Raw genomic sequence first — 144179 nt, 5'->3', positions numbered from 1 at the left:
GCAACAGCAACCGTAGGCGTCTTCCTTTTGTTTCTCCTCTCCTGTGTCAGGTATAGAACAGTACACACAGTATAGTTAGTTACATTGTTTCTCCTCTCCTGTGTCAGGTATAGAACAGTAGAACAGTATAGTTAGTTACATTGAATTGTGAGGAGGAAAACATATCATTCTCAAAGCAGTTATCCTAGCCCATTAACCCATTCAGGCCTAAGGCCGATTCTAAAAACGCCTCTAAATCCTGACCTAAGGTTTCTGAAAAACTTCAAATATTGATATAGCAGAATCAAAGTTTTTACATTTTTGAATACTGTACATACTGTACAGAACCCAAATATGGGTTCCCGGCCTGAGGGGGTAAGGTACAAATAGGGAACCCCGCCCAGAATGGGTTAAGACCAGGGCGGATTATGCGTTGTTAATACATCTTTAAAACCAGGAAAGCATCTGTTTCATTTTGGATGTTGCTATACAGTAGCAACAGGATTTTATTTTTTTTATTATGAAAACTTAACGGGCAAGACACTTAGGCTATAAGTGTCTAATAACAACTTGCATGTGTGTATATCTGTTTGCGTGGTCCTTTGAGGGTGACATTTTTATAACCACTTTTAATCAGGAATAAAAATCGAATCTAAACATTTCAAAGGAATTACAAAATACAAAAAAAAAATTGCAGATCTACAAGCTCACAATGTTCCATGGTGTGAGGCATTACGAGCTGGTATAGAATAGATCATCCGCTATACATTTTCACTATTCATCGTACAAAGACACACATAGGGCTTCAGCACACACACACACACACACACACACACACACACACACACACACACACACCCCCCCCCCCCCCCCCCCCCCCCCCCCCCCAGAGAGTCGGAGCTAATCCCAGGTTTACATTGTTGGGACAACAGGGCTAATCCTGCTAACAGGGTGTTTATCTAGGGGCTGCGGCCGTCGAATTAGCAACACACACATTATTGACCCAGACACAGAGACAAAGAGAGAGACAGAGACACTTAGAGAGAGGTCCAAAAGGACAGCAGAATGGAGAAACAAGGGTGGGGGGGGGGTATAAAAATTAAAAAAAAGAAACGAAAAGAACAGAAAAGAAAAGAAAAGAAAAGGGCAGGATGAGAAGAGGAGAGGGACAGAGGTATAGAAGCAGAGAGAGAGGAAGAGGAAGGTATATGAGGAAGAGGGGGAGAGAAGGTCCACGCTGTCAGGTATGCAGATGCGAGCGTGATGACATCAATGCATGAGTGGACACAGGAAGTCCCCCAGGACCGCCCAGATCCACAGGCTGGCGCACACACACACACGCACACACACACACACACACACCAATGTGAACATAATCCTACATTAAGAAGAGCACACACGCGGACATAAACGGAACACTCTTCTTGTCAAGAGAATGGGGCAAAGATGGACTCTAAAGTCTAAACCTCAAAGAACAGTTGGCCAGCACAGTTATGGACAGACCAATATGAGATTAATATTATTGTTATTAGTTTCATAAAGTTATTACTGAATGGATGATTTAAAATAATTTAAAATAACGTCCCCACACACAGTGACCCCTGCGTGTCACTGTGTGTGTAATCTGTGCCCGCACGCACATTTTCCTTGGTATACTTCATGCCCACAATATAGGGCGCACGGCGCACGCGTACACACACACACACTCTAAATTCAGTGGCCAGCTGCCACTTCAGTATCGGCCCTCAATGTCTTAGCGCCGGCCGTCAGAATATTGCGCTGGCTGGCGTTAAACTTCCTTCCTGTTGAGACGGGAAGAGCGAGGGGGGTGGGAGGGGGGGGGGGGGTCGAAGAGGAAGGGGGGGGGGGGGGGAGCGAAGACTATCGGCGGCGGCTATAGCTTTTAGCATGCACGTCAGGGACCAGAGGGGGCTGGGCGGGGGCACTCCCCGCGAGCCAAATGCCAGTCTATATAGATCGCGGAAAGGGGGGGCGAGGGGTGGTGTGGAGGGGCTAAAGATCACATCATCGTCCGCCAGGACACGGGGGTGACACTAGCCCCGACAGTGGATGCAGAGGAGGAGGAGGAGAAGGGTGGAGGAGGGAGGGAGGAGGGGGGGGATGGTGGTGGTGGCGCTAGGTGGTGGTGGTGGTGGGTAGTGGCGGCGACCGAATGATCGCTGCCAGGACGAGCCATTATAGACAGCTGCTGTCATTATAGGCTGCGACACACATACGCGCGCGCGCGCACAGTCCTCGCACACCCGGGGACTGTGACGACGAGGTTATAGACAAGCGCTTGTCATTATGCCGGTCCCCACGGAGATCAAACGATAACGAGTGAGGAGGAGAGGGTGGGGGGGGGGGGGTTGAGGAGGAGCGAGGGGAGGGGTGGGGTGGGGTTGGGGGGGGGTTGAAGGTGTGGCGAGACCAGGGTGACCGGCATCCAGCCGCCGGCAGGTGAGAGGCGGGCGAGCGAGCATGCATGGGTTTTTGGAGAAGTTGGTTTCCAAAACTTTTAAGCCATGTTATGCATTTGGAGAAACTATACATTAGCTGTGAGCTTGTAGATCGGCTAGTTTTGATCATTCTGAAACTTCCCGAAGATTTGCCCGATGGTTAACACTTTGGTCACACATAATAGGCGAGCGCAATCATTCATGCAAAGTTGCAAACACGCACGCACACACACACACACACACACACACACACACACACACACACACACACACACACACACACACTAGCCTACCCCCCCCCCCCCTTAAAGGCAGAGTATCACATTGGCATGTACTTTGTCTCAGTTTAATTATTTCCTGTCCTTCACAGCACCTTCATGTCAAGGACCCCCAACTTGCTCACGGACCCCCATTTGAAAAGATATTCCAGGCACCCCCACAAGAGAAGATTTTTACGGCTCTAGCGGTGATTCTCAACCCATTTCATTTCAAGGACCCCCCCAGTTTGACATGTATTAGTCTACGCGCCCCCATTTAAATGGCATTTCTATCTCTGGGAACCCCAATTTATAACTCGGAGAGTGTACAAATAGAACCAAAAGGACCCGTACACTCTCAGAGTTTACAGACCGATATAGGGTCCATTTGGTTCCAAACCATCATTTAGCTGGGGACCCCGTGGAACTCCCTTAAGGACCCCTGGGGGTCCCCGGACCCCACTTTGGAAACCAATGCTTCACAAGACCTGGGTCAGACATTTGTGACTCGCTGGAAAAAACAATACGTACATACAAATTGAACTCCTTGGTCTGGGTTAAATGGTTAGTATGTTATTATACTAATATGAACAGTCATTTAGAACGTGGGAAATATTAATTGAACGTCAACACAGCACACACATTATTTACCCGGCCCTGAGTTATGTGGGCAATTGTGGTGCACATCTGTGAAAGTCACTCACAATGATTAATCATAGTATTGTTTTTTTGGCTTTTCTGCCTTTATTGATAGTATCAAGTGAAGATTGACAGGAAAGAGGGCGAGAGAGACGGGGGGGGGAGACATGCAGCAACGGTCGTCATGAACGGGACTCGGACACGCAACATGCTGTCAGGCCAGAGCCTATATGTGGCTAGCTCTGGTCCATAGCTCTAATGCGTTGCATGTAGAGCTATGTTACTCTCGACTTCTGCCGCTCGCAGGAATGCAGACCAGCCTCTCGTCTTTAGCGTAAATAAAAAGAAAGTTTTTGCTACTTACCAAAACAAAGGCGGGTTGTGTCATTAGAAAGCCTACTTTCCTTAGTGGGAGCACTCTGAGGCCCCCACCACACGTATAAACGGTACTTTTTGGCCAAAAGGGGATTTTGTTTCCACCGGAAAAGAAATACTTTGTTACTCCACTGTGCCTTCTACCGATATTGCCCAGATAATTGCCTCATAGAGAATATTATTACACTGGTGAAAAAAAAACCCTTTCTGGCCAAAAAGTACCATTTATACATGTGGTGGGGGCTCAGAGTGCTTCCACTAAGGAAAGTACACTTTCTAATGACACAACCCGTATTTGTTTTGGTGAGTAGCAAAACCGTTCTTTTTATTTACGCTAAAGACGAGAGGCTGGTCTGCATTCATGCAAGCGGCGGAAGTCGAGAGTAACATAGCTCTAAATGCAACGCATTAGAGCTATGGACCAGAGCTAATATGTGGCATGCGCCTGGACCACTAGGCCAGCGGGCGCCCACTATTAGTATTCTTATTAGTAGTAGCAACAGCAGTAGTATTTGTAGTAGTACCATTAAAAAAAAAACATATCTAATATAATTATTTTAGGCATATATTTGTTTGTAGCGCAGCCTTGACATGTAGATTTGTATCTTTTGAGATAGAAAAATAAAGCATCCTACAATACCAACACTACAGTGCAACATGGCGTCCACTGACCCAGACAATGTCATCTCCACATCCTCTTCATCTGCATCTTCTCCTGGCCCTGGCTGGGAGATATTCCTCATCCTCCATGTCAATGCATTCCTCCTCCTCCTCCTCATACCACTCCATTACGTTCTCTGGCTCATCTCGGGAGAACTGGTTTGACAACCTAAAATTACAGTCAAATTACCAGCCATTGTTATCGAGCCGCGGCAGCGTTGTACGTTGGATTAGGTTGTATTTACAACCTAATTACTTACACACAATGACAAAGTATTACATGATATTTAACTAGAGAATATTAACCCATTTTGACCCGAGATCAGATTCTAAAAATGTCTTCTATACGTCCTGACAGTTTTCTGAAAAAGCTATGTTTCTATGTCAGTCGTTCTTTGATTTTTCAAAAATAGCAGACCTACAAGCTCGTAGCGCGACACTCGGTGGCGCGCTATGAGCTTGTAGATCTGCTATTTTTCAATAGCTAAAGCATAACACGATGCTAACACCAAAAGGGGTTCCCGCCAAAAATGGGTTTATAGTGCAATTGAAAAATCACACACGTGTGAAGTGAGGGGCACTCTATAAATCATCATAATTATTATCATCTCATTATGGCCAATCATCGCAATTTTCATCGTGTCATGACGTAAAATAGACACAATGTCCATTTGATCAGACACTGTAAAACTGTCCATTCATTGTCAATGGGAATTTAATGTTTGTGGACAACTGGACACACAACAAAAGCTGGACATATAGGAGAGGCTAGCACCCCTCCAAAATATGTTTTGTTCACTCACGGATGCTCTTATGTGGAGTTGGTATCCATGCGCACTTTGTGCCATGCAGGGCGACGCAATCCTGCATCTGGAGCCAGATGTGGTGTTGGCTTAATGACATCAGTGCGAGATACAGATGCAGGGCACTCTATCCTCTCTGTGACAGTAGGTGCCAGAAACTATATTAAAAAGCACAGAACATACAAACATTATCAATAGTACATATGCAAAGGTTATGTAATTCTATTTGATGACAATTCCACGTAGAAGCTTTCAGCATAATACACTATAGTGCTGATGATGCTGATCCAATATAGAGGATAAGGTTAGGAGGATCTTATGAACATGACTAGAGTCAAAACCTGAGGTAGCCGATTTGTATAGAAATAACGGGTACATTTTCATTTGCGCGCACCATTTAGAAGACAAAATAAATCACATAGTTCTCAATTAAAGCATCTAGTGAGAAGCGGGCGCTGGTGTGGATGAAATGATTGACTGGGCAAATTAGCATCGCGGTGGGAAATTGTAAACCACCTCCCTCCGCCCAGAAACGTCGGGAGTATATAGCATGTTGAATGCTATGAAAACAATACAAATGCATCGATAACACGTAAACACTCACTCTGCTTACTTTAGCTCCATCATGGCACACGCTCGCGACTGTGAAGGTTGAGAACGTTGGATAACTGTGGCTGATGGAGCACGAGAAACGGCAACATTGACTGTGGGAACAACAGCATCCTCCTTCAGTCTCAGCTGTTTTCTTGAGGCCAGCTTTCCACTGGTCAGTGGTCATAGACTCATAGCCATCATAATCACTGGGGACAAAGTGGGCCCAACATATCGTCGAGACGCACAGGGTCCCCACTCCCCCTTGATCCAGTCCGCTCTTTTGATCCGAGCAAAGCGGTCCCACCTTGCGTCTTGCGAGCAATCTTCTCGTTTTTTTGGCCTAAAGTGCAAAGTAAAGTTACGCCATCACAGTTGGACAACTTGGAGTTACTGGCTGCTGCACCCCAGCACCCGCCAATAACGCAACACCTAGACATATTGTTAGGTTTTTAAAAAGCTTTTTTGGTACAATATAAATAAAATAATAGCACTAAACAACTACTAACTACACAACAACTCCGTCTCTGTCTCCCTCACTGAGCGACGTGCAATGCTAGCCAGTATTGCCAGGTTTTGGAAGAGAAACAAGCAACCAGTTCTATGAAAACAACCCCAAACGAAACGACTAGGATAGCAGGAGCCATTTGAAAATAGCAGATCTACAAGCTCACAATGCGAATGCGTCACAAATATGGTATGGCCTGATGTCCCCACCCTGACACTGTGGCACAAAATATGTTGATGGGTATCTATCCAGAGAACTCGTTAGTTTTCCAACTCCGCAGCGAAAAATCTTCATCAACGTCTTCATCGTTATGCGAACATGCTGTCTTCATCAGTGTAGTATGTCAAACCCACAGATGTTATGCAACCTGAAACTACCAATATTTACTAAGCAATTTAACAGAAAAAGACTCCCAAAGACGCTTATAGTAAGCGGACATGGCAACACTGATGCTAGTATGTTATGCTAGCCGACTAAACCGAGATAAACCGACTCAAGCCGAGCTGCTTTTTTTTTCTTTTTCTTTTTTTACTCAAGCCTCCAAGCCAAGCTGCCGAGACAGCTCTCCTGACGTCACGTGATGACGCGTTCAGTTGATTAATCCGAATGCAAGCCTGTTCCAGGCCTGTTCAGGGAGCTCAGCTCTGAACTCTGTGCCTGCCTGTCTTTTATTTTTTCTAAAACGTTTTTTTTTCCCTAGACATCTTTAGGTGGTCTTTGATAGATATGCATCATTCTTTTTTAAAGCTCTACATACAAGCTCTACATACAAATTAAGCTACATACACAGACCCCTTTTCCACCGGTTCAGTTCTTTTTGGTTTTTAGTCCATGAGCCAGAGCTCCAAAATTGGTGGGCAAACTATACCCTATATTAAATTGTTTATATGATCAATACAAGTAAATTAATACATGATAACCCTTCCACAGTAGTAGCTTTTTCATATTTTTTATTGTTTTGCATATTTTCCTAGATAATGCCTCATTTGCATATTTAAAAAATAATAATAATAATAATAATAATAATAAATTTGTAATACAATAAATCATTGTATTCTTGTAAGTAATCAATTGGGGACGTTTAATGGTGATAACAATCTAATATTGGTATGGTTTTGTCCACCCAATTCATAATTAACGTTTCAATTTTGTAGCTCTGGCTCATGGACTAAAAACCAAAAAGAACTGGGAACCAACTGGTGGAAAAGGGACCACAGTGCACACTGTATTGCTTGCCTGGATCATGATTCCTTCTGGCAAACTTCAGTGGCCATCACTCACACACTCACACTCACACTCACACTCACACTCACACTCACACTCACACTCACACTCACACTCACACTCACACTCACACTCACACTCACACTCACACACACACACACACACACACACACACACACACACACACACACACCTGTAGTCCCTGCCACTGCTGACCTGACCCCTAATGTTTGTTCTTGGGGAGTGTGTAGAGTAGACAACCGTGTGAAGTGAGGAGTTTCTTTACTCTATGGGAGTTTCACTGTAGGTAGGTGGAGGAATACAGCTATCCTTCCCACGTGACATCATGTCCAACCTTGAAGTCGATAACAACAAAGCGCAACGACAACAAAGATCGTTCTCCCAAACCTGCTTCCCAACTCTGAGTGTGAACCCGGCCGATCATGTTTGTGGGAGCACCCGGTCGAGCCAAAGGAACTGTGAAGGATTTAGAACCCCAGTCTCCACAGTGATGAGCAGGAACTTTACCCCTGCTGCTGTGTTGTTGACTGTATGTGTATAATTCTGAGTGCTAATTTAACTCTGAGCTATAATGTATAGCCTATTGCTCACAGCTCAGAGTTAATTAGCACTCAGAATTATACACATACAGTGGTGGAAAAAGGTAGGCTAAAAGTATCAATACTAGCTGCAATGTAGAACTACTCTGTCACAAGCAAAAGTCCGGAATTCAAAATTGACTTGAGTAAAAAGTACAGATCTGCTATTTTCAAATGGCCGAAGTGGTTAATGTATGTTTTCTAATCAAATCACCAAAGCAATTATAGTAACTAAAGTTTTCAAATAATTGTAGTGGACTAAAAGTACACATTTTGGCTCCGAGATGTAGTGCAGTAGAAGTAAATGTATTGGAAATGGGAAATACTAGAAGAAGTACAAATACCTCAAAAGTGTGCAGAGTACTTGAGTAAATGTACACCACTGGCACTCAGGATTATACACGGTGCATGTTCGTAAACACACGCCATAAGTCGAATAGGCCTAATTTTACTGAGTATTTTGCACCCTGTGTTCTTACGCCATAGACAGACAGTAATGGGTGTTGGAAGATTTACATGTCAGACTACTGCGTGCCTCGAGGGGACAAGGCAGCCTATCTTTGCATAGTTTCACTCTGTCTCATCCTCTCACTGAGTTATGTCCCCCGGGCGGTGAACAAATGAGAGGGCTTAGAGTTACTCCAAAGTCTCGCGTCTGTCACTGAGGCATCCCTGTCATTCTCTTTTGCGATAACAAGCTGTTGTATAACCGCTGAGTGTTTGGACAGTGCCTCTACTGTTGAATCTGTCACCCCGCAGCACCACAACACACCCATGTTTAACGCTGGCTACTGTGTAGTATAGTAGCCAGTGAACAGCAATCACACATTTATGTATACTATAGTGCTGACCAGGAGGGTTTCCAGCCTGCCAGCCAGGCAACACTGTTGAGACGAGGAGATCTGCCAATATCTTATTCAACAAAATGTGTAATCTATGACAGGGGTTCTCAACCCGTGGGTCGCGACCCCTCTGGGGCTCGCCAAATTATTTTGGGGGGTCCCCAAATTATTTAAAAAAATAAAAGTTTTTATTTTATTTTTTGCAACTGAATGGCTGCATGGAAAATGGAAATGAAGAGTTTACCTAATAGTACACATACACCTTCCCTAATGATTATCTGGTTTCAGTATTTATTTATGGTGTACTGTCTCTATTATTAAGGTTATTGTAGCAGTCAATTTATATTGGGGGTCGGGAGGGGGCGGGGCGGGGGTCCCGAGACACTGCCAAAGCATCTCCGGGGGTCCCCGGCCAAAAACGTTGAGAACCCCTCATCTATGACACCGTCCATCCGGCAACCCTTGGAATCTTCCTATAATGTTTCACCCCTGAACTCAGCACCATGGTCACCCACGGTGTAACGATTTCTTTAATTGCTATCACGAACATTAAAAGTAATATATATGACACAGCAGTGACAATAAAGGCCACATTTTCTTAATCGCGTGCCAAGTATCGCATGCCCAAAATAGACAATCTACGAGCTCACAACGCGTCGCGTTGCCACGCTTCATGGGCTTATAGATCGGCTATACTTTTGGCCTACAACACATCGTTACACAACTGCGTATAAATCAGGCTTTAGAAGTCGTAGCGCAGTATACTTTGCCATGGAGCACACAAATCCACAGTCGAGTCCGGACGGAGTGACCCCGGTGACAGCAGGAGCAGCAGCAAACCACCAGACGAGGTGAAGGTCCCAGTGTGTGCGTCAGTTAACTCAACAAATTGCTCCCTAATCTCTCACCAATTGTGTTTCCATTGGCCCTCTGTCACACTGCACGTGAGAGCCATTGCTCTTCCAGGCAGGCAGGGAGACTGACAGCCCTGAACACTGGAGCAGCTCTCAGGTAAAAACAGCTAGTGTCAGGTGAGTGTCAAACGATCTGACGATCTCTACCGCCGCCAACGTGTCCCCTCTAGGCAGAAGCAAACGGTCACAAAACTCTCCCTGACATGGAGACGTTTAATCTGAGGTGCTGAAACCCCACAGCCCCCTGCAGGGCCAGGGTGTGCGCGTGTGCGTGTGCGTGCGCTAGTAGGCTTGTATGTATGGTGTATGTATGGTGTGTGTGTGTGTGTGTGTGTGTGTGTGTGTGTGTGTGTGTGTGTGTGTGTGTGTGTGTGTGTGTGTGTGTGTGTGTGTGTGTGTGTGTGTGTGTGTGTGTGTGTGTGTGTGTGTGTGTGTGTATCTGTCTACTGTGTATGGAATCATAACAGACTCATAGTTATCTTATATATCCGTGAAAACACATTTGTATTCATAGAGGCGATTCGAAACAGTCTGTAAGTGTAAATCAGATTTGGGCAAATTGTAACTATACGACTTACAAATGTTCATGAGTTACAAATTTGACATTAAAGAGTTTCAAATTGTGCTTTACAAGTAGGCCTACAAATCTGCATTTACACAGACTGTTTGTTACGAATTGCCTCTATACGAATACAAATCTGCTTTTACGGATACAAATAATTATGAGCCTGTATCTGTTCATCATAAGTGAAAAGTGTGTTTGTGAAAGATGCCTGTGGCTGTGTGGTTCTCAGTGATATGCTAGCTATGATCTCCTCGGGGTAATTTTAACGCTTACATTTTCCACCTGTCAGCCTCACATCAAAGACTTGTCTTAGGCGCTACATGTACATCAACAAGAGCAAATTACAGTCTCATACTGAAACAAATGCTTTTCACTTGAAACCGTCGACTACTGTTTATTTTTCGGCCTGGGACATTTAATTTGGATATATTTTTGCAACTCAATTTTGCCTTTTGCTTTGCAACTGATTGGTGAAGAAATGCTAGTGTGTGTGATTATGGATTACAGTGCCCAGCCCATAAAAACAAGCCCCGTATACAGTGTAAAATACAAGTTTAGTAAATGTAGAGTAAGCTGCTACTCAACATTTTAACCTATATGTAGGGAGTTTTTGAGCAGTGTCAAACCACACCGATGAGTGACAGAGTGTGTATGTCTGTCTGTATGTCTGAGTACGAGGCCTCAACAGCTGTAATACCACTGGGTGCCCTCAAGTGGCACTGTTGAGCAGCCTAAAGGGCCATTCACTGAGCACTATAAAACTGTAGCCAGCCAGCGTTATTGTTGAGCAGCCTGCACCGCTCAGTTCACACGGGTGTGATTTCTTTTGTGACAATGTAACATCAAGCAAACTTTGATAAACAAAAAAACCTCCTCAGAGACAGCATGCAGTATTGCAGACATAGATATTTAAAAACAAAATAGATAGCGCCCTCATAGCCTCATTGTCAGTGTCGACGGGAGGGCGGAACAATTTACACTCTGGGGCGGAAGTGTGCCGGAAGTGTGGAAGGCACGCTACGCCACACTGCCACTCAAGTGACTATACTGGCCAATCACAGTGTATCTTTTCCGGGACTTGTCAGACCGGAACATCCGTTCTGTGACGCACGCGGAAGCTTGGCAAGCTTCTGCTTGGCAAGCTTCTGCTATGTTTCGCAAGGAATCTCAGGTAAGCTTGCCCCCTTTCGAGAACACACGTACACCCCAGCCGGAAGAGGCGTCTATGATTGTACATGTTTGTCAAAGTGATTAAGTAGCAGTAGTCCTTGTAGTTGTCAATATATATTGAACCACTTACAGTTTGAGACTGCAAAAAGTTACATATTATATAGCAACAGTAATACACTATCCAACAAACTGCATTTCTGTCTAGAGCGTGGCTAATAACGAATGCAGACCAAATAGCAGATATGTCAGCAAAGATTAGAAATAGGTGAAAAAAAATTAAATACCCGATCTACAAGTTCACAACGCTTTGCATCGGCTATTTCTGGCACATGATGTCGAAGTGCCATAGGCTTGGGATACAACGGAACCAATGAGGCAGTTGGACCAACCAATGAGCCAGTTGGACCAACCAATGAGCCAGTGGCGCTAATGAGGCCTAACAGAAGCCTTGCAGAATGTATACATCAACTGCATTTTCAAACAAGAAGTGACTCCGACTTAATGCAAATGTCACAATTAATGACTTACTTTAGTAAAATGCTATTCAAAAGAGGACATTTAACTTCAGCCGTCTCGAGGGCCACATATAGTGCCATAGTTATGTTGCACCAAGAGATCAAATACAACAGAATGTTTTTGACAATACAGTAGCCTTAGCCTATACACTGATCGTTCTGACCTGGCATGCTTAACTCCTATAGACCTTGTTTCCATCAACAACTATTCACCACCAAGTGGTCTGTCTGTCTGTCTGTCTGTCTGTCTGTCTGTCTGTCTGTCTGTCTGTCTGTCTGTCTGTCTGTCTGTCTGTCTGTCTGTCTGTCTGTCTGTCTGTCTGTCTGTCTGTCTGTCTGTCTGTCTGTCTGTCTGCCTGCCTGCCTGCCTGCCTGCCTGCCTGCCTGCCTGCCTGCCTGCCTGCCTGCCTGCCTGCCTGCCTGCCTGCCTGCCTGCCTGCCTGCTTGCCTGCCTGTGTCTTTGTCTCTCCCTGTCTCTTGAATGGTGCAAGCCGGGTCTCCACCCTTGCACCGTGTCAGTCTTGGTGTGTGCGAGGATGTGTGCGTGCGTGCGTGCGTGTTGCTGCGCCGTGTCTGGATGAGTCGGCTGTCCATCAGGTGTTGGTACTCACATTAGTCACGTAAAAACAAAGCATTCTGGGAAGCGATGATGGCTGACACAAAGAATATCCAGACGCCACTCAGCGCCACAGATACCCGATCCTTCTCTGTGTGTGTGTGTGTGTGTGTGTGTGTGTGTGTGTGTGTGTGTGTGTGTGTGTGTGTGTGTGTGTGTGTGTGTGTGCCTGTGTGTGTGTTTTGGGGGGGCACATATGTGTGTGTGGTGGTGCGGGGCTTTAGGGGGTGAGGGCGCCTCATTGGCTGCCAGGGTGGGGTCAACCCGAGGTCAGGGCGTGCGTGATGGATGGACTTTTCTGTCTCTACACCGCTGCCCTTCTCCTGGCCCTCTCTCTCCCTCTCTCTCCCTCTCTCTCCCTCTCTCTCCCTCTCTCTCTATAGCTCTCTTTCAATAGGCCTCAGACCGCAACAGCATTCTGGTTCCATACGCACCTCTATTAGTCTCTCTTTGTGCCCCTCTCTGCCCTGCCAAAGTGGGACCCGGTATAATACAACACAGACAAAAGGATGTCAACGACAAGCCAAGGAGAGGCTTATATATACACAGAAGACGTCTTTTGGAGGTGAGTTCCCGCTGGCCTGCATGCAGCAGTCACAGACGTATACAGCGTTTGTTCGAGCATTCTCTGCTGTTCCTCAGCGGCCTGTTCTTTTTCGGTATGCCTTTCTTTCTCTATAACATCTGCTCTCAACCTCAGTGCAAGTCCAGACCGCTATACGGACCCATTTTGACACTCTCGGGGGGTTTAAAGTCTGGATTTATTTTTACAGCGTGCCATTGTTCAACCAAAGTGTTTGCTATATACCACCGAAGAGCTGCACGTACAGCCCAAGAACATGATGTCATCTTCTCCCTGCTCCCTTTCCCCCCCCCCCCCCCCTTCCCCTGCACTCTCCTCTTCCTCCATCATACTGTCAATCCCTCCATCGGCTCCAGCCCTTCTATATCGGCGCACGGGGGACGAGCGTCTCGTCGATGGCGGAATTCATTTCGGTTGCCAATCACAGCGGGGGAGTGGTCAATGAGTGCAGCGGAGAGACGTGTCAATACCTCGACTAGCCTGATGAGTGACTCCTGTCTGTCCGAGGCCAGTGTCTTAATGTGCTTCATGCTCCTTTCTCTCTCTCTCTCTCTCTCTCTCTCTCTGTCTGTCTGTCTGTCTGTCTCTCCACACGGTCTAGACCTGCTAGACCTTATAGAACCAATTCATCTAGTTGGGGGGAGCTGAAAAGGTCTTCTTTGTTTTGTTGCTTCAACTTATGGGTGCAAAAGTGAATGTGTGCGTGTGTGTGGATGAACACACGTGTGTCTGAGTCAATCGTATAACTATATATAAGGCCTATTCATATAGGTGACCACCGGAAAGTACAACGTGACGCCACACCGCGGTGATAAGCGACTCACCGCTCACCCCAACACATCGCTTTGTTTTTTACTAACCACCGTTCCGGTGGTCACCTTATCACCTGAAACTGGAGTATGATTATGAATAGGCCTTTAACCACTTAAAACCCCTACTTTGTTGTACGTACGTTATGAATGATTGTCATATTTTGAAAAAACGTAATACAAATTACATTCATTATATATTTTAGGTGTGACGTGCTTGCGGTAGCCATTATCCGTTTGTACATAAACACAGACTTACTCTCATCTACATAAGCATATACTTGAGATACCATCACTGCTTTATCATTTAGTGTATGCCCACATTGCCCAGTGATATGAGATGCAACTGTTGAAGTACCTTGTAAAACATCATCATCATCGTCATCCTTCGACTGTCGTCGAGATCCTAGACGCCACACGTCTTTCCATCGGGTCCTGTCAGCCATTGCTGCTCCAAGTCTGTGGGGAGAAAAGGAAGTTGTTCTATTGTTTTGCTTTTTAACGTGCATGATTTTACAATGTAAGATTAGTTATATAACTATAATGTTCATGTAGATGAGAGTGGATGAGTACAAACAGATAAAGATTAAGCATGTCAAGCCTAAAATATACTAGTCTGTATCATAACGACAAATAGTGAAAATAGACTACTAGTGAGAATCAACTATTGTTAAACTATTTGATGAAAGCTCGCCTATTTTTGCCTAAATGCCCAAAAAAGGGATGCTAGGCTTCATGTGGCTAAAAAAAGAGCGATGTCCAGAAGCGTGATGTGATACGATATAATTGCACATGAGCTTAGACTGCATCTCCTGTGCACCCATGTCACAAAACGTATTACTTCAACTTCACTCTCCCTTAATGTCTGTGTATCATTATTCGGGTATGTTTTACTGGCTTTCTTAAAAGCAGAGAGTCATCAGTGCAGGTGCATGTAGATCTCCTAGTCACAGCCAGGGCCAGAGGACAGACGTTGTCATTGGGATGTGTTCATTTCCCCCACACCTATCATTCGAATAATGTCCCAGAAGAACACATTTGGGTGTCCTCCATTACAAGGAAGAAATGATGCTTACAAAAAAATTGCTCCAGTCAATAAATTGCTGTAACGGCAACACGAATGCCAAATGGATATTTGCCCGTGGGTGGTACGAGGCGATTCTTTAGTGCACGTTCTGAACTTTCTCCTTGTGCTTTTCTCTCTGCACAACATTGTACAAGGAAACTCTTATGGGTCCATTTTCACACTTCCAAGAGTTAGACTATAAGCACTTAAACCTTATACGTCATTGGTCGGACTCCCCTAAGGATCTATACTTGGGCCAATGCTTTTGAGTGAGAGCTTTTGAGTGAGAGCTTGCAGATCTGCTATATATTTGTTCACCTATATATTATGCAGAGCTACCAACCTGCACACATTTTGTGTACCAACCACGCAATTCTAGGCGTATAGACACCTAGAATTGCGTGGTTGGTACACAAAATATGTGCAGGTTGGTAGCTCAGTATTATGACATGCCCAAAAGAGGGATGCTGTAGTAGGGCATTGGATTTCAAATTAGGGTCTGGGGACCCCCAGGGGTACTTGAGGGGGTTCCTGGAGGTCCCAAATTAGAACCAAAAGGAACCAAATGGACCCTTATGGGTCTGTAACTGAGAGTGTATACAAATGGAACCAAATAGACCGGTTCCATTTGTACACTCTCAGAGTTAAATTAACAGTGATTTTACAATATAAATTGGGGTCCCAGAGATAGAATTGCCAATAAATCGGGGTCCGTATAGCCTATAATGCATGTGAAACTGGGGATCCATGAAATTAACATGTTTTGGAATCACTGCTATATGCCGTACAAATCCTCTCTTATCGGGGTCACTGGCATATTCTTTTCAAATGGGGGGGACTATAATAAATGTCAATTTGGGGGTTCTTGACATGAAATGGTTTAAGAACCACAACTGTATAGGATTCAAGTGACATGGCTGAGTTTTTACGGTGCTAGTTTCTTGCTTGGCTTCTTCTCTTCTCTATCTCTTCCTCCTCGTTTTCTCAGGGCTTCACGGTCCATTCCTCTGCCTTTCGGTACGCCTCTCCCTCTGCACTCATCCCTCTCTGAGAAAATGAAATGTACCGGGAGGGACTTTGGGAGCAGAGGCATCCATTTCACACTGCGGGGGTGACATCTGTTCAAGTCTCTCTTCCTCCTCTTGTGTGTGTGTGCCCGTGCATGCATGTGTGAACTTGTCTGTGTGCCCTGTGTCTACAAACGCTGTCTACATTTGCATGAATCTTCTGTTAGTATGCATTGGCTTTGGGACAAAAAAAAAGCAGTTGTATATGAATAGACATGTTTGAGAGAGAGAGAGAGAGAGAGATTGTGTGTGTGTGTGTGTGTGTGTGTGTGTGTGTGTGTGTGTGTGTGTGTGTGTGTGTGTGTGTGTGTGTGTGTGTGTGTGTGTGTGTGTGTGTGTGTGTGTAAACCTATACTGTACATGCCAATACAGAGGAAAATCTGGAGAGATAATTGTATGAGAGTGTCAAAATGGACCCTTACAGATAAGGGGATGTCCTTATCTGGTTGGTATTTTGGCTGGTGGAAGCTGCCCACTGACATCACGCTTTTCATTCACAGACATTCAACAGTCTGAACTCTGAATGTATTTTTAACCCATCATCAAAAACGAATTAGTGCGTTATCTTGCTGTAGTCCGACAACACATGCGAGCTATATGCAAAATAGCACTGGCACATGCAGAGACAAACACACCAAAAAAAAACAAATAAGCAGGATTACACACTCACATGTGCACGAGCGCGCGCACATGAACGCACACGCACACACACACACACACACACACACACACACACACACACACACACACACACACACACAAGCTTATATTATACTACACACACACAAGCTTATATTATACTATACTAGGACATCAACATTTTATGATGGTGATTTTTATGAATGACATTTTTACAATTTTTGGGCCCTTTGAACCCTATATACTCCTAAACGCCAAAAATAGCCGATGTACAAGCACGATGTGTCCTGCGATGCTCTGTGGGCTTGTAGATCTACTATTTTCAGTATAGCACTAAATAAGGCACAACTCTATAATCATATAACCCCTAAACCTAACCTTTATTGTTTAATCCTCATCTGAACCTTCTCCTATTTGTAGATTGTAGATTTTTTTTTGGTCATTAACAAGACATTGAAGGTGGTATATAACATTTTAGACAGAATAGCCAATTTTGCATCGAGGTGCCCACTGCCCTGCAGTCTTTCTTAGTGCCCACTCTTCTTAGTCCAGACCGAAGCTGCAGACCCCTGGAGGTTGAGAAACAGTGGCTTCTCTTTTTACGTAGAAATTAGATTGACCATTTAGTCATCATTTGCATCATTTTCATTATTTAAAAAAAATGTGTGTATATATATATATATATATATATATATATATTATTTTTATCCAGAAAAGCCTCACAAAAAGTCTATTTCTCAAATTATAGCTTATGTCCTTTTGGGGACATAAATTAGTAATACGTGCACACGCACACACGCACACCCACGGAAAGGAAATTAAGAAGGTTTGGAGGAGATGTAAATCACAGTTGTTTGGATATGTGTGCCACTTGGCTTCACAGTATAGACCACAAGCCACTCGCCTGCCATACTTACACGCACCTGTGAAACACTATCACATTTCACAACACCAATTCACGCCTAGAACAACAGAATTAAGAAACGCGCTGATGGAAAAAACAACCTCTGATCGTTGACCAAATTAATATGACGTCAAGTCACTGAAAGGGATTAGATGAAGTCAAGAATAATGGCAGCTTTTGTTTAAGATTTAACTGGGGTTAAAGATTCCGTCTTGTTCACAAATGTAACACTAATAATAATAATAATAATAATAATAATAATAATATAAAATATCAGCCTATAAATACTATAGGCATATAAAAACGAACCACCAGCTATAAGACGGGAGCCATGCATGAATTAATAAATGCACACACACACACACACACACACACACACACACACACACACACACACACACACACACACACACACACACACACACGATATAGCCCTGCTTTGAACATCTGCTGAATTGGAGATAACTTTAAAAAAAAATTATACCTCTATTAATCCCATTTTTATTATCATAATCTACACATCTATTATTGTCCCGTCTGATACTTCAACAATTCAAAGCACACTTAAAGCCAAGCTTTTATAATGCTATATAAGTCATATATCAAAGGACATATTTTATTTCGAAAATTGCTCTCAACTTTAAAACATTATTTATGCCATATATGCGTATAGCCTACGAATGCTTTGGCCTGTTTTATTAGTACCGCTATTATATATATATATATATATATATATATATATATATATATATATATATATATATATATATATATATATATATATATATATTAAAAAAAAGATTAGATTAGTATATTTGAAATTGAGATAAATGGTTTAGCGTCATGCCACAGGGAAAGGCCTAAAAGCTATTACAACTATAAATAACATGCGCAAATGTCATTAGACCTGCTGAGAAATATGGGCCTCCATTGCCGTGCGCGCAGCTCGGCCAGTCGACTATCAACATAGTTATAGGCCCTTATAGTTATTATGGTTTAAAGCTATTACAAGCACTCTGTCAAAACGCGGTGCATTCCATCCGAGCCGCAAACGACTGACTGGCACAAGATCTCGGTCTATTTGCGGCCCGCATACGTCAAACGGTCAAAGGACGCAGGCCTAAATGATGACTAAATGGTCAATCTAATTTCTACAAAAAAAAAAAAAAACTTTAAGAGAAGCCACTGTTTCTCAACATCTGGGGTCTGCAGCTTCGGTCTGCAGCTAAGGAAGGAGCTAAGAAGAGTGGGCACTATAAGAAAGACTGGGCAGTGGGCACCTCGATGCAAAATTGGCTATTCTGTCCAAAATGTTATATACCACCTTCAATGTCTTATTATTAATGACCAAAATGATTGGATGCAGGCTTTATAGCCATTTGTAGCAATGCCCCCAATCCTCTTCCTATATTACCAAACATACATTCTCTCAGAGTTGGATACACACTGAGTAGGCTATTATAGGCTACTGTAGATTGGGTTTCTGAAAATAAAAAAGACACCCGTGTGAAGTGAGGGGCGCTTATATATTAAAGTCTAACTCATGTTAATATGGTGATATAAAACAAACGGTGCCAACACAAACAATAAAGAGACAATAAAACGTAAATTGTCCCTTCATTGTCAATGGCGTTTTTAAAACAAACATTAAACCTGTATAGGAGGGGCTAAAGTGCTAAATTATATCAATTGGGGACTAGTCATATAGTCAACTATAGCCTGTCAATTGAATTGAAATAAAAAGGGTTGAAAATAACTGCTGTATAAACACCTCTCCCCCCTTCAGAGAGCGTTAAAATAGCTGACGTCAGACGCCTGTCATCGTTTGGTGGTGTTTAACCACGAGCCAAAGGGAACCAGCAACCGCCCCTGCATGCAGGCCAGAATCTGTCGGGTCGAACCCGTGAAAACGTCCTGCTATAAAGCTATAGACAGTTAGCATATAGGACTTTATACCCGTTTTACCTATACTGTTGGTGTTGTGTATGTGTCCTCCTGTGTGGTCTGTAAACTGCTGTTTAGGTTTGGGACTGCTGCTGCGACAACAACCCCTGCGGTGACCGACGCTTGACCCCACGGTTCCTAAATAGAAGGTCAGCTGGCGTTCCTAACCCAGTCCTCCCCTTCATGGTGCACGGGGCTCGGGCGCTATATATGCACTCCGTTTAGCCTTTCAGGGATCGATCGATTATGTATAGCTGCATATAGTGATACACATGACAATAAATATATATATACATCGTAAGCCTATAAAGCAGTATAGGACGCCATGCAGGCTTCAATAACATTACATAGCATTATGCAATTAGAGCCGCAGAAAAACATATTACAGTTTTTAAAACTCACGCAGCAATGTCATTCTCAACCAGTTAAACATCAGGCGCATATTTCAGAAATTAGCCAATATAAAATATGTATACCCATACCCCCACCACACACACACACACACACACACACACACACACACAATATATATATATATATATATATATATATATATATATAGCAAGTAACCTAATTTTCCTAATTTTTAAATTAAAATAAGCCTGTATATGGAAAGACTAATCTCGCATTGCTCATTATCCAAGGGAATTATTTTTGCTGTATATATTTATGAAACAAACCTGACACATTTTGTCAAAACTGCATAAGGGTAAAAGTGCCAATATGCCTGTTCAAAACGAAACCACCAGTAATCTTTTGGTCTCTTTAATTCAACATATAGGCTATTTGTGTGAGTCTCTAATTCCATTTAGACACGAATTAGTCTATACTTCTTTTGGGGGGAAAATGTACATTCGTTTTTAGACACTCACAAAAAAGTGGTAGCACTAGTAGGCCTATGTGTTATATATTCACCATGACAATTAAACACTTAAATCTATATATTTGTAAGACAATTGCCCAAAATATATTCACTGGAAGTTATGAAATGGCTTGGTGCCATTTTATGAAGTTGACTTTTCTTTTTTCTTTTCCTGTTTTCACAATGACGGCTAGGACATGTTTTTGACATCAGTCTTGAGTGGCGTGGCAAACCCAAACAGGACCTTTGAGCAAGACTACGTGTACCGTTTGACTATTTAGGCAAAAACTATTTATGCAGAAACAAATCTATTCAAAAATGAGGGCATCTTGTGGCTAGCCTATATAGGCTACACGTAGTTTCCAAGATACCCCGGCCGTCCCCAACCATGCAAATAATGTAACAAAAATATATAATACAATTACCATAAAAATGATAACGAGTAAAACATTAATGCAATAACTCACTCTCCTTTTCATGTCTTTGAGCCGGGAATTTGACCGTGTACTTGTTGCCTCGGCAGGCCTCCTCAAGTCCACAATAGCAGCTCGTGCAGGTGGATAAGGTGAACTTCGGTCATTAATCATGGCTCGATTTCAGCCTCGTGCTCCCTTTTATGGGAGCATGGACTCGCATCATGCACGCCAGGAATTAAAACATCAACGGAGACAGGAAACCAGTGCCTTTCTAAGAGGTTAAGAAAGCGGATACAGGCTATATTCTTTTTAAAAAGAAGATGGTTAACGCGACAAACCGTGGCATTGTGCATGTGGAGCCTCGGGGCCATTAAGGCATGCAGTGATAATATGCACACGCCATACTAGACACATACAAATTCGCAGGCAACTATACCGCTGCATGCATAATGGTATTTCATTTTATAATTTAGAATGTTTAAAGTATATATCATTCTAATGTTTCAATTAGATTTTAATGTTATTTATTCCCTTAAAATGCAAACGTAAATAATGGACTGGAGTGTTAGCCTATTGTATTGATTTATGTAGGACAGTCCTGCAAGTTTTCACTGCTGATCTTGTCATCGGCGGACGGCGGGGATGATGACACCATGTACCAACTTGGGGAGCTGAGGAGTCGACGCGCATAGCAGGACCAAAGCGGTCCCTGTCAATAGTCTAACCTCGATGTTTTAATCAATAGTTTCCTTTTGCCCCTTCAATAAGCCAAGGGCTCGATAAGGTTGTCATCACAAATGACGCTGACGCTCGCGCTCTCATCTCCTCCGTGGATAAACATGCCTTTATTATGCCAATAATAAAGGCCCCATGGGGACGGGAGCGCGCAGGACTGCATACATTGAGGGGTTGCTATAGTATGTAAAGGAAACTCATTCTGGCTGATCCTCAAATGAATTAACAAAAGGTTTGCCTTTGCGTAAAGCTTCGGAAGTTCGGACAAACGTTTTTTTTTTGAAAGACTGTCAACAATTCATTCAAAACTGAAAACGTCATGCCATTTATGTCCAAACTATATGAAAAATTGAATATGGAATCATGCTACACAGGTGATTCGTTTCGATCTCATTCCTCTCCCTTTCATTCTCGCTCTCCTCAGTGTACATACTGTGCATCAACAGACCTTAGACAAAAAACAAACAAAGAAAAAACAATTTCTTACAGGTAAAAGCACTTTAATACACTTTAATTGACCCGTAGACGTCGCTTTCGATAAAACACCTTGCATGATTAAATAGATAACAGCTAAAAAGCCTACACAGGTCACTACATCCAACCCAACCCCCAAACTGATAAAACTCAGCGTCCACCAATAACAACATGAAAGCTTTACGCATCATGCATATCTCACACAGACATTCAGACTGTCTCTCGCGACACACACACGCACGCAGAGGTACACAAGGGGTCACGGAAAGGAGGTAGGTATAAGGATCTAATCTAGGAATGCAGCTACCAACGATGAGTCGATGACTGATATTATACGAGGATTACTCGTTGATTGTGTGATATGCGTAAAACACGCGACATCCAGTGCAATAAAATTGCGGCCAATAAGTGGCCTTCATGCACAACTTTGGCACACGTGAGGTATTTGTTTCTTTGTGCAGGTCGTGAATTTGCAATGGCACATTCAGCAGCATTGGACAGGAAATATCGATACCCTCGCTCACTAATATAGACAGCCCTGCGACATTTAACGTCAACGTTAATAGGACGAAAATGGACACACATTTAGACAATGGCCGACAACTTTTGTCAGCTATATGGTATCCCTTTCCTATTCACAGAACACTATATAAAACAAAGCTATAGCCCCGGGAAAAAAATCGTTGTCCATGTTGTCATTGTCCACATGTGTCAAAGCCCCAAATAGTGCATTGGATGATCCCCAAATGTCCAATTTACGGTAGCTGTGAACCCATGTTATCCATCAATGACTTTATAACGTGGTCTTTGGCATTATACAGGCCTCCTGTGGTATACAAACGATTAAGTATCAGTTCGAGGTGTATGGATCAGCCCCGACAGAGGAGCCCGTAGAGGACGCGGGAGACGGCGTGGACGGGGCCGAGAGGGACTTCTCCGACGCCGCATCGTCCATTTTCTCTTGACCTCCATCTGCCGTCTCGGAGGCGCTGGGGACTTTGGCCGGCAGCAGCCCCTCCTTCTCCCGTTTCTTCTGTTTCATCCTCCGGTTCTGGAACCAGATCTTCACCTGAGTCTCGTTGAGCTGCAGCGCCGCGGCGATCTCCACGCGCCGCGCCCGGGTCAGGTACTTGTTGAAGTGGAACTCCTTCTCCAGTTCCGTCAGCTGCTTGGTGGTGAAATTGGTCCGCACCGTGTTTGGCTGACCACCATAGCCGTATTCCCCTGACCTCCCTGTGGATACAGTATACGTTATAGGCGGCTGTATGGCTATACTCCTAACTCCATCCGTCCATCGCACGACGAGTTGTTTGTATTTTCGGCAAGCGACACCATCGTACTAACTACTAAGCTTAATTTCTGTCGTGAATATGTGCCACTTTGGCGCACACATGGGCCTCAATTTGGCAAAACAACGGAACAATCTGAAGGCTTGGCAGTTGGCACACAACTTTTACGCACTATATTTGAGTCCTTTCTGAGGTCAGAAAGCATTACGCACAAGCGAGGCCCCACACAACCCCAAAGCCATGTTATACTATAGTTGCCCGCCGGTGTCGCACACCTAAATAGCTGCTCTTACAAGCTCACAGCACCTTGCAGCATAGGGGGTTCTAACTGAGCTTGTAGATCTGCTATATGTGCGCAACCAATCAGGCATCTCTCGAGGACGCCAATGTGCCACTATATGTGTTACACTAGTATGATAGCCCTGTCTACATCTACACTGCAGCTGCAGCCTACTTGAAAACAGTTTAAATAAAGATCTGCTTCATGCAGTCCAACAAGCACCCGCCGCAACAAAGTATAGTGTATGTGGCGTGCGTAATACTTAAATTGAATCGAAATGTTGCCTGTATATGCAGTAGCCTATATCACTCACAGACAGACAGACAGACATGTCATGTACCTTCAGACCAATAATGCTTGGTTTACAATTACCGAAGTTGAGCATCAATCCTGCACCTCTCATCATCACAGTGGCACCCTGCATGCACCCACCTGTTTTCGGAGGATTCCGCTTGACTTTCATCCAGTCGAAGGTCTGCGCCGACGACGCGCCTCCCTCGGACAGCGGGGAGCAGCACGCCTCCAGGTGGGCCGCGTGCAGCGGCGACAGCGGGTTCGAGCACCCGGGGAAGGGGGGCAGACTAGTCTGCTCGTGCCCGTAGGTGGCGTGAGCGTACGGGAGCTGGCCCAGGGGCGCGCCCCCGCCGTAACCCTGGCGGTGGTGTTGTTGATGATGATGATGAGAGACCACCGACGACGAGATGTTGCCCGAGTACATGAGCGGGCCGCACTGATGAGGGAAGCTCGCGCCCGTGTCTACTTCCTGGTTGAGGGCGTAATGGTTGTAGTTGGCACAGAAGCTCTGGGGTCCATAGCCGGGGCTACAGGTCGGGTGGGCCCCATAGGCGAGACCCAGGGAGCCCGCTGCAGCGGGAGACTGGTAAGAAGAACCCGTCTGGTGCTGGGGAGGAGGGGGAACGCTGCTGTCTGACGGGGAAGCCCGGCTGCTGCTGCTGCCATGCATGAAGCGGTCATCCGCCCCGCAGTTGTTCACGGTCACCGCGCACGACTGGAAAGTTGTAATCCCGACGTGGTCCGAGTGAAAAGCCCTGACAGAACACGAGCCACCGTCTCCGCTCATGACCGAGTAGTCTAAGAAACCGCTCATTGTAGCATTGTCTCTCAACGGCGGGACTGCAGGGACCCCGTCCGTTCACAGACCCCTCTGATGACACATGCACTCTCTCTCTATCTCTCCCTCTTTCTCTCTTCTCTTACCCTGAGTGACCGTGCCAACATTTACCTATACACTGTCCTTATCACCGGAGGGAGATGGGGGGGGGCACGGGCCGATATCAATGAAGGAGGGGTGTCACGTGGGGCCGGGTCGGCCAGTGGAGGCACTTGTCCCATATCCTCTTAGCGGTGACAGATCAGTGTTTGAGAGGGTATTTAAATTCCAAGCGCTCGTCGATCAAGGTGACGCGCGTCGCCACTAATGTATTGGCCGAGCAAACAATGAGCTGGGCAGGCAGACGACGCCGGACAGCTCCGGAGGTCGCATGCATGGAAAAGAGATGAGGAGGAGGAGAGTGGCAAACAAACACGGCGCCGTGTCATTCTTTCAGCTATAGCCTACTATTACAGGCTACTAGTCGCCTAGGAAAGATTCACGTTTCACCTTTACAACCTCTCCACGAGGACATCGACCTACTCTGACCCCAAGCCATGATGCAGGTACCGTATTTGTGGAAGAACAGCGATGCACAAATAGAGAATAGAGAGGTGTCATGTCGCGCGCGCGTGTGTGTGTGTGTGTGTGTGTGTGTGTGTGTGTGTGTGTGTGTGTGTGTGTGTGTGTGTGTGTGTGTGTGTGTGTGTGTGTGTGTGTGTGTGTGTGTGTGTGTGTGTGTGTGTGTGTGTGTGTGTGTGTGTGTGTGTGTGTGTGTGTGTGTGTGTGTTCGTGCAGGACATGAGGACAGGGCTGCAGTCATGTCATGCACGCGGTGGGTGTTATGATGCTTTCAAGAAGGGCAACAATAATTTTCACCCGCATGGATGACAGAGGTGTCGCATGCTCGTGTCTGTCACCGGCTATCAGCGCGTGCATGCATGCAACCGGGTCCAGCCGATCGAGGCACCTCTCGCGCCTCTCGCTCGAATATAGTGCACTGTAGCCTATAGTCACTCATTAAATTGACAATGCCTAACGAACGACGATGAACAGAGTAACAGACGTTTTATATATAGGCCTATACGGAAATCATTATAATGTCCATTGTCATTGTGAGTGTGGCCTCACCTCAGCAAAGGTATAACGGCTGATGGAATAAGGTCATCGGTGACATTATTACAAGACTATATACAAATCTATAAGATGTTATCATTAATTTGATCACTTATAAGGTCGTGCATGGGGTCTGCTCCTCCTACTCTGATTTGACTCCTACACGGTTTCATTATACGCGTGCACTGTTGTGCGATCAAGTTATGTGATAACGGCATACATAGGCCATGCAGTCTCCCATAATATGGGAGACCTATATTATAGGAGCCCAGGGCGAGGATGTGGGTTGATTATTGCGTTAAGTTCATCAAATAAAACTGCTGGGGAAATTAATGGCCATGAAAAGCACTGTTGAAAAGACAGAGCTATAAAGTGTGCGTGGGAGGGCTGGCTGGGAGTGGAGTGGACCCGCAGGCTCACAGATAGAGTGCACAGTGCACACAGAAAGACGAGGGGAGGGGAGGAGGCGACAAACGAGGCATGAACCCTGTGGGTGAACCGATGTGCGCCCCTAGTGGTCATATGTGTCCAGAAGTCTGAGTCTTATTTATTTATTTTTTAATACCGAGATGTAAACATCCGGGCACGAATGCCGGAAGACACATTTGTCCATGGGAATGTTCCCAGCTCCAACTGGAGAACTCTTTTTTTATAAATAGCCTATACCCTATAGGCTATTTAAACTAAGATTTAGAGACTCTCGTGTATTTTATCGATTTTGACATTTTCAATCTATATGAGTCTACGGCGGGTGGAGTCTATTTCCCTGAGGGGGGGAAACGGCACCATGTTGTCCCCTTAGAGCATCAAACATGTAAGAATGCAAAATATAAGGTGCTTGTCCCGATGCCCCAAATGTTATAGAGGCCTACGGGGTGTTTGTGCCATGTATTAGTCCGTAGTTTTCAATAAATAGGTGTTTTAATCCAGTTTGTGGCCGAACGCCATTTCCCCCTCGTTTACTTCTTGTTTAAATTGAGCGTAATTCCTGCTTTCACCGCTGCACCCCTCACTACCGCCAGACTGAATCGGTCACAAAACGAGCGATTAAAACACTTTTTGCAATTACATTTTAACGGTATGGTAAGTGGTTTTCTTTGAATAAAATAACTGTTAAAAAGCTCTATATTGTCATTGCTATAGAAGTATATAGACTCTATATACTTCTATAGCAATGACAATATAGCAATGACAAACACTCTATATTATAGAGTGTTTGTTCAGTAACAGTCTAACAGACTAACTGGCTGCTGGCACCAGGAGTCTCCATGTCTCTCCAGCTTTTTGTAAAGGGACACTTCACCCTTTTTGCAAAAATAAAATGTTAATGACGTTTAGAAGATTTGGAACACGTACCTGGGGTCTTTATGTGTGTAATATGTGGTTTTAGATTTTAGCAGTGTCCATAATGTCACAGACACGGCATGGGGCTCACTTCCTTCCTGGAGTACAATTCCCATAATGCACTGCTCCTCCTTGTGCATAGGGGGAGGGTTGTCTTACAGGCTGGGCACACCTGAACTTCCATGCGTGGGTGGAGCTTCATTTCCATCCACCAGCTGTCTAAAAACCCAGAAGAGACCCTGGCAGACAGCTTCCTTTGGCCGCGCATGGAATCTTAGGTGTGCCCAGACCCCTACTGAGACAACATGCATAGTCCAGGAAGGAAGTGAGACCAGTGTTTGTGACATCATGAACACTGCTAAAATCTAAAATATCTAAAAACACATATTACACACATAAAGACCCCCAGGAAAGTGTTCTAAATCTTCTAAACGTCATTAACATAGGCCTATATATTTTTTGCAAATAGGGTGAAGTGTCCCTTTAAACAGAAAATTGATTTTCAAGTTGGGATACCAACTTTATCCAATCAGAATATAGAACTAAGTCCTGCCCTATATGCGGGAGCTAACTATTTCCGTAGACAACGCCCTGGTAACGTCTGTCCCAACAGCCAGGAATCTTGGTGTTGTCCTGGACAGTCAGCTCTCGTTCAAAACTCACATCACAGCTGTCACTCGATCCTGTAGGTTCACACTCTATAACATACGACGAATTAGACCGTTCAGCCCAGCTCCTAATCCAGACAACAGTCTTGTCAAAACTCGACTATTGTAACTCCCTCCTTACTGGCCTACCAGCATGCGCACTTAAGCCTCTCCAGCTGATCCAAAATGCTGCAGCTCGCTTGGTCTTCAACCAGCCAAAATTCTCACATGTCTCCCCCCTGCTCCGCTCCCTCCACTGGCTCCCGGTCGCTGCCCGCACAGAATATAAAACTCTGATGCTGGCATTCAAAGCAACCAAAGGTATGGCTCCCCCATATCTTGCAAGTATGATTGAACCCTACAAACCCTCCCGCGCACTCAGATCAGCCAACGCAGGGAAGCTGGAAGTACCCTCACTAAAAACGCCGGGACAACGCTCCACACGTCCCAGACTCTTCTCCCTTCTGGCTCCAAAACTGTGGAATGCACTTCCCATTGCAGTCAGAACTGCAGCATCACTCCCAATCTTCCGCCGTAGTCTGAAAACCCACCTTTTCAGACTCCATCATGGCCCATAGCACTTACCCTACCCCCTTAGATAGCACTTCCGTAGACTTAGATAGCATTTGATACAGACTTATAGCATGTTATGTAGACAGCACTATAATTGCATTGTATATAGTCATAGCACGCCATAGTACATATGTATAGCATAGTAGTATATATGTATAGTTTCATTATATAGATATTCCACTATTACTTTCTTAGCTTACGCATGTTTCATGATGAATGCTTTTATGTGATGTATTCCCATGCTTTTGTTCTTGCTTAATGTAAATCGCTCTGGATTAAGAACGTCTGCTAAATGCCTAAATTGTAAATTGTAAATTGTAGAACGCAGTCCGGATACAGATTAAACAAGTGGAATTGTAGACTAAGTGATGATACAGAGAAACGAGCAGACAAAATTGGAACTGGAACACTATAAGGCCTGACTCACACTTGCACAACAGATTGATGTATGCTTGTTGTATGAGACTTGTTTACTGATGCAAGCTCTCAATTAATTTCCAATGGGAGTCACATGGTTTGACACAACATTTTTGTTGTATGAGGGGGAGGGGGGCAGTCGAAACACAGCCGAAAGCCGTACAACACAAATGTTGTGTCAAACCATGTGACTTCCATTGGAAATGCATTGGGGGCAATATGTCTATAGCATGCATCAATGTTGTATGCTAGATCGGAAGGTGTGAGTGAGGCCTAAACGTTAAGCTGATAAATGGCTACTATACGCTCTCCTGATTGGCTGAAAAAGTGTCTGAAAATGTATTTTCTGTTTATTAAAGAGCTGGAGAGACATTACTATCACACTATAGTGATTTAACCTTTTAACAAAAACAAAAACTTGGTTAACTCTGTGAACAAATCCATGTATATACACACTGAAGAGTTTAAATTAACCACATGAACCCAGCTTGCATTGCTATTCTGGCCTGGGCATGTCAGAACAGGTGAACATTGGCAAAAATAGGCGTATATCTGGCGAAAGAAACGCAGATCTACAAGCTCACAACGCATCACACCATGAAGTGTGAGCTTGTAGATTCTTGCTGTATTATCCTTTTGCATCTATTTGTATTTAATTATCTATCGTTCCTGTCTATGATTGTTCAATTTGTGTGCCATGTAGCTGGGGGTAGGGTAGGGGTTTTCAACAGGTGGTCCGTGGACCACTGGTGGTCCGTGGACCACTGGTGGTCCGTGGACCACTGGTGGTCCGTGGACCACTGGTGGTCCGTGGAAGTGTTGCATGTGGTCCCTGACCATGAATTTAGTAATGTATACAGGTTTTGTTGATTTCTTTTTTCTTTCCACTAAGAAACATCGAACTGAATGACCTGGTGACCTATGATCATTTACCGACAAGTTGGCGGTCAAGAAATTCAACCGAAAAAGAGAGTTAGAATCTCAAGAGGGGGAAGTGCACCGGATTGTTTGGTTGAGTCATTATCATTAGGAACATTTATTTGTAATCAATTGGTGGAGAAACAGTATATGCATACAAATGGGATGCATAGCACGTTTTTAAAAAGCACTAATCTTAGCCCATATTATGATCCCCACCCAACACAACAGTGGTTCCCAGGTTGATTCAAAGTCAGGGTGGTGGTCCCCAGGTTGATTCTAAGTCAGGGTGGTGGTCCCCAGGTTGATTCTAAGTCAGGGTTGTGCAGGTAGCCTGGTTAATAAACCAGACCGAATCAGCCGTTGGCAAAAATAAATTGCCTGCTGGCGGATTACGGTCTGGAGAGGCTCAATTGTACGCCCATTTCCTACACCAGAGAAATGGGGCGGCCAATCGGGACACGGTATGCAATATGGGCGGGCTTTGGTACAGTGACTTTCAATGCTTGAGACCTTTGACTGACAGTAGCTCTGACCAATTGCGTCAAAGAGAAAATGTTTCAAAATGAAATCCAAGCTGAGCCTCCCCAGACTAATATCCCGCGGTCCGTGCGATATTAGTCTGGTTTATTAACCAGGCTAGGGTGGTGGTCCCCAGGTTGATTCTAAGTCAGGGTGGTGGTCCTCAGGTTGATTCTAAGTCAGGGTGGTGGTCCCCAGGATGATTCTAAGTCAGTGTGGTGGTCCCCAGGTTGATTCTAAGTCAGGGTGGTGGTCCTCAGGTTGATTCTAAGTCAGGGTGGTGGTCCTCAGGTTGATTCTAAGTCAGGGTGGTGGTCCCCAGGTTGATTCTAAGTCAGGGTGGTGGTCCCCAGGTTGATTCTAAGGCAGGGTGGTGGTCCCCAGGTTGATTCTAAGTCAGGGTGGTGGTCCCTCGTTCACAATCAGTTGAAAACCCCTGCAGGGGAAACTTTTTTTAAATGGAGGGACATATAAGAACCCTGTTGGGAAGTTGAAATGTGCATTACAAACGGTTGTATACTGTGCAGCTGCCATGCTTGTCCAAACCTCCAGAGATGTGAACATAAAATAAAATAAAAACTTGACCACAAAAGTGTGAGCTTGTAGATCGGCTATTTTTGGAGAAGAGATTTGGTGTAGAGAGTAAAAATCAGGGGGCCAAGTATAGACCCCCAGGAGGACCCCAGTCAATATAAATGATGTCTAAGGAGCACTCAGCTCATCTTCATATAATTGGTCCTCATACTATAAGAAAGATGATACCCTTTCTGTGTCTCAGTCAGACATGCTGGGCTGTGGAACGCATTCCAGGCTAATGGAAAAAAAACTCTTTCTGGAAAGTTAGCATAGAAGCATTATTTGCATCAATACAAAATAAAACTGAAATCTTCTGTTTGAAATGAGCACTCATGATTTCTCAACTGAGCCAAACTCTGAGATGCAGAGCGAGTATCAAAAGTGTTATGCTTCAGTGAGGATCAGTTTATGAAGATAAGGTTGAAAATGGGCGAAATGCTCCTTTAACGGCACTTATAGTGTAGCTAACTTGTTTTCACTTTAATATATCAAAGGCAACTTGAAGCTAACTTGGCTTTCCCTCTCACTTGATGAAACACCTGCCTGCAGCAGCCTTAACGTGTAGGAGATGACACAGTGTGCATTTTGTCTATTTTTGTCTATCACATTCCTTATTGTGCAACCAATAAACCAGAGCTTAATGTGTACTTACACTTGGATTCACAGGTCTTCTTCGTCTGACAGACTTCCTACTACTACTTCACAGGAGTTACCGATTGTACTAATTAAGGTTCTGTTCCATTTTGTGTGGCAGAGCCTTTCCAATGAGCCAACATGCACAATAGCAGCTGGACTGAATGGAACACGACCTTAATTAGTATCATTGGTAACATTGACACCTGCATCAATATGGCTGCTGTGGAATTGGTCTAATCATCAATTGGGTGAACCTGGGTCCCCAGGCCACTATAGCAGCTATAGCACACACAATATTCACATCATGAATGACCCAATTTTAAATGAAAAGTTGCCTAAAGTTGGCATGTTTGTGTAGCCTGGTTATCTAATGTCTACTGTCCTTTCTTCTAATTTAGCTAGACAAGCCTACTCACGCTAATTAAGAACTTGGAGAAAGCAGAGATGATGCAAGATGCACTCAAACGCCCCACACCAGTGAAAAGCTATAGTCCTATGCCCATGTGATTCCCTCATTCCCCCTCCCCCCTCTCCGCAGCTGCCTCTGACTGCAACAGAGTGCGTGGGCGCACTGAGTCCCTTCCCTTGCTGTCGAAAGTTTGCCAGGGCTGGAGGAGCTCCTAGCTTCGGCCTTTGTGTGTGAACAACATGTGCGTAGAAAAGGCGCGTTGTCACGGAATGATTTTGTTACCGGCCCTCGGCTAGCCAGGCTAGCCTCTATAGTCCTTTGCATGGTTGTAGAGCTCGGAGTCCTGGACTAACTGTGCACCCCCGTGCGCGTGTACGCGCGCGCGCACACACGCACGCAAGCAGGTTCTTTCTTAAACAGATCACGCAGTCGATGGCCTAATTATGGCTCATGAGATTATTCAATCAAAGCAATCGTCATGACACATGCACAACATTGAGATTATGAACTTCAGGACAAGTTGCTGAATCGATCCAGAACTGGGTTGACTTTGCAACCGGTGGTTGTTTGCTGCTGTGAGTGTGCAGGCTATAGCCTTGAGTAAACTGCTCCACAGACCAATAACAGCGTTTACATAAATCAAACCGAGTGTAATGCAGTGGATCGAGATTATGTCATTTTGTATATTGTCTCAATTATGTTCCGTGAGATTTTATATACCGCAGTGTTGCAGGCTAATGTTGTGAAAATACAGAATTGACCTAACTTGACATTAAATCAAGTCAGACCGCGCTGTATGTTTCTGCACAGCAAGAGAGTTATTCCTAATAAATGTGAGTTTGTAAAATACTTGAAGCAGTCTGCTTCGAATTAGGCTACTCTTAACACAAGGGAAAGAGTGTATAGCTTTAGCCTGGGCAGGCCGCTACTACTGCCGTGTTAGCCGTGCCAGATCCTTGTTTAAACAAGCTATAAAAATGAATTATTGCCAAACGCACGTAGCCACTGCATTTTTTGCCTTGGAATCGGGTGTCCCGTATGAAAATGTAAGTGGTGTTTTATTTGCGCACACAGCGTCACCATTGCTCTCTTTAATGTCCGTCTCATTCATGCCACGGATTGATTTATGAGCACTCGAAGGCAAACATGGCTCCGGTATTTGCCTTCACATGCACACAGCGTTATAGAGAGACTGCTGCCATGATGTGAGGAGGATCATTGCTTGCTTATTTGTTATCTCTCTTACCCTTTACCTAACTTCTTTTTTTTTTTCTCTTTTTTTTTTTAAGCCACTTCAAGTTTTCCAAAGTGACTTTTGTTCAGCAAAATTGTAGGCTTTCTCTACCAATTTAAATAAAACAAAACGCAACATGGATTTGAAAAAACAAGTGTTGTTATTATTGGACTTATAAATACACTGTTAATTAAAGAGTATAGTTGAATTTTAAAGTTTATGGAAGAATTAAACGTCTGGGTTCATTTGGGTTGATGAGTGGGCCATAACGCCGTTATGGTTGTTATCAGTATACATACAGGCTTTTCACTTATCTAGCACGCTATGAAAGTTAAGCATTTAGTTCAGATTTAGCACAAATTCTAGAGTTAAAATTGTATTCCAATGTGATATTTTGAAAACCAAGCTGCACTAAATGGCAATTTATATTCATTGCCAACCTGTTGTCAGCATTTGCATAACGTCTTAACGACGCCCGAATTGCTTTATTTAGCATATTTTAAGAAATAAATAATTTATATTAAATAATATCTGTGAAAATACGAGAAATGACTCAGAAAACCAGAGAAACCGTTGTAGCAAGTTAAATGTATTCTAACAAAAATATTCAAGACATTGGAAGCTATACAAAAATAAAAACGACCAGATTCCATATAGGCCTACTGTGTAATTATTCATATACACTTATAATTTCCATTTCAAGAGATCAGTTTGTTATGGTAATTACAAGCCACGTTTGATAGGGACCATTTTAATGATTTAATTCCATTCTTACCTTGAATTAACCGTCAAGTCAGATAGCAATAGAATAAATGTGCCGAATATACAAATAACCACAAAATTAACATCAGAATTAAAACCACCGTATCCTGACTTTCATTGTCCCGAATTGAAAATGTGGGAAAAAGTATATTTTTTGATTGATTTCAATTAATAGTTCAGATGCTGTAGGTCGATTGTAGTTAGGGATTCTGAGAAAAAATAGAAGTTGTCCGCCGATATGTCCACGGGACTGTCCAGGGACTCTGACAAGCTAGGCGAGGCTGCATCGGAGAGCTGTAGGCAAGAATCCGAAGAGAATGCTTGGAAATCGTGTATAGAAACATCCAGGGTCGTGGGACTGTCACCATTGTCCGGGCCAGAGGCAGAGCCGGGCCCTATTGTTGACATGCAGCCCGGAACAGTAGGTGACGGGTTGGGGAAATGTTTCAGATTTTTGTCATTGCTGTTGAGCGGTGACACGGCAAAGCCCAGAGCCTCGCCATTGTGCGCGGCTGCATTCTGCAAATGCTGCTGCTGCGTGGAGCTCAGAGAGTTTTGCTGAAAGGAGCAGGTATCTCTTTCCAACAGGGCCCCGACGCTCACAGGGTTGCAGCCCTGCTCGAACATGGAGTCCTCCTCCTCGTCGTCCTCCATGTCGCTGTGGATGCCGTCCTCGGCGCCCGGCCCTTTGCCCTCCCCGCTGTGGTTCTCCTTGCTCTGGGTCTGACGCTTGTGCTTCATCCGGCGGTTCTGGAACCACACTTTAACCTGCCTCTCGGTGAGGTCCAGCAGGGCGGCTATCTCCACCCGCCTCGGTCTGCACAGATACTTGTTGAAGTGGAATTCCTTCTCCAGCTCCAGCAGCTGCGTGTTGGTGTACGCCGTCCTCAGTCGACGGGAACCCCCTCCTCCCCCACTGCTCTCCAGGATCTCAGGCGAGCCTGAAACAGCACCAGACAAACACCACGGGGTTAAGATTGGATATAATAAGCACATAGGAGTTACAAAATATTATCACGCACGAGACACGAATCCAGCTTTAGGCTATGACACACCAGAGAATGAATGCCCCCTCAACACACTGGGCACTGCAGCAAAATGGCCGCTGAAGCTAGACGCATGCAACAGCCCATATATAGCTTTTATATCCCCCCCCAAAAAAATCATTAGTGCATAATAAGGCTATGCTTGACACATCAAATAGCGTACCATATCAGCCCAGTTGAAACCAAAACACAGCTAAGAGCATGCTATAAAGCCAGTGAGGTCTAGAGTAGTGTGGGCTATACTAATGAATGCTCCAGCTGCCCTCCACGGCAACGGCACTCCATCACTCTTCATTACTGTCACACATCAAAACTCTGGCACGACTCGGTGAGGAAGGGCAGCGTGGAAATCAAATAAATCATTTTACATTACGAAAGTTTGGCCAAACTTTTTTTTTCCTTCGAGCATAACAAACCGATGTTCATATCTGACTCTGTTACTACTGTGTAATAAGGCTACAGTTTAGCTGCAGCGCACTTAATCACAATAGCATGTGTCCTTGCCTGGAAATGCCTCTGTTTTGTATAAATATAAATGGCCTGCTTTAAAAAAAAAAAGCCCAAATATACCTTTCGGGGAAAAGCACACGGGTCCATTGGAGATGGTGGTCGCTGTGGAAGTTGGCAGGTGATTCTTCTTGGAGGCTTTCTTCTCCCGCATCCAGGGGTATTCCGGGGGTAAGGAGGCTGTGGGCAGCGGGCTGCATCCATCGGGGCTGTGTCTAGGCCGGCTGTGCCGCGGATGGCTGCCCGGGTTGAGGCTGGGAATGGTCTGCTCAAAAGGAGGAGGAATCAGTGTCGGGCGTGAAAGCGTCGAGCTCTTGATTGATGAACTTTGAAATGAATCACCGACAGGGGGGAAAGATGTCAGGCACTCAGCAAGCGACGGCTGACTATTGATAAAACCGCTCTCTCGCTCGAATTCGTAATTCATCTCCGCTCCCTGAGAGCCGAGGAAAGTTTGCACGCGTATTTTTATAAACGTTGCGGCTCAGTGAGAAAGAGAGAGAAAAAATCATTAAAAAAAATCTCCTGGTGGCGTTTTTTTCTATTTCACTGATTACGGCCGTATGGGGACCGAGCTACTATTAAACTATTGAATTCATGGAGACAAGGTTGAAATTGGACCGAATTGCCTGTCACATGATTACTTCTGCCCAATGACAATTTGGGGTTTAATCAAAAGAAGCCACTGTCTCCCTGATTGATCCAAAAACTCTGGTGAAGAACGCCTCGCTCAGTGGGGACGGCTGTTTTTATTTACATCTTTGTCCGCTCAGTTTATCCTCCTCTCGCCTCCCAGTCCACTCCACTAAGCTACAGAATGTGTTTTTAGTATGGCTGACGCTCTCTATTACAGGGAAGTAGCATAGCCTACGGTGCACTCCTCTTTCTCGTATTGTTTGAGAATGTCAGTCGTGAACGCCCCCACCGTGCACACACATCACGCCAGTAGCCTAGCTTCATGCTATGCCTGCGGTCATTAGCCAAGTTACTTATTCATATAGGCGAGACTCGAGCTGATAAAAAAAAATGAAACACACACACACACACACACACACACACACACACACACACACACACACACACACACACACACAACCAGAAAACTGATGCTGAAAGCACTTGACAGAAGCAAAGCACAACAATCCAATGTGCTCTGTCGTTATTGTGACCCATGCATGCTCACTGTATGACTGTGCTGTTCAGGCGATGTACCATACACTAAAATATGTAACTAATGCATATGAATAAGCTTCACGACACACAGTGAGACGCAATATAGGCATCACTTGTGCAGTGCTGCATGTGGTTCCTGCAGAATATATATTGCCTTCAGCAGAAATGTTGCTAGTATGTGGGATATATGACACGAATGCATGGTGTAAAATGCAACGACCATTCTATAACCATAACATTCACATGTGAAGGAGATGATCAACATAATGACATTTAGGCTATATTTTCATATGGCCACTGACTGGCTAATAGGCTAGCATATATACACAGTCTTACATGGGGCTATATTTGAAAACAGCCTATATGTTAAGATATTAATATTGCTAATACACGCCAACACATGCACGCACGCACGCACGCACGCACGCACGCACGCACGCACACACACACACACACACACACACACACACACACACACACACACACACACACACACACACACACACACACACACACACACACACACACACACACACACACACACACAATGACACTGATTTGACCCATATGTGGCATATACTGCAGGTAGCACAGAGAGAGAGAGAGAGAGAGAGAGAGAGAGAGAGAGAGAGAGAGAGAGAGAGAGAGAGAGAGAGAGAGAGTGAGAGAGCACATCAGCACAACACAACACAAACACACGTGCGCACGATTCATCTTCCCACAATGATTTGTTCCAAGCTGCAATTAAACCATCACATTCTCATGGAATGAAAGACTCCAGCAACAGCAACATTCACCCCCACAAAAAAAAAGAATCACCCCAATTATCTCAATATGGTTAATCCAACGATTTTTTTTTTAGTTTAGGCAGGCAGAAGCTATTCGCGATTGATGAGTGGTCAGACAAAAAACATGTCTCTAGATTTAGTCATAGGTATTTTCAATTTAAAAAAAAGTGCAGTGCAATGAAACAAACCCCACTGTCATTATAATTGGTCATTTGCAACGGAGTTCTAACGCAGATGGAAATGCCTATTGACTGGGTCTTCCCCACAGTGTTTGGTTTCATTGCCTTCCAGAATAATCTGTGAAAGCCACATTTGGGATGTTTTTCGTCAAGCCAGTGCAGTGTGCATGTTGTATTTTCACCCCCCTAAAAAACTGGAATAGTGAGTGAGAGAGTGGTGGAAGAGAGAAGTGGTAGGCCTCGCTCAGTTTATTGCTTATACACCAAACAAAGAGTCCTGGAAGCCTGCGCGCGATCAATCTTACTCGCCAAAAGGTCTGACAGCTCGGTGCCCTCAGAACACATTTAAGGCTCCTAACTCTCCCCCGGATCAAATGCAGCCAGGAAGTAGAGAGAAACACTGGTCACTCAGATTATGGCCAGTTTCTGTTCGCAGTCGTAGCCGGGCTGTCGCTGGAGGGACGTGTTTTAAAAAGATAAATAAGAAGAGAGGGCGATTTCCTTAACGAGAGAGCGAAATTGCGCAAACGGTGAGTAGGGGCTGAGCGGCGCATATTCCATCGTTTGTTCTTCCTCATCATGGTCCCTGCATTTGAGCTTTTTAGGCAACACAATTATTTTCGTTTTGATAAACATACACATTTTTGAGGTGAGTGTGTGGTATAGGACAGGGCTGCTATAGGGCGGGAGAAAGATGGATGGCTTTTTGGAATTATGCACAGGCTTTGTGTGCAAGGAATGGAGTGGGTGGCAGTATTCTATGTGGAGCCCAGCCTGTCCACTTGTCTTTACAGGAGGATTGATTTAAGAGCACTTTCCCACGGATGGAAATGCAATGAAGGAAATAATAAGCTTTCTATTTCGGCTAAAAACGTTACATTTATGTGCTACCTGCAGTATGCCACATATGGGTCAAATCAGTGTCTCACATTGTGTGTGTGTGTGTGTGTGTGTGTGTGTGTGTGTGTGTGTGTGTGTGTGTGTGTGTGTGTGTGTGTGTGTGTGTGTGTGTGTGTGTGTGTGTGTGTGTGTGTGTGTGTGTGTGTGTGTGTGTGTGTGTGTGTGTGGCGCACGCGCGCGCACGCCTGTTTTTGGATCCAGAATTGCCCAGTAGTCTATACACACGAGCCTTTCTACACAGCCACACCACACCATGGTTCAATTGTTCTAGGTTCCCCTGCTAGCCATATGTCAGGGCTAGTAATGTCCATGCCCTGTAATATCAATCATATTCAGATGAAAACGATACACGGTTGCAGCACCATGCAGTGTTATCAAATAATACTGCTATCACTTAAAGATAATATATTTATATATATTATTATTATTATTATTATAATAATTATTATTATTATTCATATATATTATGACTCATATAGCTTTTACTCCCACGGCCTATTTGGGGGGATGTTAAATAAAATTGTTTATACCATGCCAAATTGGACGATAACAAAATGTACGCATTTTGAAATTTAAAAACGTATATTTAAAGAGGTGGGCCGCATTTCTTATCGGCAGCATGCGCTTTCGCAAAAGCAGCCTAGAGACATGGAAAAACATATTATACCTGCAATGTCTGCAGTTCTGGTGTGTTTATGCATTAGTGCATTATTGTGTATTTCATTTTACATCCGCAAAGAGGATCATGAAACAAATAAGCCCGTTATATGATTGCTGTGTGTAGCCTACATTCCATGGAAAGCGCCGGGAGTGAATTTGACTGACTGGATATATCAGATAATTATTTTTCGAACGATTTCTCATTTAGCTTGTTGTCTTCTTGCAGATCCACCAGAAGGCCCTTGTGACATTTTTATTATTATGGATGTGCCTATACGCGGATGAGAGGCAGGAAGGAGACCACTCGAGTGTTTTCAGACTGTCGAAAGGCGAGGATACAAAGCGCTGCAGCTTTTATTCAATTTTCTTCATGAATATTGTGGAAATGTATATTTTCTTTTCTTGCATGCAGGAACTGCATGTTTCGCCTATATGTGTACAATATTATTAAGAACAGTAACAAAAGCTTTATATTATTATTATGTCATAAATTACAATTAAATATATATTCTATAATAAATATTTTATTATATGGGGTTATAGGTAGCCTAATATAAACTATGTATTAGGGATAGCAAGAGGTAGCTACTGGATTATTTTTTTCTTATCGAGGAGACTGTAATGTTGTGATTTATTTCTCTTTGATGTGTTGTTATGTGTCTGGGGTGCGTCAAATTAAAGCTGGGAGGATGAACTATAATTATATTTCAATTCATTTATTAATTTCTTCCAACTGGAGTGGAGCAGCATGGAATGTATGACATTGAAAAAGAAACAAAAAAAATAGCTGTTTGTTTTTCTTCAATAAAGAAATTACGAACGTGTGTCCTTCTTTCCACCCTTATTGCATGACTGATTGATTTTACATTCGTTGAGAAAACAAATCACCTCCTCGAATGAGAATACGACGAATAAGAAGAAGAAAAATAAAAAATAAAATAAACAGAAACCGCAACAGCAACATCTAGCAGTGCCCATGCCGAGGAGCCGATAGCAGACACGGTACGGGCTGGAACGGGCCTATATATTCCATCAACGTTCACCCCGCATGCACGAAGCGAGCGGGGGTGTCAAATAATACTAAAGGGATTTTCATCTTTACACATAATAGAACGAAATAAATAACATCAGAAAAGTCCAACAGAATAACAACACAAGCAGCGGGGGAGGTCGTGTGTTTCAGCATCTATAAGAGACCCTCCTTCTGCAAAAACGTATACATCTCCTCGTTAATCCCGGCTTGTGGTTCTTTGAGGATCCATTCACAAGTGCAACAAAATGCAAATTGAAAATAACAAAATAACACACAATTCTTCAAATGTGGATAAATAAAAAATGACGAACAAATTCACATTGAAAAATAATACCATAATATTTGTTCATAATACCCTGTTTGATTTTCGATTTTTAAACGAGAGAAGAAGAAGGAGAAAAAAAAAAGATTAAATAGGTCTATGCATAATATTGTGCCCACCCACCCCACTCCCTCCTCCTCGCGCCTGGCGTCTGAGCCCAGATAAAGGTCTTTGTGGGACAATGACACGAGCAAATAGAGGAAAAAAATTCAAGCAAGAGTGATTATTTTCCTATACGCTACGTCACACACACCAAAAACTATAGAAAACATAAAGAAAAAGCAGAGAGAAAGGAGGAAGCCATTTAAGAAGGCGCAGAAACGAAGCGATAATGTTGGGACTGGAGATGTAAGACAATGGGCGGAGTGATCCGGGCTGCACCACCGCTACAGATGCGTCAATTTGGGCGCTTCCTGAATTCTTCCCTGAGAATAGTGCGGCGTAAGGTCTGTGTACGTCGGGTTCGGATCACACACTCCGTGGTGGTGGCTGTTGCCCATTGTGATTGCTCCATTGTAGTCCATGTTTGTGGACGGCGGGTGCGGGAGATGGGTCAGACCGAAAACGGAGGCCCCGGAGTTGGGCATGGAATCGATGTAGCCTCCGCCGACATACACGGGGCTGCCCTGCATGTGCGGCCCATAGTTGCCATTGCCCTGGAGAGGATGCGCGTCATACTCGGGCGTGGCCGAGTCGGTCCCAGGGTACCTCTTCTGGGAGGGCGGGCAGTTGTTGAGGGAGCTGTTCAAGGGAGGGGGATATGACGTGGCCATGCCGTATGCGTTTTGATGGGGTTTGTTGTAAGACGTCGGCGACTGTGATTCATAAGGGACACTGTTTACAAGAGAATGCATAGAGTTGAGGTATCCTCCGCCACCGGAGGCTGGGCCCACGGGACTCCGTGGAGACTGCCCCCCAGGAGAAGGCATCATGCCGACGCCCTTTTGATCTTTCTTGTACTTCATCCTGCGGTTCTGGAACCAGATTTTAATCTGCCTCTCGGTCAGGTTGAGGAGGTTCGCCATCTCCACCCTCCGGGGCCGGCAGAGGTAGCGGTTAAAATGAAACTCCTTCTCCAGTTCAACGAGCTGCGCGCTGGTATAAGCCGTCCGGGCCCGCTTAGACGCCGCCGACCCAGGAGGACTCTTGTCTCCGGGGCAGCTCTCCACTGTCAGGGGGGAAGAGGGAGACGGTGTCAATTAGCAGTGTTGGGCAATATTAGAGTACATATTATACCTAGGAAAAAGTAAAAAATATTATATCAGCCTATACTTGGAATCAAGACTAATACATATTAGGCTATATAATATTACATATTAGGCTACTTTTGTGCCCTGTCACCCGCAAAAAAGGGATGCACAACAACACAATGTGTTTAGTCAGCTTCTTTTAGAACTGAATCCAATTGTTTTGAATAATAATATTAAGAACAGTCACCAATCAGCCAAAAAGGCTATAAAATAAAATAGGTATAATATTACTGTTTTGGCAGAGTAATACCTTATACACTACTCGTTACTGGGAAAAGTAATAACATTACAGTAATATATTACTAGTAACTACACTGCCCAAAACTGTCAATTAGTAATCCATTAATGGCGAAACACGGGGAAGGGAAGGGGGAGACCGAGAGACACAGAAATGCAGTGTGAGACAGAGAGAAAGGGAACGAGAAGGGGTTAAAGGGATGGGAGGGAGTAGTGTGACAATGCACATAGACACAGTTGATAGCTAATCTCCCCATCAGTATTGGGACTGTGGCAGAGGGGGGCTGAAAGGAGAGCATGGTTTTACTGCAATAAATATGCCATGCACGCATGCACCCTCAGATACAAATAAAACTTTATCATTATTTCTCTATTTTCTCATTCTGTGTGCTGGAATCCTAACATTTTTTGAGAAATCAGCTTCCTATATTGCAGTGTGCACTGCACAGAGGGTATATCAACGGGTTGCCATAAGGCAATTAACAATCAATGCATACAAAGTGCTCCGCGCGTTGCGGCAAATGACAGAATGGAAAATAAAACTCGTAATCACGTTGTAGTAGGTCAATAACCGATCCAAGAACATGGCGACCCGAAAATATTTCTGCTAAAGCATTTTGATTGACCCTCATCTCTCCCTTTAGTCGCACGCGTAATGCAAACACAGGCATTATGTATTCCTAGGGGGTGCGTAAAGCCCGCTCTCTTTGCCCCCACCAATACGTCTCACCTTCCAGAGAGGCTGGGGATTGGCTGCAGTACAGCAAGGTGTGGGTCTGCTTACCACGCGTGGCAGGCTGCCAGCACCTAATAAATTTTACTACCGGTCGTCTGAACCCAGCGCGAACCAAATACAGCATGACATAACGTAACCCATTAGCTTGTTTCAGAGATGGAAGGAGAGCCCAACACCGGGAATAACGGACTTTGTACAAGGACAATTACTGATGATTGTGTCAATTAATGTGATTATGCATAACTGAATACCATTAAAACCTGGAGCTGGAGACATTGCGTAAAAGACACAGCCCAATTGCGTAAAATGCGCATATAGACAACCTATTCAATCACATATTGTGAGCGTTAATGGCTCTCCGAGAGTATGATAGTATCCAATATCATTTACAATACCTAATAAATATCTCTTCCGTAACTGCTATGATCATCGTGAATAATGGGTTCCCATGGTCTCATGCAGAGAGTGCCAGAATGGTGCCTCGTTGCTTTCCATTTTCAACTGTCATGGCGAAGTATAGCTACGTTGCAAAAAAACCCAAAACACACACAGGCACGCACGCACGCACACACACACGATAAGGCCATGTGAAATGATGTGATCATGCATAGCTGAACCTTAGATCAGTGGTTCTCAAAGTGGGGTGCTGGGACCTTCACCTTCAGGGTTTCTTTATGGGGGCTGGGGGGGGGGGGGGGGCATTTGTACACTCTCTCAGAGTTATGGAGGTCTTTGAAATAAATACATAAAAACCACTGCACCAGGCCTGTACTGGGGGGGGGGGGGGACACACAAAAAACAAAACACTGATAATGACCACGTGACCATGTGATTCGTATAGCCTATGGTTGAACCGTATATGGTTCCACAGTAAACAACCACCAACCCCCACCCAGAAGTTTCCCTCTTATCAAAACAGGAGGACAAACTGAAACAACTGTTTTGGGCTTGTTTGTTTGTTGTCTTGCAGGCGGACATCGTGTGATCATCAGAGGCGATGCACTGTTTACTGTAGCTGCAGGTCAAATGTAGGGCAGAGGAGGGACAGCAAATGGTGGGATTCATGAGGCAAATATAGACCCACAGAATAGTTCTCAAACACAATTTAAGACATGATATAAGGTCAAACATTTCCACCTTTACCAGCTCCCTTGGAAAATAAATAAATTAAATTAAATAATAAAAAAGGGACTTACACCCAATGGGACATGCTGGGTAATTAAAGGTTAAAAAAAAGAAGAGGTAATTGTGTTGTGTCATATACAGCATGCGTGCGTGGCGTGCGTGTTGATTTTGTGTGAGAGAGACAGAGCCCGCATGCATATGTTAAGTGCGTGCGTGTGCGTGCGTGCACGCCACCAGCAGTATAGCCATAGAAAAGGTATACCTGAGCTGGAACTACTGGTGGGTTTTCCCTTTGTGTTCTGACGGGACTCCTTCATCCAGGGGAAGATGTGCTTTCGCGTCGTGGAGGTCGGGGAACCGTTCTTATTGGCACTGGGCTGGTTGGGCCCGTTGCTCGCGTTTTGGGCGAGAGCACCGGGGGACTGTGGAGTGGGGGGTGGGCCTGACACTGGCACCTGCGGTTGATTGCTTTCGGGATGAACCGTGGACTGCGCCGCCTGAATAGCTGTGCTCCTGTCGCAGCTCTCCGCCATCTCCCCCGGCTTCTGCAGGGCCACGGAGCCGTCAGGAGACTGCAGGGAGCAGGCAGGTCGATGGTACTCACTTTCCACATGAGAGGCCCGGGGATATTGGACCTGATTGGCATCATAACTGAAGCCATTTGCGCTTTGATACGGGTAGCCACTGTAAATTGCAGAGCTGTCGTAGTAGGTTGCCTTTTGCATCTCGCCGTTTCCCAATATTTATTTCAGAAACTGACAGGGTCTTGACACCCTTGTAGAATAACATTGGCACCCCGTGGTCACGTGACGCCTCTCCGCCAATGGCCTCCTCGTGTGAACCTAGGGTTACAAGAAGCACAGTGAGGAGGAGAAATGGTGGCGATCCATCTTACTTTTCAATACAGGCCTGACACGAGAGACTATGCAGGCAAGATAGGGCCAGCACTTCTGTAGACTATTACCGTTTACCTTATGGCTTTACACGGGGCACAAAGACACGCACTAACCTTGCATTACCATCTGTGCACCTCAAAACAAAAACGTTTTCAAACATATATACTGCACATGCATGCTAGATCATAACGGGAGCAATAACCAAATGCATTGCATGTTTAACTCTCTTAGCCTATACTGACCAATTAACCAACGTTGCAGTTTTGTTTATTTGTTATTTTTGTCTTTGTTTATTTTTTTTAGAGCGCAAGTGCAATGCAGAATATATGGCAAAAACCAAAATAATAAAGAAAGCTGCATATATAGGTAAATGCATGTCTAATAGCACATTGAAAACAACAACACATTGTTGTATTGGGGCTTGCATAATTATTAGCCCTTTGCCAAGGGACAACACTTGGTGCGCTTAATCTCCTTGAAGCTAGACTGGGCCTATTTTTGTTTCTCACTATTAGTGAAAAGACGCTTCAATCAGTAACAGGATAGACCTCGCTGCGGTCTGCTATCCCGACCACCTGGCGCAAAGGATAAACAACCGCATTCTCCCCATTTCTTTTTCTTTCTTTCTTTCTTTTTTTCCCCTTTTTGCATGTGTTACTAGTCTACCATACAAGACGAATGGAAGAGCCACAAGGAAACCTGAAAAACCGGGCGGGCATCCGCGCATCTCCATGACCACGGCGTGAACTTTTTTTTCCCGTCGCAGGCCCATAATAATGGCTGCTGTCGGTGCTGTCTGCGCGGCGGCCCGTCGCGGTGATGTATGAGGGTCAGTGGGCCGGGACGGCCCGCTCGAGAAGAACGGCCCGGTGAGCAGCCAGGCCCCATGTTGAAGTGGACAGAATTACCGGAATGCACAGCCAGCCAGCCCAGCCTGCCACTAAACCACTACCATTATTCACTGGAGGTAACCACGGGGATCTTATCAGCTGAAATCTTATTGTGGAAACTAACTAATAATAGTATTTAGACACAGTTATAGGCTATAGGCCTATTTTTGTTTTCTATTTTTATGTGAGTATGACGGTCAGGGGTTAGAGATTATAGGTGGAGTAGCCTAATTTATAAATAAGGCCCTATAGCTATTTAATGAGAATAATAATTATGCTATTAACAACACTACTATACAGCTACCACGATTAATATAAATATAAATAGTATTGTTATTATTTAGCTATTATTATTGTTACTATTAATAATATAAGAGCAGTGAAAGTAAAAACTAATCCCAGTAGCATTGCCGCTTTGCACAGAGCAGATATCAGCAAGCACACAGTGCATCATAAGGGAAATACATTGTCAAAATATTTTTCTATAAAGATAAATGTGAGCATTTCAGGTGTAGGCTACTTTCACTTGAAAAATAAACTGATACTATTGCTGTACATATATAGGCTATAATACATCATGGACAAACAAAGAATGTTTACTGTAAATTTGTTAGTTATGTTGATCTTAAAGTTAACATAAATGGTTCGTTAATTGACTTGTGAATATCAAAGAATGAACTCAAAATAAAATGAACAGGGGGAGGGAAGAAAAACCTAAATGGAAATGTTGAACAGCTCCGTCTTTGTACAGCATATATGAATGACTATACAGGCGAATCTGTACAAAATCAGACTCACTAAAGTTAGCTTCAACACAAGTTAAACCACAGACTGAAAGAGGATCTCTTCACTATACATGTGCTATTCAAAGGATGCTCTGGAATACATTGCAGAAAGATTGTTGGTGTATTTCCAACAGAAATAATGCGATAGCAATAAATGGCATGGGGAGAGAGAAGCAAGACAGACTCAAGCTTTCTGTTCAGCCCCCAGCTCTGCTGCCTTGACTGTGTGTGAACTCTTCCTGAACCGAGATGTAAGTCATACGGTGATAAATCACCGCACGACACACAAACTCCGCCATTTACAACCGAGGGAGCCTATTTCTGGCCTGCTTACCTTATCCTCTGACGACGAATACAAAGCACGACGCAATATTTTCTCATTCAGCGACGAAATCGATCAAAGCGGTAATCCAGAGAAAAGTTTAGGCAGAGCGAGCTGAGCACAGCAGCAGCAGTGGACTGCGCCTAGCCCCACGCCCGGCATTAGCAGCCACAACAAAAAAGGAAGAGCCGAGGGGCTCTCTGTGTGCACAAGAAACGAAATCCCCCCCTTTTTTCTTTCTTTTTCTCTTTTTTTCCTTTCCTATTCGACGTGGATGGGTAAACCAAGATTACGAAAGCAGGCGTGAGCAGTCAGGTCAGCGAGATAAGCGCTATCTGCCCTCACGATTGAACTTATCACATGCTAGAGCAATGCCCAGGCTTCATACCAATATTAAACGTAGCCAGGGCTATGCTGGACTATGTGTTCGTTCACCAAGTACCATGCAGACACACAACTCCCCCGAAACATAGCGTCACCATAGACAAGAAAAATTATGCAAATGAAGCAGCGCCTTGGAAAGCCAGTTCAAATCAAGAGGCTGCCTCTCCTCCCCCTACGGTATGAGGTAGTAAGCTTATGTATGAGGTGGAAATATATATCATTATAAATATAAGTTTAGACGCCCACCCAAACGCGCTTTGAAGCATGATTTGTTTTCCTTTTTTACTACGTTGTGAGACTATGTTTTGTTGAATGGGGTTGCAATATAGCCTTATATAGAAGGGGTTATAAGCAACCGAAAACAACAAGGCATTTTCATTCCCTTGGAACATAAAGGGCTTCTATATGCACGGCTTAATTATTAACCGACACTTTCTTGCATTTGGGGGTATCAATCCTGTGGTATAGGATCTGGTCATTCAGTTTTCATTCCAACACCAAATCTACTCAGCTTGCTTCGTTGTTGTCAGTGGACGCGCTGGTCGCACGGCCTGCTGTTATAGAGGAAGGCTATTGAATGGCCAAATAATAACAATAATAATCAACTACAATATTCTCGAGCCTGCATGCATGGCCAAACGGTGGATCAAAGTCTTGTTCGATGTAAACGAAGGGAAAAGACCCCCAACCAGGAGCTGGGCGAGAAAAATGGAAATAATTTTCATCACCAAAAGGCAAGCAGAGGACACGCAGTGAGAAACAGAAGAGATGAGAGGCGAGAGCATGGGGGAATCCCTCAGCATGTTATAATGGTGTCTTTTGCAGCCAGAGGAGGGAGAGGAAAAAGAGATTTATGTCCTTTCGCATCTCCAGGCTGTAAATACGTCCAGAGCAGCCTCTCTTGTCTGAGGCGCTGCATGGAGCGCAGATCCAACGGCCCTATTAAAAATGGTAGAACGCACGACCGGCGTAGGATGGTGAGTGGGACAGAAATCCACGCATGAGGATTTTTTTTCCTTTTTTTTTAGCCAACGTGGCTTTTCTTTCCCTACCTCAAAAAAAGCAAAATCACAGTAGATGCTTTGTTTAATTATTTACTCCTTTGTTTCGGTAAAATGCTGATTCGGCATTCTCTTTAATTTGGCACTGACCACAGGGTTAAATGTCAGTGTGTTGGTGGACGCGCAAATAAGGCCCAAACAATGTAAAAAAAAAAAAATCTGCATCTGCAATGTGATAGGAAATAAAATCCAGTTGAAAACTTCAGCACAGTATAAGCCATGGCGTGGGCCGGGCAGATGGTTTTCAGGGAAAGTGGTTTTTGAAAGCAGTAAGGCACAGCTCCAAGAGGTGCGATTCCCCTCGTCACTTTTATAGTGACAAATTACACTACAAAGACAAGTGGATGAGAACGAATTATTGCTCTCGGGCCCTTCATATCGCTGCTTCGAGGAAATGTACAAGCCATAGGGCTACTCGTCCCCTGCTCCTGAATGCTTTACAGGACGTGCGTGGTAGCTACTTATTAGAAATTGAATAAGGATATGACCATCAGGCATTCATAACACAAATCAATAAAGATATATGGACTCACCGAAGCCGGACAAGGGTGTCTCCACGACGGTGCAATCCCCCGGAATCACTTGGATGTAATTCTGCAATGAACAATAGAAGCATGTCTTTTTTAATATTCACTGAAAATACCCCATGCAAGTGTTATTATAATTATTATTATAATTATTATTAATATGTTTTTTGATCATTCATTCTCATGGCTATATTATTATGAACTATAATTTCACGTCTCGAAACAGAGCACCCACACTGAGCCTATATAAAACAGATATTAGACTAATATCAAGGATATCAATTATTATATGTGTGTCACGGGTAAATGACGGATAAAACAAAATATCAGGTTATAGAAATACAGATCGAGTCTAATTCGATGCGCGAAGCTTGAAGTTAATTATTTAAGCGACATTTTAAAACAGAAGAGTAGACTGCTGGCCTGTAGCCCGCGTGCACTTCATTTTAAAATATGCTTATGTGGGTTCAATTTTTTTCTAAAATCCTGATTCGTATATAAGCAAAGCCCAGATTTAAAAAAATGCATATACAGCTGCCATTTTGCAAAACTAATGACGGAAATCACTAATGCACATTCTAGCCATATAAAAAAAACATGCATTGCGAGCCTATAAAGGCATATAAACACAATTATACAAAAATAATACAATGGGCTTATAAAAAAAGACACGACTTGTGTTCCTCTGTTGTTCCCTGTGTATTTTCTCCACCACTGGAAATGGATCGAATAGTCATTAGCTCTCGCGCAACGGCTTCCCTAAGTCCCCGTGCCCATAAATCACACACGAGCGCCGTGACCTCAGCGCGGCCGCGCGGTCCTAGATGGCACTCCGTCTTCCATTATATTCTCGTTTCCCTGGCGGAGAGGCACAACCCCACTGCTTTCTCTTACTTTTTTATGTAGCTCAAGTTGATTTATCATTATACCCACAAACCCATGTAAAGCCACAAACTGATGCATTTTTATTGGAAATGTATTACACTTTGGAACGGGACAGCGTGACTGCTTTCACCTGCTCTGTTTGGGTTGGTTTTTTTTGTTATAGCAGCCGAGATTTAAATGGCCGCGTTTATTTACAAACTGTTATATAGGCCAAGCACTAGCTCAGTGTCTCAGCTATGGGGTTGACCACCTGCAAGGGATGGGATCAAAAACAGGCCTAGCCTATATATTAATCTGTGCAGCCCCCGTTGGCATCATTTTCGAAATGATTTAAGTGTTTATTTAAATGTGTAGCCAATTGCTTTCTGGAAGCACAAAATTAAGCAATTGCATGCCATACCCATGAGCAGCCAAATCCTCAACTGGCCACGCTTATGTGGCAATTCATGTTTCAATGGATTCACTTAAGGAGCTATATTGCAATTTGGATAATCGACATATATCTCCAGATGCAGGTGAATATTAATAGCCTCCTATTCCAGTTCAATTTTCCAGCCCGGCTATACAGCCCTGCACTCCTTTTCTACTGACCTCTGCCTCGCGTGGCAATAACTCACGACAGTAATGAACAATCGACGGAAATACCTCAAAATAAAATCCATCCTCCCAAAGCACGGACTCTGTCCGCGTGGAAAAACATATCCGTCCGTGACAGCAATATAATACCATCCACAAAGCCGGGATCCTCGCGCGCGCGATCTGTCTCTCCGTCTGGCTTTCTCGCTTTCTTTCTGTTTCTTTCCCTCGATAAAAAAAAAACTACAAAGCCCGGACTCCCCTCACGGAAAGTGGGGGTAACGCGCATATAATCAGCATCATATGGCTAGACCGGGGCTCCGGTTTTCTTCCCCGTGCCATAATACCGCGCCGTATTATGCGCCGCGCTCACGTGACGCAACGTCAACTTAAATCCCTTTTATTTGAGCCCGTGAATCATTAATGGAGGCAGTCGTTGCCCCCGAGGAGAAACGGATCGGTGTTTGAGGGAGAAAAAAGAGGGGTACATGACACTACAATGTATCTGGCAGAGGAGCAGGTCTCTCGCAGAGCAGCAGCTTTTCCACATGTCACCAATTCAGATGAGAGGGCTGTTCCGTCAGGCTTTAAAGTGCCATATATTTGGTGCCCATTAGCGCTGAGTGAGCGTTAGCGCTAATCCTGCTGTAGCAGCTATTGTGCCGAGTTTCAAGTGGGAGCTATACAGTTTTTAGACTAGAACACGTTAAAGGACAGGATGCTTATAGCACTCCAGTGCGACAACTCGCACTATGCGAGCCAGAGAGGGGCTTTCCTCCAAAACACCCTTGTAATGATTATTCAACACTCTTAAAGGTGACATCTTCTATTTTCTGTGAGATTTACTGCACAGTCAAGGCTGCGGGGCGTGTGTAGCGGACTCAATGTCGCCCCCCACCCTCTATACCCCATATAGGCTTCTGTGTGGGAGCGTTCCAGTAACATGCACCGTCCACGTCCTCCATCACCAGCAGCCTGCATGCTGGCGGCCAAATACAAATCAAATGTCACATAATTACCTTTCCTAACGCTAAGGCAAGGTGTGCCGTCCTGGTGGCAGTGAAGAGTGCTTGTATGTCAATCAGCAGTAGGCGGAAAGTAGAGATGAGACAACCAAAGTGTGGGTCCTCGACCCCACTGATCGCTACATGGACCCCCTGTTCACTCTGCCAGCGCCTACGTGCTTCCTATGAGCAGTTGACTGATGCTGGAAATTATAGGTTTGCTCACAGGAGGGTAAATGTTGAAATGTTAGTATGGGGAGGAGAACATATATCAGACTGTTGGTTGGAAGTATATAAGTAACAACGTCACTTCTACCCAGACCAAAAATCTAATGAGCAGACGCGGACGGCCCAATGCCCAGGCATATACCCCACTCACTGATTTTAACTAAATCACAGATATTATCATGCGTAATTGTGCCGTTATGGAGGATATATGTGGGCCTCTTGGCCGGAAGAGCTTCTCTTCTCTCTGCACCGTTTGGCGCTTTTTTTCCGTCAACACCGAGCAGCGGGCGTGGAAAACCCCAGCTAAACTATTAATCACTCGGAGCGGACATGGACAGCACCCCACTCCCACACATTGTCTTCTCAAACTACAACTTGAGCGGTAAACTTTTAAAGCCCTAAAGCCGAGGCAGACCATCTCCTTTTCTAGAAAATAAGGACAGGAGGACAGAGCGTTTACAATAAGTAGTGAAGATATTTAATTTCACATTTACATAATCGGTATAATTAATGTGCTATCTATTGTGTGTTAACATTGATGTTTGTTTGTTTTATAATGTTTGTATAACATATTGTAAGTGTTTATTGTGCTGCTTGCTCTGTTTTTGTTTTTGTTCTACAGCACGAGTTCACTGGGGTCGTCTCTATAAAGCAAGGCAACACTGGAGAAGTTTCATGGCTGGAGCTGACTAGAGATAGAAAACAGACACTCACTCCCACGCTGCCTCTCGCCACCGCACCTGAACTTTTCCCTGAACCCGGGCAGAGGCAAAGACAGTCGAGTGTGAAATGATTTTGGGTCAAAAACAAGGAGAAGATGGAAACCTCTGAGGCCACGTTGATTTCTGTAACCGACGTTTTGTTGCACCCTTTTTAATTGCTATTGCACCAACAGCAGTAACCGATTGAATGTGTCTCATTTCTCAGACGTTTCAGCAGAGATAGTTGCACAAATCAAAGGCGCCTTAATCGCTGACAACAAAGAGTTGTTAAAGGCACAGACCTCTCCTCGCCGCTCTGCCTTTGGATGTTAGCCAGACGACTATACATATCTCCCCACAATGTTGACATTCGAAGCTCTTAACTGGCAGACTTGGGTTACCGATACACTCAGCCGAAGATAAGTCTTTCTCGAGGGTTTACCCCGGCCAACATCAAGGCTAATGCGAAATGCAACGCCGTATGCTGACTAGAAACCCATTCTTATGAATGAGGCACACTATTGGGAGACCTAAGTCGGCGTTTGAGGTGAATTTTGTGGATGGTCCTTATGGGTGGTGGTTGTAATAAAGCACTGACGTTGAATTGTGATGTTAAACTATCATTTTCTTTGACTGTTGATAGTCTAGTTTATTTTTTGAGGTAAGTGCGAAACTGGCCGAATCTATGTGCCTAAATTATAGGCTATAGCTTAATAGTAATAATATAATAACAATAGTAAACAATAATGACAATGATAGATGATAATAAGATGAATCCTGGCATTTATCAGTGGTTAATGTTTAACCCAGTTGTCAGTTGTCTTTTGTGTCCACTTTCAATACAGGGCTTTCTCAGCAAAAGCACAGCTAAGTGCATTTGTTAAGGTAGTTTTAACGCATTTGCCCTCACATCTAATAAATTAGAAACTCCACTTAAACTTAAATGTTGAATATTGTCTTGTGTTATTTTTCTCGTTCATTTCAAGCCAATGTATAGTGGTCCACCCACGGCCAACGTTGAGGATGTTTTATTTATCTTATATTACTCGATGGTTTATTTATTAACTTTTAAATATATTCACGCAGAATTGAATATAGTTTTTCGGACTTTTCACATGCAGAACTGTCGTGACTGCAGCATCAGCAACCATTTCTCAGTCAGCAATGGCCTAATAGGCTACTTCTAGGATGTCACTTATATTATTATTTTTTATTGGCCAATTCAAATCAATGTATATATAGTCAGTATTAAGTGCAAACTGACATTTGCAGTCAAAATGTTACAATGTTTTGACTGCAAATGTTAGTTGCATAGACTTCAAGCAATTAGTTCGTGAATTAAAATCTACAAGTGATGACCTATGAAAAACTTGTTAACGTCCTTTGTTAAAGCGACGATAGTAGGCCTATAACATATTACACATAGTGATATGAAATAGCTTGAAGTTATTGTCACTTGAATATTGAAATATGAAGGCATAATGACCCCTGATCCCCCCGTGTTACACTTTTGAATAATTTGGCTCAAGTACATGGCCTATAACTGCAAAACCTATGACGGCTGCATGAATCTTATGCATAAGGTAAGCCCTGTGAGCATATACGAGTCCACTTCTAAATTAATCACCCGCTTGCTTGATGAGAGTAATCTGCCTAATGCGCACAAGGACCAAACCGCACCACTAAACGTTTACAGCACCACAAGTGAATATTCTTTTCTAGCATTTTGAAATCCCCACAGAGTGGAAAAATACCCAAATCTACTCACAAGTAGCAAGATGATCGTTGTCCACATGGAAACAGACGGACAGAACAGAACATAAATGTAGACGAGATATGCACCCAGCTGAGGCTCACTTCAAATGAAAATACAGTACGGCAGATTTTCATATCTATTTCTGACCCGAGGGCATTCATTATTCAACAAGTCACGTGGATGAGCAAATTAAAATTTCAGAAGACTGGAAGTGACCTCTATTCGTGCATCAAATGAGTTGAAATGTGTAATTTAAGCAGCTCGACATCTCGAGAGGCACAGTAAAACCTGTGCCAATCTAACGCCATCCTCTGTACTCCACCTGAAGGGGCGAGTAGACTTATAATAATTATGACAAAGAAGTCTCAAATTGAGTAAGTTATGTTCCATAGGGAGGCTATATGGGATAGGCTATATATAAATATATATAAATATATATGTATATATATATATATATATATACACACACACACACACACACACACACACACACACACACACACACACACACACACACACACACACACACACACACACACACACACACACACACACACACACACACACACACACACACACACATACAAAAATATATATTAATTTAATAGATATCACCATGGCCATGGATGAAGCTATACCGTCACAATAATTGACAAGCAAGTTTTCTATAGCAAGGTGAGGCCATAGTCGTTTTGAAGTTATATACCAGTTTGTGGATTTCATATAACTGCAAGACTGATTAATAGTTGTATTACAGTTGCACGCCAGTGTCTGCACCGAAAAGAATAGATCTACAAGCTCACAACACTTCCTGGTGGGAGGCCTTGTGAGCTTGTAGATATGCCATCTTCGGTGCGAGACAAGAAGCGCAACCATGCAAGTATAAATCAGACATGTCAATGTAGCCCTGCATGCAGCATACTTATAAGGGTTTATTATGAGGTTATTATTATTATGAACATATGAGATCTCACATGCTCTTACGCCGCGGAACCATGACGTTCTGATATATACAAACTTGGAACAGAAAGAATTTCTACTTTGTGTACATGACTGCGACGTGTTTCTTCTCTTATTTGCCGCTTGCACACTCCGCCGACAGATGTGTCTCTGTGACGAATAGCAGATGAGTGCGTCTCAGAGAACAGTTCGAATGAATTAGGGGCACAGATTCGCACCTAACACATCGTTTTTGTTTCCGCGTTGTCTCTGGGCAAATAATATGAAATGAGAAGAAGAAAAGCCACGGAGGTCTTAACACTGATGTATGGTCTGAACATTGTGTGTGTCGTAAGGTCAGGGGTCAAGCGAAGTGCTCCGGGTCGGTGATTGGCTAGATCCAGCCATGTCCTCTCGGTGAACTCTCTATTGTTTGGCTGTAGCAGGTAGTGACCAACCCTTACACACTGGTGCACCGAGGTTCGAGGTTTTGAGGAGATCTCCTCCTAAAATGCATGCGAAAACATGTGTGGCGAAATGCACGGAACATATTTGGGGTTTTAACGTATTACCCCCTCGCTGGCGCACAGGCTAATACTTAAAGCCAGAAGCTTATATCGGCATGTACACACTACACCACAAATCAGCTTCGTCTATAAAAAGGCACATGACATTTATGGGCATAAGAAAAGATATATATTGTACAGATAGGGCAGTAAAGTCAATTGAGCATTCAAAGATGTGCCGTAGTCGAATTAAGTTAGGCCTGTCTGCCCAGCCTATACGTAATTTACGCATGCAGGGCGCTGCACAACGTATTGCTAAATATGTTTACAACAAACGTTACACTGAAGAAGTTAAAATCCAATATCCCTTTATCGATAAAGTATTGGTTCTGTGTGGCAATTTAGCTCTTCTAGACTGCATGAATGAAAGGAGAGGCCCAGCATTGCCAGCAGTGACTTTTCATCACCCCCGATTACAGATATTTGGAAATACAGCAGCTCCCAAGTGGATTTCCACTGAGTCAAACTAAGTTAGCAGATTCTTACAACAATAATTAAGGTATGACGCACTGAAATCGACATAAACCTGACACAGAATTGGACGTTTACGCACGGAATTTCACAATATTTCCCAGCATATTCAAATACATTACAATACAGATTTTTTTTAATCAATTTTCTTTTATGGCAAAAATAATAATAACCAACATGAAATTAAAAATGTACAAGTGCTAATCATGTTTAACCTCGACACTGGAAACATAACTGAACCTCTTCGGGTCAGGCGTATTGCGTGTTTTACGCATGACCGCTATAGCATTCATTGCTGAACTCGAGAGTCAACATGTTACATATATCTACACCATAATATCCAAAGTCATATATCAATAATATTGAAGTACATATTTATTTCACAAGAACACCTTAGGTCTACACTAGCCTACATTACAACGTCCATTTTTAGACAACACACAAATATTCACAGTTAAGAACACAACACCATAGAAGACGCACTATCACAAATCAAATGTACAACCTACAACACGAACAGACATATTTCTACTTGACGAAATGTGTTTCCTTATTGTGCCATTGCTATGATTTGTCTATGTACATTAGAAGTGAAAGTCACCTGGACTACATTCAACAGTATACCCATTCATACACACAAACTACATTGTGTTACTCCGAATGATGCCATAACAAAAACAGCTATCTGCTTTTCTGAAGGGCACCTATAGAGCTTCTCTAAATATCTTTCAAGTATATTAGAACTTTCCATGAGCAATAATATTATAATAAAAAAAAACATAAAGGACATAGAAAAATGACTTCCCACCTTACCCCATACATTATTTTTTTTACTGTAATGATACATTATGATCCAGGTCCTATACGTCTGAATGTGCGTTATCCTTCTTCTCATAATTATAAACAAATACATATACATTTCAGTTGCCGTCTCGGCAATTAGAGGTGAATTTTTCAAGCTTATATGCAGAGGGAGCGACCAGGACGGAGACATGGGGTGGACTGTGAGGGCGAAGGGGTTGAGAGAACGCGGAGCGGCCCAGTGGCCGAGGCGGGGGAGGAACGGGGTAACACCATGTGTAACATACTGAAGAAACGGTCCACAAAATTCCACTTGTGTTATCTGTCATTCTCAGTCTGTATGTTGGGGTTTAGGGGGTAGCTTTTCGCAGGGACCTCATGCACTATAGGCTTACGGCGCACGGCGTGGGAACGAGCTGCTGGCCTGTTTTGATTTGCTGTACTGGGGCTCCCGAGATCGCGGACGACGACGAGGCCGAGCTGGAGGAGCGAATCTTGGTGTTGGGCAGCTTGTGGTCTTTCTTCCACTTCATCCTCCGGTTCTGGAACCAGATCTTCACCTGGCGCTCGGACAGGCACATAGTGTGAGCAATCTCCACGCGCCTGCGTCGGGTCAGATAACGGTTGAAGTGGAATTCTTTCTCGAGCTCGAGAGCCTGCTGGCGGGTGTAGGCAGTGCGGGACCTCTTGGGCACTCCTATTCCATTGTAACTGGCGCTGACTGAAAAAGCAATACAGATGCAAGCAAGCAGGTGTTACGTGAGACTAATGGCGTTCGATCCAAACTAACCCGCTATTCTCCACTGGACACATTAAAAGAATGTAAACCATAAAGGCGTTTTCCCCCTCTGTTCTTTTGGGGGTATTATAATGTCGCAATGTTTGAATCATTTTCTGTGTCATTCATGTTGCGGGAACGACCTCAATTTGGAGATGCCATGTGTACAAGCGCTCGCATCAAGGGACAAATCAAGCTTAGAAATGATTAACCAAACAGCGGGGTTGGATATTACAGTTTGGCTTGGGTCCAGTCGTGGAGGTACTTTGGGTTAAAAAGCAACAAAGGCGCATGGCCCCGGCAGACGAACACAGGCAATAAAATTTACGAGGGTCCTTAATTACCGACCCTGCTGCTCAATAGCCGTAAATTGCTGTTGTAAGGGGTGCTACTAGTGCTGCCTCAATGGGCTTGCGTATGTTCCAATGGTTGTTTCTCAGTGGTTCTACTATTTAACTGTGACGATAACTCACCGGTGTTAACGTGGACCTTTTTCATCCAGGGATAAACCACCGGCTCCTTGCCCTTCGGTATGCCGGGATATGCCTCACTGGCGTGGCTGCAGTCTTTGCTGCCGTTCGCCCCTGCGCCACTCTCCGGAACCGCGTTGATACGAGGAGGACCGTGGTTCTGTGGAACGGGCTGGGGCTGTGCGTGATGCCCGTCGGCGAAATCGTCGAGTCCGTTCGAGGGGACATTACCGTAATCGTAGCTCGGCTCTGTGTAGTTTGACCTCGGGTAGGATGCATCGTCGTGGTGGGGAAAGCCCGTGTCTTTTGGTCGCTCGTAGTAATCAGCAGGGGCAGGGATGTATCCGCTCTGTTGATATTCGTCGCATGGAGGAAAGGAAGGTTCGATATAGTTCGAGTTTATCAAGTAGGAACTCATGGTCATTAATTTGTGAAGTGCAACAATACTAATTTTTATCGCGCTGTCGTTTTTCTGATCTCCACAAAACCCTCCTACTCCCTGTCAAATGTACAAAGTTGTCTGGTCACGTGTAAACCGCCACCAATCACAGTGTCTCCTGTGGGCATCATGTAAACAGGAACCAATGGAAAGCATGGCATTGGCACAACGAAAATTGCTCGGACTAGCTTACGTTGGTGTTTTCCTTATTAAATCAGAGTATATAAAGAAAACCCAATCAAGGAACTTGTTTACTGCATGTGGCAAACGTATGTAGGCGAGGTTTACTGCAGACATGCTATAATTTCCTCCTAAAATCAACATCCTCTGAAAAGAGATGAAAATGTTGCATCAAATTCAACCCCTGCAAAGAATACAGATTATTTGGAAACAAAGGGCTGAAGGGGATGGCAAACGTGAATATTGGTTACTGGACATGAAAATGCGCTAAAAAATACACCCATAAACCAGTGACAACACTTTCACATGAATGTACCTGTGGCATGATGTTACTGAAAGTATCACACAATATATAGCAAGCCGTATTGGACCAAGAACTGCCGAGCATACACTGGCCATCAATGAAGCCTTAATTAATAACCAAACAAATCAACTCTGTAACAAATTAAACCAGATCAGTCTGTCCATGAGGCCTAAATAAATCCCCAAATCCTAAATTCAATTTTTGCCAGATACCACAAACACAACAAAGACTTTGAACTGTGTTTTGGTCATATAGCCTACACATTGCTATTTCATAACTTATAAAACGTTCGAGGGTGTGATCGCGTGGTCACGCGCCTTTCTTCTTGTTGAAAATACAAATACAATGTAGGCCTATTGTGTTAGCGTATTGGAAATGTGATGTATCAATAACCTTTTTTCCAATTTCAACTGCAAACTGCTACCCAGAAGCCGGTCAAAACAATGAACAAATATTTTTCAGCCACACATTTTGCAAAAGCAATGGCCAATGACTACCATATAGCTATACAAAGCATATATGTCCACAAGCAAATTGTCTATTGCAATGTAAGTAAATTAAATCATTTAATTTTACCTTACATTTTCTATTGCCAAATGTATGCAGAAATATATCAAATGAACGCTACAAGAACTTCTCAAAGGGAACCAAGTCATGTCATATAATTTTGTCAAAGTTCAGAGAAAGATTCTCGCTCTTCCTATATTGTATACCAGTCTACTGTAAACAACGGCCAGGTAGATACTATATAGCAACAGTATCGGCAGAACGTTAACTTCACATAATGTCATATATTTAGGGCAACCAACCCCACAGTAATAATTAAAATGCTAGCCTACTACTAATTATAGCAACACAAACAACCGTTATAACAATAATAATGGCATAATATATACAGTATAGAACTAGCCCATTCGTATGCACATCATTATAACAGACTTATCTATAAAGAAAGACAAAAAAAGAACAGCACAAAATAGCATCCTCTGACCGTATTCCTTCTGTGCCATCAGAGCTTCACCAAAAGCCATCCCTGTACGACCCGTTTCCTCTGCAACCTATAGCTCCCTGCGGCTGCAACAGGACAAATCCAAGGCACAGCACTGTACAGCTCCCCGAAATCACCAGCAGTCCTTCAGAATTTGTCCGCAATTGTCCATCTAAAGAAGGCCCGGGCATGGTGAAAGAGGCCAAACTTCGGAAATATTGAAAGCTTTCCTACCCCCCCACTTTTTCTCTCCCCTATTCTATTCGCTCCCCTAAACAGAAATAACTTCTGCCTGACCCCAAAGTGACACCGTTTCCATTTTGTTTCTGATTAATCTTGGGCATTGACAGTCTTTGTTAAACAACAAGGCGTGCCCTTCTGCAAAGAGGCTACATTTTCATATCTGTTAGACGCAGTGACCTGAAGTTCACCCCACGGCCTTGGACTTCAGTTTTCCAGGGTTTGTTCAACCCTGGTGATGTGGGGGAGCACTTAGCGTGGGTCAACACCCAGGAAGGTCCCAAAAGAGTTTTTGCAAAAGTGCAAAACCCCTTAAGCCATTTGAAAAAGTCATGCGTCGAGGTGTAGCTTACTTCCAAAGTGAAGTTAAATGTGAGTGGTGATCTTGGCTATAAACAGCTAGAAACAGACTGCAGATGGACGCATTGCGACAATTTTCATTATTATATAGCCTATGTAAACTTGCTCTCTTCTGTTTCGGTTATTCAAACAAGACTTGGGAGCAGTCTCTCTAGCTTGAGGACATTGTAGCTGACGCGCACTGGCGGGCATGGACGGATTAGAATGCTGGTTTTTCAATTCATCAGAGGTTTTTATGTATCAACACAATCAGCACTTTTTAAAACCTTGACACTATGAAGTCGACATTTGCTGTAAGTATAGGGGCAGGTATATAGACCTAAATCTCGCTCAAACTAATCGAGAGTGACAGAGGACAGCTCTGCCATAGCAGTATCCACGTGTAGCCATATCCTTATAGCCGTGAGACCACCTGAACGCCAATATATCAACTTAATGTCCACGGTAAGACGACTTCACATGATATCTAAATTTACAGTCTACTGCCAATGTATTATATATTGCCTGTATAAATATGGGCCAGGTCAGCTCGGCTATTATCCACTTACAGTGAGCCATCCAGCGTGAATGACGGTTATCTGTTTTTACAGGTCATTCTACGTGTTGCTATAGCACAGGCCTGCACATGGCTCAGAAAACCCCCAATTTAAATCATTCACAAAAATCCACCATAATGGCTGTTTATGTAGGCTACTAAAATGTCATAAATTGTATGATTTCTTTCACAATCACAGTAATATCACCCAGTTATCTAATGGAAGAGTCCACTTGAACAAACCAAAAATAAAAGGAAATGATGGATTAAATTGTTCAGATATGGATTAAAAAGTTGCATGTCTGAAAAGAATATGGTGCTGGAAATAAGACCACGCTAAATGAATAGGCCTAATTGTCTATATAATTGGAGACTATTATCTAGAAGCCGAAATCGTTGGCCCAAGGCTATTTCAGATTTTATCGTATATAGGTTTAAATACGTGCATGTACCTTCAAGCGTGTTATTCCTTTTCCAAGGGTATACTGTGAAGTGAAGGTCTACTTAAGAAAAATATATCATGCTGACAGTTTACTGTAAATTTAGATTATCAGAGAAGTGCTGTGACGATAGTGACAGATTGCATATGGCTTTCACAAGGTCTCTTGTCTATATATGGAGCCCGGACGGGCGAGTAAAATATCTCCTCTGCATTCAAGATGAGGTAAATGTTGGGGTAAAAACGCCATTAGCCGTTTTATGTCACCAACACGTGGCCAAATCTCGAAATAACTGAAAAAGTACTGGGATGAAACCTCGTTTCGTTTCATGCATTGGACTGGACCCCCGCATCACTCGACACCCTGCACAAAGCATGTATATATGCACGTGCGTGCCGAACAAGCGGTCTGAATTATTGGGCATGGTCACTTATATGAAATCTAACAGCAGCTGCAGCATTTCGAGACAAATATACGACCTATTTGTATAGGTCCAATTGTGAGAGTGGGGTAAAGAGTGAACTCCTTAAAAAAAAAGTGTATACAACTTTTCTGCCCTGGCACAAGTTGGGATCTCCCCCCCCCCCCCCCCCCCAATCAAGATTGATTAATTAGACATCATGTTTCTACGCAGAACCGGGTATGGCTACAGGTACACAGGGTATTTTTTTGGGACAAGTGTGTAACATGCACAGCTTCACACACAATGGCACAATGGCAACATGGTTTGTTTAAAAACAAAAACAAAACAAACATACTGCTGTTTTGACGACATTTAGTATAGTATATAGGCTCGAATATCATGTTTTAAAGTAGCCTAAAAACAACAATAAAGAAACGTTGATTCGAGTTGAGGCCGCTATATGCTTATACTCCATTGTGATTGCATTTTTTCTTTTTTTTTCTTTTTTTAAAGCATTTAGCATGTCGTTATAGGCCTAGTTCCTACTTCTGCCCTGCTATGTTATGTTTTCTACATAATAAGCCTTGTTCTAGTGTGTAAATATGATTAAGGCCCATAATAAAAGTTGACCTACATTTTAAAAAAGTATATGTTCTTGTGCGTTTCTTTTAAGATTATTTTTTTAAATAATTACCTATATTACATTTCGCTTTCTTACATCGAAATGCAGTGTCGTTTCATTTAGCCGAATAGACCATTCCAAAGAATACCAAACTGAGTGATTTAATTATTGTTGAGTGGAAAGCAGGACTCGTGTAGCCTGTTTGTCTTTCATAAGAAAGTTTAGACACATTAATAATAAATAAATAAAATGATGTCTGGTCTAAAAGCTTATACTAAAAACATTGTGTTTTATATTGTCTTCACTGAGTGACTTTTTTTTTTTAGCACAGGGCGTTATTTTACGGGCCTTTGGGCCTAATGCACGAGTTCTATCATATTATATAAAATAGGGAACTGCCGCTTTTCATTGTACATTTTTTCCTTATATCTTTCCTCCAAATAGCACTGAAATACATTGGAGTTCGTCTCAGCGCTCTGCAAATGAGGCAAGATTGTGTAAAAGAAGAAATATATTAGTTATATATTAAAACAAATCTCACTCACCCACACACACACACACACACATTTTTGCCATTTTTGTATAAGTCTTTCAGTCAGATATTCCCTTTCAGCAGGGAGAGGGACTAAATGTTTTTTAAGGGGTCCGGGGGCTCAATTTGGGGGCGGTGGGTTTACCCATTACCCTGTGACCGGGTCGAGAGTATCAATCCTCAGAATGCAAATTTCGCCCTCGTCCCCCAAACATATCAAATGCAATTTATTCAAAGGAAATTCACCAATCAACCGCCCTAATAAAACGCCAGCCACTCAATCTTGGGGCTGGGGGACGGGTGGGGGGGTCCCCTCCCCGCGGTCCCTGACGCGGGGTCACCCCGCATGCAGGGTTCACCTGGAGTGCACCGTCCAACATATGTAATTCAAAGCTATTCTATCTTTTGTGTGGGGAGTCAAGATCGCTATTATAACGCTGGCATCAAGCTCCGAGTGAACAGATGACGGAGACTTGCTCAGCGCGTAAACTTTTGACCCCAATTTTTCCTCCTCTTCTCTCGCTATCTCACCCTCATCAGTCCCACCCCAGTGAGGCGGCCGCCCATGCGAGGTATATAGGCCCCATATAGCTGGCCCCTTGGAACGAAAAATTGATGAAAAACAATCCATATCTGTTGTCATTACGGAAATTCTACACACAAATATCATAATTAGAGAAAATCCCTTATAGTAACAAAAATGCATTTCTAATGTATATGCAATCTTGTAAAAAAAAAAATCGATCTAATATATACGCTTCTCGTACACACACGTCTAATTAGCCTCTCTAATGCATGTGCAAGTCATTGATTTAGGGGTTGTTAGATAAAACAATGCAGCCAAAAATATCTTTATTATATAGGCTATAAGGATAATAATTTGAATTAGACTAGTTTCTCCTGCTCTTCAGTGCATATTATACTGTTGCAATACACAGTATGCTATCACTATACCTGCCGACATTCCATTTCGTTAAGTCATTTACATATAATAGACATACTTACAAAGGTGTGAACGTGCTATTGCAGTGTGTATTATATGTGTGTATTGTGTGGTGAATGTGTGTGTTATAGTGTTTTGCCTCTCATAAGGTGAACAGGCGGAGGGTGACAGTGAACTTGGCCTAAAGCGAGCTCTGCTGGTGGCTCTGAGAGGATGCAGATTTATCTTTCTGCTGGGGCTGACCTCCATGTGAACCTTTAGCAGCGCAGGGAATGGCTTCTTTTCCTCGGCCTGGCATTATGCAGCTGGCTGGTTGAACAGAGCATATGGGGCCCGCGATTTAGACATTTCTCGTTTTTAAAAAGGATGGCATGCAGTGGCTTAAGTCACACATAACAGTATAGTACAAATTGTTTCATCGAATGTACTTTGCTTGTATTTTCGATCGGCCCATCAAGCCTATACATTACAAGACCAACTGCAGAAGGGATGAGAATGCTACTTCGTTGAATTGGTGTCTTGTTTACATGACAATAGCAACATTTGCGATGAGAAAAAACAAGGGGAAATGAGCAATATGGTTTGGATCAGTCCTTATCAATGCAGCCTGCAAACTTTTGGCTATTATATGCGAATGTGGATTTTTGTTTTTATCTCGTGTGCCTATACAATAGCAATTAATTCTGACCTGAATTTAAATCTAACTCTTCCGATTGCATGGCATTTTGTTTTAATGCCGTTTCGAAATGTTTCAGTGAAGCAATTGCATTTTTTGGGATATGACAATCAAATCAGCGCGTCTGCATCAATGCAGGCGCATAGTCCAGGTTGGACTAAAATACATGACAAACAAAGACATATTTTGTTACAGCAAACGAAACATATTGAACTGCATGTTATAAGCTATGAGTTAGTTAATTCAGACAAACCTGAAAATGTGTCAAACATTGCTTATTGTAATCGCTCTGGATTATAAGAGCGTCTGCTAAATGCCTAAATTGGAATTGTATAGGCATATGCATATCCAATTAGGGCAGGCAATAAACATTTAAAATGTAGTATATGCATATTGACGACTATTGAAACAATGAACAAAGTCAATAAGGTCTTCCTTCATAACTGCAACAAGTTAAAACATCCCCCAAGAGGAAACAATACAGTGTATGCGTCAGTAAATGTCAAAAAGTTACTATATAGTTTTCCCCCCCATTCTGGGTGCTTTTATAGAATGAATCCTACGACGACTATGGTTCACGTCGTCCCGCGGACGCACGTATACGCACCTCGGCCCCATAGCAGGAGAGGTCACCCCAAAGCGAGAGTGACACTTTCTGAGAGGTCATCTGAACTTTACAACCCCACGACACGAAATGACGTGGCTGACACAAAACGGAATTCCTTTTCAACTGTCTTCCCCTGCTGCTTTTTGTTCCCATGTTGTTTACTTGACGGTGCAAGTAGCCTGTTCTATTAAAGTCATTAGCGTATCAACATGTGGAGCACTGCTACAACACACACACACACACACACACACACACACACACACACACACACACACACACACACACACACACACACACACACACACACACACACACACACACACACACACACACACACACACACACACACACACACACACACACACACACACACACACACACACACACACACACACACAAACTTTTCACAGACGAATCTGCAACTTTTCAACAGTAGCCCGAGTCCGACCATATCAAAATGAACCGAAAAGCTTAATAGGCCTAACAAACACACATCACACATGTAATGTTTGTATAGAACCGGACAGCTTTATCAAGGGAATCTACCCTATATTCACACATGCTCTAGGCTACTTTTTTGGCTCGCCCCAGAATGTCTGCATGGTGAGGCTTGTGTTGGTCTGTTAAACCTCCCGTGCAATAAAACTACAGCAACTAGAGTTTTGAGGGGGTGGATATGGACAGAGAGCTAATTATCCAACATGCAAAAATGGATTATGCCTTACACCACAGATGGAGGGAAACAAGTTACGCGGGGAAGGAAGCAATTAAATAGCCATGAGCCGGACCCAACCCTGCGCAACATCTGCCGAGACCAGTGCTATTCAGCACTACACAACTGACAAATTAGCGTAATGGACTAATATGGACGGATAGATAGAGTAGAGAGCCAGAGAGAGAAGGCGAATACAATCATAACGCTGTTTAACACAAAGGCGGCTGTTCCGACTGAGGCACGCGAGCAGTAGAACCAGAACGGAGGGGCTATATAGCAGGACTGCCCAGACAACTTACCTCGAGACGTGGTCTTTCTCCTCGCCTGCGTCCGGTCCATCTCGAGGCGGTTGTGAGCGAGGGGACGGGCTGTAACGGTCAAGTAACACTTACACCCTGCGAAGGAGAGAGTCAGACCAAGCCAGCGCGTCAGTGCGATTATATGTTATGTGCAATATACTGTCAACTCCCCAAAACCATAAAACTTACTTTAATGGCCACCACGTGACCGTTTATGGCCAGTGAGCCTATCTGGCCGCGCTCTGGATGATTTTTACGATCTAATTCATAGACAAAACCCCCATTCATTTAGCACCCAAATGTCAGAGACCCAGAACCGGCCAAATAAAGTTTACAGCTTTGAAAAAGTCGAACTGGTTCCCTGGGAGTAGCGCGTGTGTGTGTACATCATGTGTGTGTGAGCACAGGGGACGCACGGCCCCTGGAGCCCCTCACAGTCCAAGGGCAGGGGACCCTATTGTCCACGGCACGCACCAAGGTGAGTAAAAGCAACATTTGTTTCAGGCTACCTGTTGAATTCACAGACTTGGATTGTTAAGGGAGTTTTGAAAGGTTCGTATGTTCGTAGTTATAGTTTAACGGGGCAAATATAAGTGTATAGGCCTATCCTGCATGTTGCTTGGCCTAACTTGGCAAATAAATGTTGAACTCTATACCCTTTTAATTTACACTATAAAAAGGCACCACAAGAAAGCACACAGATATATATATTTCTCCTTTGTTTTTACAACAATCATACACACAATGCAGTGTTGCCGTCCAGTAAAAAGTTTATTATAATTGCCGATCATTATAGTATTTTCTCGATTTCCAGTCATTTAAAAACATTTACAAAAAGCTTATCACGATGGAACTATTATAGGCAATGGGAATCACCGTGGGCGGGGTCGTCCACTTAAAAATATATAAGAAAACAAGACAAAACATGGCTTACTAAGATGCAGTGCCAGGTGAACAACGCAAAACAGGCTGTGTACATATACATCATTGGGTCGGAACCACTGTCCCTTCTTTACGTGTTCACGAACGCACACAAAAACCACACAAGGCTCATTTCAATGGTCTACGTTATAGGAAGCAAGTTATCTGAAAATGTGGATACAATACAGCGAACAAACAAATAAATACATACTTACATACATATATATATATAATATATAAAACGATGGCTAAACACAAAGGCAGCTCAACCTCTCACCAACCCACAATTTATTCGGTTGCTATTGTTCTGAGTGCATTACACAACATTTACAGGTTTATTTGCGGTATAACATTTCAAGCTTTGACTTTTATTTTTTTATTTTCCGTCTGAACAAGAAATAAGTTAAACAAACATTTATTTTTCATTTATTGTTTTTCCTTCTAAATCTAGACAGAACTGTACAGAATACATTTTTTTTGTTCACTTATATGCATTAGCGCGGTCAAAAACAAAATGAAATATATATAACGGAATTGAAGGGTTGGTACACTTTGGACACGTGGGATGCCCGCTGCATGCCCATTAGGCTACTTCCCATAACAAGTCTCTCACTTATTTTCTTTTTTTTTCCTATACTTGGAAGGGGAAGATAACACAATCCTTGTATTCTTTTATTTTTATTTTTTTTATTTCATTTTTTTTATTTTTATTTTTACATAGTGCTCATCAGTACAGTGGACCCAATATCAAGGCCGATATCCGCCCCCACCAGCCGCAGCCATGCTCATGCTCTTTAGCTTGTTGTCTTTTTTCCACTTCATCCGACGGTTCTGGAACCAGATTTTGATCTGTCTCTCTGACAGACAGAGGGCATGAGCTATCTCGATCCGCCGCCTGCGGGTCAGGTACCGGTTGAAGTGAAACTCCTTCTCCAACTCCAGGGTCTGGTAGCGTGTGTACGCAGTCCTCGCCCTCTTCCCCTCCGGTCCAGCTAACTCTGATAAGGGTTGGACACACAGACACATACACACATACACACATCACACACACAAACAAGCAAACAAACAAACACACTGCAGATGAGTGCACCAGTATTTAGACCAAATTTGACTTTTCTCTGTGTGTGTGTGTGTCATCATATTTTGGTTACATACTTTACGCACAGTCATATTAAAAGCGTTACGCAACAAGAATGCCAAAAAGTACAGTCTAAATCTAAGTTAAAAGGGAATTGCTGACCTATTCACAAACTCGAAATACACCTTTTCAAAGACACACTGCATGCATATATATGAACATGAATATCACAATTTCACTGATTATATAAATACGTCAAATCTGATCAATATTCCCCAAATCCAGAGAATAATTATGTATAATTTGACCTAAAGTGCGATTATATAATGCTTTTTTGGGTATATTATTTTAGTGCGCTTGATCCTTTTGAATAGCAATAACACCAAACAGGTGAACCAGTGGAACGTATAACCTATGCTCTACATGGAAAGCACATGTTTGACTTATCTAAATTGGTCAAATCCAGTTATGCCCTGCTTATGGCAAAAAACACAAACATCGACTAAAAAGGACATGGGCGCACCTCCTTTATACAGCTTAAAGTGCCAGCCACTTAAACAAAACAAAACAAAGAAAAACAAACAAAACAAAAACGTTACACATGCAGATTCGAGATCGTAATCATCCAAAAATGACTTTTTACCGTGATTTATGTGTAGTTTCCTCATCCACGGGTATATCTGAGGCTGACTCGAGTCGCTGACATTTTGGGAAGTTGTCTGTGCGCTTCCCGCGGGCTTCTCTTCCACCAGGCTGGACGCCTTGTTGGACACACAGTCCCCCCGGTTGAGCAGCAGCGTGCCGCCTCCGTTCGAACTCGGGCACGGGGTTGAGCAGGCGGGGCTCGCGATGGAGTTCTTTATGGCTCGGTGGTGTTGCTGCTGTTGCTGCTGTTGCTGCTGTTGCTGCTGCTGCTGCTGCGACTGGGACTCGGTGACCGGAGACGAGCTCGTCGCGACCGGGGCGCACGGCAGAGGGTCAGGTGGAGGGGAGAGAGACGAGGTCCCGGTGGTGTTGTTGTTGCTGCTGCTGCTGCCGGTCTGCGTGTACCTGGCGGGCTCGACAGAGGACGTTGTCGCCGCCGAGTGAGTCGTCGGCGAGAAGCCCTGCGTCCGCTGCCCGTTGCCCACAAAGTGCTCGTTGTCGCCCCGGCCGACAGTGAGGTCCATCCCGTTGTAGCCATAGCCGTACCTGCTGGAATGCATGGTTGTTGCGTCCCTGTATTGCTGCTCGTTTGCCGAACTATGGTCTCCATAATTATGTAACTGGAAGTCCGCGCCATTGGGATAGCGACCGCAGAATGAGTTCACAAAATAGGAGCTCATTTGTTGACAATTCCAATGTTGCTCGTTGTTAGGTATTGTTCTTTTTTATTTTGGGGGGAAAAAATAATAAACGTGTGTGCTTTGATTTGTGGCTCTTGATGGTTTAGCGCGGTCTATAGCACCCCTTGCACAATTTATGATGAATTATGGAAATGAGTAGGACATGTACTTGATTCTCTCTTACGTAGACACCCAAATATGGGGTACGACTGAGAATCACGTGCTTTTGTTGACCAGTCGTAAATCCTGCTTGATGACCTCCAGAGGTAAACTCGTGCACGGAGGAAATCTGGGTGGGATGTAAAGGGTACGCGCATCCATGCGCGCTTGGAGAGGGGCTCTTCCCAGCCAAGTTGCCATGTTTTGAATTGTCGTCGTGCGCCATCCTCTGGTGGAATCGCCGCACTGCACTGTCTGCGCCCGATATTTGAGCGTGGACTCCAAACAGGGTCATACAGAGGTTAACGACCATTGCGGCAAAGAAAATGGGCTCCCAAACAATACAACAAGTGACGTGCTGAGAATGCAATCTTTCCTCGTCGTAGTGTACAGACGCCTCAAGAAAACAAACAAAAAGCAGGCTATTGTGAGCAGAGATTTGCATATAATTACTTAATCAATAGGCTTGCGGTTCTTCTTGAACATATGGGGAGATTCTCATATACGTGATTTTCCACATGCAGAAGAAAGCTCATGGATATTTGCTGTGGTATTAATAAAAACGCCGATTAAAAAATAGATTTATGTCTATAAAAAATAAAACACAAATCGAACGGACATTCATGGCTGTCTATGGCGAAATAATACATTATTGGGGGGTTTACAAACCTGTATGAACATTTGATCATTTATGTCATGCATGCACTCACTCAGACCAAAGGAGGCAAGGAGCTATATTTTGAATTTAACGTGCTTTTGCACAGTTTTAAACAGTCGACAGAGCAGGCCTATACACTTAACGTTCTATACATTCAGTCTATATATAGCACTTTGTGTGAGAGTATATGAAAACATGACTGATAGGCCATAACATCTTTTGTCTTAAAAGGCAACAATAGTTTGGAATAATATTTATCATGCTGGTCGCTTTGCGCATGAAAGGCCTGCATTCTTTTTGTCTCAAAAGCAAAGATAGCTTTTGAATAATATTGCTATCATGTGTAATGTTCCACTTTGTGCGAGCTTAAGACAGATTTAAATGATTGATTCATGAAAACGAGACCTATATGCTGAAGCAATATGTTAAAGCGTGTTATGAATATAAGTTACTTACTCAAATTTGGAAAATAATCTCAAAATATAGACCACATTCTCACATCGTCGAAACATGAATGAAGGAAACTTATATTTCATTTGGCTTCGCTCGGCAGAGTTCGTCCTTTGTTCTAGAGAGCTATAGGCCTACTGGTGATATAGTGCGATCAAATTTTAAATAAAAATGATGCGTAACATACAATTGTACTAGAATTAATATTTTGGCTACAAATATTAAATATAACAATCATATTAAGTAGACCATATGACTGTATAGCGGAATCATTAATGTATACTGATACTCTATGTTCTTAAAATGTTATTTGTATGGTATAGATGCGCAATTGCGCACACATTAAAAAGGAGTATAACAATAATGAATATTAGATTATATGTCCTGTCTGTGAAACCTTAAATGTTTGCGAGAGGTGCACTGACTGAACTGAAAGCGGAGCAGCAGATACACACACCGGCACAGCCTAAATATAAAACCAAGATAATGTTTCCACAGTGCATTCCATCAGAACCTTCTCTCTCTCCGTTGACATTTTTATGGCACCGCTTCTTTCCGAGGACTGCTTTGTGCCTCGGCTTCCCCCATGCTATCGCTGCAAAGCATCGCTCTATACCCAGCACCTCTTATCCGACCTCCTGACAACCATGGGGCGCATGCATGCAAGCTGCTCGCGGTTCTGTCTGCTCTTGTCCATGTGCAGGGCGCTCCGTGTTAATAGACCGGATGGCACAGGCCAGGGCATTACTGTGCGCAGATGTGTGCCAAGGGGTGAGAATCACCCATTCTGGGCCCCACCGCATCTGAGTGTGTGTAGTCCCAGAAGTGATTCAATAAACTCCATACACTTTGGAATTTCACATGTGTTCCTGGCAGCCTGTGAATGCGTTGGTTTCTGAGTGTGTTGAAATAGTCAGGGCCCGAAACAGCTGATTTATCACTGACCAATAGCAAGCAAGTTCTCACGAGAATTATTTGCCCCAAGGGAGCTAGCGAGACCGATAAAGAAAGTGCCGCGGGGGGAAACCACAAGGATTCTTGTTGGTGCAAAGAAGAAAATAACAAAAAAAGATTTAGTGGTTTGCTCAAATAGTTTCCAACATCTGGTGCGACGTCCGGGCAAGGCAAGAGGCATGTTCTGCAGGCGCGTCTATAGAGACAATCTGCAACGTGTGAACACCAAGCAGTCTGCAGCCTATTACTTTGCTATAAATATTGGCGCTGGCGATCGGATTAGCCTCATACTGTGGACAGTATCACGATTTGAAGCCATTATCTATACAGCAGCAGACATAATTGAACTTGAAGCCAAGAACAATCGCAGAAAACAACACTTAACTGGAGAAAAAAACCAAAATACGTGCTATACGTTTCCAAAAAAGATTACATTCTTGTATTCATGAATTAACTATACAAAACGAATTCACAATATCTGGTAAGAAACCTAGAATGTTGGGGAACTAAAACCAAATAATATGCTGTTTGTATTATGTATAGCCTACTCAATCTATCAATAAGAAACATGTCATGATTGCGCCTATAATTAAGTAATCTATTCTTTCACATACACTGCAGTGTAAAGAGAACACACACACACACACACACACACACACACACGCACGCACGCACGCACGCACGCACACACACACACACACACACACACACACACACACACACACACACACACACACACACACACACACACACACACACACACACACACACACACACACACACACACACACACACGCCTTGTTTTGTTACATGTTTGTTATGATGACTAATCTAATATTCTGAGTGAGAGTTCTGACATTGTTTAACCAACCCCAAGGTTTAGCGTTAGCGTAGCCGCACTGGGCTAGTAGTAGGAACTAGCGAGAGTATACCTGGATCAGTCTCTCTCTTGAGTGAAGTATGTGTAGATCTCGTTCTTCAACTTCAAAGGTCGGTTGTCGAGACTCTTAGACTTGTCGGTAATCCGTATACGGGAACGATAGACGTTACAATACAAACAAACAATCCGTCTACTCTGCTGGTCGCTGCGTGCGCAGCGCCACTTGCGTGTAATGTTCGTTAAACACACTACAATCAGATGCATGGAAGGCTGAGCAGAAGCAGAAGGCTGAGCAGCAGTATAGGCCAGAGCAGCAATTTGGATTTGTTTGTTCCACGGTTTGAATTGATGCACTCAGAATGTCTTTATTATCTTATCTGTGTATAGCTATATGTGTTGTTGTTTAAAAAAAGCTTCAGCCACGTCTGTAAAATTTCAAAAGTGATGTATTTATATGTATTTGTATGATCTTATGAACATATTATGACATTGACTAAACTGCCTGTAAAATATTGACTAAATAATAATAATAATAATAATAATAATAATAATAATAATAATAATAATAATAATAATAATAATAATAATAATAATAATAATAAAGAGCAGCAGCCACTGCCACGTCATGTGTACTTTTTTCCCACAAGAGGGCGACAAAGGGCATATTTGTTGGCCTCAGTCCACCCAATGAATCATGCAGCCGATAGCTCGTCCTCGTTTAAAACAACAAACAAATGAAGCCTGGACAGCGTGCATCCCAACACGAGGAACACAGCGGAGAGTGTACACACACGTCTCTCACACACTGCAGACAAGTCACACAATTTCTAAGCCTACCATATGGGCCATCATGCAAATTATTGCCAATATCAACATGCATGCAAATACCAGCATTCCTCATAAGTATTATGTTTTCATGCGTATTTGAATATATTTGGTATTGTCATATATCCTACTACTTCATAAACGTTGTTTTTTTTGTGTCCATTAATCCGCAGCTCTTTGATATAAAGGGAAATGGACCAGCGGAACAAATGACTACATTTCTTACCTTGGTGACGGCATCTTGGTGAAGGATGCACCTGCCTCGCAGGTGCGGCGGGCGCACGGTGACCGGCGGGGGACAGTTTCCAGAGCCAGGACGCAGGGAGCTCCCGGGTCCGTGACGCGCTCGAGATCATCCCCTTCCTCGTACTAAAACCCAGGACAGCGGCAATAATGTAACCAAAACGATGCGCCGAGGTCCCCGGGTGAAGAAAACTACAAAAAACAGAGGTCAGAAGGAAGGAGAATGTATATAGAAACATGGAGGTATAGCAGCAGTATATATACTGTAGGCTACCGGGGTAGTAGGAGAAAGGATGAGTGCGCGTGGCAGCACACTGAGACTGTTAAATGAAGGCTGCTCTATTCTGGTATTGGAAATTATATATAAAAAAGTTCATGTTCACGGCTCCTTGCCATGTGACCAGCTGGGACCAATCGTAACCCGGGACGAGTCGTAAAGTTGTATTGCTATGTTGTAAATTTTCATAAACAACAACGGATTTATGACCCAGTGAGAGAGAGAGGGGAGGGAGGGAGAGAGAGAGAGGGAGGGGGCAGGTCACAGAGAGACGCCATCTTACCGAAGGAAGAGGGAATGCATGCAGAGTTCAACATAGTAATTTCCCTTATGTGCGGCCTGCCCCATCTAGTGTTCTCATAGCTCGAATTCCTCAATGCCTCTGTTTACCTAAAGTCAAATGGATTTCGACGCGTTTCTTCACGTGTTGTAACTCACCGTTTGCTAACCATGAAGCTCACTGCCTGGTTAATGTCAATCTTTTTTTATTATTATTATTCTTGTTATTCCTACCATAAATATTACATTATTATGCCATAGTAAGCCAATGCATTCCTTATCTTATTACCGTATTATAGCAAGTTAAAATACAAATAATGCCTTGAAATCAAATGGACCGATAGCCAGATATATATAGCCTAACAAATTATTCTATAATAATATCTCAAACTTATATATTCAGCCATGATATAATATCGAATTATGTCTGTGCCCTCCTACTGGGTGTATGGGTGAGGGTGAAGGAAAAAAAAAAAAAAAGTGCTTATTTCTGAAATGTTTATTTACACATCACATGTACATGGAAACAGTTTCTGTTGATCTAAAATGGCTCAATAAAAATAAGGCTTTTTATTGAACACACATGGGTGCGCACATGACTCAAACTAGTAAAATGCATGATAGCCTATATCAAAATATAAGAGCATGCATTTTCGATGGACATTAGCCGAAATCGACAAACAAATGTGGAAATTTAAGACCATGAATCAACATAATAATAACTATTATTATTGTTATTATTACAGTGCAGTACAAGACTTCAAATCACTTCAAGCTATCACTGATAGATCACAGACAAGACATTAGGCAAGGGCTTTCATGGGATCTGAGGTAGGCTACATGTGTCAATGGGAATGGTTCAGTCATTGGTACATTCAAGACAATATATATATATATTTCTTTTCAAACTACACCAGAAATAATAATAATATATTAGTGGTTTTACATGTTTCGAAATCTACAATGATACATTAAAGTCAGGATTTCAAAAACAGAAAAAAGTAGGCCTAAAACTCACTAAAATAACGGCAAATTAACTTTTCATATATAGGCCTACCATTCGAAATAAGGCACGCAGAATTTTGTATTAGTTTCTTTATTAAATACAACCGCCTGCGGCTAAATCCCCTCTCTAATATTTGGCTCGGTCAATAATCATCTGAAATTAAGGTTACATGTGTTTGTCCATTAGTGGGCTATAATTATTTGTGTCAAGGAATGTTGTAGGTAAAATATTCTAGCTAAATATTTTGTAATTGGGTGCAGCCTTACAGACTACCACCACTGTACATATAAAACATATTATAGGCTAGGCTCAATAGGTAGTAACTGTTGCCTTTCAAGTGTGTATAGCCATTTTATGTCATTTGGAAAAGGCATCCCTGACATAAAGAGGCTTTGCTGTTAAATATCGTTAAGTGCCTTCAGTAGTCGCTTCTTCAATTAGGAAGCTCTAAATAGCATGGTCGAAGAGGCTGTGTATCGATTACATGTGGATGCACGTCTTGAATACATTCTTTATATAACCTTAACAAACATTTATGGAGTGTTTCTTATATTAATTGGCCCTATACGTCTTTCTCTTGTCCACTGGCAGCTGTCCCTGACTCCACACCGTTGTCCTTGGTGTCCTCCTCGGCCTTGGACAGGCCGTTGATTCCCAAGTCACCGTCCCTGCTGTCCTGCACGTGAAGGACAGTGGCCTCGTCGTTGTGTGGACCGCCCGCAGTGTTGTTCGAGGTCGCCTCGTCCTTGTGGTCTTTCTTCCACTTCATCCTCCGGTTCTGGAACCAAATTTTGATCTGACGCTCAGTGAGGCAAAGCGCGTGCGCGATCTCCACGCGCCTCCGGCGGGTCAGGTACCGGTTGAAGTGAAACTCTTTCTCCAGCTCCAGGGTCTGATACCTGGAATAGGTCTGCCGTCCGCGTTTTCGATTTGGGTCTGTGAGAGATATGATGAAAGATTGCATAGTGTATGGCCATGTTCTCTGTTTTTTTTTTTGCATGCTACAGCTGTCTGTAATTTGTGTTTGTGAATAAACATATAACTGCCTTATCATTTTTTGGAAACCCTTGTAAATTGTATTTTATATATCTGTTAACGTGCTGGCCATTTGTATCAATGTAGGCCAATAATAAATAAATTGCATCGGAAACCTTGTGTATTGCTTATTTTAGTCTAGCATTTTCTGTTCTATATATTTACGCCCAATTCATATGAGGAAATAGCAAGGGCTTGCACCTTTTTAAGTATATAGTCATGCTGGGATAGCCATATGGTCTGCCTCTCCTTTGAAACACAGTGCTGCTTTTCTAATAAAAATGACTGCGTTATATGTAGGCCATAACGTAGCCTAACAGGCCATAATGCAATTATAGTGTTCACGGGGGGAAACATGTCTACAGTTCATATTGTTTGCATGGTATTCACCCTACTTGTTTGAGTCTATATATGTTTTGCTTTAGCATAAAGCATAAAGTATAGTCACGTCACGTGGACAAACAGGTTTCTGAAAAACGTCAATAGTCACTGCTGTGCAGACCCAATTAAAAAAGGCAGCTCTGCAGAGTGCAGGAGAGCTGATTTACACAACAGGCTGGTCTTTTTACAACCGCAAAGGGGAGAACAGGCTTAAGAGAGTAATAAGAGTGCAGGTAAGAACCCCGGCGGCAAGGTCTCTGCGAAATGAACATTACAGAAGCGGTGGGCTAATGAATTTATGGCCACAGAACTCATTACTTGCGCAATAAAAGTTTTACGATTCTTTCCATGCAATACCACTGGCTTCACGAAATTAATTGAACCATTAAGGTCCAAGGTATAAGTATCCCCCATGTTTTGTAAAATGCGTATAGACTCGAGAGCGTTTTCTACCGTACATGTAATAAGAAAATACCTGAAGATCTCATCCAGGGGTACATCCGGTAGTGTTTGTCCGTCGGCGAGGTGAGGGACCCTGGCCCCGTTTGGCTGCAGCTGTCGCCGAACAAACGGCTCTGGTGGTCGAATGGGCTGCAGTGCAGGCTGTGCACGTCCGGTCCCTGGCCATACCCAGCGGTAAACATGGGGTGGCTCTGGTACATAGCACTGTTGACGTTGTAAACTCCCGGCAGGGACGGTGGTGGGTAGGGCGCGATAGCTGCGGCGCTGGGAGCCTGCCCATAGTCCTCTCCGCCGGGTCCAATGGTGCAAGAAGAACCGCGGTCTGCGTTCGGGAAAAGAGAACTACTCGCCGTATATTTGCTAAAAAGACCATCCACATAATAAGAACTCATATTTTTTTTCTCTCTCTCTCTCTCTCTGATATGTTGGCCCAGAATCCTCAGTGTCGTTTTTACGAGGTAGTGTGATATATGACAGCAATACAGCCTAGATTTACACCAAACCCCATTTTCCCTAGGACCAAAGAACTCACCACGTGACTCCAGGGTTGACCGCCGTTATCCAATCACCGCGCGGACATAGATTTCGTTATGGCGCAGTCTGCAGAATAGAATCACACACACACACACACACACACACACACACACACACACACACACACACACACACACACACACACACACACACACACACACACACACACACACACACACACACACACACACACACACACACACACACACACACACACACACACACACACACACACACACACACACACACACACACACACACACACACACACACACAGAGAGAGAAAGGGGGGGCTGCACAAATTCACAATACCAACGATTTCATTAAACTTATAATCAAATCACTGGGTCTCCACTGTCGTCTCTGTCTTTCCCTTTCGCTAGTTCCGTTCTCTTTATCATTTTGGGTAATGCATTTCGAAAAGTGGTTTTTGTGTTTTCCTTTTTAAAGGCTAAATGTAATTTTAGAATGAAACTATAAGTAGCAAATAGAAATGTGGCACACGCCACACGCCAGGCGTTGATACAATTAAACGAGGCCAACTGGCCAAGGCAAGTTTAAACGAAAATAAGTGAAGGCCTGTACCATTCCATTACAAATAATACGTGCCACGCAATACGTGCCAAAACATGCACTTGACGTGCAGCAATGTATGAAATATATGAAACTACAACAGATATCATGTATTTATCAGAGGGAAATTGCATGAATCCGATAACAAAATTAATCTAAAATATTCATAGTCCTATACAACTTCATATTTTGGGGATTTGGGTTCAATTTGGCTTCAAGTGAACAAAAAACAAACAAAGGCAAGAATAGTTTGTATACATGCATCCTATTCATTGTGACAATATGATTCAAACCAACTTATGTTAAGCCATAATGCTGACGTTAGAGTTGCATTAACAATTTCGCTTTGTGCTGTGTTGGTCTAATTTATTTATGTAGGCTACAGCATTAATATGTGTAGGCTATTTCGCTTTTGTATTTACATTTTTCTCATTCTATAATTTGTAGATTTGAGCAAATTGATTTCAGTTATAGCCTATCACATATATTTATTTAATATAAAGTCCTTTACCTAACATTATTTGGAACATAATTTATTTAGGCTGTAACTAACAGGCTTATTTTAGCTTGTAAAAAAATGTACAAGAACCGACCAAAATACACAGGTCTAAAACTATTGATCGCAAGAATTAACCATGAAATACACGACGGTTATAAAGCTCAAGCATAGACTATTATTCACCATTTATTGTCTTAAATTATGACTTTAGACTTACACAATTTTTAGACCAATTGATCAAAATGTTTTGAGGACTATAGTTTACCACTAAACATGGATGCTTGATTTAAACTGTTAAAATGTAAGTAGACCGTAATACAATTTAGGTGAATACCAGTTAATGCTATGCCCTCCTAAAAACATAGCCCACAAAAAATGCATTAAAATAGAAGAAAGGTGCGGAATAATCAACGTTTTTCCAATACAAAAGTAAACACAATTTAGCCTACTTTGGTTTTCACTTAGCCACCATGCAACAGTCCAAATGATGAGCTTCTTCAGAGAGACTGTAAAGTAAAGACGAGGTGTGAAATCACTTTGTTGGGCTCTTAAAAAGTTATGTTCCGAGAGTGGGTTAATTATCCTAGAGAGGTGAGTTACACTCATTCCAATTCGAGTGATAGGCCTATTATGGAACTTTGTCGCCATCGCCTGGTAGCTCCTGGGTACTGCGGCATGGTGACGGTGCAATGCGCAAGGATTTCCCCCCTGCTACCCCCAAACCCACCCCTATACCATAGGAGAGAATAGCAGGGCATGGGGGGGAGGGATAAAATAAATAAAAACGCATAAACGACAACAACACGCGATTGTTGTTTGTTATAGGCAAAGGACGGGTGATTCTTAATAGATTTGGAGTGGACATCTGAATGTTATCCGGATCTATTGCGTTTGAAACTAGCCGTGGTGCGGTTAGCTTTTATGGCCCCTTCTTTAGAACGCTCTCGGCGCAGAAGGAACAGAGGACGAAAAGGTTCCCAGGGCAGGTAGAGACAAAGAGGTCGCTCGAAATGACCGTGAGTCCTGCGCGTAACCGTTGCTGGAGAGTCCAATAAAGCCTATCATTTCCGCTGGAGCCTTTTGTCCTAAGTGCAGTCCCACAGAAAGAGGAGAAAAAAAACAAATGGGTGCCATTCTGGAAACGGCCTAATTGTGTCTGGACGGCCATAAAGCCATTAAAACTGGAATGCCAGACAGTATAGCCGAGCCAGGAGTTTTATTGCACTTGTCTCTGGTCGAGTCTTTGAAGTTTGGGTCCATCTGTGTCCCCTGACGCGTCACAACACCACTAGGCTTAATTTCCCTAAAGTACAACTTTACTAATATCCCTAATAGTGTATTGATTTATCCAAGGCTATTGTGACAATTAAGGACACAATGGTGGCTCGCAATGAACGTTTACAGCGTTAAGTATAGACCTGCGTTATGTTGACGCTTGTAACCTGCAGTTTTCGGTTGGAAACATACTTCCCAACATGCAAGGACATGAAAGGGAGCCCGCAGAGTTCACGAAGAAGACAGTCCTATGGGCTGCACTGGCAATATTGTCAAATTTACACCATGCAGTATTCAAATACAAGTAGGGCTTTATTTCAATATGCGGTAATGCGATTATTATGGATTGCAAATACGACGGGCTGAAACGATTATGCCAGTTTGTAAACAGGTTGTAACTAGCTACAGCTACTGGCTATGAGATGGCGTGAGGAGGCCACAGGTCTCCGTGTCATAAGCTGAGCAGAAATACATTCACTACATTATTTCAGGCAGCCATGCAGGCCTCAGCTGTCTGGAGCTCACGACGTCTTTCCTTGTTTTGTGTCCTCTCGCCTCGCAGCGCTTTGCACCCCATAAACGGTTATAGCGGTAATTGTCTTTTATGGCGGTATACAGCTAACAACATCCTCTGCCAAGACGCTCTTGCTCGGCTCAGTCCGAAATCCACACCTCCGAAATAGCCAAAGATCTCACTCTCTCTCTATGTGTGTGCGTGTGCGCGCGCACGCGCGCGCGTGTGTGTGTGTGTGTGTGTGTGTGTGTGTGTGTGTGTGTGTGTGTGTGTGTGTGTGTGTGTGTGTGTGTGTGTGTGTGTGTGTGTGTGTGTGTGTGTGTGTGTGTGTGTGTGTGTTGCACATTATGCACAAATCTTTGTGCCTAATCCTCGTAATATCCACAAAGCAATCTGTGCGCCTGCCATTACTTTTGGTAAAACATTTCTTTTTTTAGAGAGAGAGAGAGAGAGAGAGAGAGAGAGAGAGAGAGAGAGAGAGAGAGAGAGAGAGAGAGAGAGAGAGAGAGAGAGAGAGAGAGAGAGAGAGAGAGAGAGAGAGAGATACTGCCCGCATGTATATGCATTTGATATGTCCAATGGGTATATATTTTCTCAAGTGTGTCACACACTTTACAGGACACACAGTGTGTCCTGAAAGGCTGTATGTATGTATGTATGTATGTATGTATGTATGTATGTATGTATGTATGTATGTATGTATGTATGTATGTATGTATGTATGTATGTATATGTATGCATGTATGTATGTGCATACATACACCGTCTGCTAAGCCTTGGGGTTGGTTAAACAATGTCAGAACTCTCACTCAGAATATTAGATTAGTCATCATAACAAACATGTAACAAAACAAGGCGTGTGTGTGTGTGTGTGTGTGTGTGTGTGTGTGTGTGTGTGTGTGTGTGTGTGTGTGTGTGTGTGTGTGTGTGTGTGTGTGTGTCACGGCTTCCCCTCATGTTCTGTATTAAGAACAATTCCAGTTGTTCAATAAAATCCAGAGCAATACAATAAAGTTGGAAGTAGACATACAAATGAAAAATAAAATAAAACATGTAATAAAATTTGAACAGCAGCTAATTCTAGACGAGATTGACTATTTCTTTTTCATATAGGCTACCCTCACAGCCTAATTGAAGCCACTATATTTGAATGTCAATACAAAATACTATTTGAATAGATTCAAATAGTTAGAATTATTCTTACCATAGCAATGTCAAAATATATGAAGGCCTAAAGGACATAAGAATGGAACGTGCATGTATTCGCATATATAATTTGTTTTATTCAATAAATAAAATACAAATTACATTTGTGAAGAAAAAAAATCTGAAAGGTCAGCAGACCATGAGGTATTCATTTAAGTAGCCTACAGTGTTTTGTTTTCACTCTCTCTCTCCATCTCTCTCTTTCTCTCTAAACAGAATGTCCTTTCAAAACGTCCCTGAAATTCAGATAGCTCGCAAGCAATGAATCTATATATAGCCTACCGCCTTGGGGGAAAATAAGATTATTGTAGGTAGTCAGAGATATACCTATAGGTAGTCAAAAACAAGGTCATTGTTAAATAGCTTCTAACATCTGATATGCATTTTCAAGTGGCTTCTGTGGCTCATGCACCTACTTCAAAATGCTGTCATGTCGGGGGTTGTCTACGGTTTCAATGTTAGATTCAAACTCATGGTTACCAATAATAATAATAATAATGATACCCTATCAATTAGGGAGAAACAACTTTAAAATTAAGTACATTTTACAAACTATAATACAGTTGACTCGGATCTATAGACACCAAATATAGCTACAAACCAGGGAACGCACAACTAGAAACATCCGTACACACAAACGGGCACAATGACCAGGTCAAATAATGCACAGCGACTTTTACGAGGTATTAATTGGAATCAACATAAAAAACGAATGGGCACTGTAAAAATTGTGCAATAAGCCAGACATGCTTTGTACAAGACAAATGGGCCTAACAGCTTCTGTTACAGGGTAAAACAACAAAGACAAATGTCTACAAACATAGTCCAGCAGAGTTAAAGAGCTTTCGTATACACCTATAAAGCTCCGTAAATATCCGAAATAAGGTTTTAATCACTCGTCTTTCGGTCCGCCATCTTTGTTAAACTTCTTCATCTTCATCCTGCGGTTCTGGAACCAGATTTTAACCTGTCTCTCGGTGAGGTTTAGCTGCCTCGCCACCTCGTACCTACGGTCCCTCGTCAGGTACGTGCTAAAGAGGAATTCTTTCTCCAGCTCCAGAATCTGATGCTTGGTGTACGGACAGCGCTTTTTTCTCGTGGCACTTGCGTGGAGCCAGTTGGACACGGGGTTATCTGGAAAGAGGGGGTGCGAGACTGGTGTGAGGTCCGGTGACTGTACTGTCCAATATATCAAAACACATCACTCATGTATATAACAGGACAGATGCTTAAAATGGTCATCCATTTTGGAAGAGCGAAAATGGCTGTGCGCCGCCGTAAACGGGGCTGCAATAATATAGGCCCACGCTGCTGAAACGAGCCTCCCTCAGCTGTCTTAAATGTGATACCTACTACAGTTGTCTCGTCACAGTGAGAGTGAGACCTGGCATATTAACTGCCACCCATGAGAGAGAATGGCACGTTTAGAATGGCACCCCCGTCACTCCACGCATGCAACTGAATCCCTTCAACTTTACGCATTAGCATATGGCTGAATACAAAGCAGTGTATAAGCACTTACTTGGATCTAGGGCCGGTTTGAGCGGTTTCTCCTCGAGCTCCCCGCCGCCGTGGTCCCCGGCCTGGCTGGGCACCGCGTCCCTTTCCACCGGCGACGCCGTGGCCACCGTCCCGTTGGCGTAATCGGAGAGCAGCAGCGCCGTGTGGGAGCCGGGCAGCGCACTGTCCGCCCGCGCTCCCAGACCCTCCGGTTTGATACCGTAATGATGGCTCGCCGGTAATCCTGTCATCGGCAACGAGCCGGACATAGGCTCCAATAACCACGACTGCATGTAGCGGCCGTCCGTATCCCCGCCGACCGGGACTTGGGGATGCCCATAGTGGTGATGATAAACAGAGGAGACGGCGCCCGGGAACTGCGCTGGAACGTGGCTCCAGGACGGGCTGAAGACCGAGGATTTGGTCGGGAAGGTGCAAGTCCCGAGCTCATTGTGGTCGCCGATGGAGGCGGGCTGCCTGGAGTGCTGGAGCCCCCCCGGGCCGGAGGGGTATCTCGGCGCCGAGAGCTCCTCGCTCTCGGGCAAGATGAGGGAATCGACGTAGTAACTAGTCAGTGTTCCGGATGTCGACATGGCAAAGGGGAAGAAAAAAAAGCAAAACTCTCACATCTACGCACTCATACACAGATACATGCAAAAACAAACGCGCGCACACACACACACACATACACACACACACCACCCACACACACACACACACACGCACTAAACCGGACCTTACAAAATAACAATGTGAAGAAATCAAGTAGCAACTTGGCTCCTCAAAGAACTACAGTCGACTAGTAGTGGGGACCCAGGCTGCCATGCCATTGGGCAACGGGGCGCACGTGATCATAAAGGCTGAACAATAAAGGATAAATCAATCCCTCTGGCCATTAAACGCTCGCGGGGCTCTCCTATAACAACCCCTAGTTTTAAAGCAAAGAATTAACATATACGACTAACATCTGAGACTAGAAATCCGCGAGATATACGTAAACACTGTATATGATTAAGGCATAACCAAAGCATAGATTGGGAAATACCCCTTTTCAATCAGTGGTGTTAAATTGCCCACGTATCTATCCAGTCTATCTAACAGTATGCTTTTGGAAGGCTTATTTTACGAGGTATTTTATAAGACACGTAAGCACCCTACCAACGTTGCTCACACAAAACACATGGATTTTTTCCCCCCTCCCTCCCTTCGTTTTTTTTCTTTTTTTTTCTTTTTTTACACCGCCATATTGGAGAAACGCAAAACACAAATGGTGCATGTGCTGTGATGGAGCAGGCGCCATGGGTTTTTAAATTATTTATAAATTGTATAGTTGTATAGGCTAGCCTATACCTGGACCATTTCTTAGGCCATATGGGGCATATTCCAATCTTCTGCATGTTTCTTTGGTTCTTTATGCTTAAGTAGTAGGCTACCAATACCCATATTTTCCTTTCATTTTTCTGTGGGAGGATATAGGCCTGTATGTATGTGCAAACATAAGCCAACCAGCCAAGTAACATAGGCTATCATACATCATCTTACAGCAGCAAGCATTTGACATTAAACCATGTGTTATACAATGCTTTAGTTATGGGATTACAGCTAGGCACACACACACACACATAGACACACAGTGTTTGTTTGTAAGATATATATATATGTGTATATATATATATATATATATATATATATATATATATATTAGTGTGTGTTTGCTGTGTATATGTATATCATTGCGTGATTTTCATCACTCCTCGGGTATATGCGGCCAATTGGGCCAAAAATAACTAATAAAATGCATTCTATTCTAACCTAAATTGCCGTACACAATTATGCAAGAGATCACACTAAACTACCAATATTCATAGATTAAGAAAGTGCCCTCTGCGTTCAGGCAAAACATATACAAAACAGCCAATTACGAATCGTAAAATACGATATAGCAACCCAGCCTATAGTTTAGGCAACGGGAGAATGTTAACTATTTTAAAAAGTGCAAACTTGTTAATAGATATAGGTTTTGTATGTAGGCTATCTAATTTCCCTATTACGATATCCCCGTTGTAATGTATAGGCCTACAGCTATTTTTTTTTAATATATTAACGGTATAGCTATCGTATAACAGTATAGGCCTACATATAATCTATACTGTTATTTACATTAACAAAGAATTATATTCCAATATGCAGCCACGTTACACAATTTTACGTGGTAGTTAAATAAAATATATTTAATGTGGTGTACGTGGTTGCCTATATAGTCTTTTTTAATTGTGAGGTGCGGGGAAGCGCACACGAAAAACAAAAAACAAAACATTCATATCCTATGCAGGATATATAGCCTAATATAGCCTAAAATTCAACGAAAATAAATAATGAATGAGCAGCTATTTTGATTCTTTAATGCTATTTATATTTATATTTTGAATTTCAAGTACAGCTACAAAGAAAATAACATTTAATTATTTTCATTTCCATATGGGAACCAAACAAACCTATATGAAGCCTACATATTAAACAACGTTATGAGTTAATTTGATTACAATGCCTAAACATCTATGCCTTAAAAAAAAGAAAATAAATAAGCCTAATAATAATAGAATAGAATAGTCCCCACTCAAAGGTGGCCGTGACTGCGTGCGTAAACGAGGATCAGAAATAATGATCAAGTTACGATCACTAAAGCTAACTGGATCAAAGCTATAATGTGGTATACTACTAAACAACCACCAATGAGTTCTCGCACATTGTGATGTGTGTGCTATGTTTATTACCAGCAACTAAACAAGGAGTTGCATGGCCAACACCCCACAAGGCCACAGGCAATTCAACTCGAAGGAATCCTGTTCACTGCATGGCTTTGCCTTTAGATTTAAGGGTAAATACAAAAAGGTGCGTCATGTGTCGGGCCATACAGTTCTATCACCTTGTTGATATGAAGGCATCACACTGCCCAGACATCAAAACACATGGAGAAATAGGTAAGGATTGTACACACAGAGACACTATGCGCACTAAACGTATAGTATAGAGACAAACACCTTCCAAAGGGGGAGGGAATGGAGACACAGTCCAATGGCTCTCAGGCAGTAAAAGTAAAGGGTGTTTTAAACACGGACCCAGTTTACCGCAGGGGCTATTCACTTCTTTTGCCCGCAGATAACAGCCTGTCTGGCGGATCTAAATATCGCCATAAAGCCCTTCCCCTCTTTTGTTGGCCACACTATTGCGCAGTGGAAGCATCCGGTACTATTAACCCTCTGGCGCGCCACTGAGGTCGCTGTTGCCCACTCAACTTCCCCTTCCCCTCCACTGCAGTGGTCGTAACCGAGGCCTTGTCTGACGTGTCTGCGTCACGACTGACATGGAAAAAAAAGAAAAAAGGAAAAAAAAAAACGTCTTAGCTTTTAGCCTAATTCTAAGTCCACGATGCATTATAGCTATAGCTTCGACGACCAAGTTAAATATAGGATTAACGTCTATATACCGAGGCTTAATGTAGAGGAGAGAGAAAACCCGAGTCGAAAGGACAAGAGAGAACATTAGAGGAGACAGGTTAGAAATCCACAGCATGCAACCACGCTCTCCGACTTAAGCCCATGGCTTTTATAAGCATGGTGACAAAATAGGCCTACCTTTCCTCCACTTTCAACAACTCCCCATCACATTTATGTTCCAGATTTGCTCGCCTGACAGGTCTCGGTGCATATAACTGGGGCAATTAAGACAGTTTCGTGTTGCAGGGGGTTCAAATGGATCCCAACAACATGAAACTACCTAAACCACTCGACAGTCGATCCATGGCCTCGCGTAAAACACACACCAGACAAGTCCCAATGCACCATCGACGTCGTGCGGGTCCCACAATAAAGTGCACAAAACAGTCAATATTGGGAAAAAATGCAATTACGTTGTTTACGCTAGTGATATGCTAAGGACTAGGCGAGTAGCATGACGCAAAATCCCACATGCACAATAGTAAAGCGACTTACCCATTGTTCCAACAGTGAATCCGAGCACTGCCAAACTAACCCAGAAATGACTATACATTATCCACATTTTAGTTCTATGCGGTCCACATTTCTATAGCACGGTGTGTCAGGCCTCCTCTCCGTCTTAAGGGCTCTCTCTCGACTGAAGCTAGGCTTTGAGGAGAGCGAGAATCGTCATATACAGACGAGTCATAAAACTCTACAATAGCCGGCTAGGCATGCAGCTGGACGACCTAGACACGTTATAGCCTCCTTGGCTAGGAGGATAATACGTTCATTATTTCCGATAGCCATATAGAGTGGCCCTTAAAACATTTTTAGCGTATATGCTACCCAAACAAGACAACATGCAAATAGCTGCATCACATCTTCGGTTACAAATGTATCGTTAATACAAAAATATATATATAGTAGCCTAGTATAGGCTATAGCCTATTTAGAACAGAGCTGTAGACAAAGCAGTATATAGCCATACTCTGATAATTTCAGACAGCCCACAATATACAACAAATACCAATAAATACCAAATGAATGATGCAAATCTAAGCTGCTATACTCATTAAATGCGCACTGATAATTTATTAAGCATTACACAAAAACACAAGGTCATATTTACACCATAATGTACAATAAAAACATTCCTCCACGTTGCACATGTTCCTCGGTTTACGCCGAGTTTCCCCCCTCAATTTATACATTTAGCTCATACATAGAATAGGCCTACATAGCATGGTAGCCTACTACAACTATAATGACCAATGGTGAATTATCAATCCCGTGTGTATAGGCATTATGCCTATTATGTTTCAAAAAATAGTTCTGAATAGGTTTAACCATGCAATTCCAATGTTAAAAAATACACATGTTTTAAATTTGGATAACTCAATTTAGAAATATACTATTTTGGTATATATTTGTAGGCTATTGTTCCGGCTTTACCATGTTCCGTATAGGAACGACTGTTTTGAATTGCATCAATTTAATTCCTCTGACGACAAAAATATTCAACTGCAGGACGACAGAAATATAACAGAATGGAATCAACAATACAAAACACAACATCAGAAAAACAGGGTGAAACGATTTTCTTTTTTTTTCTCAGTAGCTTCAGAGGACGTTGCATTGGCTTTTAGCTAAGCCTGAAAATATGCCCCCCCCCCCTCGATCCTCCCCTCCTCCACAAATGAAATGAGTCATTTGATTCATTATACCTTCCACCAAAATTTCACGTTATGTTTTTCTCTTGTTCATCACGAAAAGCCATAATTGGACGTGAGTTCGCGGATCCTGTTTTCTCGCGTCATTTTCTTGAGTTTCATTCTGCGGTTCTGGAACCAGATTTTGACCTGTCTGTCGGTCAGGTGCACGCCCTTACTGATCTCTAGGCGACGCTCGCGAGTCAGGTACATGTTGAAGAGGAACTCCTTCTCGAGCTCCAGTGTCTGGTGCTTGGTGTAAGGGCAACGTTTCTTCCTGCCGCTTTTCGCTGTCAGCCAGTTGGCCGTGCTTTCGCTTTTTGTGTCTCCTATAGGGGAAAATATAGGAGATACATGCATGATAATATATTGCTATAGTTCGTGCTGTATAACATGAGTGGGGGGGAACTATAGCTACCTAGCGCATGCAATTATGAGAGTAAACATAAGGGTCAATTTGGGTCAATTCAGTACTATAGTTATTCAGTTATTCACATTGTGCACTATTTTACTGTCTAGGACTAGCCATATAGTCTAGTCTCTTCCCCCCTCCCTTGTGTGTGTGTGTGTGTGTGTGTGTGTGTGTGTGTGTGTGTGTGTGTGTGTGTGTGTGTGTGTGTGTGTGTGTGTGTGTGTGTGTGTTGGAAGGTATGCGTAAAATATAGGCCTCACCATTTGATTCCCTTGACTTTAGCCTAGCTTGAATAATGAACAAGCTTGAAACGTGCTACTCAGAATTGCAGAATTTAGAATAATTGTCAATTATACATGTTTACACCAGTGGTCGAACAAAGGTTAAAGTTTAAACATCACAACAACCATGGGGAAAAATGGTAGTATAGATAAAGACATTATGGGCATGGCTCATGGACTTAGTACTATTTATGTCTGTGCTATGCAGTTTTACGCAGCTGTAAAATATCTTTCGAAGTACGTGTTGTTTATATACAGCTTAGTGCAGGCCTATTTTAACGTTTCACATTTTATTCGAACTTTGCTGACTTCACAAACATTAGGTAAAACGTTCCCTGTCACTTTGACTCATATGCTTATATGTTTTGGTTTAAAGACGCATTGACTGTTATGTGTTGTTCTGCTATTATTTAAGAGATCATATCCCTGCTTTTGTAGAAAAGCAAAAATAACAATTATTGGTGTCAATGGCAGCAAAGATAGCCTACTTGTTTATATATATACATACAGCTTTCAAAAAGCGCCACTTGAATTGTTGCTGGAGCCATAAAGTTTACTAAAAGCTTCACTGACAGGTGCGTGGAAATCCTTCAAGCGTCGCATACCTGCATAGCATGCAATCCAAAACAACTGTGAAGAACCACACCTTAAACGATCCCAACGCTCACCTTTGGTGGCCTTTGTCGCCTTCTCTTTGTCAGCCTCTTCTGCCTCGTCAGCAGAGGAAGCTTCTGCATCCGACGACTCCCGTGCCTCGTCGAGCTCCGCCGGCCGTGCGTGCGCCTGCAGGGCTCCGTTTCCCGAGGAGACTGGCTCCTCGGTGTTTCTTCCCTCCTGCGCCGTGGCTGGTGCAGTGGAGGTCGGCGTCGGCGGAGTGTGGAAGCGAGCGGGCGCAGGGGGGTGTAGGCCAAAATGAGAATGGGAAGGGTTCGGCTGGGGGCCGTTGTAAAGTTTATGAGAATGTGCGTGCGTCTGAGACAAGCGGAAGTAGCCCGGCACAGGCACAGAGCCCCCGCCGCCACCTCCATCCGTGACTGTGCACGAGCCCGAGCCGGCGCCAGCTGTAGTTAGCCGGGAATACGTGAGGTCTTCGGCAGTGGAAGCTTTGGGGCACTTCTGCGGCTCATACAGACAGTAAGCACTCTCTTCCTTAATGTTCTGCGGGAAGGAGCAGGGCGCGACCTGGGGACCCACCGGCTGCTCTTGTTCCATTCGACATGACCTCTGCGCGTCCATCCACATCTCCATGCTAGACATGTATGCCCCTGACGCGGGCACCATAGCTTGGGGGGCGACCTCGGTCCGCTTACCCATACCTGGGAAGTATCCATAGTTGTGTAGTCCGTAAGGCACATCTGTAGCGGCGCTATGGGGCACACACACGGCGCTCCCTGGGTAGTGCCCTCCACCGCCCTCGGTGCGGCCACTGATCAGAGAATCCACTAAAAACGCATTTCCTGACGGACTGTCCGAACATGACATTATTGTGGTGTATTTTGGCGAAGGGAGAAGATAGCCCTTTCTGGCTGACATTTCTTGTGCAAAACATGCTGGATATGATTAGAGGTACCCCCCTCTCTGCCGTGCTGACTGGAAAGCCAATGGAGAGGCTTAGAGCCGGGCAGTCCCTCCCACTCCGAGGCTACGTAGTCATATCCATCATGGGGCTGAGGCAGAGAAAGCAGACAGCACAGCCATCAGTGTGTTCTCTCACCTCGGTTTAATGCACCACCATTACCCTATATATAAAGTAGAAAAGTCTTCCACGATATAAACTTTAGAACATGTTCAAATTGCGCTCATGGACGCTCGCAAAGCACGTGAAATACCACACAGACAGGCTAGTTATTTTAGCAGTGAAGAAGTTTTTGTTTCCCCATTTGTAGAATAAATGTTATACCATAAAGACCAGATTACAGGCTATAAATGCTTAAAAAAATTAAAATGCTAAAAGACACAACCAGGACTATCAGTTTGTAGTTTTAAATACATCAAAGGGTGATTATGAAGTTTGAAAAACCCCAAAACAAATCCCTTTCGTTTCAAATATGACTAACTCATAAAAAAAAATGCCAGCAGAGGTTAAATAAAGCATCCCATTATACTGGCCAATTGAGATTAAAAGCACTTGGTTACTGAAACCCATGCAACAACAAAGGCATAAAATAACATGCCACTGAAGTGGATGGTGATAAAATGCTTTAATTGTAGAAGATTCGCCTTTGGCAAAAGAGTTTTTTTTTTCCTGGTGCATCGTCTTGCCTGAAGATAAAGATAGTAGGTATGCGTCCCTCTGCAGTATAAAAAAGGAGTGGTGTTAAGGATAATCCTGTATACCTGGTCGACTGAATAACAAGCACCCAAGTACACTATTTTTCCAGACAAAGAGACTTGCTAAAATTGTACGGGTCTTCAGGTGACCTCCTCATGTTATTGTATTATCTTGTGATTTATAAACTAAGCATATGTAATTTTTTACTCATGTGCCATGGGCAATGGCACATGAGTAAAAATGTACCATGGTCCATGGCCCATGGTGCCACCGAGGTTAGAATTTATAAGCAAATATTCATAAAAATAAAAAAGGGGCCGTGCGTAAACACTATAGCAAACGAGACCGCGATGTCACCATATCAGGCAAAAATAAATCTACGTTTTCGATAGCAGTTTACAAAAACACAGCAATTTACGCCCTGTTTTAATTCAACATTGGACGCTTTAATAAAAAACATAATATACGTGATGTTGACATTCCAAGCCGCTAAAGCCGATTTACCCACATTTTAATTTCATATATAGTCACATGACAATGTAAATCAGTATGAGAATAAATGAAAAATGTACATACGTTATACTTAAGGTATATATGTACAGTTCGGATTACAAGACATTTCCTTACATTTTACGTCAGTTTAGTCCAATGTTTATTTAAAAATGATAATGGTTCCTTGCGGGCCAAACTGATCATTACGCACAGCGTGGTAAGGAGTAGTAAAAAACTTTACTTTCGTTTATAGACTGTTAGAGAACATGTAAATATTATTTCGTGTGACCACAAGCTTTACCCTATATGACCGGAGAGCCATGCAGCACGTTTAAACAAGAAATTGCACAAAATAGAGTATAGAAACTATTTGTTTGTACAAACATTACATGATTGGAATGACCAAATGCGGCCCCCCTGTGTGGGTGCCACATGCAGCAATGAGACACAATGCACATACAAGTCATCCTGCCGGTCCAATTTGGTGCAATAAGGACAACAATAAAACTCTCCCACTATTTCGCGGTGTCCTTGGCCATGTGCTCCCTCCAGGTTGAAGTTAATCTCACCCAGCTTTGCCATTACCAGGGCCAGGTGGCCGGGAGCCCCCCGGGCTTGTTTGTGGCCTGGAGTCCATATAGGGTAAAATTTGGAAGAGATACGTAAATTAGGCTCATTTGAGTTTTCAAATAGTCTGTCAATTGGCAGGTCATTTGTCAGTGAAAGTACACTGGCTTGTCCATTAGCGCGTTGGCGCTAGAAATGAACAAGTCTGCTAAAACTAAACGTCAAAAATACAAAACAATATATTATTGTTTACCGTTTTTGATACCATGTACTTTGTAGATATAGTTAACACAATAAGCCAGGCTAGGGCTATTGTTTCATAAATTGGTGAATTTGAGAAAGGGAAACTGCATGGTGGGCTTTGTCAAAGCCGCACTGACCATTTGTGCTTTAAGTAATAAACTCCCCTAAACGTGCAGACACACACTAATCAAACGCTATATATATATATATATATATATATATATATATATATATATATATATATATATATAAATAAATTCCTACACGACTATCTCCGCCCTTATAAGACACACGAGCCACTACGGAAACTGAATACCCACATCAATTAATTATGTGCACCCATGTTAAATTGTTTTGGTCCGCACACTTCATGGTGCTGTATATTGGCATCAAGGCCCCTATCCATATCGTTGTGTTACAGACTTACAGTTATTAATTGCATCTATTAAATCTTCATTTTCACATGCAGCTGCCCAGCTATTATTTCCTTAAAACAGTCGACTCTGACCACTGGCTTTGATCAGGCCCATATAATCGTGGCCGAAGAGGCCGTTTGAGCCGGATCATGTTCGTCCCGAGTGCAGTTATGAACAATAATGCGGCGTTTTATTACATCCAGCGGAAGCATTTATTTTTCACAAGAGACAAAGGAAAAGGGGGCTCATGGTCCACACGCTTGTAGGTCCAGAATAACCCCTCACGCCTTGGACTGACACCGAATACCCCCCACACCCCCCCTCCCTCCCTCGGCACTGCATGTTTCCCTGAAAGACAGGAAGGAAAGGGAGACACGATCTGCCATATCACAATCGAATCTACGTTCTCAATCACATCCTTCATACACTTGGCACACGCGGAGAATGATGTGTTTTGGAAGGACACCAAATGCTGCAGAGACGGATTTCTTGATGAAAAGCTGTGGACCATGAACGAGCAAAGGCCCCGCTATGGTTGTTGTGATTTAAGAGGAGGTGCATTAGCACGGAGACCATCAGAAAATGGAATCATTAGCCTGATTTTGTATCCAACATCCACCAGCTCACTACTCTGTCGTTAAGACAGACATTAACTACTTCCATTTGAAATAATTAAGGCACAGTTACCCAAACCCAGAACAGCCGTAGCTGCCATGGGTTGTATGGGTTGCGGATTTAGCCAGGTACACGCGTATACCATGCTACACCTCAACCATAAATACTCCGAGCTCAGCAAAATGAATAGCACATGCAGCATGGAGGCTTGGCACAGATGTGTTGCCTTATTAGGGCCTCCAGTAATACTATAGCCTACCGCACGGACCTTAAAACACCATGCAATATTATAGTTATACGCTATTGTCAGGGCCAGGGAAAACACATACACATTGCCTCCACGTGCAATAGCAGAGTCTACTCTAGACTCAGTCAGTATACTGAAACAAGCACACATGATGTCGAATGGCACAGAATAACTTATACAGCCTTGCTGTGTGCGTAAATAACTTTTACCTGCATGCATGCATGTTGAGGCATTCTTGTTGCGAGCGGCTGCAGACAGAAAAAGATCCACGGCCATGACATTGGTCCCATTAGCGCCGCCCGGCGGCAAGGAGCAGGTAGTCGTCAGTCCAGTCGTCGCCGCCACCACCACCACCACCCCCGAATCGAGGTGGATAAACCGCGCAATGGGGAAAACATTCTCAAATGAAGTCGATGGGCAAGCGGGAGCTTTTCCTATCCGTCCCCTCCCTGTTGTCTCTCTCGCCTCCCTGGTAACACAGTTAATAACCTTGGGTCTCAGACAGTTTATTGCACTGCACTCCAATTGTACAAATGCTCCAGACTCTCAGACAGCTTTTATGGTTGCGTTGCCGCGGCAACGGGGAGGATGTCCCGTAATTAGGGACGGAATTCCAGCGCGCAGTAAAGGATGCGCGAAGGCAAGGCCGGACTATGGCAGAGAGAAGCAACCATAAACTTCAGCCTCTCTCCCCCGTTTATGGCCCTTTTGACTGTCATATATGAACGCCAATGCGCTGCGGCTAGCTCCCATAAACACAGTGATAACAACAGCAAATATGGCGGTCCGTGCTAAAGGAGAATGTTGTTAGAAAAGTATTTTCAAACCCAATGAGTGAATGACAGGTTATAAAGAGACACACACACACACACACACACACACACACACACACACACACACACACACACACACACACACACACACACACACACACACACACACACACACACACACACACACACACACACACACACACACACACACACACACACACACACACACACACACACAAAAGTGCATATAGAGCAACATTTTAAATGCGTGCAGCATGCGGTCACAACAGACGTTATTAAGAGTGGAATAGAGAAAGAAGTTCAAAGCCAATGAATTTCACTATACATAAGCTCTGTTTCCTAAAAAATAATACAATCTCACAATGTAATTGACTTTATGGACTACCGTAGTCCGACTACGATTTGAAATTTAGGAAAGCATATCGCTAAAACACACATTGAGATGGGGATGACAAGTTTATATATAAACTAGATTATATATATTATATATTATTATATAGTCTTAATTTGTCTTCATTTATTGTTTCCTGACAAACATGCGCATTATTTTCATATCTTGGTAGGCCTAACATAGCCTACATTCAACCAGTGCAGTAGTTTGGCGTTATATAGGATCTATAGTAATTACGCCGTTTTTACACGTTGTCCATATATATATGTACAAACCTATGAATGTTACAGAAAGAGGTAAAAATATAAATTTTTTGTCCGAATTCTACGTGCGTAAATGTAAGGCGACGCGGAATTTCCGTATAAGCGTATACGCCTATATATAGGCTTACAAACGTGCACGTTACATGCTGAATGGAATGAATGCGGGTTTATAAAACAACAACCAGGCACAATGTCAATTGTTTCAATAATCTTTTCATTTTTAATTTCGAAATATAGGATAATACAGAATATTTTGGGCATATCATAGCAACTGATTCAATGCGATGACCCTGACCAATGACAAGACGTCTGAAAAATGTATTTAATGTATTGTTATTTAGACAATAACGTACCAAAAGGATCACTGAGTAATGAAAAAAATATTCTGTCGTGTTGAATCAATGTGTCGACATACCGAGAAGGCCATTGCATATAACCTGTATGAGTGTGTTTAAGGCCTGTATATCTCAGTGCAAGTCGACCCGTGGATCTAACTATACAAGCTTATCTCTGGTTTGGCCTGTATAACTAATTATCACATGATTGGTATTAATAGACTCCACAAATTGAAAAAACAAATGTGGAACGGGTGGTGAAAGCTATACACAAATAGAAATATCAGCCCTCATATCAGTCTACTTGAAGGTCAATAATACAATTTGTGGTCAGCCCAAACTGAACAGGGACTCCCAACAGCCTGTTCCTGGATGGACTTTAAACTTGGTTAGCCGTGACATTAAATGACATAGTAAACAAGTGGCTACAAAATAAATAAGTTCACAAACAGAAAACACATTACATTCTCATCCGCACAGACGCATTATTTGGTCACACCAAAGTCTTTAGTCTCAGTTAAGTCCCATATTTACCATCAAGAACCCACAACGTTACAACTTCTTCTGACTTAAAGACATACAAAAATAAAATACGTCTTTTGATTACAAAATACACTGGGGTCAGTCTATTACAGACTGGTAATGTTGCCCGCGTGAAAGGAAAATTAACAAGGCGGTCTGTGACTCACAACAGTACAGGCTACGAGCCTTCACAAGCGGCATATAGCTTTAGTGAAGACTAATTCCGCTTTAATATTTTCTAATGAAATCTGAGGAGCGAAATAAAGTCATTAGAGGGCCTCAATTCATGCTCATCCTTTAAATGATTCAAATCATGTTTTACAGCATGTCCTCGAACTTGAAATTAACCGTCGAGCATGTTGTTGCTGCTGTTGCGGCCATTGTTGGAGGCAAAAGACACCGCCCGTCAATCAGTCCGTCAGTCCCACGCCAGAGGATCGCAGCTGTGGCTGTTGTTTGATCCCCCCCCCCCCCCCCCCCCCCCCCCCGCCGACACCCCTACAGTAGAGGATTGGACGTGTAATATTGTAATCTGTCTCTGTTCAGCTTCTTCTCCTTCATGCGACGATTCTGGAACCAAATCTTCACTTGTCGATCAGTGAGGTTGAGCATCCGCGAGAGCTGCAGACGTTTCTCCTTGTTAATGTACACACTGAAGAAAAATTCTCGTTCAAGTTCTCTGATCTGGTATTTGGAATACGGACACCGTTTCTTACGTGTCCTCTGTCCATCTGCAGGGGGAAAAGAGAAGAGTATATATAATGGTATTTGGATGGAAAAAATATAAACAGCTCAAATTAGCCAAGGATTATATGCGCCTTAATGTTACCCATATTACGCATGGACGAAAAACATCTCCATATAGTGTTGATCATTTTTGTCTTGTTTTCATATTTTAGGAAACTTATGTTAAAAAGTATAATCAGACTTAAACCAGTACAAATCATTGGATTGCCTACAACACACTATAGCATTGACCTTTTCCCACCAAGAAAAACAAAACAAAACAACAAGCTTCCCCTTGAATCCTAGTGGCCACGGCCATTTGGATGATATATTTAGATGTTGTAAATATAGGCTATATTTTATTTATTTATTTGAAAGAAATATTCTGTCTATATCACGAATCAAGAGGACATGAAAAATATACAATGGTAGAATATATGCACACTCCATAATGGCTTTAACACAAGGGCTAGTATGTGCTAAACCCTAAACCAGAGGCACCACCCTCATTACATGCAAGCGCTCCTTTAACGCTAAGAAACCGTGACACTAGTACATTTATGATACACGGAATTAAGACCATGGTGTATTATGATGTATACGCATATATATATAGTTTCTTTTTTGCAAACATCGGGGAGCGTTAGAAAAATCACTGCATGGCCTGCATGGTCTTTCACGGCCAATTTCAATTCCAAGCACGTGATCCCGCAGTTTATAACAAAGTTTTGTTGGGGAAATCTACAGGCCCTCAATAAACCTTATATGCTTATAAAACAGCATATAAAAATTTTAACAGCAGCGCGCTAGATTGCAAACTTTCTCTCATAACCAAGGCGCTGACTTAATACGTACTGCTGCTGCTCGATTTCTCCTCATTGTTGCCGGAAGATGACTCTGGGCTGCTGGCTTCCTCACGGGGCTCCTTCCCCTCGGTGTCCCGGCACGAAGGCGTGCTCTCCGGCGCAGCGGTAGAGCTCGGCTGCTTGGTGGCCGTTTTGTCCCCCGTGTAGTCATTTGTGGAAGAGCTCTCCGACGTGTTACCGTACGCCGTCTCGAAAAACTGGTCGAATGCTTGGGGCAGCACACCGTTTCTGCCGACATGATTCCCGTAGAAATTGGAGGCAGCAGCAGAGCCCGCGCCCGTGTGGTGGTGGTGGTGGTGGTGATAGGCGGCGGGGTTGTTTTTGGCGAACATGTCCCCAACTGCCGACTGCGCCGACAGACAGTCCCTGTGCACCATGTCCTCCGCGCTGGGGTAGCACTGGGGCAAGTTCCCCCGGTGCGGCCATTTAGCGGAGGCGTCAATGGCTGCATAGTCCCTGAACGTCACCTCTCGCACGGGCTGGACCTGCGGCAGGTTAGAGGAGTAGGAATATGTCATGGGGCGGGTAGACGGGGTTTGGGACAAAAACGAGGGCAGACCGGAGAAGTCAGCCCCCGCCGACACGTAGTAGGTGCAACTGGGTAGATACATGTTCGATCCGACGGGAACCCTCTCGTCAAAATCCATCATTCCTCCACGCTACACTTTTCTATGTTGGGTTCGCCTCTATAGCCGCCCTTAACATGGCTCTGAGGCGCCGTGACTCGTGCCTCTTTGAAGCAGGTTCGCGAGGCAGAAATTTTGAGACGTAAGCTGACGTGGAGGGCCATCTCCATCCATTCCAGGGAGGCGTAGGTCACGTGACCGACGGGAGAAATTGACAGATTTTCAGCTGTGTGTGTGTGTGTGTGTGTGTGTGTGTGTGTGTGTGTGTGTGTGGGTGTGTGTGTGTGTGTGTGTGTGTGTGTGTGTGTGTGTGTGCGTGTGTTCTTAAATGGAGTTATTCATTGAAGGTGTAGCCTAGGTGTGTGTGTGTGTGTGTGTGTGTGTGTGTGTGTGTGTGTGTGTGTGTGTGTGTGTGTGTGTGTGTGTGTGTGTGTGTGTGTGTGTGTGTGTGTGTGTGTGTAGGAGAGTGAATGAGTAAGAGACATACTACTGCATGTCTTGAAGCTTGACATTGGTGGTTTATCGCTATGTAAGGTCTAAATGAATTCCTCAACATGCAGCAAGTCAGAGAAAAAATATATATAAACGCACGGGCTGTTAAAATGTACAGCCTATGACAAATCGCAATCGAAGGTTTAACTACATTGAATGTCAATTCCTCATAATATGCGATGTACGCTTTAATAATGCATGTAATTAGACCTTTATTGAATATCATATAGGCTATTTCATGACGGAACGTGGAAAAATACGCATTAATGGCCATTTAATAAAATACAAAATGTGAGCCTAAACTTTGAACCAAAAGATTAAATCATTAATAGTCCCAGACAAAACAAACAAACAGCAACCAAATGAGTCTATAGGCAATAGGCGTAAGCTATACAAGCCGGTTGGTTTTGAAGTCTGTCTTTGAAAATGTTTGGTCGTCATTAGTTAACAGTTTACAGCACTGCATTTGGCCTAGTGAACATTTGGTTATCATGGTCATGTTCAAGTAACGCTTGATGTTTTTCCCTGGCTGTATGGACGGCAAAACTTTCGACAAAAACTACTAACTACTCATTTATAGGCAGACTAATTTACCTAGAATGTATAGCTCTACAATATCGGATCAGCTGAACAGCTTCTGACAATCAAAAATTAAAACATTTTACTATTTTGTCTACGACAGCAGTGGAAGAATATAATACGAGATCAATACCCTCTACCGAAACCTTGCGGGTGCATGTGAATGGATTCATAAAATCTACAGGAATTGATGGTCAATTAAAGTCCACAGTATAGGTCTATACGCACCACTTTAGCCTATACATTTAAAATAATAGTATTCTATTCCATGATGCTAAACTCCCGTTTTGCTTTTTAGACTCGCACGTGGGCAGTAGCCCATACTCAAAGTGCCCCGAAAGCAGTTATAAGGCCGCCAAATACACCAGTTACCCTGCATGTGTCTCCAGTTCCACCCAGTTTGGGCGCAAATATTTTAATATGCATGACTCATGAGTAATATGCAGACTATTAAAAATAAATAATAGCCTGCTGGAACTCACTAGCCATGTTTTAAGTGTTCATCTAGTGATTTTTCCATCCATGTCATGTATCTTCTATTACCCAGCATTTTAAAATGCCTTTAATCCCGTTTTGTTGATATAAACATGCATGTGATATATAGGAAAAAGACCAAAGGCGGGACATCTTACCAAAGAGGGCAATGCTGCACAGAATTAAAAATGACCGCTGCTATATCTCACAGTTATTGCGCAAAATAATCTAGTAACATTTCATCCAGTGTACAATTTTAAAATCAATTTTTAATCTGTAATGTCATTCCTTGAAATATGCCGCTGGTTATAGGCTATACAGGGAGTTAGTATTTGAGGTTTCAGGGCAGCAAAAATAAATAAGCAGAGATTTTTAAACTGAAACACTATACTGTAGGCTATTTGGAACCTCACTCATTAAAAACACTTATAAAACACGATTTTATTTTTTATTTTGTATTTATCCAATAGCCTATACTGTTTAGAATGTAATATTTGCAGAAATAGCCCATTAACGTATCACTTTACGCGTGAACACCTCAATCAGAGAGGCCACCGTCGAGCTAGTTTGGGAGAGCCATGCAACCTGACGCTAATGTGCTGTGAATGAGAGACCTGAGCACGGATTAGGACCGCCGGGACTCTGTGCCCCCACCGCTTTACCCAAATCCGGCCGGTGTACACATGGGGCTGCTGGGGCAGCAAGTTGCGCCATGCTGCCTGGCACATATAGGCTATGTAACATAACCTTAAAATATCCCATTTGCTAAGACGCTCCATGTACAAAGTAAAAACCGGTGACTGTATCAGGACGGGGAACTACCATGCAATGCGTGTCATCCATCCGATCCATCGTCTCTTTGATAGGCCAATTTATTTGGATAAATTGTAGGGTCACAAACAACTCCAGTCTATGCGACCACACGCTCCGCCTCTCAGTCAATCCAGACAAATTCTACGACTTGTGTTGGAGCTTTTAAGCTGTAATTGAGCACAGGGTGCCCTGGAAAACCAAAGCCAGCTCTGCACAGACCTGCGTTTTATAGCTCCTATATAGTGTTCTAAAGAGTCTTTTTTTCTCCTCAGCCAGACACCACAAAACTGGCCAGGCGTGATAGGAAGTCGCCACCTATACGGACTCAAAGTCAGCAGCCGAGATTTTCCTGCGACGAAAGAAAAACATACATAGCCTACTACACTATACGAATCGAAACCTAAACAGGTAAGAGCTTAACTTACTTTTAACATAATAAACCCATATGGCATAATGGCTGTGTAGACATTTGAAATGTGTTTAAAACTTAAAGACATAGTTCAAGTTTGGCCATAGTACATCCATCAAAGAGTTGTAAAATAGCATTTGTAAAATGCCTGGATTCTGTTTTGGATTTCCTGATACATTCCACAGGGGCGATCGACCTGATACAGTTTTGTATAGGTTAAAAGTTAAAACAGAGACAGTATATATGGCGCAGCGTAAACGCTCTCAACGCCAAAGCGGTTTGTCTGTGCGGTCGACTTCAAGTTCGGGGGAGGGAGAGGGTCGTCGCCCGCGGCGGAGGGCCTTGTACTGAAGAGCCTCTGACCATTTAAGGGCACAGTATGCCCCGGATGGAGTTACCATGCGATTGCTTTTGCCTTTATACTGCTCCTGCATGGCCGCGTGCAGTAGCCTATACTATGCATAGACATGACACTATGTAGCCTATACCAAACTGGGGGAAAGACTAAAGACATGTGCATGGCATGGCTTTAGGTTACAAGATGGATCGATATTGTAACAAAAGGAAGAAGGAAAAAAGAAACAAGAAAAGAAAGAAAAAACTTACTTTAATGAACTTCACCTTCCAATTCCAAATAAGCATAGCCTAATATTCAGGCTGTACGTGTATATTGGTCTCAATTCACCTAAAGCGACAGTGATACAGCACACTGTTATCGTGTTTCATCGGAGGCTTGTTATGATTAAACACCGCATTTATAGTGTTCTCTGTTGCACAATAACATCTGCGTTCAACATTTCACAAGATCAGGTTTTTTTATGTGACTGAAATGAAAGCGACATGGTCCTATGTGCTGCATGAATGTTTTTATGAAAGAGTTTTGCCAAAAGGAGGGAAAGCAAAATATTATTTCTATAGTGACACTTTTGGCCCAAACATCCTTGCATTCATTCTGCTGTGATGTTCTTATGAAAGGCGTTGGACTAAATAAAAAATAATGGAGCTAAAACTATTAGGCTTTCTACATGTGAATTAGGTAAGATTCGAATTCAGCCTTGGCGAGCAGGGAAAGCTTAACGTTTATGACAATGACTAAGCTACAACATTTAGACTACGGGTGTAGCCAACCATAAAACCTTGTAAGACGACAACTGTGTTTGGCATGCAGCTTCCAAAGGACAGTTAAAGACATTTAGCTTTCTTGCAAACAATGTTTTTTCTGTTTAAAACGTTTAAGATGGAAAAACAGTATGGCACTCTTCTCGGCCACTTTGTCTTTAATGATAAAGACGGATATCCATACACTCATCGACATATGGGTTACGGTGTAATAGTAGCTTGAAATCAAAATAGCCTAATAAATCTATAGCTGAACAAGAATATCATCAGAGCAACTCTTTTATACAACGCCCATACAAAAAAGACGGAATATGAAATATGAAAGTCACTTATGTAGAGTGCTGCATGGCTTGTGGGCCTATGTGATGCGCGTGTAGGATGAGCGCATTGCCCATGACACAGACAAAACAAGGCATATAGGGTAGCGGCTAGCCACATCTGGCCAATTTTCCATTGTAAATACATCACACAGTTTCTAGTCCTGCAGTTGTCGCACAGTTGCTATAAGCATGAGGCTATTTGAGAAATTTGCTTTTGAACTTGAATCTTGGCTCAGCCAACTTGAGCCAAGATTCAAGTTGGCTGATGAGACGTAGACGGTTATTGGGTTGCGTATGACTAGAGCATTGAGAAGAGGATTATGGCCTACATCTAAAATTACCTCGAGCGAAACTTCAAACATCCAAATAACCCCAGAGACATTGCTAGAAATTAAAGTATACGGGAATACACTATATGCGTTAACTTCTTTAAATCGGCAAAAAAAACTGTTATTGATTTATCCACAGGTGACAGAAATGTGGGGCGAGTGCGATGGCGACGACAGAAGGCCAGAGGAGGGACCACACAGGGGAGGACTACGGCGCCGGACAGAAAAGGCAGATCAACTCCATGGTCAACGGGAGGACCTTTGACAAACCAATGGATAAAGTCAAAATTATTGTTATCTGCCAAATTGTCCACTGCGAGAAATACGGTCTAAGGATTAATGCGGCTGCGGACATGCGGTTTCGGAGTTGCGTAGAGTTGCTATAGCTGAAGAAAACCCCCGCTAGTAAGCCCATAGGAAAATACTTTTTGGAAGGGATATAAGCTCAAAGAACTGAATTCTTTTTTGTTTTAACACTATTTATGGGCACTATCTTGCGCCAGCAGCGCCGCCCCTCACCCCATATCCCTAAATGTATTTGCAATTGCCAATACTATTTTAAAATAATTCAACTAGCCAATCTACATTGACACGGTGTGAGCTTGTAGATCAGTTATTTGAACTATTTAAAAATAGTAAAAAATGGCAAATAAGTTCAGGGATAAGGGGTAAAGGGTGGCACGAGATATAGTTGTATTTAGAGCCTTATATCTCATCAAGAACGGTTAACATTTGGAACGACGTCTTGCTATATTATAAGCGAGGATTTGCAAGCGGTGCGTTGGAAGGTCTACTCATTGATTGATTGAAATATTTATCAACAGTTTGCAGAATTACAGTACATTTCAAGCACAAACTCAATACAAAGACTGTTAACTTCCTTGTTCAATTCATCAAAACATTTAGAGACGTACAAATAGACACAAGAACAGAACAGGAATTCATCATAGATGAATATTATTCATTATATTATTATTATCTCAGATAATAATAATACAAATATAAAGCCAAATCAGTGCTCCAACAACTCCACCCTCTTCTGTGCAATTTTAATATAGAAAGGATATTCCAGGATAATATTTGTGTAAATAAAAGCCTTTCAAGTGATGCACTTAACATGCTTTGTCAATGTGGTTTTTGTTTGAGGATGGCATTAGGCCAATGTCGACAAACAAAAAGATAATACTGTCCATCTCTGAATTTTAAATCTTGGGCGATTGAGTGTTGAATGTGACTATATGAGCTTACAAAAGACAATAATAACACATCTGATTTATATAGCGCTCTCTTCTACTCAAAGTCGCTTTAGGCTATACGGGGAAGAAAAGAGCATAATGGATGGAAGGATATTTATCAATTAGGCTACTGGGTTAATATCTTTTTTGGTTTTAATTAATTGACAATTCAAACTACACATTTTCAATAAAATGCAATGCCACTGGAGTACGTTTATATATATATATATATATAGCCTTCAATTTCTAATAATTTGATATCAGCCATATCAGCGCAACTGTTTTTGTTTTAGATAGAACTTGGTCATTGCTTGCATATAGTTTGGTTAAAAACATGTAGCAGTGTAGACCCTACACCTATAGGCTACACCTGATACCCTCGGCAAAGATAGGATGGACCTATAGATTTTGATGAGCATCGAACAGTCATATGCGTGATGAAAATATTCTGCAAGAAAGCCGTGTAAACCGTTTGAAAATAAACAATCACATATATATGCTTACATTTGTTATGAAGTGCGGTATACAGTGTCTGTACATTGAATTAGAAAAGCAAAGTGGCGAAATATTGACAAATAGTCATTCAACCCAATATAGGCTATCATTCTAAAACCCCAGTCGAAGGTGATTCCGTCGGACGAGTATACGAAACTGCATCAGACCGTGGTGCATGGCCGATAAAACATAAGAAAATCTTATAGTAACATGTCCGAGTCCCTATATGATCACAGTTTCGTGGTCTCTTATTTAGCCCACCATCTGTATAGCATTCGGACGACGAGTACGAAACTGTAGGCTATCAGACCGTGGTGGCCGATACAAACAGGCAGATAAGAAAATCCTTAGTCTATAATAAGAATATAACATTTCCCTTGATCACAGTTTAGTGGTCTCTTCTTTAGCCCACAAAAGTAATAGAGCATGCATGCACCTCCACTCTAGCCCAGGTGCTGGACTAAAGGCAGTAGGCCTACATATCCTACAAATCAATGTTACTAATTTATCTTCAGCCATGGAGCTTTCCTTATCCTCGACAACAGAGCCTATAGAATATAACTAGATTCGCGTGAATCGTGAACATTGAACAGTTTGAAATGCCATTGTTTCCCTCATTCTTCTGGTTAGGGGCAAAAACATATATAAGCAGTAATTTGCGTATATCGAAAAGGGCACTTTAGGCTGCAGTTTGTGGTTTAATTAGTTTGCTTATCGTCACATAAAATTCGAGTTTTGCGTGATATCCCTCTAAAATAACAACCTTAACAATTATGCTTGTAATTTTTTTCATAATATCAATATAACAATCATCAAATCAAAATTAGGCTATATACTTTCCAGCTAAACTGGCTCAATGAACTGCTCAGACAAAGATATGTCATCAGCGACGCGGAGGCGGCTTTCATGCAAATCTCGGTCAAGTGCTTCTATTTGACCGCTGTTTATGACCTTGGATCAGATTCTGTCTAAGGTCTTTCTGGTGCATATAAGATGATGTCCACGCTCCCTTCTGATCAGGCTTGGAGAAAAGTTTCAGGTATATTGCCGACCGCCTGAAGGTTGTATAGCCTGGCACTCATTAGCCTATACGGTACGCCAAGAGACAGCGAAGGTCAATGTAAAGAGCATGGCCGCGGGTTTTATTTATGCATGCAGACTCATGGGAGATGGACCCGGCCCGGGCCACAGATTTTGGCAATTTCAACCATTTACAAGATCAGAAGGAAAAGTTAGAAAATAATACAAAATATGTCAACATGGTAAAGTTTCTTCACATGACATATGGAACAAAGTGGTATATGTTGTTGTGGGAGAGAATGCAAACCCCATTCAACCAAATTGCATAAAACAATGACCTTTCCAGGAGGTTTAATCAAATCTGGCCAACTTCATTCAAGTTATGAAATTAAATGGAATCGTGAAATGGCACAGCCCTTTAAAAATGTCAGGATGATTTGAAAGTGCAGCAAAAAGATTCACAGGTGAACATGTACTATAGCCTATACTTCCTCCTTCATTTTCCCATTTTCCATTAACTTCAAATCAGCAAGCCCGCATGAAGTAATGTACGGAGCTCCCTAAAGTGTACGTGGGTCCTTCTTTCTTTTCGTGTAAGAGGAAATGCGAAATGAATAATTATAATTTTACAACTTCATTCATCATTTTAGCAGCATTTGAAAGAGCGTCGTTCCATATTTTGCCTTAAGGTGGCAGCAAAACCTTATCTGCCAAAGAGGTAAACATACACCATATAATGAAATCTCATCCAACCTACTACAGTTTTCTACCAATCAGAGGCTGGAAAGCCGATCTAGACAAAGATGGTATTTTTTTTGCGAAGACCGTCGGCTGGGCGGGGGAATGTTATTGTGCGCATTACAGCCTTTGTACAATGGCTATGGCCATGGCCATTGTACAGACCATAGAGGAGGGGGGCGGCCTTTTCAGGTTTGTTTTGGTCTGCAGCAAGCCAATGAAGCGCTGCTTTGCTTTCTTGCAGCCAATGGGCTGTGAGCCCTTTCACTACACGCCAACAAGGTCAGGCCGTTCGGATTACAGGAAGTGTGGTTGCCAATCTCGCAGACAATCTCGCGTCTGCATTCTACAACACGTGCGCGCGCCGCCGAGGCAACGTCAGAGGAGGACGCAGCGACGTTACACACCCACCGCCCGCCTGCGTATAGGAAATGTCTCGGATATCGCTTGTGGATGGCTTAAATTGGTCACAGTCTGCCATTTACATGGTCAGAATCTGAGCGATATCATGTAGGCTACAGACGGACATCCATTCCATTCTGACATGCTGAAAACTACATTTACAAATCCAAAGTTTATAGCTGTGATTTAGTGCAGGACTATTTCAGGCAGCCTGCTGTTTTTTTTTTACTGTAAGGTGATTTCAGGCAGTCTACTGTATAGTGTTTCCCCCCCCCAGTTGATTTAAATATTTACATTCACTATACAAAAACATTAATGTTGCCTCCATGCGTGTCCATGCTCTTATAAGCACGTTGAACATAATTAAAGTAACGGTCAAGGTGCTGATACAGCCTGCACAGTGAAAACTGAAAAGAAAGTTTGAGAAAGTATTAGAAACTGTCACTATTATCCTCCCACTATAGCCTATACAGCTGCTATAGCAATTAGGCATTGCTTAAAAAACGACCCCCCCCCCCCCATATAGCCTATCTAAAGACCATGCATGTTGGTTTTAGTGTGCCCTTAGTTGTGCACTTGTGCACATGTAGGCCTAATACATGTATTGTGGCCCTGTGTTGCTGTGTCCAGATGTCCTATAGCTCTATTACATCATGTAATAGGCCTACATAGGACTTGTAATAGCCTACATATAGGACCACAACAAGTCCCCGGGACCTTTGTGTTGTCCTGTACCTCCGTGATGTTTACATTTTTGATTAATAAAATATTCAATCAAATCAATGTTTAACTTGGCTAGGCCGGGTGCTATAAACAAGGCCTTGCTGTTAGCATGAAATGGTAGAGACAGTAAGCTAGTTGTGACTTTGAGATTAGGCTGTTTGAATTATGTGAAAATACAGGAATATCTATGATCGAACGGGTGTACTATATGGAATTATGGTTTAACATCATGAGCATTTGAGCTGCATGCAGCATAAACAGACGAATTAGCATTAGCGTGAACATTTTAAGGCTATATATGAAGCCTGCAGGGTCCAAAGAACCCACACCCAAGCTGGTGTTGGGTTTGAATGTATAGAATATTACTGCACAAGTGCAAGTGTGCAACGTAGACTTATAATGCTATAGTTAACACTAGTAGCCTACAGTTAACAATTGATAGGCTAAGACAAAAACAATATGGGCCTCAACCAAGGCCAAAACAACACAGATACGATAGGGCCGGGGTGACTGGTTAATATGTTCGCATGTTTGACTTTCAACACGACCATGGTACAATGCAATTTAGATTATTACCGTATATATAAAATAAATAAAATAAAAGGCTATGGCCTATACTTTTAATATTACCGGCAACAAATGTCATCCTTAATATTTCATTTTAAGTAGTCACAGGTTCGTCCTGCGATAACGCATAACGGGTTAATGGAAACAGTTGAGGACACTTTGAATGTCCATCACTTTCTTCCTTAATTTTAATTAGATTAATAGAGATTCATTGTGCGGTGTGTGGGTGTGTGTAATATATTATAATATTGAATGTGTTATATTATAATTATATGGCTGAATATTCATTCATTTCCCAATTTCGAAGTTCAAACTATAGGCTATATAGGCCTCGTTTAATAGGTCAAATAATGACAAATATATTTATTCATATATTCATATTCCACAGATTCCGGAGTAATACAATAGCAAATTTATCAAGTGTCCTGGTGCCGATTTTATTTCGGGAGAAGTCGAAGAACCCGTGAAGTTGTTAAATTACAGAGGTTGTTTTAAAATTACCTGCTCGGTTTAGAAGGCACATTAGGCTATGTGCAGGGGGTTTGTCTTTATATACAATGCACTGTATTTTCTCACATTTATGAAAGAGTGTATATAGGCCTAAATGTTGATCTGCAGCAATATGCTTTCTAAGTGAAATATCACGGTGCTCCATGTCGTATTTAATATATATAGACGCAGTAGCTTAATCCAATTTATGATTATTTATTTCAATATTCGAAACAATGCAGCCTCCCTGGACAGTTTACAGTACATGCCTATAGAACATGTATTAAATTGGCTTTCTGAACTTTGAAATGTTATGAAGTATATACAGCCTATAAAAAATTATATAGGCAATGTTTTAGCATAGCCTACAACATGTCACGCAAGTATTGCGTTTATTGCCATTAATTTCGCTGGACATTAGAGCTCTTTTTAATCGACCAACGGTCTGCTAATTTATTTATTTTTATTTTGAATTTGTTTATATTTTGAGTCGGTGCTCGGTGACTATTATTTTTATTTCAGAAAGTTGTATAATGCATTATAAACTATACCTATTTATTTTGACCCGGGTTAGAGAATTCAAACAATCAACAGCCAACTTGGCCTTAAGTCACATAACATAATTCGTCAGAAGGGAAGGGTTTGACCTAAAAAGAAAATTAAGAAAATAACAAAAATAGTATATAGCTCAGACCTGCAGACAGTAATGACATATTCTGATGTATAAGAGGAACAAATTGGTGGACATTGGTGTAATAATCTTGCATGTTTAAGATGATGTGTCCATTCCATATAGGGCAGGCTAAAAAAATGATTCATACATTCTACAAATGCCATCATTCATCCCACCATCATAATTTGTAATTGTCAGAATTATATATTATTATTGTTATTATTATGCTATTATTACAGTATGGAATGTTTATCAGTGGAACGAGAGTTTGACACAAACTCGTCGCTAGATGGCGATGTCAGCTTACATTTCCAACAAGTCAGCCTGGAGCTGACTAACACTTTTCACTCGACTGGAATGTAAGGCCACATTCAGTATTAATAATTCACAACCATAATCCCAAACAATATTTTGTGTATCAAACAAACATCTATATGCTATTGTTACTTCCACTGCACGCCTGCTGGAGTGAAAGCCAATATTAACGTCTGAGGGTGGAACAATTAAGTTTTTGTAGCAAGTCATATAGCCTAAATTGGTCTGATTAAATGTAAAATGTGAAATAAATTGGTAATTTCTGTACTAATAGTAGGCTATATAGGCTATACAGATTAGAGTCAACCAAGTCCATATTTTTATTAAGAGATGGGCATTAACACCGACATATTAAGTGACACACAAATGGTCTTGATATCATGCCGGAAAATTTACTCTATATACAACCACATTAATACGCACACATAAAAAAGAAGCTATGATTGATATGAACACACATATCCAGGACGATTATCTATAGCGTTATAATACGAATTGCACCATGGGATTTGGTATATGGCTGAGAAGAATGCATGGATCCGATGAGTCTAAACTTCATATAAGCATGTGATTAGCTCTTAAAAAGAAAGTGGAATGGATTAATATTTAACAATTCCAACACACTTTCTTCACTGACTTCTTTTGAATCTCCTTTTCAGATTTATTTTTCCTGAGCCGATAGTGAGCATGCAAAAAAGGGAAAAAACAGTCACAAAATTCTCTTTTTTTCCCTCCCCCACCTGATGAGGACTCCGTGAACAATATTTTACAACAATGGGTGAAATGGTGGGCTCCCCAAGCATTTACAGGCTCAACACTTTGTTCCAAAAAGCTCCGGGAACTCATTTGGCAACATACACATATATGAATCATGTTCAGTCAGGATTCAGGAAACAGTTCGTTGTTTCAATCCAGAATTATTATTGGTGTGTGTGTGTGTGTGTGTGTGTGTGTGTGTGTGTGTGTGTGTGTGTGTGTGTGTGTGTGTGTGTGTGTGTGTGTGTGTGTGTGTGTGTGTGTGTGTGTGTGTGTGTGTGTGTGTGTGTGTGTGTGTGTGTGTGTGTGTGTGTGTGTGTGTGTGTGTGTGTGTGTGAAATTGTTTATTTTCCACCAATGTTGTCCTTACAAAAAAAAAAGAAACTAGCTGATCGGTTTCACTTTCTGGACAACTTTCTTCTCCTTTACGCGTCTGTTTTGAAACCATATTGTGACCTGTCTCTCGGACAGGTTGGTTTGAGCCGATATCCTCCTCCGTTTGTCCTTCGTGATAAATTTATTGGCGGCGTACTCGCGCTCAAGTTCCTTCAGTTGCACCTTGGTGTATGGCACGCGCTTCTTTCTTCCACGTCGGTACGAACCCGCGTCGCCTCCGACGTGAGACACCGCGTCTGAATGGGTAAACGACAAGATAAAGTTGTTAGCGATAAAACAAAATAAAAACAAACAAAATAAAATGCATACAAATACCGGTAAGTAATTTAACATAACATAACTATACCGCAGGTCTACATGAATAGATGTAATTTTAGTATATATAGTATATATTTTAATTACTCCATTTATTTGCCAGTATATATATATTTGTGGTTGCAGCCAGGTAAAAGCTTGGATTGTGATTAAGTAGCCGTATACCTGGTAACGAGGTCTTCCACATGTGGCTCGGCTGGGGCTGCTCCTTGGCGCAATAGACCTGGCTGTTCCATCCATTTGTGGTGAGAGTCCACGGCTGATAGCTTTCCATGGGCAGCAGCGGCTCGTGTCTGGCCTCCGCCGGCCCACTGATGGTTGGCACCACGGGGACGTCCAGGTAACTCGGTACAGGCTGGTATGGGCCCGAGGGGTAGGTCGGGTAGAAGGCGAACTCCTTTGCCCGAGAGGTGAAATCGTCACCCGAGGCGGACGTGTCCATGTATTTCTCCCCGTACGCGGAGGGGGGCTGCGTTCCGCAAGACTTTATGCTGCTGTGATGCGACATTCTGCACGGGTAATAGCCGCTGCCAAAGTATCCATAGGGCAGAGACGCGCTCGACGAGCTCTGGGCCGCCGAGCAAGGGCTGCACTGCTTCACCGGCTCGCCCATGCCAGAGGTGGGCACGTCGCCGGACGAGTACGCGGTGCTCGGTGCCAAGGAGGCAGGGTGCGCCATCAGATTCCTGCACTGGTTCGCCGCAAAGTTGCCGCCAGCGAAACCCTCCATGTTCTTGCTCACTTCATCGGAACCGACGCCGTTGTCGTAGAGGAACATCACCGACGGGTCGACCCAGCGAGGACGGAGGAGCAGTGACGTTGTCATAGCACGACATCCAACATTGAGGCTTCTGGCTCTTTTTTAAAAAGCCCAGAGACTGAAAAAAGGAGATACCGATTCCGAGAGAGTAAGCTACTCTGACGCGCACGGGAGCACCAAAGATTGCGTCCTCATTGGACAAGGCATGCCACGTGACAGGGCTATGCAAAGAGGACGATAAACATCTCCCACAGCAGATAATTAAATGTAGAAAAATGCGGCGTAGTAAGGTGAACATACCTATCAAGGCAATTAGTTTTCCTTGTGCATGTCAAATGACACACCGCGTGCATTTGAGAGGGAAAAAGCGTAATTAAACATCAACATATCCATAAGATCATAACTCCACAGGACTGAATGTTGGGACTATATTCATATAGTCATTGAATGAAATGCAGACAATAGCCTGGCTACAATTCACCCAAAATGGTCGACTCTGCTATTCACAAATCAAAATAGCCTATGGGCATTTCTTATGGGAAATGTCTGTTGCAGTGACAAATTGACAATGCTTTGTTTACATATAGACCTATTCTACTCTGTCCATGATATTTTCTACACTTTCCCCAAAGCATAACATCATGCAAATGTTAATCTTGCACAAACAATATAGACGCAGTATACACACAATAACCAGGTGCTTTCTCTAAAAACAAAATATATATACAATATTTGTAATCATGTGATGTATATGCCTATACAGACAAAAAATAATCTATTTGTATATTGCAGTGTCCATAACGCTTGCGCATTTCTCGTATAGCTGCAGTCCTAAAATGGGAAATGTAACAAAGTAAACATTCGTAGTAAAAGGGCGTATACTTTCAAATGGCAGGCTATATCGAACAAAATGAGTGAATTCGGATATAACGTCATGGTTTAGTGAATATTCCAGACGCCCAGCAACTTCCGACATGTTTACAATATGTACAGACAGAAAACAGCCCAGAGCTTGGCACTGCGTGCTGTTTTTTTTTTTTTTTTACATACGAGGTAGTCGCGGCTAGAGGCCAAGGTCAAGTTGAAAGTTGCTGTCTCGCCATCAAGCCTGTTGGGCTATTCAGTCTTTGAAGAGACGTCTGAGTGCTTGAAAAGGACGGAAGAAGGGTGAGAATTCCTGCTTTGGAAGACATTAAATTTTACAGGCATTTTGTTTTCTCCTATAGCCGTTTTATTCTCACAAACCATGCTAACCTTGCACTTGGGTGGTGGTGCACACTTTTGTGTCTCCGCGTTCATATATAACCGAGATGTTTTTTTGTTTTGTTTTTTTGCATTTGCAGGCTTTTAGAGGAGGTTTGGCGAATACGTGTGAAAATGATGTGATCTGTGAAGAGAAGGAGCGGGATAGACGCACCGTTGTGTGGCTGTCTGGTGCGTGTTGGTGTTTACGACCAGTGGCTCTGCATGTGACCGCACCGTGTTGACGAAAACGGGAACTGCTAGTCTATATCTTTGCCTGGGTTTGTGATACCTTGTCAAAATGCAACATGGGCTTGTTCAGATGCCAGATACCTTTGCACAAATGTGTGGTGCTGAGAGGTTGAACTTTGACGGGACCAGTAGCAGATATACGCCGATGCAATGCGTAAAAGTCAAACCCAGTTATTTTCCTATATCTAGCAATAACAATGATATGCAAAATTAATTTGCATAACGTGCACCACTCACCACCACAACTATAACGACAGATATACAAAGGATATAGGTCTATATATTAAAATAGCATGCAGGACGCATCATTTAAATTCCTATACTTTTAAGCTGCACGAACAAATACGCACTGATCAACGATAACCTCTTGTGAGAGTAGGCCCATGTTAATTAACAAACCATATCTACAGCTATATTGCTGACAGGTGGCATTTGTTCATGTAGGCCTATAGGCTATTCTCAACACCATTGTAGGCGTTAAAACGTTACAACCGTATAGTTCACGTGCTATAGCTAGCCTGGGCTTTAGCTCATTTTTGGCATTTGATGATACAGACAGCAGTGATGGGGGGTCTACATTCTATACATGTGTATACAAAATACGATTGAGAGTAGCCAATATCAAAACACAACAGTTACAGGAATATTCGTGAAAATGCCAGAACAGGGGTGTTATATTATATATAACTATATATTATAACTATATATATAATATATAACTGGTGATGCCCTTAATACGTGACTAAATGATCAAACGCAGCCATAAATCAATTATGCATACTTCACGCCATTGTATAATCCCCCAAACAACTGATTAACATCTAAAAATCTATAAGCTAAAAGTCAATAGGCATATTAAGTTAGTTGTATACGTGCTATGATTGCATATAAGCCGCAACTTTCAAAACATTTCATCTTCATCAATAGCCTATATATATACACACAATGGAAACACTGATTGAAGACCATACCTGTTGTGGCCATTTTACCACTGCATAATAGCCTATAGCAAGTTGTTTTTATTTAATTAGAATACCAAGTGATATAAAATTAGCTTGGATTATTATTATCCTTTTATATTTTCAAATACATACATACTTTTCCCGTCTTCCTATTATATCAAATGCGCTATATGTAGCCTATAGATGTTTGCATTTAGCCTGCAGACAGTGCTTGTAGTTCCTCGTTTTAAAATGGGATTCGCTGAAAAGAATAACCTGAACATATATGATTCCGAGTCTGATGATATAGGCTCAATTCCTGGATCAGAATTGATAATATTATGATTCATGTCTTATACGGATGGATCAACGGGCCTCGTGCTCTATTGTTCTTAAGCCGTGGTTTTGTCACAGGACAGACATACTTTTCACTGTCCAAAACACGTTTTTCGCCCCCCATAAGTGCAGATCTTGCCATCACACAACACTCAACACAAGAGAGCCGTCATCACGTCATGCATGCAGTGTGTTGAGGCCAGTGGTCAGGCCAGACACTGTATAGGACGGCTGAGACGACAAGACCATGCAGCAGACCTGCACCACAGACCACCGCTGAGCGTCAAAACAATGGCCAGACATTCCGCCCGCTTCTGTAGTCATTTACCCCAGCACTGACGGACGTTCAAATTACGTGGCGAACGCTTTCAGGAACAATTTCACCCCCCAGCTTGAACATAACGACACAACACATAAAAGGGGCATTCAGAAACTCGAGGAAAGCTGTATAAAGTTATGCTTTGCAATAACTTTGTAGTCTATACTTAATAGCGTTGGTTTGGTTGTGATGTATAATGTGCTGCCATAAGCTCTTACGAAGTGCAGACGTATACATTTCAATCCGCTCGCCGACGTGCTGTTTTAGGGAGATAAAGTTAGATGGCTGTCAAACAAGTTGCCAAAGCCATAACAGCCAATATGTTTCTGCGGTCAGGGCGGTCAAAGTTAACATTTCCATGGTCTCTAGCTGAAATGTATAAAGGGCAGCATAAGAACTGCACAAAGCTCAAAACTTTTTTCGCCCGATGCACATGCAGCATTGGAAGCCATATAGGCCCCGAGAGCTAGGCGGACATTTACAATCACAAGGTGAACTTGATGTGTGCCTTATATGACCAGACCATGTAGTTTCTTTGTAGATGTCGGTCTTGTTCCGAAGTATATATCTCTTAAATATTGCGTTAATGGCGTGCTAAACTATGGAAGGCTAAGCAGCATGCACGTGCAAGCATTTATTGGCACAAAGGAATAACCGTTATAGGTCTACAGTTAATTTCAATGAAATTTCAACTGCCGCCCATTCCCACATCTTTTAATAAGCTATTGTATCAATTGGCGGCAAAACAAGACTCATAAGGATATGAGTGGAAGCTATAGTGGTTGTAATGTCATACAATTTAGCCTACCTATTAGGAGGACGGATATGGATTTATATATTTTTGGAATAATTTGGATATATAACATTTTCCATTATACAGTTCATTATAAGGCCCATGCACTTATGGGCTTAATCAGAGCGCAAATCCCCGTTATAGCATAATTGCACCAATCATTCAAATTGTCTATAATTTGCAGGCTATTGTTATTATGATTCACCCGAGGGCTACAATTGTAGAAATCTGATTTTTCCTTTCAAGCGCATCGACACTTGATTGCATCGAATATGGTTAATATTATCTCTAATAAACTACTTTGGGTGGGTTAGGCCTAACATTGTTCAATGCATTGTGTTGACATGCATGGAGTATATATATAGGCCACTTGGGCCAATAGCGTCTCCAATTCGTTATGAAAATATCCTTGCTGAATAAAAAAAAAGTCAAACAAAGACCTTTTTTCTTGTGTACTTTAACAATAAATAATAGGCTTCTGCACGCCGCACGCGACACAGAAAAGTTCCCCTTTCATGTTATCAAATCTTTAGATTCACCATGCAGTTTCTTGTTTGCCTACAAGTTGATTGAAATACATGTGAACATTTATTTGATTTCGCTCGTTAAGTTTAATTCAAGGTTTGATCGATGTTTAGTTGTTTTTTCATGCAGGCCTTGTTTTATTTATTTAAAAATGATTCGTGATAAATCGTTTTTAATTTTTCCATGGTCATGAGTGACCAATTTATTATTATTATTATTAATAATAATAATAATAATAATAATAAACCTCGCTTCTTGAATAACCACACTCACGGGGTATATTTTGATGATCGTATTCCAAATTAAGCTATATAAAAAGGCCGTGGCTTATCTGTAAGCACTGATTTTGTGCTTCCAAATGTAATGCATTTAGGCCTCGCTCACCAATTTACGCAGACGTTGTTGGAGGAAAAGGGAATGTGAAGATCACATATATAGGCCTATGTAAAAGCTGCACGACATATGGGTTGAGATAATAGTTTGTCCTGCTACAAATATATTGGACCCCATGCACAAGTTAATTTAAGCAAGCCAACAATTCGGTGAAGTAGTAGCCCATTCTATGCTAGTTTTAGTATTGAGGGTAGCCTATGTCAATATTTACTTCTGGACCGTGAATAACAGTGATTGGCCTATGGTGGATCACGAGATACGACAGTCAAACCCTGCCCATGTGGGAGTGGGGATAGTTGAATAGACAAAATGCCAAGGCAATGTGCACCAAGAGAGACAATTATTGGATTAAGTTAAAGAATAACGGAATGCAGAATAAGCGAAAGAGCACAGTCCATCTCGAAAAAGCATTGCAACAAAACGACATCGTAATATCAGCCTCACCTCCAAATAATTGAGATGAGAAGCTATAAGAAATTAAAATAGGCCTACAAACTGTGGAGACGTTAGATCTTTCTTGCGCCTACGGTATATACCTCGCGTTGCTTTGCTACTGTTGGATTGGTAACTGGTAAACCATACCCCGTGATGTGTGCACTTTAATAGGGTAATATAGCCCTGGATCTCAGTAGCCTTCTAAGCCGTTCGTGTCATACGGGGATTGTGGGATAGTGCCGAATGGTGCTGCAAATGGAGATAAAACAGGGCAGATTTCCATAGTCACCTTGCATTCTCAAGACATATATGCCGTGGTCCCAAGGTCAACGACTTAACGTTCTGGTAGTGTCATCCCGTTTCAAGGCCAAGTTGAAGCACGAGGAGACGGGAGGGGCAGGATATAGATATAATATAAAGGCTAATGTCTCTTCCTCCAGCCCAAGACAGAACACACATGCTGGAATAAATCCATGCATGGTTCTATAGCCAATACTGATTGTTTTCTTTTAGTCGGTTTTTTTTGTTTTTGCTCCCGCAAACCAAATATTCCAATAGCCCACTGCAAGGACCTGGGATTGGATTACATGCGTACTGCGCAGACTCCATGGTCAAGTTCAAGTTGGACTCGCTAGTAAAACTGAGGGGCGCATTCTGCAATGTCTGCCGTGGGGGGAGCTCCCTTCTTTGATCTCCGCCATGGAGACACCAGAGCGAAGCCCACAACACGTTGAAGTCCACTTTTCTGTAGCCTATACTTTCTTACAGAACAGGACAGTGCTTTGTGACAGCACTGTGCACCGAGCTTTAACCTTTCTGGCGTGTATATAGTGCATTTTATGAACAAGAACCACCATTAGTGATGCACTTGGTTTAGCAAACATCACCTTAAGAGGCATAAAAGGCATAAGCAAGCTTTCCAATCCCATCCGGTGTCCTTCACTATCTAAAATACACACCATATAAGTGACACTACTGTAAACGCACAAGGTCATTTCTGGATTGCGCAAAAAAGACATTGTAAGCGTTATCTCTGGACAGATCACAAGATACTACCCGTGTTGGCCACGACCCGTTGCATAACCCCTGGATAGTACTGTCAACGTGCTGCGATCAACACAACCTGAGACGTTCTTCGGTGGCCTTCCACAAACACCTCCATAGCCCATATATACTTTCTCATATGATTATTTAAAAAAAGGGCCTTATATGGGGGGAAAAGACAAATCGAAATGTATTAGAAAAGTGGTTATTATCGCCTACATGTGCTAACCACTTTGTTAAAATACATTTAAACATTTCGAACCTGGTCAACACATCTGCTATAGGCCTATATAGTTAGGTTAATAATAAAACCGTATATTTTGATATAGCTTATAAGCATCCACTTTGACAAAACAAACTTATACTTTGGTCATGCAGGCATATGCGGTCATATCATGTTTCTCTGAAAAGCCTAATATATGGAGTGTAAGTAGTAGTGATTTGTGTTTATATGACGAATTGAGAGTGTGTTCACAGTACACAAGGCTATATGCATAAGTAGACGCATGGATCTGGACATACATTTTTAAGTGATATTAGATATACACAGGCAGACATTGTATTGGCTATAACAAAAATAATCTGTAATTTCTTAACCCTAGTGTTAAAAAAATAAATACAATAAAATAAAATAAATCACAGGTGTGAAGTGAGGGGCAGCGAAATGACAGCCAGTCACCTACCTATACGTTATTCCTAAACATTAAAGTCCATAGACTTCCGAAAGCCATGCATTGGGGGGGATATCAAATGACCAAGGGTCCATATTATAAAATACGTTCTAGGATAGGGTTTAACTATAATGAACAAACCAACTTCACCTAATCGGACAGATGCCATTTCATTCTGCCAGCATTTAGGCTGTTGCCTCTGATTCTATATACATGCATGGCCAACCATTCGGTTGTGGTCGTTCAGTCTCCAACAATAATAACCCTCATGCAATGGTCTCTTATCTCAGACCCCCATGGTCCACAATGGGAATACAATGTAGCCTAACTTACTCTTTGGGCTCAGTTTATATACACAAACTAAACATGCAGTTTATTTGGAGTGACTTTAGGCACAACATTTAAGTCATCAGATGGAAATTATGGACAAGAACGTGGCAGATTTATTTGATTCAACTGTTGGTTGAATCAAGCCAGACGTTTGACATCTGAGAAGAGGCATTATAAACGTTCAATACTGTTAAAGGCATTGTTTGCACAATCACGTACATTGTATAAACACTGCCATATACGAGAAAAATGCGAAAACAGATAACTTTTCATTTTCTGACTCTTTAAAGGGGAATTTAGGTTCAGAAAGTATACTGTAGGCTGAAAGGAGTCCAGAGGGCAAAGACAAAGATTGACTACAGAACAAAAGGAAGAAAGACATAATATTATAGGCCTATTAGCCTAAATGTCCATCACTTGAGGGTATAGCAGCAGGCTATAGTGTGTGTGTGTGTGTGTGTGTGTGTGTGTGTGTGTGTGTGTGTGTGTGTGTGTGTGTGTGTGTGTGTGTGTGTGTGTGTGTGTGTGTTTGGTTAAAATGGGTAGGGTTTAAAAAAAAGTGCAAAAGCATGCTCTGTTGCACTGGCCTAAAAGTGAGTCCTTAAAAACTGCTTCAACTTCTGAGATGCATGTGTATGTATGTATGTATGTATGTATGTATGTATGTATGTATGTATGTATGTATGTATGTATGTATGTATGTATGTATGTATGTATGTATGTATGTATGTATTACATCTTGTGTACAGGTACACATAAGAGTGAAACTTATTTTTGTTTTGGCTTCCTTACAGACAATGCAGCAGCATAGATGACACTCAAAACAATAACAAAGCACAGCAAACACAAATAAAGAGTGCAAGAAAGAGCAATCCGAGTGTAAAGATAATAGTAACATATGTAGGTATGTGCATGTTTTCCCCGTAGTTTAGCAAAGTTAGGTAAACGTTTTGTGAACAGTAGGTTATGTTCCATATACGTATACAGTATACAACACAATGGGTGTATACGGGAGCATGGACAGACAGACAGACAGACAGACAGCACATGAATACAAGTCATTGTGTGTACATTGTTATACCCTACACACTGCTTACAGCAAATAAAAGTATATACTGTTATGAGCAACTAACCTTAATTCAATTACATTTGAATAAATTGCTGCTATACTTGTCGCAAATGTTGTTTTTTGTATTCTGGATGGATGTATAACTATCTCTGCCAGAAAATTCACAATCTTTTTATAGTTTTCAAAAGATAGCATGCAGTGTTAATGTAACACAGAATTGAATTGAGAGACAGAGACAGAGACAGAGACAGAGACAGAGACAGAGACAGAGACAGAGACAGAGAGAGAGAGAGAGATTTTCCACATGCACACACCAGAGAGAGCGCGAAGGAATTTTCACTCACTTCTCTGCTTGCTCAGCTGGGGGAGGGGGTCTGCGGTGACCGGGGCGCCGTGCCTCTTTTCAACAGGCGAGGGCGCACAAGGACAGCGGAGAATATCGAGGCTCCGCAGCTGACAGTCCCCTGCGTCACGCTCCTCTTTCCACCAGCACGTGACGTCACCCACACCAACGGCCATCCTCACTGTGGGAGCATAACCTGCAGCCAGGCATAAATAGCAAGCATGAATAGCCTATATGTGATGATGGCATGCACGCACTACAATTTCTGTGTAAGTGCATATATACATAGGGCTATCATCACTTTGGAGCTATAATAATCAAGTAGAGCTCTGGCCCCTGCATAGTGGTATATATGCGAGCTGATTTCAGTTGTTTGGTATGTTTTCTCATGCCAATACAGCTCCTTTGAATTGAATATGCATGTAGGCCTATGTATGACATTGAATGAGCTACAGAGCTAAAATGACACAGGCCGCCTTGGGGATCCATTCGAAGCACCAAATTAGGCCCATGCCCATCCCATAGCCTATATACACAGATCAGATCAAAGTGACACACGTGTTCTTAAAATCCACATTGTGCTTGCTTCTGTTAACAGACAATTGTGCAGTGCACGTGCACCCTATAAGCACTGAAAATGAGTAACGTTAGTATAGTCTAATATCAAGTTCAAACCCAGGGTTAAAAGCCTTTCTCATTTATTGCTGGTTAGTGGCTTTTTACTGCACGAGAGCACATCCTACATCAAAGAGATCTTCGAAAACGGCCCCCACCCTGAAAGCATGCAAAGAGCCGTCTATCACTGCGCATAATATGTCAGGACACTGGCGTCAGTGGTGTGCCAATTGGAATAATGTCATGATTCGTGCCCGTGTTTGCGAAACATGACCCTGACGCGCGTGCGCAAGTCATGTTTCGATTCCAAATTTCCCTAAATTAACACCAATTAATCTAACCGGGATTTATTACATAGTCAATAGAATAGGATTAGATTCGATTTTTTTTACCGTACCTATTTTGGATCATGCTTGATGTCATAAGCGAAATACCACATCTAAAAAACGAGCTCAGCTATCGCCATTTATATTCGTCATATATGACGACGTATAGCTATATAGTCAGTGGGAAGTGGTTAAAGTCCTGTTGTCTTGTGTTGCTCTTTGACTAATGTCAAATGGTCTGTTATCTTAACTCTGACCACACGATTTGACCTTAGAGTGCTTTGTTTGACACCACTTTAGGGGAGGATGAGAATGATGGGAGGGGCAGAGCAGGACGGGGCCTCTGCTAAAATGGACATGCAACAACGTATATAAAAGCAATAATGTGCACTGGCCTTACACGCTCTCTTTTCTACATGTAGGCTAATCGATGTCAAGTCAAAATATAAGGATACAATCTTTGTTATATAAAACGTACCTTTTATATATAGCCATCATTTCCTGCAATATTACAAAGTAGCCTATTTGGCTGCAGCCTCAATGCAAATAAAGCTATATCGTCAATGTGTTTGTTTGTTTTTGTTTTTTATTTGCTCCCTCGTTTATAGAAAATGATGTAAAGCCCTAATGAAAGCCCTTGCACCAGCCTTTCCCTATACAGAAATTTACTATTGCTAATCATGCAGGCCATGTATTTCACAATGATATACGAAACATATAGCGTATATTAGAAACAGAGATTAGACCACGCGTTACTATACAATATATGAACCAATATTGTTAATGTGCACACATTTAAGACATCCTCTATAGACCAGACAGTGGTCTGCATGCTCTGCTCCATCCTCCCCTCCATGCTGCGTTATGTACTCATGTCCCTTGTTTTCCTATATATCAACCACCCACCACCCACCCTTCATCTCTCTCGCCACTGTGATTGCTCCTTCTGTTTATCCACATCCAATCAATGCGTGTCGTCATCAGGGGGTACCATCATGACGACTACACTATTAAGAATGACAGCTCGAGAAGAGAGAGAGAGACAGGGCAAATGGTGATCCCTCCCAGAGCTCGTGCCGCACTCTGGAGCGCTCGCCACTCAGGGTCAGAACGGACTGCATCCCCTCTTGTGTCGCGCGCCTCTCCCCTTTTCCCTTCGACACGAGCCCCCGTCACAAAATCGTCGCCTTGCCCACAGTCGCGGCTCGCGCTCTGCCCGCCGTTACACTCGAGGTTTAGCAGGAGTGCTCGCGTTCGCTCGTGCCGTTCTCATCGCGCGCTCGTTCGGTCGGTGATGGAAAGCAGAAAGGAGATGCTGATGCTCGCGGAGGCAGGTCAGCTTCACCATGGCAAGAACGGCGCCAATTTATCCGAGGCGGTCGGAAGCCCCGTGCGGGAACCGCAGCAGGGGAAGGCGGTGCAGAGGAACTGTGTGAGTCCCGGCTCTGCGGCGCCTTACTCCCGGGACAGAAGAGCGGAGGAGGCGGACGAAAGTGCACGTAGGGGCATGTATCCCGATATGAGGCCGGTTGGCGTGTCCAGCGCTCCCACCGAGAGACACCGGTCTGGTCATCATCACCCCCATAAAGACGGCAGCAGTTCAGATACGGAGTCTGATTTCTACGAGGAAATCGATGTCAGCTGCACCCCAGAAAGCATGGATTACCCGACAGCTAAAGGTATAGGCAAAATACTTGAACTCCCATGCTTTTCTTGTTTGCTCGTGTTGCATGAAGTCATATCGACTGTGCTTATAGGCTTGATTGAATGCAACATTGCAACTGGCTATATGCACTGAGCCAATTATAAATAGGCTATACAGGACTGTCTGCATCGGTTTGATGAGGGTCGGATTTCTATATATTATAGCCCATATTAATTTCGTTGTACAACATCGGAATCCAATGCGGAATGCCTGATTAAATGCATTTTTGTCTCACTGCAACAAAGCAAAAAATGCTACTTGGAATTGTATTCGCTCTGCACAGCTGTTATGTCAAGTGTGGCTGGATCCATGCTGCGGTGACACCCACACGTTATTACCCAGCCAGCTTTAAAACGAGTCACCTCGGCGCCACTTCCTTAGAGACCCCTCACACAAATCACCCTTTATTTATATTTACTCCTCAAGGAAGAATGTGGGATTTTTTTTATAAGAACCACAGTGAAAAAAGGAAGGGAAAGGGCAACCGCCAGAGGAATTCTTTGGTGGGTTGAGTTGGCAGTACTATCCGAGGAGCAAAAGGACTGATATAGGCCCATTGATAATAAAATACCATTCTTTAAAAACCTGTCATTAAAAAGACATAATTCAATCGCAGACTAATTCATATTAAGCTAAATATACATTGTATCACATTCACATTATCAATTTCATAACATTAAAGGAATCTATCTATAGGCCTATAAGCAAATTCCAGCAATAGGCTATTTTTTCCCCCACGAGAATAATTATTATTACAATAATAAATATATAATAACATATTACTACTATATTACTAATTTGACACTTAACTATTTAACGTTAGATTATGCTACTCAATTTTATTAAAGTCATGTAATGGAAGCTACCATGGTCATTTTTTTAAGCAAAACAATATATTCCATTTTCAATCAAATGCATAAACGGTGACCATGTTAATACAAGTGTGTATTGTATTACTTTTGTGCTGTCTATGTCCTCTGTGTGCTTTGATGTATAGCTAATACTGTATTCATTATAATAATTCATTAATTCATTTGTCATATATATAATTCCAGGTCTAAGAAGTGATTCCCCAAGCCATCCGAGCGAGAACAATGCAGACACGGGGAAGTCTGTGCCGGGCCCTCCGGGATCTCTGTCCTATGCGGCGGACCAGATGCGACGGTACCGGACGGCATTCACGCGGGAGCAGATCGGGCGGCTGGAGAAGGAATTTTATCGGGAGAATTACGTCTCAAGACCGCGGAGATGTGAACTGGCCGCGGCCCTTAACCTGCCCGAGACCACCATCAAAGTAAGATCACTGTCTGGATCTTTGACCTAAAACAAACTAAAACACGGGGAGGAATGTGATATAGCATCGACGACGCTATGCTATATGATTTTGAGGGTATAAATTGCAGCCAGAGGCCTTGTCCTATAAATTCATAGGCTACATTCCTATACATTTAAAGCTCTATACAGCTTGTGGAAATAATATTCCTCACAATTTCCCATTTCAATTTTCCACGACCAAATGAAAAAACAATTTATAGGCCTATATATTTTCTAAATTCACATTTCATTTCAGATGCTGTAAATCTCACAATGTCGCTCAAAGTTCCTCCTTTTGTTGTTGTGCGGTTTCAGAGAGAGAGAGAGAGAGAGAGAGAGAGAGAGAGAGAGAGAGAGAGAGAGAGAGAGAGAGAGCTTGTGGTGGTTTAATATTTGACCCGGCGTGTCTCCGTTTACAGGTGTGGTTCCAGAACCGCAGGATGAAGGACAAGCGCCAGCGTCTGGCCATGACGTGGCCTCACCCGGCCGACCCCGCCTTCTACACCTACATGATGAGCCACGCCGCCGCCACGGGGAACCTGCCCTACCCCTTCCCGACGCACCTGCCCCTGCCCTACTACTCCCACCTGGGCGTGCATGGGGCGGCGGTGCCGAGCGCCGCGCCCTTCTCCAACCCGCTGCAGAGGTCCCTGGACAGCTTTCGGATGCTGTCTCATCCCTACCAGAGGCCGGAGCTGCTCTGCGCCTTCAGACACCCGTCGCTGTACACCCCGGGCCCCCCGGCGGCCCATGCACACGGCCTGGGCCCCGGGGGGAGCCCCTGCTCCTGCCTCGCCTGTCACTCCTCCGGCCAGTCGAATGGCATTTCGACGAGGCCGTCTGGCGCCTCGGACTTCGGTTGCTCCCCCGCCAGCAGGACTGAGGCTTTTCTAACGTTCACCCCGTCGGTGCTCAGCAAGTCCTCGCCGGTGACATTAGACCAGAGAGAAGAGGTGCCTCTGACCAGATAAAACGAAGAAGAGCTATAGTCATAATAGGCTATTAAGACTGTATGGGATGAACATATACAGTACGTATATACGAGTGGCATACCATAAGCTTTTTGACATATAAGCGTTTAAGCAAATGAAGAAAAATAAAATAAAAAAACATTATCGGGACTCCATCAGCATGAGAGACATCTTGCTCCTGTGAAGAGCTATATGTCAGAAGGAACAGTATGAAAGTCACTTCTTGGCACACGTTGTTGTTATGCACCCAAGGAGATGATTAACTTGGGGCAAGATCATTATCCACATCTTCAGCTTTGACGCACAATGGATCTCACTATAGGCTACAGTACAGTCCACTGAATAAAAAAACACAACCCTATAATGCCAGCGCAGAACGAGATGGCAAAGGCCTGAAATATGATGACCATGAGATGAAACCAGATTTCATTCATATATAGAAGATTAATATGGTGCAGCCATGTGCAGGGAGTGCGACATGCAGGGCGGAGTGAGAAGATATACAGAAGGAACGTTTAAATCTCTGTGATGGATGGCGTTAACGTTTTATCATTATTTGTAGTCTTCTCTATGCGTCCAAATTGACCTACATGTATTGTATGAGAATGATGCCTTCCATCTCTCTCTCTTTTTTTAACAAGGGGATTTGTTAACAGACTGCTGCGCCTCATTATAGCCTCCCCTCTCCACCGGGCCCTGACGGGCCTCCTCGGGCCGAAATGTGCAGATGCTGGTGAAAAAATTAGTAAATGATGTATATGTACGTACGGATGAATTTTGAGTGTTGAATTAATGATAATGCCGGGGCCTTTTCCGCGCCTGGCCGGGAAGGGATCGTTTCTGCCAAACGGTAACAAGGCGCCGAGGGAACGGATTAGCTTGCACGGCTTGACGGGAGAAGAGAGAAGGAAGATGAGGCGACGGGCCTCAGAAGAGGATGGAGAGAGCGGGATTGAGAGAGAGCCTCAGAGAGAGAGGGGGGGGGGGGGGGGGGGGGGCAGGCAGACAGACAAGACACTGGACAATCACGCAAAGCTTTGGCAAGCTTGCCAGTTATAAACCCCTCTCTTCCACCCATGCAGACCTCCTATACACTTCTTCTCAGTTCACTTGCGTGTGTCACTGTGTGTGTGCTCATGAGTTCTAATTTTACAAGTCAAATTAAAGTCCGTTTCCCCATGTAGCCTAGTGTTCATGTCATATTATTCATTATTTTATTTGTTATTTTCTATTTCGCTTTGCACTGCTCTATTGGCATATCTCGTGGAGAGAGCGGATTCACAAGTGACTGATATTTATGCGCCGATTGTTTTATTAGTTTTTTTTTGCTGGATTGTTCTCGACGTCTATTTGCAATAAATAACACTGTCAAATCATCCACGGAGTCTTTTCATTAAAAAAAACCAACCTTTATGATTATATGATATGGGGGGAAAAGCAAGACTATGCCTAAAAGAAACCAATTTATATCACAGAATTGACAATGATGTCAAAACAACGAAAGTGACAATAAACCTGAAAATATGCAACTCGTTTGCTTCATGTCATTTGCCTTCATACACCTTCATCAAGCACCTGCAGTTAACAGCTATACCACAGAATGTGTGGATTCAGTATCACAGAACACAGCTATTTTTGGGAGCACGCGAGGTTGACCATGAAACCTAGTGGTCCTTAACGCCACTCATATTTTCTCTCCCACTGCTTAATAGACACGGCAGAATTAGTTGTCTGAAGATACTGAAACGTGAAAAGATCAATGATACAGCAGCAGCCTGCACCAACAATCAGCGAGATCTTAATTGGCCGCGTTTGACTGGCACGCACGCGCCATGCATGCGCAAATTAGAGCTTTCTGGCTTTAATAGGCTGGCTGGGTAAGGTGCACGCTACAGAGAGAGAGAGAGAGAGCAAAAATAGGCAATTTAAAAGCATGTTTAATACATTTTCTGAGAATGGATATCCAAAGATGCATGTTATTTCAGTGATTTAAACAAATATAAAGTGAAAAGTATAGGCGTATAGCTATATTGTATACAGGCATTTAAGCAGCCTAAACGACCTATAACACTGCTTTGCATTAAACGAGCTTATTTCGACAGCATGTAATGTAAGGCATCCTTTTATGAATCGAATTATGTGCATTTTCCGGTATAGTGACGAATAAATACAGAGAGAAGCAGAGTTGTCTCATTTAATGACAACAGCACCGCTCTGTGTATAGTTTAGCCTATATATATATTCTTATTTATTACCAAATGCAACGGAGAGAGGTGACAGAACAAAACGTCCTTTTGAGTCAGCGTCGGTGGAGATGCTTGCACATAGCTTCCTCGCGGGTGCTTGTAGCGACTATAGGTAAAAAGGTTCATCCTAATCAGACAGGCCCCCAATGAACACACACAGCTCCTCAGAGACCCCCCCCCCCCCACACACACACACACACACACACACACACACACACACACACACACACACACACACACACACACACACACACACACACACACACACACACACACACACACACACACACACACACACACACACACACACACACACAGACACACACACACACACACCCTCCTTCCGACCCACACTCGTTTGATTGATGGCCTTATTAACTGGAGTTCTTGTAAGTGTGACCGAGCTGATTAAAATGCATATGTTTGGAATAATACACCGTTTAAGCCCGCGCGGGTCGGGGTGAAAACTATACGAGGCAGATTTATGTAAGCTATCAGGCAATGTCTTTAGTCTGATATGGATACGGGAGACATGGAGGAAACTGGTTTTTGGTCTGTGTGTGAGTGTGTGCATAATCAAACGATAACATAAAATAAAGATGAACGAATCGGGCCTTGAATGTTAAAGCGTGCAGTGCATGCAGGCGAACCAAAGTTGTTGTTTTCATTGGGCATTCCCATTATGCGTTATATCCTTAACAGGCACAGGGTGTTGGTGCCGAGTTTGATTACGGTAGCAGCCTCAGCAACACCATATGATATTCTTCTAAATCCTCGTCGTATACAGTGCCAGAATGATACATAAAACTGGGGCAAATTACCCCGCGACGCATATGGATCCTCGGCTCTCTCTTTCCTTTCTTGCTGTACACTACAGCACGAATCCTCAATTGCCTAATCCAACATCAACACGCCATTTAATCGCTGGAAGACTGTGAATGACCGAGCCACATAGATATATGATGGCTTCATAGATTGCGCCCATAACAGCAATTACCGCAGCCTTATAAGATCCTATTAGTGAGAATTGGCTCAGGGCTCCCCAGCTCCCCCCAGTCACACAAAGCGTTTTGATAGGGGCGGTGCAGTGCAGCTGTCCACCGGTGTGCAGTGTGTGTGCGTGTGTGTGTGTATGTGTGTGTGTGCGTGTGTGTGTGTGTGTGTGCGTGTGCGTGTGTGTGTCCGCGCCAATTGGATCCGTGGCTGCTGCTACCGCTGTTTAAATTGTATTACAATCTAATTTACAGGCACTTGTCGTAACGCAGAGCTGGCGAAGGCGTGGACGGACCAATCACGGCATAATGATGATGAATGGGAGATTAATGCGCATACAAGCAAGACAATTTAAGCCTTCATCTGTTTAAATAGGCTTCCAATATCATTTGGAAACGGAGGTCACGTTAAATCAATCGGGGGGACGCGTGAAAGTCGTTTTCAGTGGCGTCTTTATCAACATTATTTACGGTGCACGGGAGACAGCTATGCGCTGCAGCCCGGCCTGAGAAAATGGCCCGGCTGGTATAGGCTACGTGGTTATGTGACATACAAGAGCCACAAAAAGGAAGGGAGAATTGGGTTGACTTGATGCTATATGAAGCCTCCTCTTCAATCCTCTTTAGTTTGGTCGTTTAAATCAAGTGCGGTGCGCCACGTTTGCAAGTGGATACATTATTCCTCCTCGAATCGCTTTCATTCAAAGGGGGCTGCTACATGCAGACACACTTGAGTTGTCAACTTGTCAAGGTGAACAGAAATAATCTTTGGCCCCGTTTAGACATAACTTGTGTTTAACCTCTAATGTGGACATAAAGGACAGACGGTATAGTGGACACTGCGTGTAATTTGGAATCTGAATAGCATTTGTTGCATTGCGCATTTTAACGTGATATTGCTCAAATATATTATTTATTGATAAATATGAACCATATAGCCTACATCAGCTGCCACAGCACGGGATTGGAGTGCCTTCCTTGGTCAAGGACCACAGTCAGTATATTTCAAAGAGATCAGTAGGCCATTGTCAGTGCAAAAAAATGGAGATCGTTCTGTGACTGTCTGCACTGTATGCATCATGATCTTTTTTATATAGTTCCAGTGGTGGAAACTAATGTAAGTGCATGTGCATATATACTTAAGTATCCAATTTTGAGGTAGCCTATTTCTATAGCCTATATACTTTTCCTATATCTTGGACCCTAATATTGTACTTTTACTCCACTTTACTTTGTATTTGGATTATTATTATTACAAAACGTATACATTATTAACCTCAGCCCATATTCGGTTATTTCAAAATCGCCGATCTAACATGCTCACCATTTTCATTTTACTGTTGTTACTTTAAGTACATGTTGGTGCCAATACTTTTGTAGCCTATACTGCCTGTATACTTTCACTCAAGTATAGGCTATGTATACATGTTGGATTCCGGACTTTTACTCAAGAGTATTTCCATTTTGCAGTATTGATACTTTTACTTAGAAGTAGCCTATACATTGGAGTTTCCACCACTGATTCGTTCATATTCCTGCATGTGTCAACCCTCCTGACTGCTGTCAGCATGTGTGACATTTCCCAGATATTCAAACTGTCAACCTCGGGGTCCCAACGCCATTCAATATGTGCAGAATCGCGGGGAGAGAAAATATAAACCATTATGATTTGGGGTGAATTGTTGAGGTCTTTTATACGGATAACGGATTGATGCTTGATTGACGATTGAAGGATGGAGTATTTTTTTAATTATGAAAAAGTCTAAGTCGGTCCAAATTCTTGATCATGTAAATATGTCGTATACAAAACAATTGCTAAATATATATGCAGAAATTAATTACATTTCTAATTCACGGGTGGAATTATTTTCTACATGCCAAATGTAGTGATTGACTGTCTGAACACATGTATTTAGCATAAAGTTACTTTCTGGTTTATTTTAAAGGTGGATGGGAAAGTGTCAAAATTGATGATTGCTTTCCCAAAGAGTCAAAGACACATTCATATAAGAGCAAGGTGTTTGGGGAGTTGGTCATCTCATCTGTCATAAGGACACATCATTATAGAATACATATAGGCCTAGTCATGGCATGCCTTTTCCCCCACATTACTGACATATATTTGAGTGCTGCTGAGCAATTGTGGAAATACGGAATGGTTAAAAAAAACTGTTCATGATGTTAAAAAATGTCAAATCTTATTTATATTTTAAAATGTGTTCATTAACATAAAGTATTCCGTTTCCATGCAACGACCTTGGCTTACCCACTTTTAAAAGACCCTGCATGTGGACTGACTGTGGAAGTGTGGAGCCCTGAACAAAATGCGCTGATATAGATTTTTTTTTACTTTCCATTCACATTTAAATAGTTCTTTTGTATCCAACGTTTACAAACAATGCAGACATAAAACCGTCAGTGTGCACAGTATCGTAAAGGGGGCTTTGTCAATCAATTTCAAAAATGAAAAACGTCTCGAGTCACATTTTATTGATTTTTGTGGTGAGGCTACAATTTTGTTTCTAAGTGGGAACTTAATGCTCGTTTACGCCATAGCTGTCTTCGAAGCCAGGCGGCCAAGCATATCGGTGCAAATGGGAGCGATAGCAGGCCTAGTTAAATGCTTGGTGACGTGACGTCAATACAAAAAAAACAAAAACAACCAATCTAACACAAACAAAAACATTAAGCTGCTGAAATAAACCTGCGTTCTATACGTTCAAGTGTGGCAGCCAAACACGGTCCTGTTGCTTATTTGGCTGTGGCATAATAGGCTATATGTGGTTTTGTGTCATATATGGACAGGATAACTCATAGGCCTGTATACAGTTCAGTTAATTGGATGCGTTCTGTGGTGGTGAGAGAGCAGCTGACCACTTACCAAGACTCATTCTTCAATGACAGACATGTAGAACTATAGCGTGCCGTGATTCCCTCCTTAAACAATGCAGGCTGCCCTGCAGCAGTGTCGGATACCGGACGGTATCAGATTCATAAAGGTAACATCTTCATCATTAGGTGTTTCCACGGATATTAAGTTAACTAGAAACATATTTCAAATCGGCTTTCAAACATTGCGCGTTCCAGTCACTTCCTCACCGGTTCGTCGCACTTGCGGAAATGGAACATGAATGGAGGGTTTCCGATCAATATAAACTCACACCCACTATTATAGGCTATTGCAGTCCTCCTTGTCAGTATCTTTTGTCAAAGTAAGCGACTTGTCAATACAATAGGCCTATTGCTACATTTTCGACTTGATAACGAAAAAATAATAATAAAATGAAATGAATGAGGTCGTAGACACGTTTGTGTCTACTTTTTTGTAGACAATGAATAATTCATGAGCCACGTCATGTTACGGACGTGGCTGGGCATTTTCAATGGCAACTGCCATAGGACAAACTTGATTTGATAATAAAAGCCATGGATTCATTGATTAGCCATTTACTAATTCATTCATTCATTTCATCAATCTTATGTTTCAGTCTATTTAGGGACAGTGCAAATGAATACATGTTAAAACACACATAACTCCGTAAGGGAGTGGTTGCACCACTCAAAAAGGGAAAATAAACATATACAGTGAAGGAGAACAGGGGTGGGTGGGGGAAAGTCACTGACTGAAGTCATGATTTAGACCATTGTGTAACCCAATTTTGTCCCATGTTCAATGTTTTTAGCTTCACCCATCAGCTGATGGCTGCTCAGACGGTTATGATGAGCACTCAAGGGGGGGATCAGTTAGGGGTCAAGTGTCTATAACGCAGGGACACTTCAACACAGACAGGGGCTGGGAGGTGAACCGGTGACCTCTGTGTGATTACTGCTTGTCTTGCCTTTTCCTTGAGGGAGGGAAGCTCAGCTCTCACCATACTACAGTATGTCGACTATATTATGACATTATAACTGAGAATGTATGATTTGCTATTCTTTGCCTATATGCAACTCAAAGGCGCTGAGTTGGCAGCATTGGACATTGCGCTTCTCTGTGCAGCCACTCGCTTGGGAGCACCTCTCAGGACTCAGTCAAACCCCCCTATATACACTGACAGCGTGCCTGCCTTGAAACATTGAGATGTATAGTATCAGTGGTTTGCAGACACATACAATGGCAATGTTTTTTTCTCTGGCAGTTGTGTTGGCAAGGAATAGTCAATGTCACATTGCAGGATAACACCCAGAAATGGATGTGTCCTAAAACACAAATGTTTTTCCTATAATCTCTGCCAGCTCAAGACAGCTCAAGACACCTCTAAAAAGGAGAAGACCAGTTTAGCTTTTACAATTCCCAGTTTGAAGATGCCATGGAGGAAACTATATAATGTCAATTCACATCTGAACCAGTTGAAGCCACTCCTAATCTTTAGGCCTATATCATTTTTGTGTGGCCTGAATAAAAAAGTACAAGTTCCTAAGTTGGGATATTCAAATGAAATGTAAGCATTGGTCTATGCAAAGTCGCCCATGCACATGCGGACAGGTGTTTGACTCTTCTTAGCCAATGGTCTGTCAAAGGTGCAAGAGAGTGGACCCAAATCGCCTATCAGACAACTAAACACTTTGTTCATGTCAGAATCAAACTCTAATTTTGCAGCTGTCCTAGTTTGCAATATTATAGGTCACTATAGCTTCTACTTATATTAAATTAAAATGTGTTTTATATTAAACTTTATATCTTGTTTTGTTTTTGCTTTGATACTTTTTTGGAAGCCTTCTTACAGAATTTCCCCGTGGCTAATTCTGGCATTTTTCATGTATGTATTGCCATGTTTTTGTTCTTGCTTAATGTAAATCGCTCTGGATTAAGAGCGTCTGTTAAATGCAGAAGTACAATTTTGAGGCATTTGTACAATTACTTGAGCCAATTTCCGATACTTTTACTTCTACTCCACTACATCTCAGAGCCAATATTTGTACTTTTACTCCACTACAACCAGTAAGACGCCTGAGGGTGAGAAGGTCGCCCTTCGTGCACGCATCCGCCTGGGTACATTAACCACATCAGCCCTGATACATTTCGGCCATTTGAAAATAGCAGATCTACAAGCTCACAATGGGTCGCAATGCGGTATGTTTTTACTTGTAACAGAGTAGTTCTACATTGCAGTATTGATACTTTCACTTAAAGGACCACTTCACCACTTTTCAACCTATCTTCATATAAATCCTTTCTACTCAGTCTGTGTCTCATAGGAGGGCTGTGGGCAGTTCAGAAACCCGTCCACCATGCAGTGACATCATCGGGTTTTTTTTAAACAAGATTTCTTTACAAAAATGTTTAGATTTGTATTATCGGGAGAATGATGGCTTCCATTTTCGCATCGCACCTTTTCAGGACTAGAAAGCCTGATGATGTCACTGGTGGACAGGTTTCTGAACTGCCCACAGCCCTCCAAAGAGACACAGATTGAGTAGAAAAATAATTGTACCATTTTATCATGATTATTGTGAGGACCTATTATATGAAGATGGGTTGAAAAGTGGTCCTTTTAAGTAAAACATGTGAGTACTTTTTTCCACCACTGATGATATATGGCTATGTGGATTGATAGTGTACATATACAGTATGTGCATCATATGTTTTACACTACATGGATTTTGGGACGGGTCCCTCAGTAAAAGGTCATTCTAGACATATAAAACCACCTGGGTTCCACCACCTCATGATTCTCAGCTCATGAATAATTTCACACAGTTGTTGTATATGCGGTATGTCTGCTGTATATACTGTATGAAGCATGTACTCTGATTCAAAGGACACTTATCCAAGCTCCTCTGGCATGTGATCCAAGTCACTGACAGAAAGGAAGGAATAAGCTGTCATTGACAATCAAAACCTTGGTGACCGTTCTGTTTTTGAGGGGCTCTATAGTCCCTCCTATATGTCCACCTTTTGGTGTATATCGTATATGTAACCCAATTTACACAAACAACATGAAATGCCATTGTTAATGAATGGACAATTTTGAGTGTTTGTGTAAACACAAACATTGCGCGACACAAACATTGATGACGCAGGTGAGGACGCAAATTGTGATTGGCCGGAATGGGATGATGTACGATGATAAGAGTGCCCCTCGCTTCACACACAGGTGTGATGTTTCTTTACAAATTAAGTAATTAACACTTTAGGGCAGCTGACACGGTCTGTTTTTGTTGTCACTCCCTGTCTATGTGCCAAGCCCACTGCCTGCTTCAGATTGAATATAGCATTCCTGTTCTCAATATAAAAATCACACTCGTATGAAGTGTCATCTTATAGCTCCAACAATAGCTCTTACCATCATCATACATCGTCACGTATATTTCCGGGACTTATCAATTCAATCCAAAGGTAACGTTTACATTGGCCTTCTATGACTTCCGTGTATGTCACAGAGGCATGCATATATTGCCTTCTCTCAATGATACACATGACATGGCCCAGAGCCGAAGGAGTCGTCTACCTTTCTATGTCTATGTTCTCAACAAGACGGATACAGTCACCTGCCTCGATGACATCAGTCTGATTGATTGATTGATTGATTAACAGTGTACACCACGACACCATAAAGCATTACACTTGTTTACAATAGGGCCCACCATTTTCAATTCATCAAAACATTTAGAGACATACGAATATATACAACTATATAGTCAAAAGGAAATCATCATAGGAGGTAAAATCACACCCATGTGAAGTGAGTGATGTAACTCCGTGTGGGGGTCCCCACTAGAACGCACCCAGGGTGCCGCCCCGATTCTGGCGAGCCACCCCGCGTCCGAAACGGTTGAGAAATGACAGTTACTGTGTGGGGGTCCCTCTACTGTACCCCCTACTGTACTGTACTGTAACTGTACTGTACTGGCACACCCGAAATCACCATATATATAAAGTTAATATGTGCGTGTGTGTTTGTGTGTGTGTTAGTTAGTTTGCGCACAGGTGGTGAAAAACAACCATGCTGTTTTCGTGCTCAGACTCACCCAGCCACCCACCCACCCACAGTATATAATGCAACTATTCTACATAAAATGCTATATATAAATTACTTTACACCACTGTGATAGCGGTGCATTGCCTGAGCCCCTCCTGGCTGTGGGCCTTCCCACACCGTGGCTTGCTGTACACTGCTTGCTGCATCACTCTCCATCCTCTCGCCGCTTGTAATGAGGCAGAAATCCATATGGAATCTTGCGTTTGAGTGATAATGCTCATAAGGTCCAAGTCCTTTATCGGCCCTCCACTGATAGCCGGAGAAATCAGTTCACTGCAGATCGATGCCGCAAGAGTTTTATTTCACTGGCTTGCCTGGAAGTATAACTGCAAATACAAGGATATTGGGACTGGAGGTAGAGTGAGCGTGCATGCGTGTGTGTGTGTGTGTGTGTGTGTGTGTGTGTGCGTGTGTGTGTGCGCGTGGGTGTGTGAGAGAGACGTCTGTGAGTCAGAGGAATATACAGAGCCCCCCCAGGGAATGCTTCGTGGCCCACTTGGGGGATTCACGGACCACCTGCCTATATATGTTGTGCCCCATCCCAACTTCCCAAGCTCATTCCTTAACCACTCCCTCCCCCATAGCCCCAGACTGAGTACACCTCAAAAATACATACATCAATAATAATGATCTATATTAAACCGCATTACCTATACTGTACATAATTTGGTGTTCATATTATCGAACGGGTATAAGGACTATAGTACGTGGCTACATAGTTGTCAAGAAGGAGCTCAGCCAGTGAAGGCCTCCCCAAAGTCTTATTCAGCACTCCGATGATGATCAAGTTGTATAAAATCATTTGATTGTTCAGCCGAGTTCCCCCATGACATCTTTTGTTTTCAGTTCACGCATGCAGCGCTCCGGATCGTGAGATATTGTTGAAAATGATTTAATAAGCACTCCCGCTTTACGACAGAGTGTTATTATTTTACGACCCACTTGGCAGCCCCAATGGCTTTGTGCGAGACCGGTCCAATTCTTTCCACACCTCATTTTATTTTACAGCAACGCTGGGCTGGCCCGCTTTATACTGTTTCGGCGATGGCGGTTTGGTGGCTGATGGCGACATGAAAAGTTGTACCCCCTCCTCTCTTTCCCAGAGAGTCATCGAGCCGACTCCAGGACGGAGACGGAGAGAGAGAGAGAGAGAACAGAAACACAAGCTTATTCCCAAACTTTTGAATGCCATGCCATGCAGCATGGGGGTCCTGTATAGCAGACAGTGGTTCCCAAAGTGGGGTCCAGGGACCCCGCAGGGGTCCGGGACATCCAGGGTTTCCCTGGGCTAAAAATGATAGTTAGGAACCAAATGGACCCTTATGGGTCTGTAACTCAGAGAGTGTACAAATGGAACCAAATGGACCCTTATGGGTCTGTAACTCAGAGAGTGTACAAATGGAACAAAATGGACCCTTATGGGTCTGTAACTCAGAGAGTGTACAAATGGAACCAAATGGACCCTTATGGGTCTGTAACTCAGAGAGTGTATACAAATGGAACCAAATGGACCCTTATGGGTCTGTAACTCAGAGAGTGTACAAATGGAACCAAATGGACCCGTTTGGTACACTCTCAGAGTTAAATCACTTTGATTTTACAATATACAGTACATTGGCAGGGTCCTAGAGATAGAAACGCCATTAAATGGGGGTCCGTCCGTAGCCTGATGCAGGTCAAACCTGGGGGGTCCTTGAAATGAAAATGGTTGAGAATCACTTGCTAGAGCCGTAACAATCTTCTCTCATGGGGATCCTTGGCATATATTTTCTAATGGGGGGGGGTCCGTAGGCTAATGAGTATCAATTTGGGGGTCCTTGACATGAAAAGGTTTGAGAACCATGCTTTATGGAACGGCAACAGAATGGACAGAATCCTGGATGCCTGTGGATACACTCCATAGGATTTGACATCATTTGACATCCTCCGTATAATAGCATGATGATGAAAGAAAGCACTGCTTTAACCCATTTAGGCCTGAAAAAAATGTCTTCTAAATCCTGACAGTTTTCTGAAATGCCTATATTACTCAATATTTCATGTCAAGGACCCCAAAAATGATCTGTATTTGGCCTCCGAGACCCCCATCTGAAAATATGTTGTTCCAGGGACCCTCCAGAAGCAAAGATTTGAGTAAAAAAACATTCGTTCTGAAAAAATATATTCCAAATTTGAGGCACATTTTCACAATTTTTCAAAAATAGCTAAAGCATTACATAATGCTAACACCAAAAAGGGGTTCCCGCCCCAAAATGGGTTAATGATACTAGCTATACGGCCCATAATCAGGTTTAGTGCAATTACTGAATGTCGGCGCTTCTACATGGCTGGGTGGGTAGGCTACACTTCACGAATGGCTGGGGCTTATAATTCCTGTTCTATGATATCTTTGTGCACATCCCTGTCTTATACTTTGCAATATATGCACAAGGTATGTATACAGTACGTGCATATATAGCTTTGTGTGTACTTGTGTCTGTGTATCGTATAGGCCCATAGCTAGATAGGTGTATGCAGATATGGGCGTGTGCGTGCGTGTGCATGTGTGTGTGTGTGTGTGTGTGTGTGTGCGCGTGTGTCTGTGCGTAAGTGTCCGCTTACTCCTGCCTGCACACAGGACCGTGTCCGTATAGGTGCACAGTGGCGTTGGTGAAGATGGAGCACCTCCGTGCCAGGGTGATGTATCCTCATTATGTCCCCGTGGCGTGACCGTCACACCCAGCCCCACTGGACCCTCTCCTGGGGGAACCGGGGTGTCCTGTCCGGGCTTTCCCTGAGATCCACCCCCTCCACCTCCTCCTCCTCCTCAATATGCCTCGACCCTTCACACACACACACACACACACACACACACACACACACACTGCACACACACACACCGTTCCCTCATCCCCCACTCGTCCAGCCGGTCCGCGGTCAGCCCGGAATCGCTGAGTTGTCCCTCCAACGACACCGTCTGTAAAGGCTGCTGACCGGTTACTGTGGTTGGGGACGTGACATGATCAACACTCGCGAAAATGAAACATTCCGTTTGTGTAACTTTTTTCTTTTCTTTTCTTTTTTCTTTTTTGTACAATTTTAGGCATTCAGCAGACGCGACACCAAAGTAAACATCATGAAATCTAATCAGCCAACAACGGGGTATATAAGCGGTCGACTAGTAAACGGAGTGCCAAGAAAATGAGTCATTTGCTATACAAATTGACTCTATATCAGGAAAATATCAACTCCAACATCGGCCTAAATATCAAAACAACAGACTATAAAAGCATCTGTGGACAAGCAAACAACTGGCATATTGTAATTTGTTACAAATGGCTCAGCTTGTTAACAAGGAGGAAGCCCACACAAACAATGAACATTTTAAATTATTTTATTGTTTTCTAACATGGCAAAAAACTCAATAGTAACCATGGTAGTCAGTAGTCATGGTAGTACTAGTGTATGCAGGTGTGTGGATGAGTGTAACATGTTAGTAGTGTATGTGTGGGTGTGCAAACAAAGTATATCTTATAACCAACTCAAAACTAAAAGGTCGGAGTGCTCCCAGTGAGCTGCGTTGTGAGAGCGAGTGGGAGACTAGACTGGCCCTGCAGCCTCTTATATAGAGGAAGAACCAGGTGGGACACATCTCCACTGATGGCACACTCCGCCCTCCAATCATTATCTGAAACACACACACACACACACACACACACACACACAGTCACACACACACAGTCACACAGTCACACACACACAGTCACACACACACACACACACACACACACACACACACACACACACACACACACACACACACACACACACACACACACACACACACACACACACACACACACACACACACACACACACACACACACACACACACACACAATGTTAGTAACCATGACAACCACATCACAATATGTGAAAAAGCAACCGACATTAGCATAACTGTAGCACCTATAAATAGACTAGATAGAAATAAATAGGTGAGTCTGGAGAGGTTAGTTTTCAGACTGTCAGGCATGTTATACTCAGTCACCACATAATCCTCAGTTCATGCAGTTCTCGCGGACGGTTTACATTGTTTTCTTTTGATTTCCCGTCGACTATTTATCCTGCTTTTGATGCAATTATATTCTTTATTTTACTCACCTTTCAATCATTCTAGCTAACAACATGCTATATTATTATTATTAGGCCTATAATATTATTATTAATAAGGAAATGTCTGTCTGTCCTAACATACGTGCATGCATGCTTCTTTTAAGCTGTTTAAAAGAGTTTTCATGTAAACACCGGACATTCCATCGCGCCAATGGGACGCACGCGCATGCTTGCGTGTCGGAATTCTTGCAGGTACTAACTAAGCACAAAGTTACTTAAGGCCTATTCATACTCCAGCTTTAGGTAATAAGCTGACCACCTTATCACCTAAAACTGGAGTATGAATAGGCCTGATATATCCCTGATATAACAGCGTGTAACCCAAACTCTGCGCACACTTTGAATGCTCATATCCCCAGACGGGTATGGACTAGTTATTATTAAGCGCTACAAACAAAACATGATTTAGCTAGTTTCAGCACAGTGGTAAACACACGCACGCACACACACACACACACACACACACACACACACACACACACACACACACACACACACACACACACACACACACACACACACACACACACACACACACACACACACACACACACACACACACACACACACACACACACACACACACACGTGTGTATGTGTATGTGCACACAGAGGTAAGGTTACACTATGGGAAAGGGAGCAGGGGAGATAGTGGTACCAGATAGTGAGGGCTTCGGTAAAAGGCCAACAGTCTGCGCTTAGTGCCTTAATGGATGATTTGAAAGAACACTCACAACTGTTTGGCTTGGAGCAGACCTCCCCAAACCTATAAAACCATGCTGCTGGAAAGACAGCGGCGGGGGTCAGCACTGTGTGTGTGTGTGTGTGTGTGTGTGTGTGTGTGAGAGAGAGAGAGAGAGACAGAATGAAGTTGGGGGGTCCTGCCATGTACAAGAAACATGAAAGAAAGAAAGAAAGAGAGAGAGAGAAAGAGAGAGAGAGAGAAAGAGAGAGAGAGAGTGTGAGAGAGAGAGAGAGAGAGAGAGAGAGAGAGAGAGAGAGAGAGAGAGAGAGAGAGAGAGAGAGAGAGAGAGAGAGAGAGAGAGAGAGAGAGAGAAAGAAAGAAAGAAAGAAAGAAAGAAAGAAAAAATTGAAATCCTGAATCCTGAAGAGCATCATTATTGCAACCGTGCAAGAGCAGGCGAGCAGACTGAAGGTTGGGTGCATGGAAGGAGAGAGAGAGAGAGAGAGGGAGAAAGAGACATGAGGAAGGCTATGGGAACAGAGAGAGAGAGATGGTGGTGGTGGTAGTGGCAGGGACTGCAGGGAGGGGTGGTGGTGGTGCATGGTGGTGGAGGGGATAAGGTTTATGGTGATGCTCTGTTTGTGATGGCTGTCTGCTGGATGAAAACAGGACCTCTTTAACTACTCATGGGTTAATGGAACTTTTATGAGTTTGTCCTGCAATCATGTGAACCCTGGTGTCTCCTTTCCTTTCCTCTGCTCTCTCTCTCTCTGGCTTTCTTGCTGCTCTCTCTCTCTCTCTCCCCCTGTCACTCTGTCTTTCCCTTGCTGCCTTTCCATTCTCCCTCTCTCTCTCTCTCTCTCTGCGTCTCTCTCTCTCCGTATCGCGGGGCACATCAGAGGTGCTCTGCTCCCGTCTTTCTGTAAACACTCCTCTCTCTCTCTCGGCTCTGGGTTTATGAGGACGAGGCCCTGCAGCCAGTCATGGAGGAGGTCTGAGACATCAGCCCCCCGGATGACTCACTGGTCATGGCTCGGTTTACATTATAATAGGTATATAAAGACTTGTTTAGACAATGGTTAGCATAGTTAGGTGGAACATATGGACGGTATATGATGGCCAAAGGGGGTTTGTGTAACATATGGGCGGGGGGTGGCAGTGATACGCGATGTTCATGTCTTCCCTGACAACGCAACGTCAACTTCAGCCCTAAAAGTCAACACAAAAACCTGTACTGTAGAAAAATGTTTCGATGATCTGACAACCGACATGTACTATATAGAAGGCAATTAGAAGCTTCAATGACTTCTTCATGGGGGATTTTGGGGTATACACTTTACACATTTCACCAAACATGTGTATATAGTAATAATGTAAATGTGTTTTCAGTGGACCATGTCTACAGTATAATGTGTCTCATTCCAGAATAGCCCAAAGAACCTGCATTGGAGCTACTCTGCGATGTTGCACAAGAGGCCTGTATGTGGTATAGTTCCATTCAGGTTTGCCAGGTTTCTCTTACATCGGTGGTACATCAATGGCACATTATATATTCTGAATTTGAGCCACTACAGACCATTTGATGAGATTTATCAGATGTTATCGGATTAACATTTTGTTAGGAGAGATACAGTAACAGTCAAACGTTGATCAAAATATCAATTTCTTGTAAATTAACACTTAGCCCACTAGCATTTATTGAAAAATTAGGATCTAATTCACGCCAGCATTTTTTAAAGTTGAGCTCTTTTGAAAAGCCACAGTTCAAGTCTACCGGAAGTAGCTTATCCTAGGACGCTCGATGGAGCCGAGACAGGCTTTGTTTACATGATCGATCTATGCCGGTGCACTGGAGAGCTCCACATCACCGGCTCTGTGCCGTCAAAGAAACGCTGTTTTGATCAAAATGCCACCTGGGACAAGGAATATGAGACACAGGCGATTGAAAGAAACGGATAGAATGGATTATTATGACGACGATGGCGAGGACGATCTAAGATGGGCGATCCAGTGCTAAAGTATAGCATTATGGCTCGATCGATCGAATGCACTATAAAAGCGCAATTGCCATTAATCTTCGGCAATGGCGTTAAGCATCAGTATCAAAATTAGGCTTCAATTGACAATGATCTTCGGCAATAGCGCTATAGGAGTTAAGTAATGCAGATGTTTAACAGAAATGTAAGTCTTGAGAGCGTAAAATGAAACCAAATGGACCCGTCTCAAGAGTTAAGGATCTAATGAGGATCTAATTTGGTTATACCAACTCTCCATCATTTAGCATGGGGACCTCCTGAAACCTCCTCAAGGACCACTGGTGGTCCCCGGACCACATGGAACCTCCTCAAGGACCACTGGTGGTCCCCGGACCACCTGGAACCTCCTCAAGGACCACTGGTTGAAGAGAAAGGCGCATATCATCAAACTCCTGGCTCTGACATCAGGCTGTATCAAACCACATAGCTTTAGCCGCATGAGAGCTATACTGTATAATTAATTAAACTTTCCATGTGGGTGGCAATGAACCATGTTTAATTAAAACTGAAAACTATGGCCTATACACTTCTCTCTCTACCACATACCACATCGGAGAATAAAAACAGACACTCTAATGTCCACTCCTCTGCAGGAGTCTCTCTCTCTCTCTCTCTCTCTCTCTCTCTCTCTCTCTCTCAACTCCCATAATTTCGCAGTTCAGAGTGTTGCGGACATCAGGGCTCTAATGTCTTACAGCCATGATGGTTCCCAAACATTTTCATGTCAAGGACCCCCAAATTGACACTAATTAGCCCACGGACCCCCGTTTGAAATTATATGCCATGCAGGGACCCCCCATAAGAGAAGATTTGTACGTCTCTAGCAGTGATTCTCAGCTCGTTTATAATTTCAAGGACCCCCCCAGTTTGACATGCATTAGCCTATATACAGACCCCCATTTGATGGCATTTCTATCTCTGGGACCCCTAATTTAAATTGTAAAAATCAATGTTAATTTAACTCTGAGATTGTGTACACAAATGGAACCAAATGTTTCCATGTGTGTATACACTCTCAGAGTTACAGACCCACACAAGGGTCCATTTGGTTACAAACTATCATTTAGGGACCCCCTGGAACTCCCTCAAGGACCCCTGGGGGTACCCGGACCGCACTTTGGGAACCACGTCTTACAGTATGGGAGTGAGTTGAGGCGAATGCATTACTTTGAGGGGAAAAAAGGGGGGGTTGGGGGTTGTGTTCCTCGGTCACGGACTGACGGAGACAGGCTTGGAACCGACCGGGGGTCTCGTCTCCCCCTTCATAAAACACTGGCTGAGGGATGAGAGAGAGGTCCAGCATTGCAGGACGCAACTTTTAATGCTCGGCCATGACTCAGGCTGACCGTCCATAATGACTTTTATTCACTTCCATCATTTGAGTGTCAATGGCGATCACCGGGACCGGCCGAGTGGCGAGATTG

General features: G+C 42.9%; 11 protein-coding genes and 1 long non-coding RNA gene across 17 annotated transcripts; 2 read left to right on the top strand and 10 right to left on the bottom strand.

The window, feature by feature from the left end:
* Positions 1–23065: 23065 nt before the first annotated feature.
* Positions 23066–24892, bottom strand: hoxa1a (homeobox A1a; the record flags this gene model as incomplete). The annotated part of the gene is made up of 2 exons (XM_083773774.1): positions 23066–23448; positions 24217–24892. 2 exons carry the CDS (start codon positions 24890–24892, stop codon positions 23066–23068), a joined length of 1059 nt encoding a protein of 352 aa, XP_083629900.1.
* An 8964-nt stretch (positions 24893–33856) lies between these two features.
* LOC310859013 (homeobox protein Hox-A2a) lies at positions 33857–36573 on the bottom strand. The gene is made up of 2 exons (XM_083765366.1): positions 35666–36573; positions 33857–34990 (listed from the first exon to the last, which is right to left on the bottom strand). The coding sequence occupies exons 1-2, from the start codon at positions 36027–36029 to the stop codon at positions 34218–34220; spliced, it is 1137 nt and encodes a 378-aa protein (XP_083621492.1). The 5' UTR covers positions 36030–36573; the 3' UTR covers positions 33857–34217.
* Positions 36574–39397: 2824 nt separating this feature from the next.
* On the bottom strand, positions 39398–74110 carry hoxa3a (homeobox A3a). Of its 6 annotated transcripts, XM_083778984.1 has the most exons (5): positions 73805–74110; positions 66329–66424; positions 48877–48937; positions 44268–44847; positions 39398–41825 (listed from the first exon to the last, which is right to left on the bottom strand). In XM_083778984.1, exons 4-5 carry the CDS (start codon positions 44728–44730, stop codon positions 41044–41046), a joined length of 1245 nt encoding a protein of 414 aa, XP_083635110.1. In that variant the 5' UTR covers positions 44731–44847; positions 48877–48937; positions 66329–66424; positions 73805–74110; the 3' UTR covers positions 39398–41043. The 6 variants fall into 6 exon arrangements, with proteins under 6 accessions (XP_083635110.1, XP_083635111.1, XP_083635113.1 ...); XM_083778985.1 differs by lacking the exons at positions 66329–66424; positions 73805–74110 and adding an exon at positions 54033–54073; XM_083778987.1 differs by lacking the exons at positions 66329–66424; positions 73805–74110 and adding an exon at positions 51351–51436.
* Positions 56317–58469, bottom strand: hoxa4a (homeobox A4a; the record flags this gene model as incomplete). Its single annotated transcript, XM_083772933.1, has 2 exons — positions 56317–57518; positions 58049–58469. 2 exons carry the CDS (start codon positions 58467–58469, stop codon positions 57181–57183), a joined length of 759 nt encoding a protein of 252 aa, XP_083629059.1. The 3' UTR covers positions 56317–57180.
* Positions 67078–69687, bottom strand: hoxa5a (homeobox A5a). The gene is made up of 2 exons (XM_083779027.1): positions 68971–69687; positions 67078–68247 (listed from the first exon to the last, which is right to left on the bottom strand). Exons 1-2 carry the CDS (start codon positions 69650–69652, stop codon positions 67997–67999), a joined length of 933 nt encoding a protein of 310 aa, XP_083635153.1. The 5' UTR covers positions 69653–69687; the 3' UTR covers positions 67078–67996.
* A 1104-nt stretch (positions 74111–75214) lies between the features above and the next one.
* LOC310868583 (homeobox protein Hox-A7-like) lies at positions 75215–77871 on the bottom strand. Its single transcript, XM_083779038.1, has 2 exons — positions 77275–77871; positions 75215–76319 (listed from the first exon to the last, which is right to left on the bottom strand). Exons 1-2 carry the CDS (start codon positions 77651–77653, stop codon positions 75946–75948), a joined length of 753 nt encoding a protein of 250 aa, XP_083635164.1. The 5' UTR covers positions 77654–77871; the 3' UTR covers positions 75215–75945.
* Positions 77872–81914: 4043 nt separating this feature from the next.
* hoxa9a (homeobox A9a) lies at positions 81915–84986 on the bottom strand. The gene is made up of 2 exons (XM_083784057.1): positions 83385–84986; positions 81915–82996 (listed from the first exon to the last, which is right to left on the bottom strand). Exons 1-2 carry the CDS (start codon positions 83953–83955, stop codon positions 82755–82757), a joined length of 813 nt encoding a protein of 270 aa, XP_083640183.1. The 5' UTR covers positions 83956–84986; the 3' UTR covers positions 81915–82754.
* A 2921-nt stretch (positions 84987–87907) lies between these two features.
* On the bottom strand, positions 87908–90776 carry LOC310870153 (homeobox protein Hox-A10a-like; the record flags this gene model as incomplete). Its single annotated transcript, XM_083781230.1, has 2 exons — positions 87908–88879; positions 89912–90776. 2 exons carry the CDS (start codon positions 90774–90776, stop codon positions 88605–88607), a joined length of 1140 nt encoding a protein of 379 aa, XP_083637356.1. The 3' UTR covers positions 87908–88604.
* LOC310870170 lies at positions 90253–104263 on the top strand. The gene is made up of 3 exons (XR_014570216.1): positions 90253–90377; positions 101249–101384; positions 103293–104263. It is a non-coding gene; the product is annotated as an uncharacterized lncRNA (long non-coding RNA).
* On the bottom strand, positions 96899–98792 carry hoxa11a (homeobox A11a; the record flags this gene model as incomplete). Its single annotated transcript, XM_083781245.1, is given in 5 exon segments — positions 96899–97131; positions 97982–98642; positions 98645–98715; positions 98718–98762; positions 98765–98792. Coding segments are annotated over 5 exon segments (1038 nt in total).
* A 5843-nt stretch (positions 104264–110106) lies between the features above and the next one.
* hoxa13a (homeobox A13a) lies at positions 110107–112135 on the bottom strand. The gene is made up of 2 exons (XM_083769021.1): positions 111443–112135; positions 110107–111198 (listed from the first exon to the last, which is right to left on the bottom strand). Exons 1-2 carry the CDS (start codon positions 112101–112103, stop codon positions 110951–110953), a joined length of 909 nt encoding a protein of 302 aa, XP_083625147.1. The 5' UTR covers positions 112104–112135; the 3' UTR covers positions 110107–110950.
* A 10598-nt stretch (positions 112136–122733) lies between these two features.
* evx1 (even-skipped homeobox 1) lies at positions 122734–126602 on the top strand. Its single transcript, XM_083763060.1, has 3 exons — positions 122734–123350; positions 124432–124670; positions 125110–126602. The coding sequence occupies exons 1-3, from the start codon at positions 122966–122968 to the stop codon at positions 125659–125661; spliced, it is 1176 nt and encodes a 391-aa protein (XP_083619186.1). The 5' UTR covers positions 122734–122965; the 3' UTR covers positions 125662–126602.
* Positions 126603–144179: the final 17577 nt, after the last annotated feature.

Source organism: Protomyctophum parallelum, assembly GCF_964188405.1.
Source record: "Protomyctophum parallelum genome assembly, chromosome: 1".
NCBI lineage: Eukaryota > Metazoa > Chordata > Actinopteri > Myctophiformes > Myctophidae > Protomyctophum > Protomyctophum parallelum.
This window is presented reverse-complemented; position numbering and strand designations above follow the sequence as displayed.

Excerpts from the sequence above, each read along its gene's own strand:
- LOC310859013 (XM_083765366.1), bottom strand. The coding sequence starts at position 36,029 with ATGAATTACGAATTCGAGCGAGAGAGCGGTTTTATCAATAGTCAGCCG. Across the intron at positions 34,991-35,665 it reads CGTGTGCTTTTCCCCGAAAG|GCTCGCCTGAGATCCTGGAG; the intron begins GTATATTTGGGC and ends GTGCTGTTTCAG.
- hoxa3a (XM_083778984.1), bottom strand. The coding sequence starts at position 44,730 with ATGCAAAAGGCAACCTACTACGACAGCTCTGCAATTTACAGTGGCTAC. Across the intron at positions 41,826-44,267 it reads CACCAGTAGTTCCAGCTCAG|TGGAGAGCTGCCCCGGAGAC; the intron begins GTATACCTTTTC and ends CCCCCCTGACAG.
- hoxa5a (XM_083779027.1), bottom strand. The coding sequence starts at position 69,652 with ATGAGCTCCTATTTTGTGAACTCATTCTGCGGTCGCTATCCCAATGGC. Across the intron at positions 68,248-68,970 it reads GAAACTACACATAAATCACG|AGTTAGCTGGACCGGAGGGG; the intron begins GTAAAAAGTCAT and ends AACCCTTATCAG.
- LOC310868583 (XM_083779038.1), bottom strand. The coding sequence starts at position 77,653 with ATGAGTTCTTATTATGTGGATGGTCTTTTTAGCAAATATACGGCGAGT. Across the intron at positions 76,320-77,274 it reads CCCCTGGATGAGATCTTCAG|ACCCAAATCGAAAACGCGGA; the intron begins GTATTTTCTTAT and ends TATCTCTCACAG.
- hoxa9a (XM_083784057.1), bottom strand. The coding sequence starts at position 83,955 with ATGTCGACATCCGGAACACTGACTAGTTACTACGTCGATTCCCTCATC. Across the intron at positions 82,997-83,384 it reads CAAACCGGCCCTAGATCCAA|ATAACCCCGTGTCCAACTGG; the intron begins GTAAGTGCTTAT and ends CCCTCTTTCCAG.
- hoxa13a (XM_083769021.1), bottom strand. The coding sequence starts at position 112,103 with ATGACAACGTCACTGCTCCTCCGTCCTCGCTGGGTCGACCCGTCGGTG. Across the intron at positions 111,199-111,442 it reads GTGGAAGACCTCGTTACCAG|ACGCGGTGTCTCACGTCGGA; the intron begins GTATACGGCTAC and ends TTACCCATTCAG.
- evx1 (XM_083763060.1), top strand. The coding sequence starts at position 122,966 with ATGGAAAGCAGAAAGGAGATGCTGATGCTCGCGGAGGCAGGTCAGCTT. Across the intron at positions 123,351-124,431 it reads GGATTACCCGACAGCTAAAG|GTCTAAGAAGTGATTCCCCA; the intron begins GTATAGGCAAAA and ends ATATAATTCCAG. Across the intron at positions 124,671-125,109 it reads TGCCCGAGACCACCATCAAA|GTGTGGTTCCAGAACCGCAG; the intron begins GTAAGATCACTG and ends CTCCGTTTACAG.